Here is a 108,505-nt window from a genome sequence, read left to right on the forward strand (position 1 = left end):
CATGCTCAAGGCAATGTGCCTGGAAAAACATCAACACATGCTCTGCCACTTGGCAGCTATAGATGGGAGAGCTTGGCGATGGCTTTGTCCATGGGACAAAGGGGTTGGAAGCCAGCCCTGCCATCTCTACAATAATCCTCACTAATTGGCTTCCCCACCCCACCCTGCTCCTCCCTGGAGGTGGAGTATAAGAGGATTTCTTGGCTTCTTCTTAAGCCCCCCCCCCTTCTCAGTCTTCACAGGGTGCCTATCTCCGAGAGAGACACCTGTCCCATGCAACGCAAGCAGTCCGGAGAGGCAGAGGGCCCGGCCAAGGGCAAAGCGCAGGAAGGCGAGCAGCCCCCCAAGGAAGAAAGCGAGCCCAAGGGCAGCAGAAGCCCTGGCTCTGAATCCAGGCAAAGATCCAACTCCGGCCACGGGCGCAAGCACAGCAAAAAGCATCAGGCTGACCCCCATGCAGCTGCCATTAAGACCTACTCTCCTTTCCTCAACACTGTCTTTGGCAAGGTGAGTTGCTGTCTGTAGCAGGAGGGGATGCAGAAGGGAGAAGCAGGGCTGAGAGGCGATGCGTCCTGGACATCAGTGGCAACCTCATGCTCCAAGGAGATCTTTGTGTAGCCAAAATGGAGCCCTCCACGCACATGAAGGTGGTATCGGCAGGCTTGGGGGGAACCCAGGGTTTGCAAAAGTAGGAAAAAAAGAATATTAAGGGGAGACCCCTATAACAGTCAAATGAGGACTGAGCAGATTCAGTAGGCATGGGATGCTGGCTAATGGTTGAGAGTGCGTGGAATCAAACGGAGGTGGGCATGAATGTGCCTGGAAGTGTGACCCCTGCATTTTGTCCCACATGGGGAATGAAGAAAAGGGAACTAGGAAAGAAGAGCAGTAAGGGCTGAGTGGGCTCAGGAAGGACAATGCGGAAAGTGGTCTAGGATAAATGGCGACGAAGTATAAGCAACGTATTGTGCAGAGTTGCTGGGTGGGGGCAGGTAGCCCATTCAGTGTTGGCTCAAAGCTGAGGTGGTGTCCACAGGAGTGGCAACAGAATGATCTCCTGGGGTGGGAGTGAAATGAATGGGGCTTCCTCCCACCTTTGTAGCGTCAGTGATGGGCATGGTGGCCAGCTAGGTATACTGGTACAATAGTTAGCGTATTTTTCACCCTATAGGACGCACTTTCCCCCCTCCAAAAATGAAGGGGAAATATGTGTGCGTCCTATGGGGCGAATGCAGGCTTTCACTGAAGCCTGGAGAGCGAGAGGGGTCAGGAAGCTATCCGCAAGCCTTGCGAGCCCGGCAGGAGTTCCCACCGGGCTCGCAAGGCTTGCAGGCGGCAGCCCGAAGCACGGGGCACGCTCCGGAGCGCACCCCAGGCTTCGGGCAGATATCAGGCAGCCCCACAAGCACAGGGGACAGCGGGGAGGCGGAGCGCCGCCATCCCGCTATTCCCCGACCTGGTTTGGAGGCTGCCAGCCCCACAAGCTCGGGGGACAGATATCTGCAAGCCTGGGGAGACCGGCCGACTTCCCACTGGGCTCCCTAGGCTTGCGGATAGCAGCCTGTTCTGGGGGCTGGGGTCGGGGGAGGCTCGGGCATCTCCCGCCCGAGCCCCGCGCCTGGGGGAAAAATAATTTCCCCCCCCAAAGAACTAGGTGCGTCCTATGGGGCGAAAAATGCGGTAGCTTTGCCGCCTCTCCTATTGTGCTTCCAATGTTCTTGTCCCATTGTTAATTGTGTTTCTTTAGGATGTCATGTATTCAGCCATTGAACTGTTTGCCATCTTGTTTACTTGTTGAGAAGAGTTTTGAAAAGAATTACAAAACTCTTCCAGAGAAAGTGGGCAGGCTGGTTTTGTGACCTCGCAAGCACTAGCCAATCTTTGCTGTGCGCTGCTGGTTTCCCACTGCAAACCTGCAGAGCCAGGTTCCCCCTCAGATTTTGACCCTGGAAAGACAATGGTTTGCTTGAGCAGAGCACATGAGGAGTGCACTTTGTGAGCAGCCCTGTTACCCAGTGCCGGATTTACATATAAGCTAAACAAGCTATAGCTTAGGGCCCCACTCTCTTGGGGCCCCCAAAAAAATTAAAGGAAAGAAACAACTGGATGTACATTTCCAAAATATAAGTTAAAAAACAAATAAAATAAAACCTACATACAGCACCAGTGTTCTGTGTTGTGTAGGCTCCTATGATGTACGTAATGGGCCCCGCCTGCTATATAAAGGGCCCCATTACCTTCAGGAGCTTAGGGCCTCATCAAACCTAAATCCGGCCCTGCTGCTACCCAAGTTACATTTCTCCACAGCCTAGCATCGCATTAATAAAAGTTAGTTGTTCAGCAGAGTGTTTACTGGCAGTAAGGCATGGATGGAATGCCTGGAGAGCAGGGATGGCAGTTTATTAGGATGGCAGCTTGCATGCTGAATTTTCCTAAGCAGTATATTCCTACTGGGAAACATATAGATATTTTGAGCTACTGGCAGAACTCCTGCTTTGCCTACAGAAGGCGCCAAGCTCAGAATATCTGGTTAAAAAGATTGTGGGATGGGAAAGCCCTCTGCCTGAGATGCTGCCAGTCAAAGTGGACAATAATGGGGTATATGGGCAAATGTAGCCTAATCTGACTGCATTACAACTCTGTAATACTGCTGCATCTATATGCCTTATTCCAGCTGGATGTTTCACTTCCAGCATTAAAAGCCCTAAACAACTTGGGATCAGGATATCTAAGGGACTACCTTGCCCACTATATTCCTGCCTGGCGACTGAGCTGCTCAGACAGGACACTGCCGAGAGGATTGTGTGCTCCAGAGATGTGCTTAGTCCATGCTAGAAACTGGGTTTTGAGTGCTGCAGCTCCAGCTCTTGGGAATTAATTACCAGCTGAAATCAGACAAGCACCTGGCATTATGAAGGTTAAGGCACCTACTGAAGACATTTCTGTTTACCTTTCCCAGAGGTGTAACCCAGTAATTTATATTAGATGAAATGTTTTCACTGTTTTTAAAGTTTGTATGGATAGTGTTATTGTTTTAGAGTTTGCTGAATTTATTTTATTGTTCTTAGAGTTTGTGTTCCTGTGTTCTATTCCGGTTTTACCGCTTAGATAGCTATATGCCATCTATACAAGTGATCTATACATTTGTTTAACAACAACAGCAGCAACTATCATCAGCCCCAGCCTGCAAGGTTGTATGATGCTGGGGCTGATTGGAGCACAGCTGTGCTGGCTGGGGCTAACAGTCCAAAACATCTGGATGGCACCAGCCTTATTCTCTCCCATTACCTTGCCCTGATGTAGGGGCCACTGATATGTACAGCTTTGGATAGTTCCGTGGTGCTTATTTCCTGACCAAGGTTTCCTTGCAGATGCAAAAGCTAGTCTTTAGCGCAGAGGCTGAGTGGGCTTCAGGAACCAGAACAGAGCAGATCCACTTGGACACAGCAAGCAAGAGGGGTGGCGGAAGGCCTGTGAAGATTATAGCTAGCCCTCTGCAACATCCTGACCCCAACTTGATTAGTTCATATAAATAGCTGGAGACTGAGGATGCCCTGCTGGGAGGGCAGGAAATCCCATTAGCCCTAGAGATAGGTGGGGAGAAAGGCTGAAGGAACTGTAGTCTAGCCATTGGGGTTTCCCAAGGCTCTCTTCTGGTTGGGAGTGGGTTGAGGGGTCCCATGGGGACACAGGCAGTCAGCTCCCTAAGAGCAGCAGCAGAAGCACCAGCTTTTAGTCAGCCTCCCTGTGCTAGCAGCCTTCTTCTATTCACACAGGGATGGCAGAGAAAGGATCTGGTGAGTCAGTGATCTGCTCTTGACCTCCAATCCATTTAATCCAACCTTCAGCAGGTTAATTTGGGAAGCGATTTCTCAGTGGGGTGGAGGTGGGGAGTGTTGTTCTGAGCCTCAGTTTATTATGCAATCTTCCCTCCCTGCTAATGAGCTGCCTTCCGAAGGACTGGGTGGGGTGGGGACTTCTCAGAGGACACTGACAGGGAAATATTTGCTTAGCAGTAAAGCTAGGCAGGTCCTGTAACAAAATGCTGCAGTGTGCACTGGGCGTTTCACAGCAAATGCATTCTGCATAACGTTCTTGACAAAGTGATAATGCATCAGAGAGGTGGGTTTATTCTGCTTTTAGTTGCTCCTTGATGCTTTCCCAATGCTACCACATTGTTGTCGTCTGGAGGGGCTATAGCACGATAAAAGCAGGACAAAAATAAACCAGAACATTTGTGATATCAACAATTATAGAGGGGTCCTAAAACGTATGTTCCTGTTCAAGGTTCCAGGCAGTCAATCGTGCAGAATACTCATATTGCATTTCCCCATTTTTTCTAGTTTTCCTTCCCAAGCTGACATTCAGAATTCTGCACTGAGCATAATCAGTTCTCACGGGACTGTTTTGGGGGTTCCTTGCCCTTTAAGGCTCCCCCCATACTCCTGTATGCGTTGGAGTTCCCTCCAACCAAACACGCTGATACCTCCCTCTTGTTCTTTCAGTGGCTATGTTTTGGCTCCATTCCTGTTGGCGCTCATCATCAGAGTTTATTATTTGAGGAATAAATATGCTAAGAATATATATTGACTGACATAGACTGAATATATATTGACTGACGTAGGCTGGTTGGCTCAGTGAGAGCTATCAACAACCCTGCTGATGCAATATGGACCCATCATATATAGATATAGCCAGTGCTTTTTTTCTGGGGCAACGCAGGGGTACGCATACCCCTAAACATTTTGTGAATCTAAGTATGGCCCCATTGAGGGGCATTATTTCAACATGAGTAGGAAAATGAGAGTACCCCTAAACATTTTTTTTAAGGAAAAAAGCACTGGATACAGCTTAGAATCTATTTATTTTGGACAAAATTGTTCACTTTGTAATGTCCAGGTAATCAAGTATACTAGGGTGGCAACCTTAATTTCCTACTGTATGATTCCCCCCCCCCCCGATAAATTGTTGAAAGGGCAAGGAGGTCTACATTTCAGTTGCTATGAATATTCCCCACTCCCCATGATTACAGTGGGGTTACATACGCTTCAGGTTACATATGCTTCAGGTTACAGACTCCACTAACCCAGAAATAGTGCTTCAGGTTAAGAACTTTGCTTCAGGGTGAGAACAGAAATTGTGCTCCGGCAGCGCGGCAGGAGGCCCCATTAGCTAAAATGGTGCTTCAGTTTCACCATTTTAGAACAGTTTCAGGTTAAGAACGGACCTCCGGAACGAATTAAGTACTTAACCCAGGGTACCACTGTATATCCAAACTTCATTCAGTCAGTAAGATATAAATCTTGATATGGGAGAAAGTAAAAATGAAACAATTTGGAGGGTAGTTCAATAAGAAACTTACTGAAGAAGATTGTTGTATATGTGTAAAGCTGAGTAAAATGCTTTTGTTTTTGTTAATTGGAAATTTTTAAACCTTTGTTTGACTGAATACATGTTGCTGCTGCACTGTGAATTACAACTATTTCCTACATAGAATAATAGAATTGTAGAGTTGTGAGGGATCCTGAGAGTCATTTAGTCCAAACCCACTACAGGAATCTCAACACGCAGTTGCTTACCTTTGCAACAGGACTGGAGCTTTGCAAATGTGCTGGCAATTTTATTACTGCACCACTAGGAGGACATACCTGACAGAACTGTAATCACATGAAGAATTGTCTTTGAGGAAGAGGTGATATTTACTGGGATATATTATGTGCCCTAACTTAGCAGCAAGACCAGCTGAACTTAATTAAATCTTACTTCTGGGTAAACACATGTAAGACTGGGCTGCACAGATCCAATCTGGAATTTAATAAATGGAATACAAAAAGCAAACAGATTCCAGGACAAATACATTAGGTCATGGGAAAAATTGCTGCACTGCACATATTAATAATCAGATGTATTACATAAAGTATGGTTAAGTCATGCAAGTATATTTTGAGTGTGGTTGGAAATAGATGGGTATTTCCTGAAATGATTGAAAAGAGAACTGCATAGTGCAAGACCAGGCAGCTTTTACTTACCAGTACATAAATCAAAACATTGGAGAATATATGAAAAGTCCTTTTTTAAAAAAAAGACAGCTGACAACCTGGACAGGATCCTGCCATTGATGATCCAGTCAGGAAAAGGGGGAACACAGCTGGAGACATACAACCCAGAAGTTAGATTGCAATCCTAACCCTACGTGTGATTAAACCCTAATGAATTCAGTAGGGCTTATGCATGAGGGGACATGGAACGGATTGCCCTGCAAATTGCTGATACTAGTCTATGAGTCTCGGCAGCCTATCCAAGTATAGGGTTGCCATATTTGAAAAAAGTGAAAATCTGGACACAAAAGTTGTTGGCAAAGTTGTTTAGCTTTTCTTTTTTCGCCAAAGTTGTTGAGCTTTTATTGCAGAAACTCAACACAATAAATGAGTTTTTGAGCTACCGTATTTTTTATGGAAATCACCAAAATCATCGCTACCGACATGGGCTGCCATACATTTTCCTGGACATTTCAGTGATTTCCACCTGGATGCTGTTTAAGAGAGCTGAATACCCAGTATGTCTGGAAAATTCCAGACATCTGACAACCCTAAAATAAATATTTTCCGCTAAGAGGTACCGTATTTTTCGCTCTATAACACGCACCCGACCATAACACCCAGGTAGTTTTTAGAGGGAAATCCGTAGGCATGCCACCCGTAGGCATTCCCTCCATAACACGCACAGACATTTCCCCTTACTTTCTAGGAGGAAAAAAGTGAGTGTTATGGTGCAAAAAATACGGTACATTCTCCTAATGCAGCTCCATTGCTATGAAGATAAGGTAGCTTAGGAAAAAAGCAAAGAAACAGACAAATGTCTTGTAGGAGTTCCCCGTTCTGATATTTCATCCACCCGCTTAACTCTGCTCATGATGATTCACTTCTAGACAGAGTAAATAGAAGCAGTTTGCAAGAGACTTGGGCTCTAACTCTCTACTCTCCTTGTTTTTTGTCTCCCTTTTTGCCAGGAGAGGGAGCTTTCGCCAGTGGAGCTGGATGGTGAGTTGGCATTGTTGAAAGAAGGTCTGGGGAATTGGAGACCAAACTTCATGGGGCACAGGAGAGGGGAAATGCAGTATGCTGTTTTTTACTACAGCAGACACAGTAAAAGGGCAGTGCACAGATCCCGTCACTTTCCCCAAATATCCCTGGGATAGTTCTTCAGCATCCTAGTTTGGAAGTGATGCCAAATGTATATTTTAAATCAGAGCAAAAGAGAGAGAAATTTCCCACATTTCATTCAAAATGCTGGGGAGGAAAAATCACATGTACAACATGAACATATGAAAATAAAATTGCTATGAATTATTTGGCACATCAACACTACAAACCATGAGCTAACCCAAATTGCCCTACAAACGATTAAACAAACCACAACTTGTTTCTCCAAAGTTTGGTTTGGTTTCCAGCTGCTCTTGCCTCATGACTTTGTAACTTAATGAACATCTCTGGGGTGGGGAATCGTGGCTAAGGAAGGGTGTTGGGTTAGCACATAACATCAAGCCATTGTTAAAACACAAACCAAGAATCATAAGCCAACAACAAACCATGGCTTCAGATTGTGCTTTGTTGGGAGTGAACAAACCACAGTTAAGCCACTGGGCAGTGTTTGAATGATCAGACAAGCCAAGGATTAATGGTCCTTTAGCATTATATGCAAACTGGCCCTATGCTGCACAAAGGCCTTTCAAATTAAGAAGGTCAATAAAACAATCATTTTTACCTTCACTCCATCACCCATTTGCTATCTCAATTCTACAAAGCAAATGTAGCAAAATGTTTGCTCACTAAATGACTGTTGGTACCACATTTTTGCTGCTCCCAAACTAGGTGTTGTAATTCTCCTTGGGAACAACCTCTGCTCATCACACTGCTTTGAGGTTTGTTTGTTGTTGCAATCAAGCAAAATATAAATCTTATGAAGTAAATAAATTGTGTAGCAAAGGATTCTCAGTAGATGAGATGAGCCAATAGGACACTCTGCTCCTCAGCAGGCATCCCTCAACCAGATTACTTGATCCTCTTTATTCCGCCTGCCAAGGATCTGACTGTTCCCCAATCTTTTCCATCAGCATTACACCTGTAATAGTTTTTCCCACTACCATGCATGGCGTCCTTTTCCTAGCTCTTGTGATTCTGGGGTCAGTGCATGAGACAGCAGTTCTGGGTTGGCACGAAAAGATGTGGGACATTCCCACTTGGCAATTTAATTTAGAGTTGCCACTAATTACGAACTATCCATTAGTTAGGCAAAATAAGTGATGTCAACAAGGGACTTACTAGGACCATGACATAATCACTGTTGTCTGGTCACATCGTTACATTTCATAATTAAAAACATCAAGAGTTGGAAAACAGGACACCGGTGCCTAAATGGCCATTATAGTCCCACACAGCAATTTCATTTTTTGCAGTGTTTATCACAAACACAAAAGCTGTGCATTAAATTTCTTCAAAAGCAACTTGCCTTTATTAGTGTGAGAGACATCCAGCAGCCCTTTGAAGTTTCGTAACTAGAGCAACCCCTGAGGGCAAGTTTGTTCTTTCTGTTGTCCTCTTGTCTCCTCCATGACTGCATGGTCTTCCTGTGTCCCCAAGATGAGGAGAGAGGAGGTCAAGGCAGGTATCCTTGTCTCACTTCTGTGAAATGTCTTTGGGACTTTTCTTGCAGAACTGCTAGATGCCTTCAAGGAGTTTGACACTGACCAGGATGGCTACATCAGTTACAAGGACCTGGGAGAGTGCATGAGAACTATGGGCTACATGCCCACCGAGATGGAGCTGATTGAGATCTCCCAACACATCAAAATGCGCAGTGAGTTGTGGGGTGCAGGTGGGGATATGTACCCAAAATCTGCTTCAGGAAGTGCTGCCTTGTTCCTTACAGCCCGAAGGTTTCTGGCTGAATGCCCTTACCCCAGAATTGCAGTTTCAGTGGTTCCTATCACCAGGGGTAGACTTTCTGATATTCAAAATTGTCTTTAGGGACAATTAAAAAAAAAGAAGCAGACATTTTACAGGCTTCAACTCCTCCCCCATAATCTCTAGAAGTTCTGACTGGCCAATGGAGAATGGATGCATCTTCTCCATTACACATGATATAAAGGTGCATAGGTGAGCACGAAGGATGCAGGAGAATTTTGATTCAGTTTTCATTTAAAGGAGAATCTACCACATTTGCACTGACCGAAACAATACGCAAACCAAAACACAGCTACTCTTTGGAACTCGCACTGTGGTTTTCCAGCCAAATAATGTTTACAAAAATGCACATAGTATGGGAAAGCATGCATAAAAATGAATGTATTTGGGAAAATAGCATGCCAAATTTATTATAGCAGGGGAAATTGCTTCCAAAAAAATGTGTACATCGGTCAAAATTGCATACAGAAATGTGTTTATTAAGAGACGTTCTCTCATATATATATATATATATATATATATATATATATATATATATGCTTTCGTAGATTTTCACGGGTACAGGAATGCAGGTTTTGGTGTCCTCGGGTGTCTTCCCGTGTAAAAGTTGGGGTGTCTAGGCGATATATATATATATATATATATATATGTGCTGCAAAAATGTGGAAACAGAATTTAAGAACGGAAAAATGAGAAATGAAGAGAACCGAATTCTCTCCATCCCTAGTGAACATATATTGTAGACCCATACCTGCCTTATAAAATATTAGCATATTTAGCTGTTCAAAATGAATCTTACCAGCTGCAGTCTGTGATATGTCAAATGGTACACAAAATCGACATGCAGTGTACCAGCAGCTAAAATGCTAACAAACGTTCTGCAATATATATTTACCGTAACTAACTAAATAAACAAGCAGCCTCCTTGCTTTTGAACAATATGATCAGACTCAGGCTGGAGATAAGCTGGTTCATTGTTGCTTGCTTAAATGCAAGACACCAGTGCTCTGCTCTCCTTTCCTCACCACCACAACATTTTACTCCTGAGAAAGTAACTCGTTCTCTCTATTTCCAGCGTTCAGCTGTGAGTGCTGCTGCTTACGTACCCAAAACAGAACTGTCCGTGCACAAAAGGGAGGTGGTATCAGCAGATCTGGTAGAACCTCAAGGCTTGTGGAAGTACAAAAAATGTGGGGGTGGCGGCAAGGGAATACCAATGAGGACTGAACATGCTCAGTAGCCACATAATGAAGTATGACTGTTGGGTGAGGGAGGAGCAGTAAATCAGCTGGGAATGGGATAGAGCAGGGAGGTCCAACTTTTCATACCAACTGGGTAGCAAGAGTACTTCCACACGGAACCTGCAGGCCATTCACTGCCTTGTCATGCAGAAGAGGGGAGCGTGACCAAAATTTGATGCCCCTTCCCGGCCCTCATGCTCCCTTCCCAAAGCTGATAAATTAAATGAGGCTCTGGCAGAGTACTAGAGTCCTCCCACCTCCTTCCCAAAGCTGGGAAAGGGCTAACTAGGCCTTTGGAAGGAGGTAGGGTGATGCTAGGACCTTGTCAGAACTCTCACACCTCTTTTCCAAAGCCCAGCACCTCTCTCACCTGGCTTTGGGAAGGTAGCACAGAGGGCTGTGGTGGAGCTGGGTGTGTGTTGTCAAATGATGCTGAGGGCCGCCAAAAAAGAGCTTGATGCCTCAGGCCACATGTTGGACAGCCCTGGGGTAGAGAATTATGCAAAAGAAGGGCAGGGTGGACTGACTAGAACAATGAACAGGAACTCTCCATGCTGCAATATTATGCTGCAGGTTCCATTTGTGATACTGATTGTGCTGCAGTCATTCCGTAAAAAGTGCAACTACTGTACCTTCTCTGCCCAGTCCTTGGGAAGCTGACTTTTTCTCTCCTTCTCTTTCCTCATAGTGGGAGGTCGTGTAGACTTTGAGGACTTCGTAGAGATGATGGGCCCAAAGTTGCGTGAGGAGACTGCTCACATGGTGGGCGTGAGGGAGCTGAAAATTGCCTTCCGTGAGGTAATGATGGGAAGCCAATCAGCGGGAGGGAAGCAGGGAATTGTGATATTCCTCAAACCATATTCCATGTAATGCTTTAGATACAACTGCACATTATATTTCCATAAGCCCTGACATTGTAAGAGACTCATCCCTGATGAATTGTAAGGCACAGAGAAGTATGTAGGTTCGGGCTAGAAATGTGGGTGGCAACTAGCCAGGGAATCATCTTGGCCCTCCAGATGTTGTAGAACTACATTTCCCAATATACTTGGCCGTTGGCTGTGCTTTCTGCGGCTGATGAGAGTTATAGTTCAGCAGCACCTGGAGGGCCAAAGGCTCCTCACATCTGGGCTAAGACATTCATAGTTACCCTGTCCTCTCACTACTGGAATCAAGTTATATTGTTTATCAATTATTATGGGTCAAAAAAGTAACTGATTCTCAGCAATCCACAAAACAAGGTAATTTACTAGCACTAGATCAGGCTTCCTCACCCTCGGCCCTCCAGATGTTTTGATACTACAGTTCCCATCATCCCTGACCACTGGTCCTGCTAGCTAGGGATCATGGGAGTTGTAGGCCAAAAACATCTGGAGGGCCAAGGTTGAGGAAGCCTGCACTAGATAATGTATTTTTCATTGTTGTTTTTAAACTGCAAGCTTTTTGAAGACCCCATAGGGCTAGCCATATGGCATATACATTTCAGAAATAAATATGAAAGTTCTTCCAGCCTTTTCAGGGTCTTGGATAGTGCTCTGTGTGTGCAGAATAGCTCTGTGTTTGCCACATTAGTCTGTAAAACGTATCAACCATAATCTTGGCTTATTTTGGTTGGAGTGCTTGGTAGTCCTACTGGCTCCACAGATTAGAGATGACAGTTGGAAGAATGGTTGGCTGCTCATGATGGATCTTACTATAGCCAAATAAAGGGAATTAATTAGATGAAGTATTAATACATTGCCCTCTGGCGGCTGTCTGTGTGAATAACAAAATTTCTTGGCAGGTGGAGCATTTCAGCCTATGCAGAAGAATGTGTTTCTGTGTTGTGCAAGCTCCTAGGGGGCAAGTAGTAGATATGGCTAACATGTGTTCAAAAACATATCTCCTGTCTTAGTGCTGGTTCTGTGATGTCTCTTCATTGAGCTGCTATGTGCACATAAGATGAACCGAGACAAGAGGTGCCTGATAGCTTTCTCTTGATGCTATGGAACAAGGAGCGGCTTCTAAAATAAGCTAAAACAACCTTACCTTGGTAGGGCTGCAAGCAGCTGTGTTAGACCCAGCAAATGTAAATGGTATATGAGCTTGCTTCTCACACCCAGGTACCCACAGCGGCGAGAGACAGCTGCTTCTCTCTGGGGCAATTGCACATTATGTATATATAAAGGAGTGGAGCCAATGGCCTTTGGCACTACATGAGGAGGTGAAATACTAGATGAATGAGAAAGACACCTGCAACTGTCTCTCACTAGATGGATACTTCATTTGTTCATTCATTCATTCTTTTACACAACACCCCATGATCTCACAGGGAAACAACTCCTTTGCTGCTGCAGGTGCTACTAGTAAATGCTTTCCAGCTTAGGATAGAGGAGCCGAGGTGGAGTGGGGTGACCAGGATTGGGGATCATGGGGGTAAGCATGAAAAGGGGAGGAACTTGGAGGATTTGAGGGTAAAGGAAACCGAAGTGTCTGAGCTGGAGGTAACATTGTGCATGTGCCCTTCTTTCTGAAGTTTGACACAGATGGGGATGGAGCGATCAGTGGGGCAGAGCTGCGCCAGGCCGTGACTGTACTCCTGGGGGAGCAACTCAATGGCCAGGAAGTGGATGAGATCCTGCAGGACATGGACCTCAATGGGGATGGAAGAGTGGACTTTGATGGTGAGAGAACAGAGCACCTTCCCTATTAACCGTCTTCTCTAAACGCAACAGGGGTTAGGGGGGATAGATACAGGATTGATGTGGATTGTGGCTAACGTCATGTGTATGACATGGGGGATGCAGAGGGTGCACGCAGTGGCTATCGCGGGGACTGATTCTCCTCTTCCCACCTGTTTCAGAGTTTGTGATGATGCTGTCAAGCAGGTAACAAGATCCAAAGGGGAAGTGAGTGTTTTCTTACTTCCAGAATTACTGCCCTTTCCCCCTGATAGCCAGAGGGAGCTGGCTGCCCTTTGATGTCTCTTCACCTCTTGGAGATAGTGGGGCAACACCCACAGAAGGCTGCAGTATCTCCTCCAGTTCTGGGTCCTTCAGTGAAAACCCATACACACCCAACTACCAGCTGACTCCACCTTCACATGGTGCAAGATATCTCAGGGGGAAAACTCTGGCCCAGGGGAGCTATCCTGCAGCTGGGCTCCTGAAGAGGCCTTCTCTCTCCTCTGGATATGGAAGATCGTTCCGAACTATGGATCAGATCTGAAGCTTTGGGTGATCTTCCTGTATCCAAGCTTTCTGCACAGTATTTTTCTATTTTATTCTTTCATTTCTATATCACAAACCAATCTAATTGTCTGTCTGTCTGGTATACAAAATCTCAGTTAAAAGCAAAACACTATAACAGATAATATCAAAGCAAAATACATTCAGTTTGGGGCTTCATCTATGAGCCCAGAATTCCTGGAGAATGCCACTAAAATCAGGAAGTTGATCCGAGCAAAATTTCATATTTCACTCCCCCTTGGGATGTCAGTATTCTCCTGAATTTGAATGGTGGCATCCATATATCTCCAGGGCAAAACAAATACATGAATGAAAGGCCTTTTTGCAGAGGCCTTAAGATGGAAAGGGAAGAAATAAATCTTAGTGTGCTTCTGTAGATCCCCACTAGGCTACATTACTGGGGGTGCGTGTGCACTGTCTTGTTAAATCAGTACAACAAAACTCAGGCCTAGCCAGTAGCAAACTGGAAGAACCAGCCCATTGCTATGTATTTCCAGAAAATGTGAAGTGCTCCCCAAAGACTACCTTGCTGAAGCCTCAATTTTGTATTTTTTGTAGTGCAACAGTTTAAGCCACAGTTCAAGTCCTTTCTCTCTCCTATGCCAAGAGCTGGCAGGAGCCTGTACTGCAAAATAAAAGGGTTTGTAGAGCATAGCTCATTGTTAGAGCAAATATCCCATGTTCTAAAGTTCCCAGGCTGCATCACCAGCGTTTTGAGCCAAGAGGTAGGGTAGCTGCAAGAAGGTTAGGAAAGCCCCACTGAATGAAACCCCAGAGAGTTACCACCAGGCAGAGCAGACAGTGCTGGGTCTTGACTAGGTGGCCCAACTGAGTATGGGGCAACCTCATAGGTAGCAGCATATTGGGGGGTGGGGTGGAAAAGCAGCATTGTACGCAACAAGCAGTGGGGCAGATCCAATACCGTTAACAATTAGGCACCCAGAATCGTAAGACTGTGAGCTCTGGAGAACCTTTCATTCATAAAATTATGTATCTATTTTAGAAGAGTGAGAGAATCCTCCTCCCACACACCCATCGGATAACACTGCCATTATCTCATTGGTCATTCCCAACAGTGTCACCACTGAGAGGGAAAGGGTGGCCACCTGCTTTACCTTACAGGGGACAGTCCTCTAATTGGAAGGTCATCTCTAACTGAAGGGCAATCCAGTCCAAGTCCATTTTAAAGATAAAGAACCATAAGAAGGAAGGGCTGGGGCCTTGTATATGAGAGAGCTGGATCCTTGAAGTTTCCCATTCACAGCACGGGGCAGGAGACTGAGCTGGCACACAAGTCACCTCGTCACAGTCTTTTCCAGTATGTACAGTGAGATGCATTGCACTTTCATTTAAATTATAAACATTTTCAAAATTTGCAATGATACACATAAAATTGGATTATGCAAATAAACATCCTTTTATTTTTGTCACCACCCTCATGAAGAAGGACATTTGGGGGGTAGGGCAGCTGAGCCTGAGCTAAAATGCTCAGGCAGTTCTGACTAGATCACAGGATTTGAATCTAGACTTACACCTTGTATTCATGCTAACTCTAACCGTATTAGAACACCGTGATCCACTCCACCAGAACAGTTCCATCCCACAGATATTAAAAGGCAATCTAGAAAACCTGCAGGGGGACCAGCCCAGTGCAAATTCTTTGGATGAAAAGGCAATGAACTACTGTTTTAGAGAATGATGTTATCGTATCCTATAAGCACGAGATAGAGCTGTCTCCAGTAATAAACTATGAAATTATACAAGGACTCTTTATTTTTTGTGCAAATATACGGTGCCTAGGGGAGAGATACTACAGAGGCTTCTTAGACGATATAAAATGTATTCATTTGAACTGGCTTCTGGTGATGTCTGGTTTGTTCCCGGGGTTAAACGTAACTTATTTAAAGCTCCTTCTGCAGTGCAGGTTGGGCGAATGTGCGTTTCTCCATCTTGACGAAGGCCACTTTCTTCTCATAGTAGGCTGCCTCATTGATGAAGGCTGGGTAGATGATGCTGTCACCCTCATACAGAATCACATCTCCACTGAGCGTCTGGAAAATGGGGTCCCCGGGCTTCAGGGGCTGGAAATCTTTATCCTAAAGAGAGAGGATTTGACTATAAGCTAAAGGCAGAACAGTCAGAAGAATCACCTGGAGCAAGCATTCCTACATCATCTCTGCACGGGAGTGGCAAGAGCAACTCTCACAGAAGCTGGAACAGATGCAGCAAGGGTTTTTCCACACTGCTGCCTGCAGGATGATGGGTGATAAGATGTGGTAGAAAGTGACAGCTAAGACACTTACAACAATTGTGCATGGGAAAGAATTTTGGCAGTTGCAAGTTTGGCAGGTTCCTCTCTTTTGTAACACCTACCAACATTCTCATTTCTACACACTTTTTAAAGGTGTAGGAGCCTAGTCCTTTAACACATTGTGTAAGACAGGCATGGCCAAACTCGGCCCTCCAGATGTTTTGGGACTACAATTCCCATCATCCCTGACCACTGGTCCTGTTAGCTACGGATGATGGGAGTTGTAGGCCAACAAGATCTGGGGGGCCAAGTTTGGCCATGCCTGGTGTAGGAGAAGCATCTCTGGTGTAGGAGATGCTACAAAGATGCATACAGATTACATTTTTCACACACACACACACACACACACACACACACACACAGAGGGAGGGAGGGAGGAGTCTTCTCCCCCTTTCTTTCCTTTTCCCTCCATACTCACCTGCAGATTGGGATGTATCACAGCAGAGATCTCACCATCAGGATAACGGGGGAAATCCACACGTTCAACCACCTTGTATGCTTCAATTTCAAAGGCTGGGAACAATGTGCCTGACAAGAGGAGATGGAAAGACAACCAGACCATAGAAAGGGAGAGTGCCTCACTTAATGGTCCATTAAAGTAAAGGTAAAGGACCCCTGACCATTAGGTCCAGTTGTGACCGACTGTGGGGTTGCGGCGCTCATCTTACTTTATTGGCCGAGGGAGCGGTGTACAGCTTCCAGATCATGTAGCCAGCATTACTAAGCCGCTTCTGGCGAACCAGAGCAGCACACGGAAACGCCATTGACCTTCCTGCCGGAGTGGTACCTATTTATCTACTTGCACTTTGACATGCTTTCGAACTGCTAGGTTGGCAGGAGCAGGGACCGAGCAATGGGAGCTCACCCCATCGCGGGGATTTGAACCACCGACCTTCTGATCGGCAAGTCCTAGGCTCTGTGGTTTAACCCACAGCGCCACCCGCATCCCTAATTGTCCATTAGGGCCGAGGAAAGTGTGGGGTCCCCACCCCACTCCTGAGCCACAATCACTATGGGGGCTGTATGTCAGCAAGTGGTACCTGAGCATTGGTCAAGGCTTCATGCCAAAATTCATTTAAAAACAACAACAGAGCTCTTTAATAGATGGAATATCATAAATCACACAGTGGACCACTCTAGAAGCATATATCATAAAACATGAATTATATCGTCAGAATTATTTCTGAGTAATGTATGGTGGTTGTTTGGTAGGCCAGACGCTCACTATGTACTTCTGTCTATATACTCACAAGAGAAAAATGTGTGCGTGGATGGGGAAAGACTGTCAACATTCACCACTAAAACTAAAAAGGCATCGTCAACTATCTAAGGGCTCACTCACACTTTCCTTTGTCCTTCAATTTATTCTGTTTTTCCTGTGATTTCTCTGAGAGGGTTTTGTGGTTTTTTTGGTCCTGTCACTTTCTCTGGGAAAACCCGCTGTTTACTGCTGAATCAGAACAAGCATCAATTTGCAGAAAACCCTACTGACATTTGTTCTGATTCAGGAATAAATAGAGGGTTTCCCAGGGAAAACAGCAAGGCAAAAGAAAAGCTCTTGGACCCATGCCAGTCACATCCATTTAGCTCAAGGGTGGAGGCCAAATGTGGCTTCCTAGGGGCTCTTTATCAGGCCCTCATGCCTCTCCCCAGACCACACCCCTTCCCTAGACCACACAGGCCCTGCTCTGAGATTTCATCAGGTGCTTTTGCCTGGCTGGAATTTGCCCTTCAGCAGCTACAATGCCTCTCACTTGGCTGGATGGAAGACAAAGAGGAGTGTGTTTGTCAAAACCTCTGACCTTTGCATGGCTGGAATGGCACCTACAGTGCAAAGGGAAGTCTCTCACCCATGGCTCCGCCCATTTTGCCACTGGCTCTGCCCCACCCACTTTTGTCTCTAGGCCTGGGCACCACTGTCACAAGGCCTCCCAGGAGGAGGCTCCTCGTGAGGGAATGCAGTCCCTGAGGGTGAAAAGAGTTCCCACCTCTGATTTAGCCCAGCACCAAATCCCAAGAATCAGTACAGAACAAGGAATGATGAGATAGGTCACCTTTGTTGAAAAGCTCAATGAAGTCCAGAGCACAGGCCATGATGGATCTCATCTGAGCAAGGCAGTCCGCTCGTGCCACTCCTTGGGGCTGAGGACCCAGCTCTAACGCTGCAGGGGAATAACAGAGAAGTCATTATGGAATTATCCTAGCAGAGTCCCTCTGCCTATCTTACGTAAAGCATGAGCTTCCCGAAAGCCTTTTGCATAGCTGGCACAGCGGTGGTCTGATCCTGTGCATTTCACTCCCTTGCTTTGGTAATTTTTTAAGCACAGCATGCCATTACCTTTGGGTCGAACACCTGGTGTTAGTACACCTATATGAAACACATTTCCACCCTAGCCCTGCTCAGTATCAGAACCAGTGTGGTATAGCATCGTTGTTGAGAGTGTTGGATTTGGGGGACGGTAGCCTGGGTTTAAATCCCCTCCCTCACCCACAAAGCTTATTGGGTGGTCGTAGACCACTCACTGCCTCTTAGCTTATTTTTCCTCCCAGGGTTATTGTGAGTGTAAAGGGGAGAGAAAACATGTCTCCTACCCTGAGCTCCTCTGGGGAGCATGATACACAATAATACGATGACTGACAGGTGAGTGGCCCTGCCCCTCCTGTCAAAGTTGACCTAGAACGGATAGTTCTTGTTATGTACTGAGTTGAATAGGATCCAAAATGCAGCAGTCTGATTGGTCCTAGAACAATAGGATTCAGAATGCAGCAGTCTGATTGGTCCTAGAACAATGCAGCAATATGATTGGTTGGCAGGAACCACCCAATCATGCTCCAGATAGAAGTGAATCCACAACCTGATTGGCTTACAGTAGAATTCCAGAATTAGCCAATCATGTGCAGCCCATTGTGTAAATAATGTATATAAAGCAGATACTTTGAGGGGACTTTCATTCATTCCTCCTCACCACTATGAGCTGAATAAAGAGCATGAAATCACTTTGCGACTCTGAGTATATTTCAGTTCTCTGCCATCAGGAATGCCCAGGCTGATTATCACTCCCTACCTATTCCATCTTTGGCCACTGAAGTGAGGTAAAGAGTCTCCTCTCCTGGCTTCTGATAAAGGAAGATGGTGCAGGGCCCCATTGAATAATGCTTCTGTGGAGAAAAGAACAGAAGTAGCTTTTAAGGGGAAACTTCAGCTTTACTTCCCTGAAAAAGCTGGAGAAATGAGATTTTCAGGAGATCCCAGGATCATGGGCTTACCTGAATGTAGTGACACATGTGCATGGGCAACAGGCAGAGCTCAGTGGCCACGAAAAGGCAGGCGCCCATGTTGGCTGTGGTGTTATGTAGGTCAAACATAAAGTCATAGGCCTGAGATGAACCCCTGGGCCCAAAACTCTGGTTGATCTCCTGAGCACGTTGAACTTCATAGTGGTCTATGTCAGAGTCCTTGGAGCTAAGAAACAGATGAGCAAAACAAAGGTGATGACAAATTGGCAGATTCCTGGGCCAAAAGAGGGATTTCAACCAGGACTGAAGGTGAGATGACATTTTCCCATGGAGGTCTTCCAGATGTTTCTGAACTACAACTCCCATCAGCCCTAGCAAGCCTGGTCAATGGCCTGGGATGAGAGGAGTTGTAGTTTAGAAACATCAAGAGAACCAAACGTTCTCCACCCCAGCCTTATGCAGCAAAATCCAGCCTTGAGTGATGATTTAGCACTCCACCACACCCTCCGATCTAGCTGAGAGGAATGCAAACCAAAGCAGTTGCCCTTCCCCAGTAGCAGGAGTGGCATAACCCTTGCCTTTCCTAGGGAAGCTCTGCAGAGCAACACACAGGGTCACAGACTCACGTGAGAAATTCATTGAGGAAAGCCCGATTAAGATCTCTCCCAATGTAGCGCACACATTGCTCAACTGCCCGTGGGTTGCCCAGCAAGGGCGTAGCTTGGAAGGTGCCGCGTTGCAACTCAGAGGGGTCCCTGAGCCAGTGCTTGGCCAGGTAAACTCCCGACATCTCATTCCCATGAGTGCCCCCAGAAACAGCCACTCGTTTCAAGGAGGGAAGACGTTGAAGTTCCGCCATGACTGCGGTAGTTTTGGCTCCTGTTAGGAGAAAGAAAGCCAAGAAATGACTGTTGCCCTTTTGGAAACATCAGAGAAAAGAATTCCCCCCATTTGCACCTAGCCAAACCATTTCTGTCCCCCAAAGCCCTCCTTAATAGACACTTCTGCAAAGCCTTTGTTTGTCATAACATTTATATGCTGCTTGATTGTAAAAAAAAATTCAAAGCAGTTTACAAAAGATAAAACAGTAAAATTTCAACCCTATTTTAAAACATACAGACGTTAAAATACTAAAACAGATTAAAATTACTTCCTAAGCATCAGGGTGGGCTTGCCTAAACAAGAATGTATCTAGCAGGCACCAAAAAGAGTGCGATGAAGATCCCTCTTGATCTCAAGAGGCAGGGAGTTCCAAAGTGTAGGAGCTGCCACACTAAATGATTGAGTTCTTACAAATACAGAACAGGTATTATGTGGCACCTATTATGTAGTGCCAATTTTGCCAATCGAAATGGGTGAGGGGGCACGTGGAGGGTAAGGTGATCTCATACATAAACAGTCCCCAGTTCTTAAGGGCTTTATATCCTAACAGTGACACCTTAAACTTGGTTCGGCAGCCAATCGGCAACCAGCGCAAATCTCTGAGCACAGGTGTTATATGCTGACAAGGCCTCACTCCTGCCAGCAATCATGCTGCAGCATTTTGTACTAACTGCAGTTTCCGGATCAAACAAGAGGGAACCCCACATAGAGTACATTGCAGTAAATCCACAGCATTGAAAATTCACGAACTACTGTGGCAAGGCTTTCCCAATCCAGGAATGACTGTTGCTGTTGAATCAGTCGCAGCTGGTCAAAGGAACTTCTAGCCACAGTGCCTCCTGTGACCAAGCTGGACCAGAAGCACCCCCCTAACGGTGAACTAGCTCCTTCAGAGGGAGTGCAGCCCCATCCAGGGTAGGCAACTGACCAATTTCCCAGACATGGGAGCTACTCACCCCCAGCGCCTCTGTCTTGCCAGGATACAAGCTCAGCTTGTTTTAGCTCATCCATTTCACAGCTGCATCCAGGCAATGGCCCAGGAACTGCGCAGCAGCCTCTTTTGATTCAATGATTAAGGAGAAATAACCATTAGCACCTTGCCCCCAAACTCCTAATGACCACTCCCAGCGACTTCATGCAGAATGATATTAAACAGCAGTGGAGATAAGACAGTCCCCTGCAGCACCCCATAAGAGCCACCAGGGGGCACTCTCCTAATGCTACTCTCTGGACTTGGTTCTGAAGGCAGGATTGGGACCACTGTAATACCATGCTCCCAATTCCCATTTTCTGAAGCCGGTCCAGGACTTTCAAAGCCTCACGCATCCTGCAGTGTCTTCAAATAGTTAACTTTCTGCTACTTCCATTTCTCCACCTCATCAAGCCTTGGCAACCTCCCTTCACCCTGGCATGACTTGAAAGCATAGGTGCTATTTGGAGAGACCAGCAGAGGGAGTTTGCATCTAAAGTGACTATTATCTCAAACATTTAAATGGTTTGCATGTTATTGGTATGCATATGCAAAAAACCCACAAATCTCCTGTTTAAAATACAAGTACATACCCACCCACATGACTTTAATTATTATGAGATTTAAATAATAAAAAATAGGGAGGAGGGAGAAGCACTCATGCTCTCAAGTTTCATCTTTCATAACATCATGAATTTGGACATCTTGATAATGGGGAACGCCCAGCTGATGAGCGGCCAGGGACGTTAACAAAAGAACTGCTGTAGTCATTAATAACTTAATATGTTTTTCTGATAGTTGGGAATCTGGCAGCCTTTAGAATGCAACACCCAGGAGCATTTGGGAACACGACATTCCTCATATCTAAGCTGAGGGGCCAAGAAGCAGTTTGTCACCAGCTTTCAATTAGGAAAGGATCAGAGAGAGACTTTGTTAAGACAATTGGACATAGTTTTCACCCTCCATCAACTCCTTGAACCTTATGGAGAGACACTTTCGTTTGATTGCCTTTCTTGGAACGTCTAAAACTACACCCATCAGCCGCTATTTTGCTTTCTTTTCTGTACAGCTACTAAGCTCTGTAATCCTTGTATGGATATGTTTCGTTACTTGAAATTAAAAATAAATTGCAAAAATTAAAAGAAGTAGACGAAAGGACCAGGAGACATTTGGAGGCAGCATATGGAGCTATGAGTTGGCTGCTTGTGGAGTACCATGGGGTGCAGGGGTTCTCCTTGGAATCTGATGCCCAGTTAAATTTGCTGTCTGCTACAGAGGCTATCCCTTCCACAGTTACCACCACCTCTGGGGCAAAACCTTTGCCATCCCCTTCTCTTTCAAACATGGCACGCTTGCTTGTGATTGTTGCTGTGCACACTATGGATTTTCTGCCTCAGGCACCAAAATGCCATAGGTTGTTGCCTCTGCAGCATCTCTGTTGTTGGGATTTTTTTTTGTTTTGTTTTGCAATATGCCTTTCTGTCTGCCAGTGCGCCTGCCTGATTCTAACCATGAAGACAGACTTCATGGGAGGGAGCTAGACAGCTGATGTGTGCGCCTCCTGAATCCTAGCTGCTGGGCAGCTCTGTTGGTAGAGCAGAAGTCTTTTAATCTCAGGGTTGTGGGCTCAAGACTCACGTCGGGCAAAAGAGTCCTGCACTGCAGGGGGTTGGACTAGATGGACCCTTCCAGCTCTACAATTCTATGAAGACAAGAAGGGAGCCAGTGTGGTGTAGTGGTTAAGAGCGGTAGTCTCCTAATCTGGGGAACCGGGTTCGCATCTCTGCTCCTCCACATGCAGCTGCTGGGTGACCTTGGGCCAGTCACACTTCTGTGAAGTCTCTCAGCCCCACTCACCTCACAGAGTGTTTGTTGTGGGGGAGGAAGGGAAAGGAGAATGTTAGCCGCTTTGAGACTCCTGAAGGGGAGTGAAAGGCGGGATATCAAATCCAAACTCTTCTTCTTCTTCTTCTGTGACTCTTCTATAGGACTGCACAGAGGTGGACAGGTGAATGGAAGCTGCAATGTAGACCCCTTGCTCCTTCTGCCTGCCAGGTTAAACAGTGAAATAGCAGAGATAAGTTTCAGTTAGAGTGGCCACTCAGCACACCACTAAAATGAGGACATGCAACACCAGCAAAAAGGGAAAAATAAAAATAAAAAGACATTTATTTGCATATGCTAATTGATATGGATGCAAGTTTACAAACAATATCTACAGCATCTTTTTTTCTTTTACAGAAAGACAGGACCACGCAATTAATAAAACATGTATAAACCAAAATGTAACTATGGTTAATTCACATGTAGACCTATTGTTTTGCAGGAAAGCCCCTGAAGAAGGCCTTTTGGGGCTGAACACATGGGCCATTTTAACAACAACAATAATAACAATAACAATAATACTCTTCAGTATCTTTGACCCTTCTCTTTTTTATATATTTCCAGTGGAAAGCTTCAAATCCTCAGTTTTTCCAACTAAAACAACAGGAAAAATGGGCCCTGTCAGTGTCACCAAGATGCTGACATGGTGCATGATGGGGCCAAGTTCAGCAAAGGGGAAATTCTAGCTTACCTTAAAATGCTCCGAAAAGAGCTAGCTGCTGAAATTGAAAATGGCAGCTAGAGACTTACAATTATGCCTGGAGAAGCAGGAGAACATGCAGGGTAAAATCTTATGTTCAGATCTGGGCCTTCTGGAGAGAGGAATGGGAGGGCCCCGCGTCATTTATATTGCACTGGTTCCAGGACTTGAAATTGCCAGGAGAAGTGACCTGGCAGGACACTGAACAAGCTTATGGGGCCCCAGTCCAAGGGAGCCAAACAGCGGTGAAGTGAGAGATCTAGTGATAAGATTTAAGAGGTTTACAATTAAAGAAGCTGTGCTTAAGACGTTGCACAATTTCCACGTGCTGAAACATGAGGAAGTGAAAGTTCAGTGTGTTAAGATCTATTTTTGAAACCCCGGGACAGCAGCAGAGCTTCAACCTATAATGGAGAAACTGCAGAAAGCTAGGATTGCAGTATTGTTGGGGATTTCATCTTCAAGTTGGCTGGCAATTTTTACTCTGCATCCATCCTGCCAGAAGTGGGAGGGCTGCTAGCTGATCTGCAGCTAGAAACCTCTGAGGGGGTGCAAACAGAGGAAGCAGATGATGCAAGTGGCAGCCAGGATTCTTTCTAGGAATAGCAGAAGAAGAAATCCAGAAATGGCTGCCTTCAGGGGAACACAATAAGGAAATTGGAGCCACGGGGAGAAAACAGGGCAAGGAGTTAGTTGAATACCACCCATGAGATACAGCTAAATCTCTTGAGAGGGGTCAATGTAGAAAAACAGCTACAATGCTTAAAGGGACCAAGCTGAATGCAAATAATGCTCCGATGGTAGGAACAGCTGATCTGCAGAGAGAAAGAGCACAAGGCATTGTGACTGAGGCACCACTGACACTTGGCCCTCCGTTGAACTTTAAAGTTTAGCAGAGACAAACTTTCAACAATGTTTGCCATGGTGGTAGCAAAATGGCAGTGGTGACCACCCTCTCTGTGACTACCATAACTACCATACCTTGCTCTGAGGAAAGGCCTCTTCCTTGCAGTGTGATACTGAGCTGCAAAGATGCTGCAAGGATGTCCTTGCACTGGAGGCAGTGGCAGAGGGAAGAGGAACAGCAGCAGAAAAGTAGTGGAAGGCAGCAAGAGGAGAGGGGGAAAGATGGTGTCGGCAACAAGGGTCACGGCGAAGGGGAGGGAAAGCAGCAAGCAGCAACCACCACCTACATCGGCACAGTGTACTGTGTTTCATCCAGTGCTTTTTTCGGTGGGGGGCACGCAGGGGTACGCACCCCCCTAAACATTTTGTGAATCTAAGTTTGGCCTCATTGAGGGGCAGTATTTCAATACGAGTAGGAAAATGAGAGTACCCCTAAACATTTTTATTTTAGAAAAAAGCACGGCTTTTGCCCATCTTTTATGGCTCTATAATTGGATTTCAACTCCCATCACCCCTGATCATTAGCCATGCTGGCTGGGCCTGAAAGCAGCTCCAAAAGCATCTGCAGGGCCACATGTTCCCCATTCTTAAAGTAGGAAGTGACCTGAAAAGCAGAAAGTTGAGAAAACAATGGCTGGGTGCAATTGGAGAAAGAAAGAGCCATGTAGGACTGAGCAAAGTTATACGTAAGACATACAGATAGGAGGAGCTGTACACTGTTGGCAAGGAGGAAGCTGGCAAGAGAGCACAGTTTGTAGACTGGAGTCTAGATGCTACCATTTATGAATGAAATAGGAGGGCAACTCTTCCAGTTGTGGTTTCCACCGTCACTTCAGCATTGTGACAAAACAACCCTAAGAGGGTGAGAAGGGCCATAGTACTAAATGTCCCATATTAATTTGAATTAAGCAGCTCATTATTTGGCTGCCAGTTCCTAATCTGTACAAATCCACATACCTGCAGCTGGAGAGTCCACAAACTTGCAAGTATCTTGTGAAGACTTCGCAGAACTGGCAGAAAATCCAAAGATATTTGGAAGAAGGGCTTATGAGAAGAATAGGAAACATTTGTGCCCCATAAGATGATTTAGTTTACCAAAGTGTATGGAAAAATGTAAATGAACACAGTCCTGCTATCCAGAGTAAGCTCTTGGCCTTCACAATGTTCGGTGGGAAAATAACAGAAGTTGGGAACACTTACCCGTCAGAGGACTTAAATTAATATGGGTTCTTAGCTCAGGACGGCTCTTGTCGCCTCAGTGTACTTGAGCTGTTAGAGTCACAGTGAGGCTGGAAAGTGAACATTTAACCTTTAGCTCTAGCTGTTTGGAGCTTGGTGAATTATTTTCTTGTTGCAATTGCCAGTGACCTATGGACCACACTGCATCTGCACCAAAATGTTGCCCTGTCTTAAGTTCTGAGTCAAAGAACCCAAACTGGGCAAGAAATTAAGAATAATTGCTAGGGAGTAAGTATGAAATCACCCCAGCCTGAGTGGTTGGGTTCACACTTGCAGGACATTTGCAGACTATTGCTATTTTCAGGTGGGATTCAATCACGTAGTGGCAAATTCAGGCTGCACAATGCCAGTTGATTGGGAGGTTTTGCAAAAGAAGCCCACTCATTAACTAGCTGACATTGCCTATCCACCCTGTAAACAAATCAGGATGAATGCCCAGTAATCATGTTGCCTGGGAGCACCCTGAGTTGTGCACTCCAGCCCCCTAGAATCTAGTCCTAGACAAAGGATAAGACATAATACTGTCTAGTCGGCAGTTTGAGGTCCATGGATAATGATGATCAGTGCTTTTTTTCTTAAAAAATGTTTGGGGTACTCTCATTTTGACTCAAGAAAACCACCATTTTATCGATCAAATCGAGGAAAATAAATACAGTAAATGGACAAGAGTACAAAGATCCACAAAATGTTTAGGGGTATGCGTACACCGGCGTCCCCCCCAGAAAAAAGCACTGATGATGATGTTCCAAAACTGGATGCAGCTTTGGGGCTCACACTGTTTACAACTGCTCTGCCTTCTTATTAATGAACAGATATTTCTAAACACTCTTGCATGCTCCCTCACTTCCTTGAGCAATGAGAAGTTGCATGGGCAGCACTGCCAAAGAAAGATGCCTTGCACCCCAAAGTACATTCAGCAAGCATAGCTCTCTTTTTGTCTCACTCCAGACTCCACAAATGCCTTTTTCTTCTCCCTCACACACAAATGCACCCACTTTACAATATCCCCTCCACTAGCTTTGGGTCTCCTGCTTCAAGTTCTGATTCCTATCTCCTTCAAATGACGGAACAAGATTTCTAGGTAGCTACCAACCATGAGCTCCCATTGAGAAACATCATTGTGCTCTTAGCTACTATCACTCCTAGCAAAAGAATTGTCTTCTAGTCACAGATTCCAGTCATTAGTGGAATTTTCTACCATTTGATTGGGAAGCACAAAACAATGTCATGTGGAAGATCTCCATGTAGGGTAACAGTGTCATGTAGGAAAGAGTCTGTTCTTACCAGCTACAGGACTGGTCCAAGACATTTTGCTACTTGAAACAAAGGACAAGATAGTGCCTTCCCTCATTTCCACATATAGAAGCTAACCAGTTTAATTTTACTTCAACACTGGCAATGGGACAGCGTCCTCCACAGCACCTGAGGGGGTGTAGGGCAAACTATGTGGCAAACAAACACAACTACGTATGTCTTCTAACGCCTCGCCTCCAGTCCCTGTCCCTCTAGCATTTGCTGTCTGAGGCAGCTGCCTCACTCCACCTAGTGGTAGGGCTGACCCTGTCTAGGTAAGTGTGCATAGGATTGCAGCTTAAACTGACCAGAGGTGACAGGCAAGATTCAAAAGCCATAGACCAGCTCAAATTTATAGCGATATAAATAGGTAGAATTGACACTTGCGCCCTATTTTTCTGCAGGATAGGACTCCTGGAGAAACCACTGACTCTTTTGGGTCTGTGATGAATAGAATCCATTCCATCCTTCATGTTATTTTCTCTCCCTGCAAAATACCTCAGTAAGGACTTCTCTTGCCTGCTGCTCTCTGGGAGCCATCCTTCCCTCCCTCATGCTAAAAGTACCATCACACCCACCTCAGATCTGGCCTCCCTCACAGTCTCATTGCCGAGGGGGCACCCTTCTCAGCTACTGCCCATTTATCTCCTTCTGTCACCAGCAGTGGCAGCTCTAATAACTCCCCGGCAGGTATTGAGCGGCAAGATGAGGAGGTGTGAGAAGGCACAAGGAGCAGCTGTCGCCAGCTTGGCAGGAGGAAGATGGATGGAGGGGAAGACCATGGCCCTGTGCCTGAGGGCTGAGCATGGAGAGGAGGAGAGGAAGGGAAGATGGCTCCCTCACTAGCCTACCGAGCCTCTTGTGTAAGTCTTCATGCCGTGCTTGATCTGGGATGGCTACTTGAAGAATGCAAGCCGCCCCTCGATGTTGCATGCACATGTGGCTTCACTCACTGTCTGCCCCCTGAGCAAGCCCACCTCTTTGCCACTCCTGCCACTGCCCAACCACTTTCCCTCTCCCTCTGGGCCCAGCAGGAGAGGGCAAGGGAAACGGAGGCAGCTGCTGCTCTTGCATCCTTATTTACATGCTTGGAGAGGGCATGAGGAAGAGGACAAGTGGGGAGCTTTGTGTGTTAGTAGTGGGCACCCATGGGGGGGGGGAGACAATAGGGGACAGTTGCACCTCCCGGAGGAAACAATCTCCAGATCCCCAGCTTTCATTAAAAAAGTACGTTTGTAGCAATGGCAGAGCCTTTAAAAAAACCAAACATTATTAAACAATTTCAACATAACAACTTATCAGTCCAAATAATTAATTACATTATTTTTCCCCTTTCCCCCCACCTCTCCCACTCCCCCCCACCAAAGACTTCCCTCAGCTCCCCTCTCTGATTTCTTTGCACACATTGTTCTCTGCATGTTATAAAATTGTACATATCTTTACCTTATCTATCAAATGTTCAACTACTACATTTGTGGATGTTTATTCTGTAGCATTGGCAGAGTCTGATGTATGAGACAAAAAGTACAGATACTATTCTTATTTTTTGCAAGCTGTTACCCCTGCTTTGCTCCACCTGCCAACCCTGCTGCCAACCTCTCTTCCCCCACACCTGGCCAACTCTTCCTCGCTTTACACCTCACAGCTTGATCCCAGCCCCTCTCCTCACAGCTTCCCCACCCTGTAACATGCTTCCCCTCTCAGCTCACTAAACAGCCCCTTTAAAGGAGGGGGAGGCATCTCAGAGGCCATTTTCCACAGTGGTTTGACAAGCTGCCTCCATCAAACAGTTCATCCTGTGCTCCTGAAGATGGGGGGAGTTCCTGTGCCCTAAACAGATACACAGAAGGGGGATTTAGCAGGGGCATCTCATCGTGTCAGTAAAACTCCAGCAGTAAGAAAAGCTGCACTGCCAAAAAAACACAACCCTCCTCTATACAACTTGACCCAGAGCCCTGTCCCCTCTTGTCTATATGCTACAGACTTTGACCCTTCTGTCACTCAAGACCTCCACCTTGGTTTTTATGAGGATCACTGAGGAACACTAACAACAAATTAAAGCTGTTGCACCCACTATCCTTTTTAACCCTCCGGCTTCAGCAATATTGTCTCGGCCCAGGATGTGGTCCCAGGGTTGCTGCTCTCAGCCACCTGCTCATCCTACTCATTAATCGCTGTGCATTTTATTTGCTGCATGTACGTGTAGCTACTCAAATGCCTCCAGCGTGCGCTGTTGGTCTTGCCATGTCACCCAACGAAGCCTCTCCCCCATCCACCCATTTCCCCATCCTGCTTCCCATTGGAGGGAGTGGAAGTCTTGGCTGACGTGGGTCCACCTCCTGCCCCCCAACACTGATATGAAGGAAAATAAAATCGCTCACACCATCCCAGAGATTCAACTCAGAACATTGCAAAGGGGGACGTGGCGAGACGGAGAGAGACGAGCCAAACCAAACAACCCAAAGTCATCCCAGCATCACGGGCAATGTCAGGTAAAGCCTGCATGGCATTGCAGGAGCCAGGCATGCACCCATCGGTGCTCTGGACCCTGTTACTTTTCTCTTTGGGCATTTTATTACATCTGTAGAGACCTCTTGATTCCTTAAAGTGGGTTAGGAGCTTTGCATTCATGGCTCTTTTGCCTTGCCATTCAACACAGCTGAAGAGCTGCATCTTCTCAGGTAAATTTCCCATGAGCTGCTCTCCAGCTAAGTACTTGGATCATGAAGCTGGTGGTTCTTTGGCACCCTGGGTGGGAAGCAAGGTGGATGCTGTGGTGCTTAGGATGTGTGTGACTTGTGGGTTGAAATCTCCCGCCCACCCCTTAGTTCCCAGGAGGAATGTCTCTTTGCCTCTTATCCAGACCTGTAAGAATACTACCAGATTTAAGGGAGAGAATGGGTCTAATGGTTGGGAATTATTGAGAAACGCCAGAAGTTCAAGCGGGACTTCTAGAATGTCATAGGGATTTCCTCTAATGACATGGCTGTGACTATGGATGGACTACGGATCAGATCCAGCTCAGCTATTTCCGTATTATTATTGCGTTTGGTGGTTGGGCCAAATGACCCCTCAAGGTCCCTTCCAAATGTGTGATTCTGTAATTGCAAAGAAGGGTTGCACCCAGTTGGATAATTTTAGCCAGGTTATAAGGACTGGGCTGCTGGCTCTCGATAGCTGATCTTAAGCATAGCTAAGAAAATACATGAGGAAGTATTCTCTCCCTCCTTCCAGCCCCCGTTCAGCAAAGGAGCCTGTGCGGAAAGGACAGGATATAATTTGGAGTTTTCAAAGCAACCTGAGGACAGAGACAGAACTGAGGTTTAGCTGTGGAGCATCTTAGTGTGCAGGCCAGTCCACTGGGAGAGCAGTGGTTGCCCACTGGAGTGTTAAGCTATGGGTCTCCACACATTGCCATAAGCCTCCTGTGGACCTCATGCCAACCCAGGTAAGCACTGCAGCCAGCAGCAGTGGACAGGGTAGTGAGGCTGTGCCACTCGCCTGATCTCCCTCTGGCTGAGCTGCTGCAGCATATCAAGATGGTGAGGGGCAGAGACAATGCCCGGGTGGTATAGATGCTTTGGCAGGAGTGCCAGATGGGCTTCACCGGCCCGTTTGCGCTGTTATTCTGTTGACCCAGCCAGAGCGGTTAAGTGAGTGGCATAGCCCCATTACACTGATTGCCGCAGACAGCAGTCCTGTAGCAATATTATTAAGTGCAGACCCAATACATTTTGCTGCCTGAAGTAGAGCCCCACCAACACCACTCCCTGTTATATGTGAGGGCTGGCCTTGGCAGTGAGTTACAGGACCAAACTAGATGTCAGGTGGGGTGTCAGTGGGGTGGAGCGTTGGATTACTGGACTCTCTAGACTGCCTAGAGCATTCAGGACAGCCATACTCTTCTCTGGTGCCACTGGAAAGCAGGTACTAGCCATGGCTCTGAGGAGACACAGTATGGGTGCATGGGAGCTTCTAAGCCAGGCAGAATTAAGGTTCATTCACATTCCCTTTTGTGTCACATTTCTAGGCACAGGTCTGAGTTTTCCAGGTCTTTGTCCGAGCAGGGTTTTGTTTTGTTTTGCTTTTTGTCCTGGTGTTTTACCAATGAATTGGAGCAAACGGTAACTGGGTTTTCCATGGCTTTCTGTTTGCTCCAATTCAGTGGCAAAGCACAGGTTTTCCTGGGGAAAGGGCCAGGACAAGAAAACCCAGCTGCTCAGAGATCGACTTGGAAAGCCCAGACAAGTGCCTAGAAAGTACGGAGCAAAGGAAAGCATTGATGAGCCCTTACTCTAGGGAGGCCGGTCAGCCATCTCCCGCCACCCCTCTTGCAGACTGGGAAGAAGGAAAGAGTTGGGCTCAAAGACAGTCCACACATGTGGACCTTCTGGTGTGATATCTCTGAGCCCAGTTCTCTTCCCCAATAGTCATTTTGGGGGGCTGAGCCCTCATTGTATCCCTGAAGCCAGGGGTGAAACTAAACTTTATTTCATCCCAGTTTGGCACCCCCCAAACACATGCACATTTGCATACACACACAGGCTGGGAGCCTCAATGGCACCCCTCTGGATGCTTCACCCAGGGAAAAGAACCTAGCTAGTGCTCCCCGCCATAGCTATGGCTCTGCCTGAAGCAACTGCAGGGAAGGAGTAGCCTCAGAGTCAGCATCCTCCTTTGGCAGACGGTTCCTGAGCTACAGTCATTCATGTCAGAGCTGAAGGGGCATGGCCCTGTGGTAGAGCATCTGTTTTGCATGCCAACGGCTCACAGGAACAATCCCCAGGGTTTCCAGGTGGGGCTAAGAATGTCCCCTTGTCTGAAATCTAATAAAGCTGCTTTCAATCTGTGCTGACAACATGGAGCAAAGGTCTGACTCATTGTAAGGCAGCCTCCTGTGTTCATACATAGTCATAATATAGTCATCATGCCAGTTGTCCTTCTCTCCATCCCCAGCATTCATCACCGCAAGCCTGAGTGTGCTGACATCTGATGGCTGCCCCTTCTCACCAAGCCCTGTGGGAGCACCGTGCCTGCTGGCGACAACACCAGAGTTTGAGCAGTATGAAGTGGAGGGAGCAGCAAAGCAAGGGGTCAGCTCCCAGTTGGCCAGGAAAAACCAGTGTGTCTCTGGCGTCACTGTGCAACTGGAGATGAGGAGTCTCTGGGAGGAGTTCAATAGCCTTGGCACTGAGATGATTGTCACCAAGGCAGGGCGGTAGGTATAATGTTCTTTGGTCCAAGGATTAAGGATTAAAAACACAGCTTTGATCTATAAAGCGACTAAACAGGAACTACAATAATCCTTATTAGCTTTTACTAGTCTAACATTAAGGAGCAACACCAAATTACAATGACCTTAATAATGTGCCCTATATAATGGAATACCCATTCATTCATTCAGGCATTTGGCATTGTTTTTATTTACCTGCCCTTCACCTTAAGGTACACACCAAAATCAGATGTTTAAACTATATATTTCAAGTGTCAAAGGTCAGGGTAAAGAGGTGCCTCTTCAGCATTTGCTGAAAATTGTATAGCCGAACTGCCAGGCTCACCTATATGAGGAGGTATCTACACAACCTAGGGGCTGCCGCAGAGAATGCCCTCTCCTGGACCATCTCCACCCTGAGTTTCTGAGGGCAGCAGAACAGCCAGTAGAGCCCCCTCTGCTGTTCTTAATGTCCAGGAGTGTTTGTAGGGAAGGAGATTATCTTTCAGACAACTCCCAGGACCACAGCCCAAAACAATGTGCAGGTCTGCTATTTAAATGGAGCAAACTCCTACGGTTACAAACTGTAGCACAACTCTCTGTGTACCATCAGGGAAAGTGTGATCCAAGGGTGTTTATTGTGCACCCCTACAACAAAGCCTGAGGTGGGCTTCCCACCACAATGGGCAAGAAACCATGAGCCATTGCTCTAAGGACTGCAGCCCCTCCCTACCCTGCCTCAAGCTATTGTAGCCTGTTGCAAAAGGCCCTGGGCATCTCCCTCAGCAGTAGCTAATGTGATGTTCTCCAGATGTTGCCAGTCTCCAACATCACTGACCGCTGGCTATTCTGGCTGGGGCTGAGGAGAGTCCAACAGCATCTAGAAGACACACAGTTGGCTACCTCTACCCTGGGTAAGATGGAGGTTAGCGGGCAGTGGGAAAGCAGAATCACCCGGCAAACTCCTTTCTCCCTGTGGCAGGAGGATGTTCCCCACCTTCCAGGTGAAGATATCTGGCATGGATCCCTTGGCTGACTATGTGCTGCTCATGGACTTTGTGCCTTTGGACGACAAGAGATACCGGTATGGCCTGGGCCTGGCTCTGGGACAATGAGTTTGGAGCCATTTCTGCTAGTTAGCCAGTCAGCGAGAGCAAGCTAGGCGCCAGTGAGACTCAAAAGGCATGGCGTGTGGCTAGGCCTGATAAGTGTTAATGGAAGGATTTCTATAAATTCAGAGGTAGGAGCAGGGAGTTCTGAACTGAGGCACCCTGACTTTTTAAACCTGCAGGAGATGTGTTGATTTATTACATGGAGCTGCTCGTTGCTGTTTTGTTGTATTCCAGATATGTACAGGTTCCTACGTTGATCAAATGAATGGAATAATATAAAAAATCTGTGCCCTTTGTGTAGAGTGCTAATTGAATAAGCCTTAAATTGAGCTGAGATTCTGTTCCAGAATCAAGTTTCAAATCTTGCCCTGGAATGTAGTAATAAAGGAAATATCAAAATTAAAAGGCACTACTTCCCTCATCACTAACTTACCCCACAGTAACCCCTTGACCCCATCAGAGTTATGAGAAGTAGCTTCCAGGTGGCATTTAACTGTACAAATTAACCACTATCCCTAATGGGAACTAAGTGCTATTTAGACCATTTAGAAGGGGTGGAGAGTAGCCTAATAATGGAATATAGTCAATGTTGGAATCTCTGTTCTACTGAGCCACTCCTCCGGTCGAGTCTCCGGAACCCCTTCTGACGATTATTAATGACCTAAGCCTTTGATGAGGCTCCAGACACGTTCCCATTACGCAGAGTATTCAAGCAGCAGCTGAAGGATGATAAAGTATGAGCTACATTGCTAAGAGTTTTATTTGTAACTACGCAGACAGAAAAGAGTATACATCCTCTCTCTGTGAAAGCAGGGAGGCAACTGGAACAAAGGAACAGGGAACCAGTAATATCAACTTCCATCTCCCATCTCCCATAAAACTTCCAACAGTCTGGAATCTCTGGAATGTAAACAGAGTCTTATGACTCCAAGCACTGCACAGTGGCACAAACAGAAACCTAACAGTCAACTCCACCCTTGCACTGAGCCAGGACACATCTGTTTGGTAAAACACAAAAAGATGTAGAGATTTGGAGTAGACAACACACACACACACACACAGAGAGAGAGAGAGAAAGAGAGAGAGAGAGATTGATTTCCTCCCCATCCTTCACCGTAAGGTCCCAAGGTGGCTTGCAACAACATAAAAAGACTAATATCAGTTAAAGCATCTTAATTATTTGATGGAGGTTTAAAATTAATTTTACCATCTTTAACAGTGCCATGGTTGATTTGTTTATTTATTTTATTTCTCTTTCTCATATTGTTTGGAGTTTGAAAGTGTGTAGTGAGTTTAAGGGTTGGTGAGTGAAGATGTGTGAGATTGGAGGGGAGAGGAAACTACAAAGGGAACGCAGAATGGTTTCAAGCCAGAAGAAAACCCCGATAAACCATTAACAACACACAAAACAGCCCAGCGGTTTTCTGCACCGCTTAATATGTAGAAGGGATTTGCACGTGGAAAGTTTCTGCAGGAAAACAGCATGCATTCTTGCATCAATGCTCTGGCCAGGTTTGGCTCTCTGTTGCCAATCCCAGAGGCACTTGGCATCAGACCACTTTGGGTGAGGGAAGTACGGTTCATCAGTGTGACATCTTGCCAGTATTTGTTGCCCACCAAGAACATACAGGGGATTGGGCCGAGATGGTCTCTGAACTTATGATGCACATGAAGGATAAAATGCAATATGTTATATGCAGCACTGCATGTGAAGATTCCAATTTCCCTCCATTTATTTTCCTTTTTCGCTATTCTGACCTTGCAGCTTCTGCTGTTCCCTGCACTGAAAATGCTTGCTCAGAAATTTTCATGGATGTTAAGCCTCTCAATCTGAATGCTTGCTATACATGAATCCTGCCTCTTGTTTTACCTTGCTGTAGAATGCCCCATAAAAATATGCTTGAATTCTATATACAGAATAAAACAAACTGGAATCCCCCCCCTTTAACTGTAGTTTGGGATTATATATAGCTGCACACCAAGGCAAGCATAGTAGACCCACCCAAACTCTTGCAGGTCCTCAATCAGGTAGGGAAGGAAGGGGCCTGCCTCAACATAATCCCTTTCCCCCGCAGATACGCGTTCCACAGCTCCGCTTGGCTGGTAGCTGGCAAGGCAGATCCTGCTACACCTGGCCGGGTTCACTTCCACCCTGACTCCCCTGCCAAGGGAGGCCAGTGGATGAGGCAAATTGTCTCCTTTGACAAGCTCAAGCTCACCAACAACTTGATGGATGACAATGGCCATGTAAGTTAATTGTGCAGTGTCTTTGCAGATAGTGTCATTATACAGTTTAGTCACCTGGTGGCACTGTACTTAGTTGTACCTGAAGGGAGGGAAACCAAATCAGGGTTAACACTGCTTCCCTGCAAGTTTTCCTATCTCAGAAAAATGGGAGGGAGCATAAAAATATGCATCATATGTAACATAATAAATGTAACCTGGTGGTATTTGAAAGTTCAGTCCCTGGCATCTCCAGGTAGGGCTTGAAGACTCCCTTTTAAGGCAGCTTCCTATGTTCCTACTACTTAAAATGAAAACAACTTGCAAGAGTGTGAGTGTATTTATGGGACTTCCCACTTACACTGTGCACCATTCAGGGGATACATTTGCATGTGGAATACGCATGGGGTGTGGGAGTCGTTTGATGTTCCTGGGTGTGTAAACAAGAGTTGTCAAATGAGAGCCCATTTATTGAACAGCCATCTGAAATGTCGCTTTGTCTTGATCAAACAGATCATCCTGAACTCCATGCACAGGTACCAGCCACGCTTCCATGTGGTGGTGGTAGATCCACGGCCAGATAGCGAGCGCTACGCCCAGGAGAATTTCAAGTCCTTCATCTTCACGGAGACTCAGTTCATGGCAGTGACAGCCTATCAGAACCACCGGGTGAGAGAACACGCATGCACAGCCCTCTGGTGACACTGGTCAGTATCACTTGGGAGAGCTAGCCTATTGGAGAGAATCAGGATTGGGACAGGACTAAGTGTGGCTGGTGGAGGCCGGCAAACAGATCTGTACATACACTGACACCTTTTGCTGTGCAATCCAAGCTGTGCAGCATTCCTAATGCATCTTTCACGGTGCCGTAATAATTGCCGTTAATTGTTTAATGTGGTGTAATGTTTAGAGATAGCTGTGAATTGAGAAGGCATTATCTGTAAAACTACACAGTGCATTGGGTAGCCTTAAGTCACCAACATAACCTATATCACTGGATTGTTGTAAGGATAAAAAGCGAACGTACATGGAGAAATCAATGTACAAATATCCATTTTGCTTTTGTACATCCCACCTATATCCCTTATAGAATCCAAAGTGGCATGCTTGTAGTGCCCAGATCGCCTCCCATCCAGGTACTAATCACACCCAGACCTGCTTAGCTTCAACGCTATGTCCTGGGATTGAATGCTAAATACATGTATCCTGCTCTTCTTTCAAAGAGCTCCCAGCAGTGTGCTTAAGTTTCATAGGGTCGTGACATAGATCGGGATGCACCACAGTAGTAACATCATGGCTGGTGTTGCTTTCGCAGGCAGTAGTTAGAGCAACAGCTCCACTATAGCAAGAGAGGGAGCGGCAGGGAAAATGTGTGTACTTGAAAACTCATTCCTCTCTCGGCAGATCACACAGCTGAAAATTGCTAGCAACCCCTTCGCAAAAGGGTTCCGGGAGTGTGAGCCAGATGACTGGTAAGTCTCCGCACATGGCACTGCCTTCTCAAACACAGGTGGAGGGATAAGCCTCTTATGCGATGTAGCTGCAAACAGAGCAAATTCCATTCTCAGGCTGCAATCCTATACACATCAGCCTTGTAAATAAGCCCACAAAAGTTACTAGCTTCTAGATGGCTAAGACCAGCAGCCTTTGTTTCCCATTTGGCCGTTCCTCCAAAGCCTTTTAAGCAGGCTTGTAAAATCAAAATTGCCTTCTACCAAACAGGCGAATAGAACTCAGGGATAGATTTCCCTTCCTCCACAGGAAGCATGGAAACCAAGCAGACTAGCAATGGAAGTGAGAGGTCCATCCCTCCACCAGCCCGCCCACCCACTCACTTGTATGACATTGCTGGTCACTTATGGCAAGCTATACACAACTGCTATGCCTGGCTACTCAAAAGCAAGCCCCACTGAATACAATGGTGCTTTCTACCAGGTTAGTTTATATAAGATTGTACCTTTAGAGAAGTATTACTCTGAGTGGGGAAGACAGGCAGAAGATGCATTTTAGAAACAAACGCTGGGTTGGAAATTCTTGGCCAGTATGTGATAATCTGTGTGCCACCCGAATAGCTAGGGTGGCCACATGCCAGGGAAAACAAGGCTTGTGGCCCATTAATGTGTGCATGGAAGAGGGAATTCTGGTATGCATAGCAACCTGCACAGGCTGAAATTCCTTCTTCTGCACAGCTATTAAACAAAGGTGCTGGAGCCCTGTCCTCTTTTGCATCCAGCTACTCTACCGAGTGGAGTAAATGTAGATGGGAGGGATAATGGTAGTAAGAACAGAAGCAGCCAAGTCTGGGACTGCTCCCAATAACAACTTCTATACTGTAGCTCTGCCTGTCCTATTTCCACAAAGTCCATCACCAATGAAGTGCATGTCTTGTTTTTCTGCCTAGGCCTGGCTCACCAGGAAAACTATTAGGCTGCTTATCTCGGAATGGGGGTGCGGCTCCCTTAGCCCAGCTTCAAGAAACCACAGAAAAGGGTAAGGTGAAAAAAGCAAATGGTGAGTAAGCCTTGCATGTAGAGAACTCCATGGGAAGGTACAGGGCATGGCGGGGCTATGGAGAGATGGCAGGGTCTCCTCCTTGACTTTGGTCACCATCATGACTGGTGCAGATTTTTCTCAGGCACAAACTTCAATGTTTGATGCTAATAATCTCAACTTTCTCCTGTCCCTCGAGTTTCCGGTGCTTATGTGTGCAAAAATTAGCTAAGAATCATACATGCAATTATTTCTAACGAGAGGGAATGCTGCAAAGTAAGGGCTTCCAGTGACTAGGAAGCAGCTTCTCAGTGCTCTTTGTATCTTTTGACATCTCTTTTATTTTTATTTTATTTAAATTCTATTTATTTTTATTTCTATACCACCTTTTATCCGAGGATAACAGGGTGGTTTACAATACAGAAACACAAAAACACGTAGTATAACATCTTGGAGATGTCTGAAATATTAGATGGTGTAAAAATGCTATTAACAAACAAATAATATCTCCCTTGCTCACCCTATGATATTCTGGATATTTTGCTCACTATGCCTTTCTTCATATGTAGTTTGGTTTCTTTGCTTTCCTAACTGCAGTGTAGTCATATTCATGCAGTTCTCTGTGAGATCTCAGTAGAGCATGCAAGTAGCAATTACACTGTTCAGCAAGGCGGCATGGTCACCTTCTAAACAAGTGCCACATCTGCACTGAGAGAACCACTGGTATAGAAACCAACCACATGACCTAGCCAAACCACGCAGTTAGTGTATGCGTACGGTATTGCTACAAATATGGAGCCACAACCACCCAAGAGAAGCTTTTCAGCCGCCGCCGTGGTATAGTATAAGCCATGGCATAGTCTGCAGAGATTCTGGGCTCTTAGTGAGATTGAATGGAGGTAAACCACAGGGGTGGAAGTTTGGAGCAAATTTCTCAGTCACTCGTGGCTTAGCCTTCTCCATTCTGATTAACAGAATGGATCGAGTTGGCAGGATGAGAAAAAGTGACAGACTTAAATATTTCCAGGAGTGAGTCATGCTGACTTTGGTTGGCCAGGGAAGTCATTCAGCTCTAAGCTCCTTCTCTTTTTCTAGGGTTTGCCAGCAATCATCACCTCCCTCCTTCCCTCTTCAGAGACGCCTCCCAGCTGCAGCACCCACCCCTGGTCACACCCGCCACCCTCCCAGACATGTGCCTTGCTCGACGACCCCTGAGTGAAGCATCAGGGGCCCTGCCCTACAAGCACCTCTCCTATCACAGCATCTACGTGGGAGCCCGCTCCCGGGCAACGCCCTACGCCCTCCCCAGCAGCCGGGCCACCAGCTTCCACGCTCTCAACATCTACACTGCCGGGGACTATGAACAGTGAAGGAAGAGAGACCCGGTGGACAGATCAGGCAGTTCCCTCCTCTCTCCCCCCAACCTACCCCAAGGCTGAACCTATCTTCCAGGGACTCGCCTCAGGTCCACCTTCTCCCCATGCAGCAGCCATCGCTGCACGGCCTGCTAAGGAGGTCTAGTCCATTCCTCTGTTTACCTTCCATGGCACTTTGTGGATGGTACCTTCAAGCCCTGGTACCCTTCCCTCTTCCCCACCCGAGGCAAACGCAATTTCTAACTTATTGTCCCCTAGTATATGGACAGTTAAACAGTTAACAGAGGCTGGGTACAGTATCCGTCTCCTTTGAGAGGGGTGCAGAGTCCAAGCTGAAGCTTGGTGAGGTGTAAGAAACATACTTGGCTGAGATACTGGCCATTTCCTAACTGCTTCTGCTCCTCAGCTCGTTGTTAAGTATCTTGTCCCCCAATTCCAAAACCCCACAGCACTGGAAAAAATGGCTGAAAACCCAATTCTACAAATCAGAAATCCTAAATCAGCTTTGCATCAAAAATAAACTCACAGGAGAGTATTAAAATGCAGGGAAGGTTAAGAATCTTGTCTTTATTGTGGGATTTGGTAGCTACGGCGACAAAGAGTTTATGAAGGCTTTTAAAGCACAGAGTTCTCAGCAGCCTGCTCACAAGCATTGTCTTTCTCTTAAATGGTAGCGTGAGTCTTGAGTCCTGCCCATGACATGCTGTGCCTTCAGTATGAAGGAAGTCTGTTCTGCAATCCAGGCAGGGGAGCCAACTTGGGCCCCAGGTTATGGGTGCTCAGTGCTCGGGACATCATGACGTCACATGCGGCATGACATGATGTCACACGTGCCCCCTGGCCTCAGAAAGTGACTTCCGGTGGCACTGGAAGTCAGGTTCCGGGGCCTCGTGAGACCTCCTTGTGAGACCTCATAAGTTGAGTGGAGGGCCCTGCAGTGTGGATCCCCACAAAACATTTGTTGTGGGGGCTCTGGGTGTCTGAGCATAGTAGGCACCTCTGAATCCAGGGCAGGAGCCCCTTTCTTGCCCTTGGCAATTTAAGTCTCTGTGTTCCACCTGTACAGAGCTGTTGTCCCCAGCTGTTGGTGGATTTTGCTAGCAGTTGGTAAAACAGCATGAATGAGGAAAAGACAAGTACTAGCTTGCTAGCACAGGTAGAGTCCTTTCAAAAACATGCATGCACTGAGGGCTTGGCTTTAATGTGCAGCCCCACATCATGCATTGGCTGATGCAATGTCAACTCCAGGCTCTCCATCAGGGAAACAAGAGAGTCTCAGACCTGGATGACTGAATGTAAATTTAGAAAAAGCAGAAGGCCCAAGTGCCTGAGGCTGGGCCTCTTGTCCTCTGATGTGCATCAGAAAGGCTGCACCCCAGCAAACAGGGATGAAGCAAGAAGAGAGACAGTGCCACCTAGCAGCCCTGTAAAAACACCTATATAGTGAGTGGTATCCATATTCTGATGTTCCTTAAGGCCGCTTCCCATTCTTTCCTAGAAGCAACTCTTAACGGCTATAGAGATATGCACAAGGCAGGCTGGTTCAGCTGCAAGTCATAAGGATCGAGAACTGGAAGGAACGTGGCTTGATAAACCCTGAATTCCAGAACTCCATCCTAAATACTGATATCCTGGCAGTGAGGCAGCAAAGGACCTCACTTGAATTGTAGCAGACAGACGGGGACAGAGCAGGTAGTTCCTTCCCCAAGAAAGGTGCGTGTCAGGGGAGTTAAAGAAGTTCTGCCACACCTTCCGGTCAGACACAAGGCACAAGTGGTAGAAAGAAGGAAGCAAGAGACAGTCGTTCATGTAAAAAAAAAAAAAAAAAACAGCATAAGCCAATTGGCTCATGCGGGCACACAGTACATCTGCTCTCTGGGAAGAAAGAAGTCCTTTCTCTCTTAAACCCAGATGTCTGTAGTGAAGGTGAACGGGGTGAACCGGTACCCAGAGCCTGTGTAGAATTTGTTCTGGAATTCCACCCTGAAAAACAACAGCACAAGAGTGGTCAAGTCGAGATCCGGAAGCACTGCTCTCAGTTTGCAACACTAATCCCAGTCAGTGGCGTAGCGTGGGGGGTACAGGGGGGCCCGGCCGCACCGGGCGCAACATCTGGGGGTTAGGGGGCGCAAATCCACGGGTTAGGGGACGCAAATTACTTGCCTTGCCCCGGGTGCTGACAACCCACACTACGCCACTGATCCCAGTAGTAACACAATCCCTGAAACAGGCAGGTCCCGGCCTGATTCACAGTTGGGCGGGGGAAGGAGAAATAAACTCTGCCTCTCCAGGTCCCTCCCTCTCACACAGAACAATTTTCCTGACCTCGTGAGGAGGAAAGTCCTCTATCACCCACACCCCTAACCCCACCTGGGACTCAGTGCTAACAGGGAAGCACCTGGCAGTCTTATTGATTGACTGGATTTATCTCCCGCATTCCCGCCCCAAAGAGCCCAGGCAGCAAGCCAAGTGAGAGAGCGGCTCTTGCACAGGATTCACTGACAGAAAGCGGGTATATACATGTGTGTCTCTCACCAGTGCAGACGCAGGGCATGCAGGAAAGCCGACAGCCCCTCCATCACCAGCAGGATTGCCACAGTCAGTACCGCAAAGAAGGCAAAAACCGGGACGAGGAGGACCCCACCTTTGTAGCCCGTAAAATGGAGGCCGTTCCTCATCACCATGGTCCACAGGACCTCTGAGAGCTCTGTAGAGAAGGATGGGTGCAGGACTTGTCAGGGAGCACTAGAGCAGCCAAACAGCCTTTCCCCTCCCTTACAAACCACCCAAGGTGGGATCCAACTGAGGAGCTGCACTAATGGGAACCAGTACAATGAGTCATGCTAGTGCTATGGGGCTTCCCCCAGCTCCAAAAGCAGCTGGGGGGGCTTGGAAAAAGAAGATTGTTCCATCTGACAATCAGAAATGCTTGTGCTGACAGAACAATCACTGAATTCTACCCTTAGTACTGTTGTAAAGCCCCAACCGCTAACACACGCACACACACACACACACACACACACACACACACACACACACACTTCCTGTTACCTATAGGCCTTGAATACATTTCTTTATTTTAAAAACACATATCCCACCTCATGTTCAAAAGACACTCAAGGCAGTTAATAAATGCAAGCACCCCACAATCACAATACACATTGCTAGCTCCAGTCTGAAGACTAAAATATTGCCATAAAAAAATCTAAACCACATCACAAACATGCTGGGGCAGAGAGAGTCCCTCAAAAGCTTTTAGAAGTGGCTGCAAAGGAGCCTCCAACAGTGCAGGAATGGGGCCTGATGCCTGTATCATGTGGTGAGGTCTCCAAAAAACATCTTGCCCACCGGCCTTCCCCAGGTCTGTGTGGACAAATCGCTTGCCGTGCTTCCTGCTTTCTGCTCGTTCCTCTCCCAGCCCCTGAAACTCACGTGCATGGGCCAAGCTGAGAGCCCAGAGCCGGAGGTAGGAGGCTGTGTTTGAGATGCAGCCCAGGCAGTACTCGATGGTGTGGATTGCCTGATGCATGAACACGTCGGAGAAGTCAAACTGAAGGGGGGAAAGGCAAGAATCAGTGGGGTGGCAAGGATTAGTCCAGGGGTCAGCAAACATTTTCAGCAGGGGGACAGTCCACTGTTCCTCAGACCTTGTAGGGGGCTGGACTATATATATTTTTTGGAGGGGGGGGGGGAATGAACGAATTTCTATGCCCCACAAATAACCCAGAGATGCATTTTAAATAAAAGCACACATTCTACTCATGTAAAAACACGCTGATTCCCAGACTGTCCGCAAGCCAGATTTAGAAGGCGATTGGGCTGGATCCAGCCTTAGTTTGCCTACCCATGGATTAGTCTAATACTCTAAACCAGCATAGGGACTCAAATGAAAGCCCTCTCCTCCATGAGCTGCTTCCAGAGTGTAAGGCAGGGGGTTGGGAAACCCTGTGGCCCTCCAGCTCCCATCAGCCCTCAGGCAGCACAGCCAATAGTTCCCAAAGGATGATGGGAACTGTAGTTCAGCAGCATCTGGAGGATAACAGGTTCTTCAGCCCTGGTCTAAGGCTAAGGACTTGGTGGAGAGCATATGTAGACTCTATTTAAGAACTTTCTGCAAATGGGAAGACTTTTCACCTTAAACATGTTCCTAAGGAAAACCAGACTCCCAAGCCGGATTCTGAGCATTTTTCTTGGTAGCTTGTTTTTGTATTTAAAAACAGCAACCGGTGCCTTTTCTGCACACTCAAAGAGCCTGCAAAGAGAGTTGTGGGAGATCCTAGCCTTTTATGCCAGTGAAGCGCTGCTAGGCTCAACATTATTTCCATATGATGGCAATCTGAGATGCCACGACAAGTTGGAGGTTTTCAGCCAAGTTTAGTTTTTTTAAGTACCCTGAACAGCAGCAAAGAAAGGGCCTGCAGTTCTGAGCAGAGTCCAGGCAGGAGTCTCTTAGCAGAGTCCAGACAAGCTCCAATAATTCACCTGTGTAGCCTCTCTCAACAACAGAGGTCTTAAGAAGGTGCTATCATGAATAGTCCCTGCAAAGGCACAATATTTGAGGACTTCAAGCTCTTGTTCTTAGGAAGAACAAGCCTAACTGCTTCTGAACGTGGCCTTTCCTAACTCCTTCCATTTGCCCCCCAGCTGGATTTATTGTTCATTCCTTGGGATCTTTTTTCTTTTAGGGTCAGTCTTTGAAGGTGTGAATGAATGAGAAATGGGGATGGGGCTCTTGAGCATATGAAGAGTGTATTTGCTTCACCACCAACTCACTCCAACCTTTCAAGTCAGAAGGTGTAGCTTCCAGGCCCATGTACCTCTCCTTTTTTAGCAACTGAAACAGCGCCAGCCCCCAATCTTCTGTGCTTATTGCCTCCCTTACTCCACACATTTCAAACTTTCCTTTTATTCCCATATCTTTTTTTTTACAAAATGATTCTAAATTTACACAGAAACAAAAAAACCCACTCGCATTCAGCAGCAACTTCTGCATAATTTACTTCAGTGGTGAAAATGGGAGTCACATCCCAGAATCCTGACCTCCCGGACAGAAAGTTACCTCCAACTCCTGTTTGGATTTGGCACAATCCACATCGTCCTCAGCAACATTCACGGATCTGCTCGGCTCCTGAGAGTTTAGCAGAGGCTGGCACTCTTCTGCACTGGTCGGATTGTGCTGCAAGCATCCCAGAAACACATTGGTCAGTGGGGGGGGGGATTGGACAGCCTTGCACACAGAAGGGCTTCAAGCATCACAATCCTGAACCCACAAGGTTAAAAGTGACACTGTTCCTCCACAGAATCCTTCCCATGACACACAGCTTCACTTGTGGCATCTAGGTGGCCATCTGAGATCATCCTCAGACTCAGTCCTCAAGCTTTAGCGCCCCACTCCTAATGGTACCAGGACCTCAATGCATATCTGCACAGACCCTGACCCAACAAGAGGACTGGGATATAGAAAGGCAGGGGTGGACAGCAGCCCCAGGCCCAGTCATATAGAGGGGTCTTACCCTGGACAAAGAGGCCTTCTGTCGGTGCTGGCTCCAGAGGTACAAGGGGGTCCCCAGCAGCAGGACAGGCACGCAGGCCAGGGCTACCACCACCAACACTGTCTGCACCAGGGCCTGGAGTGAAAGAGAAAGATCTTGCAAGTCGGAACAGCCGGAAGAAAGGAAGGCTGGCAGCGAGCCAAATACATTTTTATTTAGTTTTCAAAATTGATATGGCACCTTTCTATATCAGTGCATTTAAGGTAGTTTGCAACCCACAGAAATGGGGGGGGGGGAATCACACCGAAACCACACTGTCACCTTGAACAATTCGAAATATTGGACAGTTCAAAATAACACAGAAACAAAAACCCAGCAAAATTCAGGATTCCATTTTGGATATAGTATTATGAGATAATATCAAGACATCAGCAAGAAACTACCCCGGTCAATTGCAACAAATCATTAAATAACCACACAGAAACATCATCATAATCAGCCACAGACCACGCCTGATCTCACTGGGCAGAAAGGAAACACTGATTGCAGGCCAAGTCTTAAAAACTGGGACTCGGGCCACTCGGAAAAGGGATGTGCCTATGGTGCCCATTTCTCCCACCATCTCCTCTCCCTGTTCTGCCTCAGCTCCCATCCTATAGGGCTTCGGTTGGTGAGGATCCTTCCTGCTTACCAATCAGTCTTCAGCCCTGCTATGATGCAGTCTTGCCAATAAAATTACAACTGAGCAAACCAAAACGTGACACCTAAGTGCCTTGTCAGCTGGAAACAAAGGAAACAAACCTGGTAATCTGTCCCAAGGTGCCCAACTCCCCACCCATCCAAGATGATGTGACAGCACTATGTATTTCAATGAGGCACTGCTCAGTAAAGCTCAAGAATGCAGTCCCTTGTAATATTTGGACTACTCCATGCAACTATAAATTGCTTGTGTAGGCAAACAACAACTTCAAAGTACAGCAAATGCAATAAAAAAATACCACAGAAAGCCTTCAGACATAAAATGGACTTGGGATTTTGAACACAGAGGAAATTTTCAGGAGACAAGTAAATGACATTTTCAGGGAGCCCTCAGCAGTTGGGTTTTGTTTTTGTGTTCAGGTTTGCAACTGATCACTGTGTTCAAGGCCAGAAAGGAATAACCCCCCAGGCCCAACTGGCTGGTGACCTTGTGGGTCTGTGCCTCCTTGCATAGGGCTGATTCAAACATGCACATTCATCACTCAGTGGCTACATCAAGTGATGACTTGCTCTTGTGAAGCACCCGTCAGAGATCAAGCACCCCGGTCAATGAAACCTTCACATTAGAACACAGCGTATTTCAACTAAGACAGTTCTCAGATTCAGCAGCATTTCATCAAATGGCAGGTTATCAAATGATAAACATACTTGAGTAAAGCAGGCTTAAGCCACCTCAACTGACTTTTCCCATAAGCTTCTCTTATAAGCCCACCAGCACCCAATGTTATTTGGGCCACCGGGTAGTGTAGATAATGTGGGTAACCCACTATCTGGGTAGAGTCTATTCTCCCACTCTGCTGTAAACTGATGGGGAACCTCAGGCCTGGGGTCAAATGCGGGCCTCCCCCCCTCTTTATTGGCCATCAGAAGTTTCCCCAAGTCACACCCCTTGTGTGGCTTGGCATCCCAAGTCTTTTTGCGTGTTTGGAATGTGCCCTTCTCTAACAATGCCTCATACTTGTATGGATGGAGGACACAGAGAGACTTATGTGTCAAAGCTAGCCTACTGTAAAGGTAAAGTAAAGTAAAGGTAAAGGGACCCCTGACCATTAGGTCCAGTTGTGGCCGACTCTGGGGTTGTGGCGCTCATCTCGCTTTATTGGCCAAGGGAGCCGGCGTACAGCTTCAGGGTCATGTGGCCAGCATGACTAAGCCGATTCTGGCGAACCAGAGCAGCGCAAGGAAACACCGTTTACCTTCCCACCGGAACGGTACCTATTTATCTACTTGCCCTTTGACGTGCTTTCAAACTGCTAGGTTGGCAGGAGCAGGGACCGAGCAACGGGAGCTCACTCCGTGGCAGGGATTCAAACCGCCAACTTTCTGATCGGCAAGCCCTAGGCTCTGTGGTTTAATCTACAGCGCCACCCGCCTAGCCTACTGTACAAAGGTACAATTTTTACATTTGCTACTCAGCCCAATTTTCCTCTAGCCCCTCCCACCACTGGCATGCCCAGAAGGAGATGTGTCTCCCAGCCTGAAAAAGATTCCCCGCCCCTTGATTACTGGATCTGCTCTGTCTCAGCCAGCCTTACAAGTCCTGAACGTTTCCCTCCCCAAAGCAGGATGGGGAGAGGAGCAGGGGAAGAAACACCCGAGGAGCTGGATGTCAACACCCATCAAACACCCAACAGATAAAGCACAGTGCCACAAAATGTTACCTGGTGGTTAAAGAGTGGGACGTTATCGGCATCATTTGAGAACATGAACATGTTAATGAAGTGGATGAGGATGCTGGGCGCAGACTGGGAATCGGAGACGTCATACGCCAGCCATTTGTAAAAGATCAGGATTACAAGGTAGCCGAAGAGTCCCAGCAGGAAGATGATCTCCGGAACGAAAACCAGGAGAATCTTGTAGTAGTTCTTGAAGTGGCTGTAAAAAGGAAACAAGCAAGCAACAGAGGGAGCATGAGAATAAATGTGTCAGGATCATAAGAAGATTCCTGCTGGGTCAGGCCAGAGCTCCATGCAGTGCATCGTCCTGCTTGCAGAGTTATTATCCAGATGCCTATGGGAAGACCACACACAGGAGCCAAGTGCAACAGCCCTTTGCACACTTAGGGACACTCAAGGAACTACATATACAGAGGCTTCCCCCCTCCAACAATGGACGTCATCATGGCTAGTAGCCACTGGTAGTTTTATTTTCCATGAATTTGTCTAATCCCCTTTTTGAATTCCTATCTGTTGGCTGAAAGCAAGACAGGATTCCTTTGGCAGGAATCAATGGGTGAAATGGCGCCAGAGGGGTCCTTCGCGTCCCTCGCAGGAGCAGCTGCAGGTGGAGGACCAGCCCAGTACTTACATGTAGTTGAAGATGCCAAGACAGACCCCAAAGCTCATGTGCACAATGCCCAGGATCACAGACATCTTCATCTTGAAGGAGTTCAAGAAGGTGAGATGGTTGATGGCCAGGCTCCAGATCTGAGTCACAGGCATGGAAGGGAAGAATCAAGAACACGCATACATGATAAGCCAGCCTCCCCCAACCTGGAACCCTCCAGATATTTTGGACTACAAGTCCCATCAGCCCTGACCACTGGACATGCTAGCTAAGGAAAGCAGAGCGATACGTTTGGCACCAGCTTGGCTGCAGGAGTTGCCAGAAGGAGACATACAAGACACCATCCAACCGCCTTAGGGACTCCACTCTGGATTTGTGTAGGGTTTACTCCTTAGCTTTTTCTTCTCCTGAAGATATCCCGCAAGGCAACGGTGGTTAAGGATCAGCTTTCCTTCTCCTAGATGGGCTACCTTCCCAGGTTGATATGCCCAATCTGCCCCCATTACCCTCTACAGCACGTGCAGAAACAGTCTTCCTTATGCTATTGGTCTCATCTGCTCAATTTTCTGGATTCGCATGCAGGGGACAAACAAGTCCCCAGCCCACTGAGGGTTTCAGACTCACTGGCTACCCTCATGTGGTTCAGCCATTACCCGGGGTGTGGCCACTGTCACATGTCAACAGCTTCTAGGAGCCACAGGTGAGAGCTGAGTGCAGGGTGGGGACCAATGGTGGATGAACTACTTGATGACACTGCCCCTCCCCTAACACCCCACAGAACACCCTTATCTGACCTTCACACATCAAACAGCAATTACCAGGGGTCCCGCACTGTTCAATCAGTTAAAGCAGCCCCACATAATCTGGTGCCCTCGTGGGCACTGCAACCTATGAAGGGCACCAGCCTGGGGAAAGCTGAGAAACAGCTCTTGTGCTCTTGCAATACTTACCGGATCTATCCCAAAAGGGTAGGGACCTTTGAAAACTCCCGTGATGTTGGGGTTCAGAGCAAGAACAGGGTTTCCAGCTAAAAACTCCTCACTGTAAGGAGAAGGAATTGCTTCAGCACATGAGAATGATGCAGCCGTCATGAAAGAAGAGGCCGCCAGCATTGCTTTGGGTCATGGGCTAGTCAGTACCTCCAATTCGATTGGTTGGCCATGGTAGCGATGCTCCAGGCAGAGGGGAAGATGTTGGTGGCCTTGCTGAAGCACTCGTTGTAGATGAAGCCAGTGTAGATAGAGAAGGCGCCCATCAGGAGGATGAGGTAGCGGCCCTCAAAGAACATCTGCCAGATCTGGGGGCAGGAAGACAAGGGTATGTTTGGCGAGATGGTAAATCTCTGGTGTGGTTAGTGTGACTGATCAGAACCTGGATTAGACCCAGGTTCAAATTCCCACCTGGTCATGAATCTCATTGGGTGACCTTGGGCCTGTCGCTATATCTAAGCCTACCTCACAGGGTTGCTTGCAAGGGTAAAATGGAGCGAAGGAGAACCAGGGCTTTTTTCTCAGCCAGAACTCAGTTCCAGCACCTCTCAGGTAGGCGCCATTGCCATTATAAAAGAACAAGGGAAGTGTTCATGGTGAGTTCCGGCACCTCTTTTTCTAGAGAAACATGACTGGGGAGAACCATACATGCTGCTCTCAGCTCCTTGGTGAAGAAGTGGGAGATAAAGGTACTAAATAAAATAAAAACATATCCCGAGGTGTATTGCGGAAAGCATGTGATCCTTTTCCACCCACCCAAAGCATATCCCCTCCCACCCGCTGCCTCTTCCGCAATCTGGGGCTCACCTCATTCTGCACCTTCTTCATGCTGGGGCGGTTCTCAGCCAGCACCATCCAAAGGGCAAAGAGGAACATCAGCAGCCCATGGCCAACATCCCCAAACATGACAGCGAACAGGAAAGGGAAGGTGATGATGGTATAGGGAGCTGAAAAGCAGGTCTAGAGTCAGATAGGAAGTCCAGGCAAACACCCCCCTTTGCAACCCCCACAAAAAAAACATGGAGTCAATTGCCATTTCACCTAACCTAGCCCCGAATCAAAAACCTCTCCTTTCTTTGAACTGCAAAGCATCTAATCTAATGATACTAATCAAGTAGGATATAAAAATATATATAATCCACTCTCGCCCTGCTCTGCTTGACTTACAGCAGGGGCGAGGAACCTGTGCAACTCAAGACATCGTTGGACTCCAACTCCCATCAGTGCCAGCCAGCATGGCCACTGGTCAGGGTTGATAGGAACTGTAGTTCAGTGGCATCGGGGGGTGGGGGGTGGGAGAGACAAACTCTCCACTCCTGGCCAACTGTGAAGACAATTCCACCCACAAGACCCATTCTAGTTTTCCTCCTTCTTCTCTCTGTCCCATAGCCAGAAAGCCAAGAAAACACACAGCCTTCCTTTATTGGGAGCAATCTCTCAAAGGTCCTGGTGCCCTCCCTCTTTCGCCGAAAAGAGGATGTTCCACTGAGCAACTGTGCATGCCCCTTGCAAGGTCAAGAGCAGGATGTGGCAAATCTGCTCACCTGGGTTCACCTCCTGATAGCTGGATACCCCGTAGGCGTCAACAATGCTCTGGAAGCCGGCAGTGAACTTGTTGGTGCGAATGAGGGTTGGGGGGCTCTCAGTGCAGGGAATCTGATGAACAAAGCACTCCACCCCAGAACCGCTGCGGTGCTGTAAGGGGAAGAGAGGGTCAAACTGGGCAGTTCAGGAGCATCAAGTACATTGGTTTGCCCAGGAGCTCTGAAAAAAGGAGAGAGGCATTCATACTGCTGGGTGTGGTCCTAGCTAGTGGGGGGTGGGGAAAGGGAGATAGAGAGGGAGGGAGAAGAACATTGCCATATCCTAAATTTGTCTCAATATATTACCAATGTACAGTTGTACCTCGGAAGCAGAACGGAATCCGTTCTGGAAGTGCTTTTGACTTCCAAAACGTTCGGAAACCAAGATGTGGCTTCCGATTGGCTGCAGGAAGCTCCTGCAGCCAATCAGAAGCCGCGCCAGATGTTCGGGTTCCAAAGAACATTTGCAAACTGGAACATTCACTTCCGGGTTTGCGGCGTTCGGGAGCCAAAACGTACGAGTGCCAAGGCTTTCGGCTTCCAAGGTACAACTGTATTGCCCAGAGCTGGCCCTACCATTAGGCAAGCCAAGGTAGCAGCCTCAGGCAAAAAATCCTAGGGAGCAAGAGAGCAATGGCAGCTCCACCCTACTGTTCCCACAAAGCACCAGAAGCTACCCTGGTCCTGTGCTCCCTAAGCTAGCCTACTGCCCTCAGGTGCACTGGAGGACACTGTCCCATAACCAGTGTTGAAGGACGAGTCAACCTGACCGCAAGGTGGACTTTTGTGTATGGAATGGGGAGAGAGTACCATCTTGTCCTTTGCATCAGGCAGCAAAATCTCTTGGCCCTTGCCCTGCTGGGAGCCCTATTTACCTTCCTTTGGCCCAACACACGGGGAGTGGGGAGGACAAAGCACATGTATCAACCCCTGACTCAAAATATACAGGTAGGTGTACAAAAAGAAGGGGGAGGGGGACATGAAATGGAAGGTACATGGAAGGAGAAGCAGAAGGGAGCCGATATTCTGCAGCACTAACCGATCCCTCACGCAGAGCCTGCTGCACAGCAGGAAGGTCGCGGACGGGGCACCAGACTTCCCCAATGAGGCACTTGTCAGTGATGTTGAAGCTGCACTGGTTGAGGATGAAGTAGATGGCCTTCATCTTCTGTATCCGAACTTGCCACGCCGGCAGTTCCAAGAGCACCTTCTGCAGCAGCTGGTCCAGGTATTGCTCCGTCTGGCCCAAGACCTGTTTTTTCAGGAGTATGAAGCAGAACTGAGGGAGACGGTGGAAGACTTGGAGCAAAAAGGGGGATTTAGGAGGGAGAGTACATCATTTTTTAAGGAAGTGGTTTAGCAATGGAATGTGCTGCTTAGAGCTACTAGTCTGGAAACAGGAAGTACAGAGTGTGGTTGCAGCTTTGAAATGTGACACTCTGCATGAATGCAGTGGAGAAAACCATTGTGGGGAGGAGCACTTGCACCAATATACTGGCCTTTCCCGCCCAGAGAAATTAGGATCTGGGGTAGGAGGAAAGTACGTTCAAGGCCCCATCTGCACTATACATTTAAAGTACTGCCATACAAATTTAAACAGTCGTGGCTTCTGCCAAAGAATCCTGGGAACTGTAGTTTGTTTAGGGTGCTTAGAGCTGTTAGGAGAACCCTACTCCCCTCACAGAGCGGCAGTTCCCAGAATTTCCTGGGAAGAGGGCTTGACTGTTAAACTCACAGAATTACAACCCTGAGTGGTTTAAGTGCCCTTAACCTCCAGTTCCCAATATTCTTTAGGGGAAGCCATGTCTGTTCAAAGTGGTGTGATCCTGTTTTAAATTACGAGGCCTTAATTAAACCCTGTGATGCTCATCTTTTAGTGGTTTGGGGTAGGACTTGTCCTTATTTATTGCATGGCTGGATGAGCATTTTAAGGATTTTGAATTGTATGCCATTTTGGGTTTTTTTAATCATTTCACCTCTTTGTATTTTGCTGCTAAGTCACAGTGAGACACTTTTTTTTGTATAAAGAAACTAGCAAATCCAATGACAACAATGGTTGCAAACCAATTAACAAACACCAATCCCCCCCTCCCCTATTTAAAATCTGGAAAATAAATTAATCATCTGCAGTGGTATACTCTCACCACTGCACCCATGCAATTTCCTTTCCTGCCCCAGAACTGGAAACCATGGATCCTCTCCAAAGCTCTCTGACAGTATTTCCCAGATTTCTAGCCCACCCTGTGTACTACCCTAAGCAGCCCTTACCACCTTACCGTGGTCAGATCTTCAATCTGAGTGCGCAGTTTATACAGTGTCTCCAAGCGCTCCGCCTCCTTGTCGGCGTAAGGATACAGGTGGCAGTGAAAGCTTTGGAGGGACACAACACAGAGTGAATACACACAGGCACATGCACACATACTGGTGGGTGGAGGTGGCAGGAAGCAACACAGAGGAGCAGAGGGAGCAATTTGTTGAAAGATGGTGGGCATATGGGTATATATTTGAATTTTTTAAATATAATTTTGCATTGTAAAATCAAATAAAAATATTTCAAAAGAAAATAAAAGATGATAAGATATAAGATAAGATAAGAGATAAGATAAGATGATAAGATAAGATGAGATGAGATGTTGGGTAGCTTGGCCAGTGTGTGAAGATAGGTAGAGCTGTCTTAGGGAATAAGGAATATAGTCAGTGTCTGACTTTTTCCTCAGCCTCATGGTCTGTCAGACACCACTGGAACAAGGCACAGGGGGAAATTTATAACTTATCTTAAAGACCATTGTAAACAGTTAAAATTGTTAGTAGGATTGGAATATCACTTGTAGTTTAATGGTGAATTTTGGACACAATGGCGAGATAAAAGATTTGGATAAAAGATGCAGGAGGAAATGACTAAAAATAGGGCCCACAAAGGGGAGGAGGGAAGTCCAAGAGATTCACTGGAATCTTGTTCTTATGTTGTATGTTAGATATGTGACTGTAAAATCTCAATCTGAAAAACCAAATAAATAAATTTAAATGCAAGGAACATATCACAGGAATTGATTTGGAGGGTGGGTGTGTGCAGGCCTCTTGAGGAGGTAAAAAGGCATGTCATGTGTGAAACAGGGTGAAACATTGCAGGGCCTGTGATTTGTTGGACCTTTGGGATATTACGGCATCAGGGCAGGAAAATTATAAACAGCGAGCAGAAGGAGACCAAGGCAGACGGATGAGGGGTGTTATTCAGCATCAACAGACATCAGAGGGAACATGCACCACCCACAGCACTCACCAGTCAGCAATCTTGCGGATTTTCTGCCCGATCTGTTCCCCCCAGAAGGAGATGAGAAAGATGACCCAGGTGACGCTCTCGCCCTACACATGAAGGGACAGGTTGCTCAGAAACCTCTGCACTTGAGAGGAGCAGAAGGACCATTTGGGCCTTCAGCCTAAGCCACATGACAGAGTGTACTTGCAGCCTCCCAAGCTGTGCCACACCCTGCTCCACCCAAACTCAGGCCTTGAATCCCACCCCCCCTCTACATTGCCTGCCACCCCTCACAGGCAGCCATCTTACACCCCACCCACCCGTTATCTTCATTTCGTCTCACCGTGGCTGGGTTTTCCATGGGCTCCGGCATCTCCGTGAAGTTGGCCACAAGGTAGCCACGGCATGCGCGCCACAGCAGCCGTTCAAACACATTCACCCGCCATGGGTGGATCACGCCTGCGATAAAGCTTGAGAGCAAAGGGGAGAGCATACAAAATGCACACTGAAACTGCATACATGAGGCTGAGCACACAGTACCCTGCGGCAACATAACAAGTCCTTAGCATCTAGATACTGCATTTGTAGTCTACCAAGTGCCTCATAAAAATTATCATAGTAATCCCTGTAACAAACCTAGAAGCTAGATGAGCATTCACCTTAGGTAACCAAGGTCAGTTTCAGATGACCTTCTTCAGATGCCCCCATCACCTGAGGAAAGGGCCTTCTTAGTGGTGGCACTCCAGTTACAGAATCCCCTCCTGAAAGTCTTGACACACTTTCCATGCTGTTTTACTCCCTGCTGACAAAAATTTCATTCTAGATTTTGGTTACTTTTAATACTGGACGGTGTCCAACTGAACAGTTTTGCTAGCGCAAGGCACTTTAGGCTATGCAATGGAACACCTCCCCCTTCTCCTCTCCTTGCCCTGAAACAGTGTGCATTAAGGGGCCCTGTGTGCCCCTTAAAGCTGTTGTGGGTTTCCCCTCAACCTTCAGGAGCAGATTTAGGGGGCACTGAGGGAGAGGACAGGTATGGGAAATTCCTGAAGAGCTTTCCCTAGCAGAACTGCCCACTGCAATTATCATTATTGACTATTACACAATTATTATTAATACTGTGGTTATTACTGAAAATTATTCAAATCCTGTGGTACCTCAGGTTACATACGCTTCAGGTTACATACGCTTCAGGTTACATATGCTTCAGGTTACAGACTCCGCTAACCCAGAAATAGTACCCCGGGTTAAGAATTTTGCTTCAGGATGAGAAAAGATATCGTGCTCTGGCGGCGTGGCAGCAGCAGGAGGCCCCATTAGCTAAAGTGGTGCTTCAGGTTAAGAACAGTTTCATGTTAAAAACGGACCTCCAGAACAACTTAAGTACTTAACCCGAGGTACCACTGTATTAATAATATTGGGGTCATTATTAGTATTTAAATAGTGGCTTATGCAAGGCCACATACAGTTTGTGACACTGACATTTTTATTTTTTTAAATTGAACTGAGAATGTCCTGCCTCATGTTCTTAACCAGTAGGCTACATCAGCTCTCACTTCAGGAACAATGGCTTTGGTTTACTTGACAAGCTTCATCTCTCATACAGAAGGGTTACCCTGTCAACCTGAATGACCCCCCCCCGCCCCCTCACAACTCACTTTACTTTGAGGTCAAGCCGCTGTGCCATGGATGGGTCAAGCAGAGGTTCTCTGTCAGAGAAGGCTCGTGGGCGAGCTGGTGATGCTAACGGCACCTGCTGATGGGAAAACAGCCTGTGAGAGAAAGGCCTGCTACCATCCCAGGACTCGTGAGCTCCCTCTTAGATGTCCCAGGACCACCTTCAGTGTTCAACAACATAATATTCTTAAATTTGATCGGCTGCAGTAATAAAATCCAGGGTCAAGTTAAATGCAACAGGGACAGTCAGAGTTGTTCTTCATGTATTTGCTCATTCAAGTAAAAAAAAAAAGTCATGGGTGGAAGAGTCAAGGTGATTTTTTAACAAAAAGTTTAAAACATGCAGGCAAGGTGAGGCTCTCCACTCCTAACCGGGCTATGCTCCACCATGTAAAGTAGCTTTTCTCTTCAGTCAAGCTCTTTTGCTCTACCAGAATCCGGCTAGGAGAAAACTGCTTCAAGTGACAGAGCCCAGGGAGGGAGGGAGTAGAGAGTGCCAGGCACTGACAAGTCAGTTTGTGTTTTTTTGAGCAACAGGCCACTCAGATATTGTAAAATAATATTCAAGTAGTTTTAAAGCATTAGGAGAACAGCAAAGAAGAAAATCACCAGCGGGCTTGATACTCTATGCCTATTATTATTAGTACAGTGGTACCTCAGGTTACATATGCTTCAGGTTACATACGCTTCAGGTTACAGACTCCACTGACCCAGAAATAGTACCTTGGGTTAAGAACTTTGCTTCAGGATGAGAATAGAAATTGTGCTCTGGCGGTGCGGCAGCAGCAGGAGGCCCCATTAGCTAAAGTGGTGCTTCAGGTTAAGAACAGTTTCAGGTTAAGAACGGAACTCCGGAACAAATTAAGTACTTAACCCGAGGTACCACTGTAGTAGTAGTAGTAGCTGTCACTGTGAAACATGACACCCTTTTTGGGGGGGGAAATGAATTATTTTCTTTTTAGCATATTTTTATTCCATATTGCCTCAAGGATCTCATTTCCGTTATTGTATTTCATTCTTGCTGCAAATTGCTTTAAGTCCCTCCCCCCCCCCGCCCCGCTATGGGCAGCAATGTACAATTTCAGCAAGCCTAATCTAACTTTCAGCCAATCAGCTGCAGTTGCATCCCTTTCTCCTCCAAGCGCAGCAGAGAGTCTTGATGGAGCAGGAAGCGGAAGGGGCGGAACTCACTTACCAGTTGGCCAGTGAAACGCTGTCCCTCCTGCAGCACCTGAATGTGCTCCCGCAGCTCCTGCAGCCGACCAACCAGCTTCTCGCGGTTGTGGCTCACCTCCCTCAGCTCCTGCGCCAGCCGCTCAGACTGCTCCTGGATCTGCAGGGCATCCCGAGCCAGAGGAGCCGGCAGGTTCTCCTCAGGGGGTGTCAGTGTCAGGCCTGCCTTCCACACTTGCTGTGCTAAGAAAGCTGGAGAGGGAGATTAGAGACATGAGGAAGAAGGGCAGAACCTGGGACTGTCCTCTGCTCCCAAGGCCCAGAAAACATTCAGCTGCAAGAGTTTGCAATGAGTAAACACTCCCTCAAAGATCCAGAACATGGGAGATGGAAAGAAGATAAAGTCCCGACCAGAGACAAATGGCTGATGAAGATGATGGACTATGCCAAAATGGTGAAATTGACCGCGAAAATCAGAAACCAGGAAGAGAGGAACTTTAAGAAGAAATGGGGAAAATTTACAATATACCTAAGAGAACACTGTAAACAAACAAAAACTTTGGCAGGATCCAAGTAATGCTTGTAATGTATGAAAAGCTAAGGTAAAACTCTACTATTTTAGAAAAATATAGAAAATATGTAAAGCAGTGGAAAAGATTGAAAATGGTAACCATGGAAGGGTGGAGGGGAGTCAAAGGATTCAGGGAATCCTAAATGATGATGATGTTTAATTTTTGAATTTAAATTAGTAATGTAAAACTCAACAAAAAAGATTTATAAATAAATAAAAAGATCCAGAACATGGGACACAGTTGAGTTCTACCTGTACTCAACCTCTCCTACATTAAACACAAATCTCTTAAGCATGCCCAAATTTTATTAGATGCCAGGATTGGACACTCACCCTCTCATCTGTTCTGAACACAGGAGAGGTGCAAGGACTGTTTCCCTGCGGCTGAAAGGGGCTGGTGCAGGTGCCTTTCCCCCCATTGATGGGGAGCTGATGAGAAGGGGCACACTGACACCATTTTGTGATGCTGTCGCCTTTTCCTGCTCTTTCAGATGCAGCAGCCATTTTGTGTTACGCCGTGTCCTTATGGCACCCATTTTGGGACAGGAGATCGCGGCACTTTCTCAAAATGGGCCCACTGGCCCCAAAAGGTTGCCGACCCTGGTATAGCCCCATTTGGCTGGACGTTGTACAAGCCTGCCAAAGATGCACCACACGAAGACACACAGCATATATTTAAACTTTAGAATTTGCTACTCCCAAGGTGTAGCAACGGCCACCAACTTGGATAGCTCTAAAAGATAGCTTTGAAAGATTTTTCGGAGGATAGAGAGATAGCTCCGCTGGTAAAGCATGAGACTCTTAATCTCAGGATTGTGGGTTCAAGAATGTCTACTAGTCACAACAGCTCTGTTCAGTGCCAGAGGCACAATGCTCTGAACAGCATTTGCTAGGGAGCACAAGCGAGGAGAGCGCTGTTTCGCTCATCTCCTCCTGCTTGTGTGCTTCCCATTTACGTCTCATTGGCCCCTGTGAGAGCAAGATGCTGGAGCAGATGGGCCTTTGGCTTGATTCAGCCAAATACTTAAGTAATTCTCAGGCTTTAGACAGGCTTGTGAAAGTCAGGAATTTCCTAAATACGCTAGCTTCTGCAATTACGAGAATTACATTGTTATGAAATTGCGAGAGCTTCCACTTCCAGAAAGAAGTGGGCCTTTGGCTCTTCTAAGCTGAGCACAGGATGGCAGAAATAACCACTATAATTTTCGTTTGCTGCAACTGAATCCAGGCGGCACAGTAGGTGGTGACCAGAGCATCTAAATCATAAACAGCACTGTGAATTTGCAGAGTACACTGTAGCCAGGGATGTAAGCAGGCATATTTTTCCTAAAGTAAGAAAAAAAAGGTTTCCTCGCTTATTTTACAAAAGTGGATTGCTTCCTAAAATTACAAACATTGTATTGTTTGTATAAATTGCATTGTTTAAACATTTTGATGTTTGCTGCTTGGAGCTCTGCTGGGAAGAAGGACAGGATAGAAATTTAATCATTCATCACCATCATCCAATAGTAAAGGGGGCCTTTCCTATTAGTCCCCACCCTGCTCCTTCCTCAACTTCTGTGCTAGCTACTCTTCTTCCCCAGCCAGTACAGCCTGGTAAGAATCAGGATCCTGCTGCATGGGAACAAGGAGGCTTTAATTCTTTACCCCTTGCTTCAGCGCTGAACCAAAATGGAGAGGGGCACACTGGCAATTTGCATCACCAAAAAAGAGCTGTTCAGACAAATTGATCCTTTTTTGGCAATGCAGACTGCACTTGTGCAGCCCCCAATCTGGATTGCAACTACAGTGGGCAGCAAAGGATTAAAGGCCCCCCCACCCAGTGCCAGACTTCCAATCTGGATTGGGCCCAAGTGGCTCCCATTTGCACTAGGGAAATTTTCCCCTTTGGTACAAACAAGCCCCCCCCCCCCAGCAAATTGCACAATTTGCAATTCTCTCTCTCTCTCTCTGTGTGTGTGTGTGTGTGTGTGTGTGTGTGTGAGAGAGAGAGAGAGAGAGAGAGAGAGAGAGAGAGAGAGAGATGCAGCCCCCATTATCTCCCAGGAAATATGGCTGACTAGGGAAGGTAACCCAGCAAACAATACACATAAGGACTTTTAAACTCTTGAAAGCACCATACACATGCTTAATGTTAGTAGCAGCAGCAAATGTGCTTTACTGGATTTCCCCCAAATCAATTATTTCACATTAACGACTTTTGACTACTGGAAAAACTTTTTGAGATACGTTTGTTTCATGTACAGTGGTACCTCGGGTTACATACGCTTCAGGTAACCAAGAAATAGTGCTTCAGGTTAAGAACTTTGCTTCAGGTTGAGAACAGAAATTGTGCTCTGGCAGCGTGGCAGCAGTAAGAGGCCCCATTAGCTAAAGTGGTGCTTCAGGTTAAGAACAGTTTCAGGTTAAGTACGGACCTCCGGAACGAATTAAGTACTTAACCCGAGGTACCACTGTAATAGTAACATGATGTGCTTTTCAAAATGCCCTTAGTGCTTTCCCAAAACGTTCTGAGTGCCAAAAAAAGTCAAACATGTTAAATGAGATCTTAATCAGCGGAGGACATTAGAAAAGAAAAATATGGAATATGCAAACCACCCTCAAATGCTAGAGACTGATGATAGAGGAAGAAGAAACAGGAAGTCACAACAGGCAGGTGGAGGGCAAGAAGTGCAAATTATAGCAGCCAGCTATCACAGATGGCAATGCACCAACTGACTAACCCCTTCTCCATTTTTACAGATGCTTCAGTTTGAACAAGGACAGTAAAAACAGGCCGAGAGGGGAAGTGCAACTATCCTCAGCCAGAAAACAGAAATTACATCTAAAACGTTGCATTGTTTGCAAAAGTCTCATGATTTCCTAATGCAATTTCAACGCCCAGAAACTTGGCCCTGTCTTCTGACTGCTCTTGGCAGGGTGCAAGGCAGTTTTGTGGCAACATGGCCAGCCTGGGCGCGTCTTCAGAAGATTTGTGTCACCAACCCGATGGCAAGGTCATCATCCAAGCCCCCCAGCCCCCCTCCCACTACAGAAGTGCCACTCACTGAAGGATTTCTCCATATCTTCACACCGCCGAATCTCTCCCACAAAACGTCGCTGGAAGGCGCTGACATGGGGGTTCAGCTGGAAAGAAAAGAAGCACATTACTAGTGAAGAGCCCACCAAAGATTGCGCAGATAACACTGCAAACCAGGCAGCCCAATTTTCCATTGCTTGCTGACCCGTTCTTAAGGCTTGCATGGCATCAAGACCCTATCCCCAGGTATAAAACATCCATTTCTCTATCTCACCCCCATTCTACCATCTTCTCCAGGTTTCCCTGACCATTTTATTAGGGCTCATCCATACTTACCTTTTGCCCTGCACTTTCTAGGCATTCCTGGTCCGTGTCTGAGCACTCCCCCCCCCCTTGCCCCACTGCTTTCCCCAAGAAAACAACACTCTTTAATACGGAATTGGAATGAATGGCAATTTGGATTTTCTGCAGATTTGCCATTTGTTCTGATTCAGCAGTGAAAAGTGGGGTTTTTTAATGGGAAAAGCAATGGAGAAAAGAAAAAGCACTCAGACAGGGAACTTAAAAGCAAAGACCTGTCATTACATTTCTGTCTTAAATTTCTGATGTTCAACTTGTTTTTAAAATTTTGTATATTATGTCTTTTTATTGTCGTAAGACGTTTTGAGACTTAGATGGTGGAGAAACAATCCCAATCTATAAAATCATCACAATGACCAAGGGCACTGGAATTGGAATTTAGGATGGATTTTAAATGTACTTTTTCTAAGAAAATTTGTATTTTATTTATTCATTTTATACTTTCTGTAAACTGCTTAGGGATTCCCCCCTACAAAACAAAACAAAACAAAACACCTTAAGCAGTATATAAATCATTTAAATAAATAAGCAGTAAAAGTCAGGGAAATCTTGAATCCCTTTGTCTATGAAAACGGCTACAACATGCTTATTTGGTGTCCCCACCCCCCAAAAAAGGTTTCCCAAACCCTCTTGTACATACATCACGGAATTCCACAAGTCCTTGCTCGCCTAATTCGCTGATGCAACTGTATGCCGAAGCCGATTGCAAGAAGAGCTGGGCCAGGCAAATCTCTTCGCTGCGGAACATGGAGCCCATGTTTGCTGGAGGAGACCAAGGTGGAATCTACACACATATTTAAAACGCTGTGAAAATGCTTTTTTAAAAAAAAGTTTTGAAAAATACATTGAATTTGGCATAGCTCACTTTCGCCATCTAGTGTCACATTTGTATATTGTACTTTACAACACATCTATTTTTTATTTTTATTTTTAAATTTGCTACTTTACAACACATTTAAATGGTTTTATTTGCAGCTGTATAGCTGAGTCCTAAAAGGGAGAGAACAGGGCTGATGAGGCCCAAAGGGAACTAACATGCACATCACCTCCCTTGACAAGCTAGCGTTCATTTGTACTGGGACCTAGAAGGCAGAGAGGGATTTGGGATGTCCTCCCCTTATCAACAAGTGTCCTATTACAATGAATCGATGACTGGGAATAGGAATAGGAACAGGATTGTGCAGAGGAAAGAAGATGCCTTCAGGGACAGTGAAGGGGACAGATTGCCCATTGGAGGGGAAATAACAGACCAGCAAAAAGAGGCTCAGGAAGGAGGGCACAGACAACCTGCAGAAGGTCATCACTAAGAATGTAGGAAGAGTCTACATGAAGCTCAGGTGCAGTAGCAGCGAAAGCCCCCTAAGTCTACTTGGCAAAAAGGGTTCTCCCTTACCTCTAGGTATTTCACAAAGTGGAAAGATGGCAGGAAGATGGGGCCAACCCTGCAGGAGCTCCGCAGGCAGCAACTTTCCAGTTGTGTCTTTTGCAGCTCCGAGGGGCTGACTGCTTGCAGCTGGCGCCCAGACTCTGCTGACTCACGTGGGATTTTCTGAGCTCTGGGATTGCGACACAATTTCCAGGGCAAGACCTGGCCTCCCGTTTCACAACGGGCGCCTGACTCAGAACTCCCAAGTTGCTCACTGAGAGGTCAAAATGTCCCGAGGTGGCAGAGCACTGTGGTACTCAGGTTGGACAAAACAGGGGAGAGATCCTTGCAGTCATGAGCCGGGCCTGAGGAGAAGCAGAAGCAATAGGCAAGATCTGGTGGTCAGTCAAAAAATTGCATTTCCCCCTCAAATCTTCATTCTCAATTTCTCCTCCATATTGTTAGAAATACCTGAGAAGTAACCTCAGTGGTGGATCACTTCTGCTGGGAGAAAACCAATAACAATAGCTGAAGAGTGGCACCTCCCACAACTCTCTGCTTGTCTGGAGAAACTATGAAGACTTACCAACAGTCAAAATACAGTACATACAGAGATACGTGTCTAGACCACAGACACCACTGCAAGGCTATGGTTAAACAGAATATCTAGTATTCCAGGTTAGCAAACTGCATAAGGCCATTTCTTGCTACTGAAGCTACATATTCATAGCAGGGCACCCTGCCATGGGTGTCCAGGGGATGGGTTTCCTCTGGACTCCTGTCCCCATGAACCATAACCCCCAGATTCCTAGTTCTGTCCCCCTCCCTCTTTTTGTAAGAATAAATTGCTAGCATTTATGGAACCCAAGTTATGAGGTAAAATGTGCAGCCACTATTCTTCCCATTTTTTCCCTGAGAAACTTGCCAGCTCACCGCTTTCAGTGTCTCGCTCCCACCCATGTACCCTGCAATCCATAAGCTGGTCTCCGACCGTAATAAATTATCTATCTATCTACCCTGCAATCCCCTCAAAGCATCACCTCCAAGACATGTAGGCCTAGTCTCACCCCAAGCACCTATCTGCTACTTTGAAGATCCCCTTGACTCCAGGCTGATTACTGTTTGGATGTTACTGAAGGGGGATGCACCTTATATGAGGACAGGCATGGAAAACTTATGGCCCTCCTGATATTTATGAACTACAACTCCCATCATCCCTGAGCACTGACCATGCTGGCTGCGGCCGATGGGAGTTGGAGCCTCAACAATATCTGGTGGGCGCAGGTTCCCCATCCCTGTATTAGTGATTGAAATATTTAGTTAAGAACAAGTCTTCTATTCCTTTAAAGGTTTTGGTCAAGAAGTGCCATAGGTGCAAATTTATTCCGTTGCAATTCTGCAGTGGCAAGAGAGAATATGTGCACACAATGAACCCTGCCTTTCTTCAGAGCTCCCAAAAGGAAGGAAACCGGTCCCAGAGGGGATCTATTAATTTACTGGCAGAAGACCTATACACTCCCTGTTGCGTATTAGGCCTTGTGAGGTCCTGTGTAGTCTCCAGAGGTGTCTAAGAAGCACATTTCTCTCCCTCTGTCTGTCTCTCAGAACTTTGTGTTCCCACACTACACAGGAAAAACACTGTGCAACATAACAAGACTTAAAATGAAGGAACTCTGGATCATGAGTGCCAGACGACTATGCCACTACCTGAACATTTTATTTCTGATTATGGATTGCAAGTACAAATTCATGCATTATTGTTCCAATCTTTGTGCTGTGTTAGTCCCAGAGAACAAAAGATATAAGCAAAATGGTGTTTTTTATTTGATGAACATGGAAGTGTACAGGTGTGCCCCCTCCAAATTGTACAGCTCACAGCACAGATACTTTAAAGAAGTACCATTCTAAACAGTCATGGCCAGCCCCAAACAATCCTGGGAACTGTAATTTGTTGAGGGTGCTGTGAATTGTTAGGTCCTGTTTTCCTCACAGAGCTACAATTCAGAGTGGTCAACAATCAACCCCTCTTCTGTGACAATTCTGGGAACCATAGAATCATATAAAAAGAAGAGGGCATGGAAAAGTGTAAAACAAGTGCTGCAACCTTTTCCACCAGGGGTCATACCTCTAATCAGTGTGTTTTTCAGGGGGTACTCAAGGGTGCGAAGTACTGGCACCTCCTCCCCTTTTTTGGTTCTTTAAAAGTGTGGCGCTTACTATAATAACTTCATGGTTGAAAAAAAGCACTGTCTTTAATATTTTTTACTCTGAGTGAGGATGTTGTAAAAAAATAAGAGAGGTTCTGTGAGGTCACCATCACTTCCACAGAGGACCCTCAGCATCAGAAGAACATACCCTAACAAAAAGATACAATTTCACCTACTTCAAAACAAAAAAATTCCTTCCAGTAGCACCTTAAAGACCAACTAAGTTAGTTCTTGGTATGAGCTTTCGTGTGCATGCACACTTCTTCAGATACCATGCACACGAAAGCTCATACCAAGAACTAACTTAGTTGGTCTTTAAGGTGTTACTGGAAGGAATTTTTTTAATTTTTTTGTTTTCACTATGGCAGACCAACACGGCTACCTATCTGTAACAAATTTCACCTACTTGTTATCTCTAGGATTTGGGGGTGGGGGCGAGGGGAATACAGTAGCCATAACCTGTGTTTGAAAAAGTTTGGGATATGTATACGGAATTTAAAGCACATACCCCTAATGAATTCTAGGATTGTGGGGGATAGTGTATATGAAGTTGACTATCCCCACCCAGAAGATCTAGAACCAGATCACTGTAGATTTCTCCCGATTCTCAATCCGGCTATAGAACTGCGTTTGGAAGCCCACCAAAAAGCGGAGGTTGGCTGCTCTTTTCACCCTCACCGCCACCCTCAAAGAACAGCCGCACACGAGCGCGGCCATTGTGAAGGCAGGACGGCATTTCCGGAAGGAAACCACCTTTTTTCCCGACTTGCTCAGGCACGTGGGTGGATGAGGAAACCCAGCACTATCGCACGCCAGGAAGGAAAACAGGGGCCCGGCTAGATGTGCTCCCCGACCCCGGCTCAAATAAACGCAGATGGAGGGAGCCCAAGAGATCCCCTCCGCGAACCACCCGCCTACCTCCTTCTCCAGCTACCCCACAACTCCCACCCCATAAGATCACCAACCAATCCACGCTCTCGCCCCTAACCATTACCTACTCTCCCCCACCGGCAGCCACAACTGGTTGCGCGCACTGCGCCGCTGCCTCCGGATCTGCGGCTGATCCACTGCGGGAAGCCCCCTAAACCGAGCGCCGCCTCCTTCCGTCCCTCCCAGGAACAAAGAGCAGCGGGGTGGGGTGGGAGGCGCAACGGGGGAAAGCTGCTTTCCTGGGGAGACCTGAGGCTGGTTTCGAGGCAGCGGATGCAGCGAGAAGAAAGGGCAGCCCGGCATGGAGGAGGAAGGCGGGCGGAGGCCGCTCGGAGGAAGTAGGGCACGGGTGGGGCCGGCCGGCAAGAAGCCGTACCAACCTCGCGATGCGGCGGAAGAAGCAAGCGGGCGCCTGGGAGCGCGGTCCTGAGAGCGCGGAACAGGCGCTTGGGCTCCTTCCAAGGAGGACCGAGATCTGTCCCGCCCCAAGAGGATTCCCCGCACGCGGTTCCGAGGAACTTCCTGCTGCTCCGGCGAGGCCGGGGGTGGGGGGAGAGAGGAGATGGAGGAGGTCGATGGCCTGGTTCCCTTTCGCCTCCCCTCCAACAGAATGGAGTCTGATCTGTTTCCCTCCTTGGAGTAAATCCCACGTTCAGCCCCGAGCCTGCACCTTTTATTCAGCGGCGCTTACTCCCAGGAAAATGTCCGGGGGGCTTTCTGTGGCTAGACAAAGCGATGCCCCAAAGGACGTGATAGTGCACGAGGGCCTGATGGCCACCCAGACAAGGGCACCCACCTCGGATGCCCACCACCTCCTTGACATGGCAAGGGTTTGGTTATGTGCTTGACAACCTGCGGCGCACCAGAACCAGAAATGGCAAAAACTGCAGGAATCTCTGGCCTGCCTGGACTGGGCACCTGTGGGTCTGGATGTGGCATGGAGGGAGGCTTATGCTCTTGCTTGCCTGCAACACTCAATCCAACTATGTAGAAGCAAATAACAAACCAGTGGAAGCTGCATGTGTAATGCTAGGACCAGCTATTTATTAATTGAATTTAATTGTGCATTTCTAACCCCCTTTTCCTTTAAAAAGGAAGTCCAAAGCGGCTAGCATCACACCACAGACACAGTATTAAAAGACGGGGCTTTTTCCCCCAGCCGGAACTCAGTTCTAGCTCCTCTCAGGTGGGCGCCATTGAGAACAAGAGAGGTGTTCATGGTGAGTTCCGGCTCCTCTTTTTCTAGAAAAATAACACTGTCAAGAGAGATATTTGACAGCTGGTGTGGGACTAAGAGACCAGGGTTCAAAACCCCACACTGGGTGACCTTGGGCCAGTCATTCACTCTCAGGGTTGTTGCAGGAATAAAATGTGGATGATATACACCGTCCTTGAAAGAAAGATGAGGTATAAACATAAAAATAATACAAAAAAGGCAGCCAAACAATATGAAAAATCCCTCAAGCAGCTTTCCACAAAGTGGCAGACATTGAACTAATGACTTGCTGTGCACAAGGGATGTTCCCTGTCCAGAGATACAGTGTCAGGAAGTTTTCCAACCCCATTAAATATGCCTTTTAATTTCAATTCTGTATTTCTCTTTGTGGTCTGGTATTTTGAATAGCTCAGATAAAGGTGCTCTTTAGCCTGGGATCTTATGCCATGCTGGAGTGGGCTACAATCTTTTATTAGTAGCTTTTATTCATAACCTAATGAATCAGCTGATGCACAGTGAAAGGGGTGTTAATTCTGAATTTTTACCAGTGCTACACCTGATTATTACATGGTTTCAGGGGGAAACAACCTCACTGGCCAAATGGCAAATTCTACTGGGCCAAGTCCGGCCTGCAGGCTGGAGATTCCCAGCCAGTCCTAATTGATATTGCAATTATTAGCATCATGGGGGGGGGGGGATAGAATACTAACACGTGTTGCAGGACTATTCCATTTATGATAGAACGTAGGTGAAGCTCTTTGAATACCATACAGCAAGAATGAAGCTCTGGCATGCTAAAAAATAAAGGACAGGTCCTTTTATGGACTGGTAATTGATCAAACAGAACCACAGCACATGAATATAAGAAATAGATCTCTCCAAGAACCAATATCGGTAATTCAACATACATAAATTATCTGGAGTTCAGGGGTGAGCAGCAAGGTGGCCAAGTTTGCTGACAACATCACATTATTCAGAATGAGGGACTATAAAATGAATGAAAGCTCCAAAGGATCTGTCTAAAGTGGATAGACAATAACATGGTAAATGCAGCTTAATGTTAAGTGTAAAGCAGTGCACACTGGTGCTAAACAGCTTCACATATACACTGATGAGGGCTGAGCTGGCAATAACCTAAGAGGGCTATTGGAGCCATACTCAAATAAAAATGTTGACTCTGTTTGGAGCAATTATATACAGATGCTGTTCTGCACCGTAATTTGTTTTACAATAACCAGATGCCTCGGGTGTCTGTTAAGAAGTGTGCACAGCTTAACAACATGCCCCACTGAACTAAGGTTGTGCTACTGTAGCCCCGAGCTATTCATCAGCAGCTTTTATGACAACTAGCCCCCTCCACCTTATTATAAATAAGCAACACACTACTGTCCACTTCCGTCATGACAATCCTTTATCCTCCTTTATACAATGACATATACATGTTCAAACCAAGGTAGTTCAACTGAACTTTGCTCTAAATACAATTCACGCTACGTTAAGAGATTATATGGTCATTTTGATTTGAAAAGCTACACATGTGGAAATGCCAGCTTGCTTGAGGACTTACTCATCACCAGCTGCCCAGTTTACAAGTTTCATTTTCTCCGATGGAAAAGCATTTGACTCCCTCTTAGTTCCTTTTTCCCCATGACATGTCTCAAATACTATTTCAGGTTTGGCTATACATACTGATTCATCCTCACTAAAAATGTATCAGTGGAAATACAGTATAGGAAATGTTTGCCACTAAGCAGATAGCTTCTCATACTTATTGGAGGTACACAACCACAATTTTATACACTGCTATCTACCTTTTCCTGCCTGGAATGTGGTGGGAACTAACTTCCCACTCCCAGCATTCAGTCTCCTCCCTCCCCCAGCCTCATAGTGACACCCTTCAACTGTCCAGTGTTTCAAGCTTTCTGTCCTGTACAAGAGATGGTGTGTATATTAATGAGAAGAGAAAGCATTTAGGAAGAATCTTAAGCAGGTTACTATGGACTGAACTAGCAGGTCATGCAGACCTTATTGGATAGAACTGATTGAAACAGTAGTATGCAGATAGGAAGCTATTGTTCTCCTGGCTATGATCAGTGCATCAGGAGGAGCCAGCACTGTGATAAACAATTGTATGCAGATCTCAGTGTACTTTTGAGATGAAATGCTTATCAATAATAAATTGTTATCAATATGCTTACAATGTTTGTAAGCAGGGATTTTTTTTCTTTGCACCAGTACTGCTTTATTCCAACCTTCCCCATTCCTACTCATAAGTCATATCTTTGTTTTCTAAGTGCTGATAGTTTTAAAGATGCTGTTGGTAGAAGAAAATTACAGAATGGGGGGAGATGGCCCAGAGTATAAGATGCCCCCTAATTTTGGACATTATTTTTTAGGGGGGGAGAACCTAGTCTTATACACAGAAAAATATGGTATATAGGCTACTGTTCCACAGGGCCAATGAATCCTAACACAACCCTGAGCTTCCAGAATTGAGGGTGGGTGCTCTGTCACAGCAGAAATAAACGCTATGTGACAACACTGCATCAGAACAGGAATTCAAAAATGTGCAACACAACTCAGATCATGTTCCAACAGCAGAAGAACTTGGCTCCATCCTTAAGAGAGGATGGGGGTGGGAGAGAAAGAATATTTTGTTTTTCAAGGCTGCTTAAATTATCAGAGTTCATAGATAATGCAACCCAGCTCCTGAGAGGCCTGCTGGAACTCCCATAAGTATGGTATAGACCAGTAGTGGTGCACACCAATGTGAACAAAAGAAAACTATTCTTTCTGCATGGAGAACAGGGTTTCTAGGACTGAACAAAATGCAAGAGGCAGATAAGCATTCTCCCTCTTCAAGACAATAAGCAGCTAAACAGCTGAAGGTTGTGCCCGCTTCTCAAAGCAAGACTTTTACGAGTTGAGTGCATGTCCCTCCTTTATCCACTCAGGCATATCTTAAACAAGCAAGTACTGACAAAGCTTTCACTGCAGAATAGAGAGATAAGAATGCTTTGAGCAGTAGCTATCTTAGTACAAAAACAGCTTTTTCAACTCTATTCAGAACCAATTCAAATATTCTGGAAAAAAGCATGCAGTATAGGATTCCCACAACTGCACCAAACTGAATGCACCTAGGTGGAGGGAGCTAAGTTACCTCTTTAAAATTCTCTTTCATGTGAGAAAACATACTTTATGAGGAAAGGTATTCTGTCAGTGGGGAAGGTTCTTGCTTAGCCCACATTGGAGAAAGGTAGCTTTCTGCCTGCATCATGTTTCTAACCTTGATGGAACCTTTAACAAGTTTTCCAGAATATCTGAATTGATTCCACAATGTTCTGAATGCAGTGGTTCCCAGGGCTTACTGTAAAGTGAAGCACTGGCCTCTAGCTGCTGCCATCTTCCCACACTGCCTCAGTGCCCCAAATGGGCCCAAGCACATTCCCAGAAGATGAAGATAAGTGCAAGCTGGAGGCCAGTGCTTTGCAGCACACTCTTGTTTGCTTTGTAAAATAAAAAAAGGGAGCCCCATCACTGCTGCTGTATGGTAAGCTGGTGAGAGCTGAGAAATGAAGAAGCTCAGGTAAGCCAACTGGTGGCAGGAAGGTGGAGAGAAAGGACAGGAATCTGTGCAGATGGGAACTATGTGTGGTTTGTGTGCATGCATGTTCACCGAGTCTGAGGAGTGTGTGCTTGGGGCCCCTACCAGAAATGGGAGCCACGCCCAGCATTAAAGCCATTTTGTGATTCCACCCAGGACACACACCCAAAATTCCAAATATACACACCTGACCAAAAAGTTTGAGGCCACTACCTGAAATATAAGAGTAAATAATCTTTCCAACAACAGAAAAGGTCTACGAAACAGATCTAGGTTCTCCTTTCTCTCACCTTATCCATCAACTGTTCCCAGACCAACACCCTTCCACTGCCTCTTAAATTTCCCCCCTTAGAGCAAGAAAAACTCCTACATTAAAAGAAAAGATGGATCGTGTGCCCCCTCATCCTTTCCTCTCCAAGTAGGACTCTGCATTCTACATTATCTTCAAAAAGTTTGCCTACAATGTCTTCCTCATTCTCAAGACACAGGGAGACAAACAATGAGTGCATGCCCTTTATTGCAGACTTGGCTTCGGCTGGTGAGGATGTGTGAGGGTTGTAGTAAGTGCTCCATCACCGGTACAAGTAGTCAGCTTGTATGTTAGCAGCAATCTCAGCTTCCCACTTGTCACCATTGTTGAGCAGCTTCTCCTTGTTGTACAGAAGCTCTTCATGTGTTTCCGTGGAGAACTCAAAGTTGGGACCCTGCATAACACAGAAAGGGGGATGAAGTCAAATAAAAATTACATGTACACATAGATATGTCCATACTGCATACTCTCTCTCTCTCTCCGAGTAGCTCCATCTTCTAGACACAAATTTGAAAGAGGGCAAATGTAACAGCACCTCTTCATTATCCTGAAAACACCCAGCCCATTCACCTCCACAATGGCGTCAACTGGACAAGCTTCTTGGCAGAATCCGCAGTAGATGCACTTGGTCATGTCAATGTCATAGCGAGTGGTCCTGCGGCTGCCATCAGCACGGGGCTCTGCCTCAATGGTGATTGCCTGTGAGGGAGAAAGAGACGTAACTCACTAGCATTCCCCAAGCCCCAGTTGTAGAAGCCTTGAAAACCCATGCTGAACTAGAGGAGGAGCAACAGCAAGTTTATCCCTGCTGGAATGAAGGCAACCTCATTTGCAATCAAGAGGCTCAGGGATTCAACAGAACTGCAAAGATGCCATGGAAGAGAAGGGACCCAAGCTTAGAGGGATGTCACAGTCAACAAGAACCTACCATCCTGCTCAAAAAGGAAGCCCTATTTCAAGCACTAGCTCAGCAAGGGTATGTGTAGCAGAAGCAAGTGATCTACCATACATTGTCATTTTTATCCCACCATTGTAGCACCAAGTAGACAAATTATTTCACTTCTTGCTACCAGCTGCATGCAAATTAAAGAGAATGGACATTCATGTAGTTCAGATAAAGAAAGTAGGTCCCATGGATATGGAATTTACTCGCAAATAGAATCTGAACAGGACTATATACAGGCCCTATTACCCAATCCATACAGGTTGTGTGAGAGTTTATCTCCCAGATGGCTTGCAGCTTTCCATGGGCTTACAAATGTCACCTGCCACATCAGAAAGGAAGCAAAGAGTTGGTAACAAGGGCCTTACCTGAGCAGGGCAAACAGCCTCACAAAGCTTACAGGCAATGCACCTCTCCTCTCCAGATGGATATCTGCGTAAGGCATGCTCCCCACGGAAGCGGGGACTCAGGGGACCCTTCTCAAAGGGATAGTTGATGGTGGCAGGTTCCCTAAAGAGGTAGCTCATGGTCATAGCCAAGCCTGAGGGATAGGACAAAGCAGATGTTTTATTTAAATACACAGTTCACCCTCAAACTTGGGAGCATGTCAACAACAGAGTTCAAACAAATTTTAAGAGAGTTATTTAACTGCTAAATAAATTACCTAGAACTAAACTAGATTTAATATTCCAATTGTTGCAGTGCTACAGCTTGCCTGCTTACCTAGAACAAGTCACAATTACCACCAGGTACAAAGTGCAAGTAGATAAATAGGTACTGCTCCGGCAGGAAGGTAAACAGTGTTTCCATGCGCTGCTCTGGTTCACCAGAAGCGGCTTAGTCATGCCAGTCACATGACCCAGAAGCTGTACACTGGCTCCCTCGGTCAGTAAAGCGAGATGAGCGCCGCAACCCCAGAGTCGTTCGCGACTGGACCTAACCGTCAGGGGTCCCTTTACCTTTACCTAGCTCAATGGCAAATAATGCCCTGGTAGGGCACTATTTCCACTTTCCCATGTAGCTATAATGTTGGGAAAAACTAGGGGAAAGACACAGCACGCCAATTGAATGTGTGTAAATTGAGAGTTGCCTGTAGTTACAGTCAGCCAGTCAGCATGAGATGATAATACCTTGTCATGGTTCTAGACAAAACTGCTGTGGAGACCATGGATATGAGGAGGTTGCCAGCTCTCTGGATAATCCATTCTAGGATTGCATATTAGAGTCTTCCCCTTCATGCCCACTCGGACAAACTGCTCGAAGTTACAAAACTAGTTTCTCTTCTTTACCAGCTCAGCCATTACAACTATCATTCTGGTTCTCACCTCGGATAAGTTCTGTCCACAGGACGGTCTGTGCAGCCTTGTCAGTAATGGATTTCATGTCTGTCGGCTCCTCTCTTAGATTTACATATTCTGCAGCCAAAACAGAAAAGTGTAAGCTGTTGCTGTCCAAAAACACCGAAGATTTAATTGTAATACATTCCTATGAAGAATTTCCCATGTTAATATTCATTAAAACCAAGATTTCAAAGAGAAACATTCATGCCCAAATGTTCATGTGTGGTGTCACTTTTGGGGACATGCAGATATTATCAAAATTCATATCTATGCCCCCAAGAAGAGCCTCTAGGACCAACCTCTAGAGACAAATGATCTAAACTATCGTTTCAAGTAGTTCAGACAGAGAGAACACTATTATGTACTTACTGTAGGAGGCTCTTGGGGTTGTGTTGCTGAGATGTCGGCTAAGACTTAAGCATACTGGAGTCCCTAGAAAACAGAAAAGTTGGGCAACATGCTAAATAAGAGTAGAAACACTAGTCCCAGAGTCCCAAAGGAGCATAGAACCACAGCACCATTATTTAGTCGGATTCATATGCCACTTTTATTACAGTGTATGTCCATAATCTTGCGATTTATATGTACACTTTGAAATGAAACTATGCAATTACCTTCCCAGAGAATTCTACCAGAAGCACTTCTAAACCTATGTTGTGCCTTTAAGCAGGCCAATGCTACAAAATTGGCTCAAGCACTTGGGTTTTATGTTGACCATAAAGGTCGTGTTAGGAAAGTATTACAAACAATTAAGTTCCAACCACACAGTCTTCAAGATTTGCACAAGAACAATGGCATCCACAATGTGTGCACAGAATTCATATTGTTCCCTTCAGGTTCTTCAACTGTAGAATCCAACTAGGAGACAGCCAGAACATTGGAGGACTTTCCTAAAATACTTCTTCAAAACAGTCAAATATACTATCATAAGAGGTGTCAAAGTTGTTCAAAAGCCAACAAGATGTCTACTTTCATCACCCATGGTAGACTTCCCTTTGTTTTTTCTTCAAGGATATTAGACAGCATCAGTCATTGCAACTTTATTTCTATGGATTTACATAAACAAATATTCCTTCTTGGATTCTGATCAAATGCCAACTTTGAACTCGAATGACTTTTTTGTTGCAGCCTACCTATTCGGGAAGCTTGGCGTGTTATCCACAACACAGGCATGTTCAACCTGAGTCTAGGACTCCTCTGCAAAGGGAACAAGGAAGGAAAACAAAAACACTCTTGTAAAAAAAAAAGTAGCGGTAATCAAGTTGGTTAAATCCAGTTAAATCCGTTACCTAATCTTGTTAATCCAGCAGTCAACAGTTGTATTTCATATGATGAATTAAAATATTCTACAGGAAAAGTGCAAGTGATCCACGTTCACCAGGACTCAAAAATCTGGATGTTAAAAAGTTTTTTTTAAAGGAGGGCAAGAAAAAATATATTTCTGGACATGTTGAAGAAGCCCCCATATGCAATTTGTCATAATCTTAATATGGAGTGATGGTGGCATTATGCAGATATAGCATACAATTCTATACACACTTATTTGGAAGTAAACCCTATTGAACAAACCGGCTGATACTTCTAAGCATAATATGTAGGATTATTATACAAGCCAATGTTCACTTACTAGCAAATATGCCCTACCAAACACAGTGAGACTTCTGAGTATGCACACATATGATTGCACTGTTGACTGTGGAAAAGTACAAAGAAAATTTCAGGTTGCACTGAAGGCTTATTGGCCAGGAAAACAATGACTATTCTCCCTTTGAAAATACAAAGGACAGCAGTCATTCAGGTATCATTTTATTATCTACACCCCACCATTTCTCTCATGAGAGCCCAGTGTGGCTAATAAGAATGCAACATTAAAAACAAAATTAGAACTGCAATGCAAAATATTGGTGCCTCAATATTCCCCAAGGACACCACAAATCTGGCCTCCCTGCAGACTGCAAAAACCCAGTTGGCAGGTGCCGGGGGGAAGCCATACCCATGAGTCTTAAAGCACTCAAGAGCTTTGTACACTTGTACCAACACCTCAAACTGAGTCCCGTAGCAGCTCACCAGCAGCAAGTCCAGCACTTTCAGAATGGGTGTGACATGGTCCCCGCTCGCTGCAGTGACACTGTGTCACCGGGACAGCTTCCAAGGGAAGCCCCACCAAGCACACACTGCAGCAACCCAGTGGGGAAGTTATCAGAGTGCACAGGCTGCTATAGTCAAATGTTAAAATAATCCCGGTCAGCAGCCCACACAGAACCGGGCAGAGGCATCCCAGAGCCAGGGGCGCCCCACCTGCGAGGCGCCCCCTGCTCCTTAGCGGGAGGGAATTCCCTGCCCACCTGGGGCCTAGCACGGCCCTCCCGCCGTAGACGACGATGAGACCTGGGGAGGGCGCTGCTGACACTTACTCAGGCAACCGAAAGCGCAACGTGGGGCGCAGGGGTCGAGGTGGAACTCAGGGGGCGGGGCTTTGGTTCCTGTTCTCCCGCCCCCTGGGCGGTACCAATTCGGCCTTCCCTCTCAGCCATAGGAGCAGAATAAATCCGCATGCGCACATCCCCCTGCCTGCTCCTTCAGGGCCCACCAGGCGCATGCGTAGTCACGACCTCAACCGGCCCCACGCATGCGTAGCTCCATGTCCTTTGGCGCCCCCGTGAAGGTCCCCGGCGCACAGGCGCCGCCACGGCCTCCGTTCCCTCCCCCCTCCCCTTCCACCTTTCGCGCGGATAGAATTTCCAGGAGCCTGGAGGGGGGAAAGCGCGCGCCCGGCGTCCGGGAGCGTCAAGAAGGACGCCAGGGAACTCACCCACGACAGAGACCACAGCTCCGCTCCAAGCCGGCGGCTAGCGGGAGTAAGAACTGGGACCAATCGCCGCTTTCCTGAACGTTCATTGGCTAGGATTGCCCTGAAAAGAGCGGGAGCTCTTCGCTGGTTGGTTAGTAGGATAGGAAGGGGCGGAATGTTTTGAGGGGAAAGGGTGAGTTGATGACGCGGACAATAACAGTACGTAATTGGCTGCGAGCATTTTAAAAGTCCACAGGGATTGGCGGAGATGGTTTGGTGAAGGTTCATGGAATTCCGTCTTCGCGTTGCCTGGTGCCGCTGCGGGTCTCCCTGCAGCGTAGACTTTTACTAGCAAGCGAAGTGGATCGAAGCGTACATTAAAAAATAATTATTTATTTGCTACATTAATTACTGTATTCCTTCTCCACCCCACCCCCCAGCGAGTTTAGCGTGTTCTTTCCCGCCACCTCCGTGTTATCCTCAGAGGCACCTTGAAAACTAACAAATTGCATAAGCTTTAGTGGACTAGTTTGCTCCATTGGATGCCTGAAATGCTATCCTGAGTTGCAGCATGTGCATGAATCCTTGGGGGTGAGGTCAGAAAAAAGGTAAAGTAAAGTAAAGTGAGGTAAAGTGAAGTCAGAACGAAAGGAGATGTAGAAGGTATGGGGCTATTATGTTATTGCAAGTGACTGTTCGCGAAAAACATCTTGACGTCGGTAAGCCAGTTAACATCTATGATAAAAAATCAAACTAAAAGCTTTTGCAGATGACCTAGTATTGACATTGCAGGAGCCAGAATCTAGTACGAAAAGAGTATTACAACTGATATATGATTTTGGTCAGGTGGCAGGATTTAAGTTAAATAAACAAAAAACGAAGGTGCTAGGGAAAAACATGACAGATACAGAGTCAGAACGGTTTCAGAGAGAAACAGAATTATCGCTAGTGAAAAGGGTAAAATACCTAGGGGTTAACATAACAGCCAAAAATCTGAGTCTATTTAAAGATAATTATGAAAAATGTTGGTCGGAAATTAAGAGAGACTTGGAAAGTTGGGCAAAGCTGAAGCTTTCTTTGTTAGGCCGAATTGCTGCAATTAAGATGAATGTGCTGCCAAAGATGTTGTTTTTGTTTCAAACATTGCAAATTGTGGACAAAACAGAGTGTTTCCGGAGGTGGCAGAGAGATATTTCTAAATTTGTCTGGCAGGGCAAAAAGCCCAGAATTAAGTTTAAGATATTAACAGATGCGAAGGAAAGAGGGGGCTTTGCCCTGCCAGACTTAAGGTTGTATTATGAAGCCGCAGCTTTCTGCTGGCTAAAGGATTGGCTACTTCTTGAGGACACTGATGTGCTAGATCTCGAAGGTTACAACAATGCTTTTGGTTGGCATGCATATTTGTGGTATGATAAAGTTAAGATCAATAAGGCCTTTAAGAACCATATTGTCAGAAAAGCAGTGTTTAATGTCTGGACTAAATATAAAGACTTACTGGAAAATAGAACACCAAGGTGGCTTTCACCTTTGGAAGCTAAGGCCCAAAAAGGAACCAATATGGAAGCCTACTGGCCAAAATATTGGGAACTGTTAGAAAAAGACGGAGACAATTGGAAATTGCAGAGTATGGAGAAAATGAAGGACAAAGTGCGAGACTGGTTACACTATGCTCAGATTAAGGAAACTTTCAAAAGTGACAAAAAGCTAGGATTCCAGGTGGAGAAATCGAAGTTGGAAACAGAATTGTTAGAACCTAAGACCAAGGTACTTTCAAGAATGTATAACTTGCTGTTGAAATGGAATACACAAGACGAAATGGTTAAGTCGGCTATGATAAAATGGGCACAGGATATTGGGCATAATATTATGTTTGAGGATTGGGAAAGGTTGTGGACCACTGGGCTAAATTTTACTGCATGTAATGCCTTGAAAGAAAATGTAATGAAAATGATATACAGATGGTACATGACCCCAGTTAAACTTGCTAAAATATACCATTCGTCAGATAACAAATGTTGGAAATGTAAGGAAAATGAAGGAACATTCTACCACCTCTGGTGGACTTGCCCTAAGGTGAAGGCCTTCTGGGAAATGATATATAATGAGTTGAAAAAGGTATTTAAGTATACCTTCACCAAGAAACCAGAGGCCTTTCTTCTGGGCATTGTCGACCAGAAGGTGTTAAAGAAAGATAGAACATTCTTTATGTATGCGACAACAGCAGCAAGGATACTACTCGCTAAGAATTGGAAAACTCAAGATCTACCCACACTGGAAGAATGGCAGATGCAACTGATGGACTATATGCAACTGGCGGAGATGACTGGCAGAATCCGAGACCTGGGAGAAGAAAGGATGGAAGAAGATTGGAAGAAATTTAAGATTTATTTACAAAAATATTATGATTTATTGGAATGTTAAAAAAGATGCTTAGTTATAAATAATTGGCCATCACTAAAATAGATTAGGAACTGATGACAAGAGAGATTAAGAAAAACAAATTTGCAGGAGAATAATTTTACAGTAATTAAACAAGCGGTTTTAGAATTTGGAAATAAGATGATAATTTGCTGGACAAAATTTATTAATGATGCAAATGGGAGTGGGAGGCGTGAGGAAGTTCAAAGAGGATATGAAAATTTGTTAAACAAAGTAATATTGTTTATTGTTATTGGATGTTTTTTTTTCTTTTCTGTAAAACCTTAATAAATATTTATAAAAAAAAGAAAAAAACATCTATGATAAAAAATCCATTGTCCAGTCCTATCCACAATAACACAGTCCCTCCTGATTACTCGTAATTCAGTGGTTTAACGTATTCTCTTTTGAAGTTCCTCTCGTGTCAGTAAGATTGCCTTGAAGTCAATTGCAGAGTTGAATGATTTCATATTGGTATGATCATTTCTCTTCAAAATATCCATACAAACCAGTTAGCGAGATAGCTGTGTCAAGAGTATACCAGGAACTTTTGTTTTGATATAAATAGGTAGTGTGGGCCTTATTACCACATAAAAACAGCTATTTGCCCACCTATTTTAGCTGTAAGCCACATTGAGTCCCTGTCAAGGAAAAAGGTGGGATATAATAATAATACTGTATATAATTGCAGTTCTTGTTTTTTTAAAAAAAAAATGGAAAAGCTTTAATTACAAAATAGGCACATATCTGATTTCCAGTTGTATGTAGTGCAAATAGGAATGAATACACACACATATACATATGTGTAGCTGTGATCATAACTACGGGTGAATGATAGGCAGCTTCCTCCTGTGCAACCCACTTTGAGGGCTCAGTCTTTCAGCCAACTTAGTGAAGAGGAAGGGTTTCAAAAGCTGCATGGAAATACAACCTGCCCTCTTAACAGTTGATTACAATTTACAATGTGGAGTGGAGAAAACTTGGAATCTGAGAACATGCAAAGAATGGCAGTTCATTTAAAAAATTCATTATGATTGATGAAGAAACCTGATAACGTGGATAAGCAGACATTCTGGATGGACATTTCCTTGTTAGGAACCATTTATGATTTCTTCACTCAGTACTGCTACTGGTCCCTTTCTGTTCTTTGGGGCAGGAAATTATGCTAAGTATACTGATGGCACCATTTGAATAATACAAGTGAACAACTGGTTAGATTTGATGCAAGATCTTTATTACAGAAATAAAACATTTACTTGTAAAACGTTCAGTTATGCAAGCAGTGTTAATAAGGCTGCATTCATAAGCATAATTACTAGCAAGCAAGCCCCATTGAACTTGGTAGGAATTAACTTTTGAGTACAGATGCTTAGGATTGCTTAGTGCAAAAGTTATTGATGGGATGAGGAATCTGAGTTAAGGATGTGGCGAATGTACAGAAATGGATATCAGAAGAATTGTGATTATTAGAAGGGGTGCATCTGAGGGATAGTGCATGACTGCATTGAGGGTATAGAACTAAAAGAAGATTTGGCTGTACAAGAAGTTGCATGGATTTAACTTTGAATCTTCTTGGAATTAAATTGGTTTAAGCACCAGCCTCTACTTTCACCCATGAAAATATCACTCCTTAAGAAATCATACAGATACAGATATATTTGTGAGGATAGCTATTCCAGTGTACAGTCTTCACCAGTCTTTACAAAGGAATTGGTGATCATGGACATGAAATCAGTAATTAGCTTCATAAAACTCTGTTAAAAGGGAAATCAAACTGTGATTTTACCTACTGCAAAAACCTTGCAAGTACTTAGTTAACTGAAGTAGGTGGTCCTATACATTGTATAACATCAAAATATAACCACCAGCTAGGCATTGGACCCACCAAAACTGGGGAGCAGAAAAAGGGGAGGGGTGGGAGGGCATGTAGCAAGTAATCAGGATAATGGGGCAAGGCTTTTCCAGGAGGTAAAAGTTTAGGCAAGTGCCTTATTGGGAGGCGAGGAGAGAGCCAGATAAAACAATCTTCTCTGTTTCCAGCAGCTAAATTCTTCTAGCAGCTCCTGGGGCCAGAAGGCATATGTGATTCATGGAGTTCACAGCAAGGTGCACATGCCTCTACGCTTGATGTCAACAAGGGAGAGCAACAATTGTAATTTGCCTTCGGTATAGGGAGGGTAGCGAACGGTGTTGATTGCTTCCAATCCCATGCAGCGCAAGAGTGCACCACGTTGATGAGTGAATGTGTCGAAGCTGAACTTGCCGTGGTACTTGCCTAAGCCACTGTATCCTGCAACAGAAGAAGAAAGCATACAGTTCAGATCCTGCTCCCTGGCAAAAGCTTAGTGTTTGCCCAACAGCCTGGGAGATGGGTGGGATATAAATAATAAAATTATTATTATTATTATTATTATTATTATTATTATTATTATTACTACTGCGACTACTACTACTATCAATTTCTCCAAGCCAGATTGCAGCAGGCGTGCTCAGAAAGAGTTCCCTTATCACAGCCCTTGATGTTTATCTTCAAGGCATTTTCAGGGTTTTGAACCCACTTGGCAATGCATCACAACCTAAAATCATTGACTAAAGATAATCTAGTATCTTATTACCTGATTCTACCTGCAAACAGTATATACTTGGATACTGTGTTCTGATGTTCGGCAAGACTTCCCACTTTACTATCACTAGTGAAAATGATCCATGGTGTGGCACATAAAAAATAATAACCAGCTTTTTAAAAATGTAAAGAAATTCAGCTGCAGGCCTCTGCACTCTTGCCTGGGAGCAAGACTTCAGCCTAATGGAGCTAATGTATGAGTAAACATGCACAGGATTGTGCTGGACATGTGAAACACGTTCCTTTGATTAAGCCTGCCGTATGAATACTGGAGGGGAAGGAGATGCTGTATTCTGGCAGATTTGAATACAAAAAATTGTTGCCATATTCCTATGGAGACCGATGGTTATCTTGGTGTATATGCTGCAAAAGTGTAATATGTAATACAAATAGTACCTATGAATATGAAACAACTACTACTTCTAGAACTAGAGGTACTGGGACCTGGCTTGAATTGAACAGTGATTCTTCCAGCCCCACAACAACAAAGTTAACCCAGAAGGATTGCTATAATTTGGTAAAGGACGGGTTCAAAGCCTAGAGCCCTTCCTGCCAGCAGATCCCCAGACTACAGCTTCTAAATGGCACGCTGGGATGCATGTTTGCAGCTAAATTCCCTTTTCTATTTTGCATTTTGTGCGTGTAATCAACAAATGCACCAAGAGCAGTACGGAAACCTTCGAGGCCTTTGGCCTTCACCCATGGGAAAGGAAGGAGTATCAAATTGGGAAGAAGCATTTGCAGAGGTAGGGGAAAGAGACAACATGGGGGAGAAAGGCCTTATTCATACCTATGCCACCAAATGGTAAGGAGACCAATGTTGAGTATATAATGGTATCATTGCCACAGAAGTTGCCACTGCTTGTACAATTCAATACGTGGTTCACAACCTATGGAGAGAAAAAGAGCAGAAGAATATCAAGGGCCTTGTCCCTGGTAGCCTCAAGTTTGGGGTTTGACAGGTTTTAGCTTTTGTAATTGGAAACCCTTCCAACCATTTATTTTCTTCAGAGCTGCATCATCAAACTTGCTCCAATAATAGATGTTTATTGACATTTTGCATCTCAAAACCCAAATGGAAACTCCTTTAACCAATGAGGTAGTGCTCACTGAGTACTATCTGTTTTTGTGAGTCGATACATTTATTAGGGTTTTTTCATGTTCTCTTAGTCCTTTCTAAAAGTTTCTGTACTGATGACAGTGTTTAGCAAATCATCTGTGAACTGCGATGCAGGCATATGCAAATGCCCCATATGGGGATCAAACCTGCAACCTTGGTGTTATTAGCACCACACTCTAACCAACTGAGCTATCCAGGGGAGATCGTGTTCAGTAGTGTCTCTATAACAAAATCATAGCAGGTGCTCTGACTTTTAAAGGATGCAATATCAAATGCTGTGGGGCTACTGTCTAGAAGTTTGCTAAATCTAAAGCAGGGGTAGACAACCTAATACCTGGGGGCCGGATGTGGCCCAATCGCCTTCTCAATCCGGCCCGCGGACAGTCTGGGAATCAGCGTGTTTTTACATTAGTAGAATGTGTGCTTTTATTTAAAATGCATCTCTGGGTTATTTGTGGGGCATAGGAATTCGTTCATTTATTTTTTTCAAAATACAGTCCAGCCCACCTCATGGTCTGAGGGACAGTGGACCGGCCCACGGCTGAAAAAGGTTGCTGACCCCTGATCTAAAGGAACTGCAAGAGATGTGTGCACAGCTGATACTCTGCAGGAGTTGCAGTCCTCTGTTAATAAATGGATCCCTTGCATTCAGAGTCTGGTTTCTTAAAAATAAAATTACATACAACTTAGGCTTCTGATAGATAGCAGAGGCGATGAGTGGGAAAGTTTACAGAAAAACTAAAACGTGGGTGCAAATACATGTCAAAATGAAATAATAGGTGTCTGCTGCACTAGCACCATCTGCTGGCTATTTGCAGCAGTTTCGGCAGGAGCTTACGTTTCAGAGGCAGCCCAGTCACCCCAAACAGGAAAACAGTAGCACGTGTTACATTTTGAAGATACATCATCCAGCTGTTTTCAGTGCCCATTTGGTGAATGAATTCAGAAAACGAGGTTTTGTGAGTCTAACAAGCCAAGTCACAAGGGATCTGGGATCGGCCGCAGCCCACTACCCAGCAAAACCTTGTTGGCAAACATGGTGTTGCCACAATGCAGCGCAGCCCCTTTATCGGGGCTGGGAGGGTGAGGTTCAACTCAGCGGCAGAGCTGAGTTGTATATAGAAAGTCTCAGCAGGTTTGATCCATGACATCTCTAGGTGGAGACAATGCTGATCTGGATGGGCCAGTGACCTGACTGTTTAAGGCAGCTTCATATGCGCCTATGAAAAACATACACATCTGGGGCATGAATTGGCACTTCGGACTGTGGCACAGTTTCCATTCATTTAAATGGCATTTGTATAAGAACTTTTCCCAATGGACTGTTCCCATGCGCTTTATAGGGATCTTAATTCACTTTTGCAATATATTACATTTTAAGGGTTTCCCCCCCTTAAATAAGGTGCTTTATTTTAAATGTGAACTGAAATTTTGAACAAAAACAACAAAGAGTCTTGTGGCACATTAAATTCATGCTGAAATGCTATACAGATTTTCCTGAGCTACAAAAAGCAATCCAAACCACTAGGTCTGCTGGCTAGGAGGGGTTTGGATGTTGTGGGCGTTGCATGGGGTAAATCACGAGCGTGTCTGACCCCTTGTAGATTTCCCCACTTTGAATTGCACAGTAAGCCTCCACTTAATTCAGTGGAACTAACTTTCACATGAGCATGCATAGAATTGTGTGTGTGTGAGTGAGGGGGAGAGAGAGGGGGGAGAGCTTGCACTAGCAACAGACAAAAGGGGTGCACACCCTTCAGAGATCTTTTAAAACTAAAAGATGCAAAGCATTGGGTACTCCCTCCCCTTTAAAAAAGAAATAGTGGGCTCAAATTCTCACAGGTAGGTGGAGGAATGGAACTATACTGCAATGTCAGAGCCATTATCCAAGGAAGTACACTGGACACTAACACTGTCACCTTCCCCACATCCAAAGCTATTCCAATATTCATGCTACTTGAGTGCAGGAATTGCTGTTTACCAGCAACTCTGGCTAGGAAGAAGGATTTACCTTGAAAGGCAGTTTTACAAAACACACTGTCTTTTGTCCAGAAGCCAAAAGCCTCTGTGTGTGATTTATGCCACTGATACATATAATAACTGGTGTATTTACGGGCTTCTTTGAAGCCTGATGATTAAAGTCTCCGCCACCACAGCTATCTAAAGATGTTAATAACTTCAAGTACACCAGCAAGGCATTCTAGCGTGTCTCAGCCACACAGCCTCACTCACTGCAAAGATAGTTGGGCTGCCAGTCTGGCAAATTAACCTCTTGCTCCAAAATTACTATTCACTGCAGAAGGGACAAAACTGAAATGATATGGCACACTTGCTGGTTTTTTAAAACCCTAAAGCCTCAGCTCTACTTTCTGTCACTTGGTGATCACCTTTTAATGTTAGGCTAAGGGACTGGGGGATAAATAGGAAGAGAACTGGCCATAGACCAAATTCTGACTATTTTTCAAACAGCTGCACACTAGATTACTTGTAGCACCACTTGATGGTCCTTGTTCCATGTATAGCTAGATACTTCAGTACATTTTTTATTTTATGTTAAAAAAAGGCTTAGTGGGCATGTATTTGTATCCTTGTCCATCACAACCACGAACAACCTCAGGTTCTATGTCTGTAGGTCAGAGAAGAAGAAGAAGAAGAAGAAGAAGAAGAAGAAGAAGAAGAAGAAGAAGAAGAAGAAGAAGAAGAAGAGGAGGAGGAGTTTGGATTTGATATCCCGCCTTTCACTCCCTTTAAGGAGTCTCAAAGCGGCTAACATTCTCCTTTCCCTTCCTCCCCCACAACAAACACTCTGTGAGGGGAGTGGGGCTGAGAGACTTCAAAGAAGTGTGACTGGCCCAAGGTCACCCAGCAGCTGCATGTGGAGGAGCGGAGACACGAACCCGGTTCCCCAGATTACGAAACTACCGCTTTTAACCACTACACCATACTGGCTCTCAAATTCACTGCTGTCAGAATTCACTGTGGTCAATGATTTTCACGGGACAAATATAGCTTGTTCTTTCTTGCTCAGGTTAAAATCCTATGCATACTTACTTGGGAAACAAGGCTGCAACCCTCTATGGAAATAAGCCCATACATGTTTCTTAATAATGCTGTAGCTAAGTCTTCTTTAACTCCATGGAATTCACTTCTTAAGAAACAAGCCTCGGGCTGTGCATTTACCATATACACAAACATTTGTTGTATGTTACAAATAATCTCAAGGTCCAACATGCCTCCTTGCCACCGGCGCACTGTTTAAACACTGTGGGCATGCAGAGGTATGCTGCTGGGAGCTGCTCCGGGGACATTATACCAATGTTGATACAGCCAAACATAAGCACATTTTAAAAGCAGCACCACACTTCTCTGGCTGTTGGCCAGCTTGGGTCACGTTCCTGTAACCGTCCCCAACTGGATTAGGAGAGCTCTAACCCTAAAGCTGATCAGGTCAGCAGTTTGAATCCCCGCGACAGGGTGAGCTCCCATTGCTCGGTCCCTGCTCCTGCCAACCTAGCAGTTTGAAAGCACGTCAAAGTGCAAATAGATGAATATGTACCGCTCCGGCAGGAAGGTAAACGGCATTTCTGTGCGCTGCTCTGGTTCGCCAGAAGCGGCTTAGTCATGCTGGCCACATGACCCGGAAGCTGTACGCCGGCTCCCTCGGCCAATAAAGCAAGATGAGTGCCGCCACCCCAGAGTCAGCCACGACTGGACCTAATGGTCAGGGGTCCCTTTACCTTTAACCCTAAAGCATACCTTGCAGTCGCAGGAGAAGGCATAGGCAACCAGTGGGCGTTGCTTTCTATTGATGTAGTGGATGGCCTCGTCCAAGTCTCCCACAGTGAAAATGGGCAGGATGGGCCCAAAGACCTCTTCTTGCATGATTGGCTCCCACTCCTTCACATCAGCCAGTACAGTGGGGGCTGCAGGCAGAAGATTGCATCAAGACACATTATATTCTCAGATTGCTCCCATGCCTTCCAATTCAGCCATGGCCTTCATTTCACCCAAGGCTGCACTTCCCAGTGCCCAAGCCCACAATATGCCTCTGAATGCCGGTTACTAGGGAGCCCAAGTGGGTTCAGTGCTCTTGTGCTCAGGACCTGCTTGTGGGCTTCCCTCTAGGCATCTGGTTGGCTACTGTGGGAACAAGATGCTGGACTAGATGGGCCTTTGGCCTGATCCGCCAGGGTTCCTCTTGTGCTGTTAAATGTTTTTAATATATTTTAATTCTGTTTTGTTACATTGTTTACTGCCAAGGGCTCCTTAGGGAGAAAGGGCAGGATATAAATGTCAAAAATAAAAAGGGGGGAAATATCAAAGAGGGTCTCCCAGTCTTTCCCCCACCCCAGGCTCCCTGTCAGCAGGTCACTTGCTCACCAATGTAACGGTCACATTCATCAGACTCTCCACCAATGGCCACTCGGCCACATTCCAGGAATGCTCGAAGGCGCCGGAAGTGCTTATCGTCGATCAGACGGCCAAAGTCAGGCGAATCCTGGGGGCAGTCACCATAGAATTCACGGATAGCTTGGCGCAGGCAAGGCATCAGCCTCTCCTGCGTTTCAATGGTGCAGATCACATAGTCTGGTGCAATGCAAGTCTGGCCAGCGTTGAAGAACTTTCCCCAGACAATTCGGTTGGCCGCATTCTGGAAATTGCAGCATTTATCCACGTAGCAGGGGTTTTTGCCCCCCAGCTCCAGAGTCAATGGGGTCAGGTGTTTGGCTGCTGCAGTCATGATAATCTTTCCCACGCGAGGACTCCCTGCAGAGGGATGGCAAGATTTAGGGGAGTCACGAGAGAGATACGCTACTCCTCAAACTCCCACCTCACATTCTGCACCCAAATCCTGTGCTTAAAGTAAGAATCTGTGTAAAAATGAATTCTGGAAATAAGTAACATAGCCCATATTTAATTTTTATAATTTACTGCCGTTCCAAGATCAAGGTTTGCTTTTTTAAAAAAGTGGAAACCTGACATTCTGTTGGGATGTGGCTTATGAGAATGCTTTAATTTTATAAACACTATATAAAGGGTGATGGTAATAAAAATGGAGGTGGGTTTTTTTAATAAAAAAAGAGAGATCACCTGTGAAAAAGATGTAATCAAACTGGTTCTCCAGGAGTTTGGTTACCTCTTCAGAGCCACCTGTCACTACAGCAAAGGTTTCCTGTAAAATAAGAGAAGGTTCGCATTAGACAAATTCATGCAGGATAAGGCTACCAGTGGCTATTGTTATGAAGAGTGCAGCTCTCCAAGATCAGTGATAGTGAGCCTCTGAATACCAGTTGCTGCGGAACAACGGCAGGAAAGTGATGGTGTGCTCATTCCTCCCTGGCAGACCTCCCATAGTGATCAGGTTGGCTACTGTGGAAAACAGAGTCCTGGACTAGATCCAGCACAGCTCCTCTTATGCAATTTAGTTAACCATTACCACCACCACCCTCTTGAGAGATAGTTCAGTGGTGGCCCCTGCGCCACCGCTTGACAATACCCATCACACCGGGGAAGGAAGACAACTGTAATGCTCAGGAGCAGGAAGAAGGCACGTCCAGTAAGTTGGCATCAGTTGTGCACTGAGAAAACAAGAAAGAACCAAGGAACTCACTGGGTCAAGATAACAAGGCAGCGCTTCGGCAAGAAGCCTTTCAGTGTGGCGGGCTAGCTCTGCGGGTTTGACAATCACACAGTTCCCTGGTGGGAGAGAAGGGACACATTACCATAATGACAGGAGACAGAAAGACTACAGCATGCCTGGAAACAAGGAGCAACAGTCGCTGCCACTGTAAAGAGACCAGCGGAAGAAGGGAGATGCTGTGAAGCACCAAATGGAGGACCTCTGATGGTTTTTCACTCACCAGCTGCGATGGCCCCCACAAGAGGCACCAAGAGAAGATGGATGGGGTAGTTATAGGGTGCAATGATGACAACCACGCCGTACGGGTCCTTGCGGATGAAGGCACAGTCAAGCTTGGTGGCCTATAAGGAAGTGAAGGCACACACAAAAATCTATGAAGCAAGTGGAGCAGAGTGAAGAAGAGTGAAGCGAGTTGTAGAAATGAAAGCCTGAATGTGCATTTCAGCCATTGCTGATCTTTAGTGCGAAAATGCATTCAGTCAACATAGCTAAAATGGGGCACTTATGTGATCTTACTAAACCCGTGGGAATTTGAGTGCTGCTGGCACAGGAACTAAAGCATAGGAGACTAGCTGCTGGAGGCCCCAGTTTGAGACCTTACATACAAATAGATAGATAGATAGATAGATAGAGATAGATAGATAGATAGATAGATAGATAGATAGATAGATAGATGATAGATAGATAATAGATAGATAGATGATATAGATGATAGATAGATAGATAGATAGATAGATAGATAGATAGATAGATGATAGATAGATAGATAGATAGATAGAGATAGATAGATGATAGATAGATAGATAGATAGATAGATAGATAGATAGATAGATAGATAGATAGATTATAGATAGACAGATGATATAGATAGATAGATGATAGATGATAGATAGATAGATAGATAGATAGATAGATAGATAGATAGATGATAGATAGATAGATAGATAGATGATAGATAGTTAGTTAGTTAGTTGATAGATAGATAGATAGATAGATATAGATAGATAGATAGATAGATAGATGATAGATAGATATAGTAATAATAGCGAATGAGTTAAATGACTCCTTCGAACAGAACTTCCATATAACAGTTTTGAAAGGGCACTGCACAGATACAAGATCCACCCCCAGTTTAATGAGCACAGCTTCTAGACTTTTCTCCCCATTTAACACACGAGGTCATCTTTCCTCTTTTTTCAACTCAGCCTCCTTACCAAGTTCTTGCTCACGTTTTCATCCTTCATCCAGCAGGACAGGTTGTTAAGAGCATTGTTCACCTCACTCCTTGTGAAGGCAACTTCAGCGACCTCCCCTTCGAAATGGGGCTGTACAGAGGACGCAAGAAAGAAAATACATTAGCAGAGTCCATTCTGGGCTGAAGAGCCACACCATGCCGTAACCCTTGTGGTTCCTCTGACCTGGATGACCACACTCACCCTTCGCATGTCTTGATTCAGGGCATGCAGGAGATCTGACCTCCTCTCCTCCAGGAAGCGATTCAGGGCCTCCAGCTGCCCTTGCCGATACTCCATGGGACGTGTCTTTCCCGTCAGCCAGGTGGCACGCAGGCAGTCCACAAGGCCAGCGTAGGGGTTCATTCTGGAGAGAAAGCAGGTGCTCTCATTTATTTATTTTACTTATTTGAGGCTTGTGTATATCACTTTTCATTGTATGCACCCTAAGCAGATTGAAGAGCTGCTGCAAGACCCCCATGTCATGGATCATTTATGAAAACACCACCCCCTAAATCAGGATGCCCCAGAATTGTATCATCCTTGATGGGTGTCTGCTTTCCTTATTTTGTTTATTATTGTGTGCCTACCTGGGGAGAATCATCTCCTGCTTAACAGCTTCTCGTCCTATTAATGTAGATGCACGAAACCCTATTGTGCTTCAGGAAAGGGTCAATGAAATGTTTTTCCTTTGTGCTCTGGAGTGGGGTGTGGGTCACGTTGGGGCTGGTATGCATATTCCACACACACAATAGGGTCTGGTATTTACCTCACAAACTCAGCTGATAAGGGTGACATTCAGAGAATCAACGGAGCCCCACTAAGAACTGGCTGCTCACTGGACAGACTGCACGTTAGCAATACTTGCCTCATCTGTTCAAAGTCAAAATAACTTTGGGCTGCACTGGATTGTATTGGGCTAAGTTCAGAGCAGAGCCACTGAAATGAATGAATGGGAGTCATGTTTGTTCACTTCAGTGGGTCTACTCTGTGTAGGACTAGCATTGAATGCCACCCACTGCAACAAGAAGTAAAGGAATCTGTCTACAGCATGTTCTCAACTATGTGGAGGGTCATCGATGGGGTGCCCACATCCACTACAATACTGCAACAGGCACATCATAATGCCCATCGGTTGAGCTGAATTTTCCATGCTGGATTTGTTCATCAGATGGTCCACCTTCACTGCCTGCACCCACTCCCTTCTTGTCTGATTGAACAGACTCCAACAGTAATAAAAATGCTAGCACATTTGCAAAGCTAAACAGGGTACAGTATGGTTTCAAACTGGATGGGAGACCTTGTGCTGAGATGCCTGCATCACTCGGAGCTGGCTGACCTGACTGGAAGAATCCGCAACCAGAAAGAGGAGGAAACACAAGAAGATTGGAAGAAATTTAAAGAATATTTAGCGAGATATTGCAATATAAGATAATTAATAAATTCATAGAAGTAACAGATTAGGCTAAGGGATAGAAAAAGATTAATAATGATGACTATTATAATTGGAAGTAAGGATAAGAGTTTGTAATGAAAGAAGATATTGATGTTATAAATATGAAATTGGGAACTGCTAAATATGAGATATGATGAAATTCAGGTTGGAGGGTGTCGAGGAAGTCTTTTAGCAATGTAAATATACCTGGGAACAAGAAGGAAAAAGAATTCTTTTATTTTTTTGTGTTTTTGTTGCTGTTAAGTTTTTATGTTGTGTTAAGTGTAATGTTTTCCTTTTGTTTTTCTGTTTGTGTGTTATAAGAGAAAACCAATTTAAAAAATGGGGGAGGGGGGAGATGCCTGCATTGCAGTGGGTTGCACTGGAAAACCCTCAGGAAGCCTCCCAACTCTACAATTCTGTGATTTTATGATTCTATAAGAAAGGAAATGTAGGTGCCACAAGACGGTGTGGAAGGACTAGAACAGAAGACTAGAGAAGAAGCAGGCATGAGAAGGCACGCCCCATACATTTAAAGCGCATACACATCCCATGAATCCTAGTTTATTAAGGGTGCTATAAACTGTAGCTTTCTGCAGGATAAAGCAAAGCAAAAAGTTTAGCACCCTGTGATCCAGGACCAGTCTTACTTCTGGAGAGGAGTATCATAACCTGTGAATAACACATGTTGACCAACCTCCAAAAACCTAACCCAAGCCTCCAAAAACCTAATCCTGTTTCCTGAGCTATTTCCACCTCCAACGTTTCCCATTGAATAGGCTCCACCCTGAGACCTGGCCTGGCACTTGCTGCTGCAACATCTTTGGAGGCGTACAGGTTGTATGGATGAAGTCCTGTCATGCTGAGTAGCATTGCCCTTGTCTCAGCTTCCCAGCAGCTGATTGGACACTTTTGCTGACAGGAAGACTGCCAGTTTGAACCCAAAAAAGGTAGGTGGAGAAGTGAAAGAGGAATGGAGGAAATCTCCATTCAAGCTTTCCCCTCTGATTATCCCAGAAATTTTTTTGCAGGGCAGTTGTGCAAGACAGGAAATGTGGAGGTAGGATTACGGGTATTCTTGGGATTTTTTTGGTGTAGGAATTTCATTGAACTTTAATTCCTTAAACGCTGGAGAGCAGGACGAGTTGTTGTGGTTCGAGAACAATACTTGCTTTAGATTCCTGGCTCAGGTTCATCATTGTAATCCAACTGCTTTTAAATAATACTTTGCCCCGACCTAATTGAAAAGTGTCACATGCATCTCCTGGGTTTTGGTTTATCTTCCAGATTGTGGTGACTTTCTTAAGGTAAAGGGTAAAGGGACCCCTGACCATTAGGTCCAGTCGTGACTGACTCTGGGGTTGCGGTGCTCATCTCGCTTTACTGGCCGAGGGAGCCGGCGTACAGCTTCCGGGCCATGTGGCCAGCATGATTAAGCATGATTTCTGGCGAAATCAGAGCAGTGCACAGAAACGCCGTTTACCTTCCCGACGGAGTGGTACCTATTTATCTACTTGCACTTTGACGTGCTTTCGAACTACTAGGTTGGCAGGAACAGGGACCGAGCAATGGGAGCTCACCCCGTCACGGGGATTCAAACCGCCAACCTTTTGATCGGCAAGTCCTAGGCTCTGTGGTTTAACCCACAGCACCACCCGTGTGGTGACTTTCTTAGTGCTTATCTATAAACCAGTTTTGCCAGTCCGCTTACATTGTGCCTGATTTGCAGCTGGCTTCACACTTCCAGGCATGGGCAGCTAAGCTAGCAGTCTTGATCTGCCTGTTCTTTCTTTCTTTCTTTCTTTCTTTCTTTCTTTCTTTCTTTCTTTCTTTCTTTCTTTCTTTCTTTCTTTCTTTCTTTAAGTCCTTTGACCAAACACATACTATAATCTGTCTGTGGACTGAAGCAACTTGTGTTTTAAATTTAAACCAGGCCTGAGATCACGTTGTCTCCCTTGGAAACCCTTCCCTGATACTCAGTACAGAGAGTTAAAAAAAACCTTTGTACCTGTTTCCAGATGCAGGTGCTCACGAGTTTTATGTATGCATGTATTCCAGGGCTGTGTCCATGCTCAAAAGAAATCATGCCCTGATTGACACATATTGTGTGCAGATCAGCTGACTGACACATAGAGGAACTAGCTGACCCAGGTAAGGCAAATGCAGTGCAATTATTGAGCAAACTGCAGGACATGCCCCCATTGCAAACCTTTGATTGCATAAACCTTTCACGTGGTATTCAGCTGAGTTTTACATAGAGTAGAAATGAAGGGACCTAAGAGTTATGTTCATTCATTTCAATGAGTCCACTCTGAATCAATTCATCTGAATAGGTTTTTCGTGATGGTTGTGGAGAAGAACATTGGAAGAAGTCTCAACAAAACACCCATGCCATGGCAACCGAATATTACATTATGTATTTTTGTGTTTTTATATTGTAAACTGCCCTGTGATCCTCAGATGAAGGGTGGTATAGAAATTCAGTTAACAACAACAACAACAACAAAATGGGGATGGTTGTGGAAACTGGCTGAAACAACTATAAAAGTGTGCCTGGGTAGATAAACAGTGTGGCTTCTTTGCTATGCCAACCTTTGTAGTGACTCCTACAGTCCTGTTGTTGGTTCATTTATAATAGGAGGCAGCAACCTATTATGCTTCTTGTATAGAATTGGAGCACTGGGCATGGATAGAAAATGACAGGCAACTATGTAAAAAGTGCATACATTGCAAACAAGTTATATACATGCCCAAATGACCTGTATTGTGGTGGAGTAACCATGGGTTGTGTGACCCATTGAAATTAATAACCAGGACTAACTTTGGTCCATTAATTTCAATGGGCCTATTCTGAGCAAAATGCTGTTGGATGCAACCCCATTTCCCAAAGCACGTGAATAAAATGCAAAACCCAGCATGTAGACTTCACCAAAAACTCAATGTTTTTGTGAAAATGGAATGGGTAAGCTTGCATTCTATGCTCTTACAGTAGTATTCCATAGTATTCAAACACATAAATCCATTAGAAATATTTTGGCATGGATTTAGATGGTGCAGGACACAAAAAGAAGGAAAATGTTGGCAAGGGCAGCCGGTGAGAAAGATGGAGAGAAGGGAACTCAGCAAGGCATAGGGAATGTAGTTCTGAAAGTCCACCTTTTTGTTTTCTTTTTTAAACGAACTATGAGGCACACACTCACCCCAATAATCTTAGGAACTGTAGTTTGTGAAGGAAGCAGGGAATTGTAGCTCTGTGAAGCTTAAACTTCAGTTCCCAGGATTTTTTTTTCATGGGCCGTGTGTTTCAAATGTACATATGCAGTCTGAATCTTTCATGGGCATTAATCACTAATTTTCAAATGTTTTCCCAAGCCACAAGCATCAAAAACCTACCTTAAGAAATGTTGAGATTTTCAGGGAGGCAAGTTCTATTTTAGGATCTAGTCTAGATTGTGTATTTCATGGTATGGTTCCCTATGAGTAGCTCTGCATATAATGCTGTTTTATGCATAATTACTTAGCATGCATTTAGATGCTGTAAAATCTATATATTTTAAGTAGTTTTCCATTGAGTTGAGTGGGACAAGTTCACATGAGCAAGGACACCTTTAAAATGCAAAGTTCTTCTGCAATTGTTATCCTGCTTATCCTCACAACTGAACTATGAACTTAGTTGTTATTATTCTCATTTTTACAAATGGGAAAATAATGGCGTGAGAAAGTGATGCTCACAGGACTATTCTAGTGAGTGCCTAACTGTAGCAGGGTTGCTACAGTTTTTCTTGCAAAAGCTGCATGTATAGGAACTAAGCATGGGCAACTTCTGCAAGTACAGAAATACAGTAAAAGGAGGAAGTTGCTTTCGTTGGTGATGATAATGATGCCTCTAATATCACAGTTAAAGGTACAGAGTCTCTTTGGGGAGAGGTGGTTATATTAACTGAGTCCCAATCCATGCTTGGCTCTCTCTCCCTCTTTCCAACCCCCTTGTGGGATGCAATGCTAAGCACCTTTTCCTGGAGCCCCACTGAATCATCTGACTGTAAGGTAGGGCTGTTATACATCCAGATTTTCCAACTTTTGGGTTTTCCTAAAGAAAACAATTTTCGGGTACATAAGGTAAATATGCACAGAATCCAGGTGCAGTGTGACTTATTTGTGTATCCTCTTCAGACTCTGAAGTTGTGACTATGTACTGTACACATACCTGAACTGAACAGGAAATAGGGTCCAGTAAACACAAGAGATCCTTTCTAACTTGTCCTCTCAGTGCCCATTCCTTACCTAGATAATTCACCGCCCTTGTTGTCTTGGCTTGGACTAGGAAGGTCCTGGATTTTTTGTTGTTGTCCTGAAGAGCTCCCTGCTTGTCCTGAAGAGCCTCGTCCTGAAGAGCCAGAGCTCCCTGCTTGTCCTGAAGAGCCTCGTCCTGAAGAACCAGAGCTCCCTGCTTGTCCTGAAGAGCCTCGTCCTGAAGAACCAGAGCTCCCTGCTTGTCCTGAAGAGCCAGAGCTTCCTGCTTGCCCTGAAGACCCTTGTTGTTGTCCTGAAGAGCCAGAGCTCCCTGCTTGCCCCAAAGAGCCTCGCTGTTGTCCTGAAGAGCCAGAGCTCCCTGGTTGACCTGAAGAAGCAGAGCTCTTTGACTGTCCTGGAAAGCCCCATTGTTGTCCTGAAGAACCAGAGCTCCCTGCTTGTCCTGAAAAGCCTCGTCCTGAAGAACCAGAGCTCCCTGCTTGCCCTGAAGACCCTCGTTGTTGTCCTGAAGAGCTACAGCTCCCTGGTTGTCCGGAAAAGCCTCGTTGTTGTCCTGAAGATCCAGAGCTCCCTGCTTGCCCTGAAGACCCTCGTTGTTGTCCTAAAGCGCCGGAGCTCCCTGCTTGTCCTGCATCACTTTGGAGAGGAATTTCCTGGAATTTGTGTTGTTGTGGTTGGGCCCCTGCACCTTCTGTGCTCTGCATATCTTTAATTTGTTTGGGGATTTCTGGAACTTTGCGCTGTTGTCTTATGTCCCACTGTCCTGAGAATACACTTTGCACTATTTCTCCAGCTAGAAAGAGAGAAGGAAATAGAGTAAGTCAAGTTGTGTGCTCTCTGACTGGCAGAAATTCCTATTGGCTTTGGGTACGATTGCACCTTCCCAGGGAAAGGTGGAAAGTGTTCTGTTCTTAAACAGAGCTGACTTAGGTGGTTCTTAGCTTGCATTGGTGTTATGTCTATGGACTCAAAATAATTCTAAATTCTCAGGGGACATTTGCAGCTTGTCTTGCTCAGTGCCTCAATTTATTTATTCGCAGTGCTTCTGAGTCACCCCATAACCAGAGTTCTCTGGGTGGTGCACTTTATTTAAATAACAGCATTTATTGTTTTAAAACAAACTTAATCCAGAAGTTCTCAAACTTTTTTATCTGGGCCATACTTTCAGAATAAGAATTTACTTCACGCTATATCAGTTTTTTTTACTAATAAGAAATACATGGGGACAATATACATTCTGCAATATAATATGTTATAAGGAATATAGACAATATATCTTAAGTTAATTGTTATAATATAATACAGTTAATGAGGAAATGAAGGACCCATGCTGAGAGAGACGGAAGTCTGAAAGTATGGAAGAACTGTATTTTATTTATATGCAATATTTATTTTTTGCAATTATTTTTATTTCTATATAATATATTTTTGCTAACCGACGGGTGGGGGGGTTGTACTCTTGTGATGCAATATTTAAAATCAATAAAATATATAATAAAAAGAAAGAAAGAAATACATTGGGAAACAACTAGGATTGTCATCAATATCACTTGCTCCCATTTTGAGAATATATTTATCCATATTCAGCAAATAAAAAAATATTATTTTGATTCAGTACTTCACTGAGATGTTTAAATGTTTCTTTGATTGCCCTTGTATCTTCCTACGACACTTGCCATCCTCTCCTGCCACACCAGTGTGGCGCACCACATCCTTTGAGAACCACTGACTTAATCAAACCTAAAAATCATAGCACAACACTAAAATGATGGATGTGAACTAATCAAAATGACAGAAGGTTAACACACTGCACAGGGCAAAATAAATTAATCAGCCGAGACTCACATAATGGATATCAATACAAGGTGTGGAAATGATGCTATAACAACTTTACAATCCCAAGAAGAAAAGAAAGGACTTCGCCTGGCACTGGACAGCTATTAATGTGGACACTGCTTGAGCCTCTCTAGGGAGAAGAAAGGGAATTTCACAAATGGAGGGAACTTCTCCCCATCATTGCACCCAAAGCCCACTGTATATGTTTGGGTGACAAAGGAGCAGGGCTGCCAAGTGGACCCTGGCATTGCTGTGCTGGCAAACAGCCTTGCTTGTTGGAATGCCCTGCATTGTACTTTTCTGCACCTCAGTTTTTCCCTTTTGCGAGTGAGCACATTCTGGATTTGCCACACACACCCAGGTGGTAGTCAGTCTCACCCTGGCATTGCAGGGCAGTGACAGCTACTGCCCCTAGGGACTGAAGATGGAAGGGTGGAAGATGGAGATCAGCTGTAGGTGGAGCAAGAGCCAATTACAGAAAGGGCCAACTCATTCTAGGTTTGTCCTCATCCTCCCTGCTGCTGAATCCTACAAGGGACCACACTGAGACAAAGGAACTGACCGGCAGTGCCGCTCCCTGGGCTGGCTGTAAGTAGTAAGGCAGGCATGGGAGGGCTGGCTGGGGGCAAACTGTGATTAGTGTGGCCATGCCCCATAAGCCAGCCTCCGCTATTAGCAGCTTGTGGTTATATAAATGCTCCCTCACATTCCTCCTTGTAAGTAAAAAACTAGCACAGCAGGCAAAGGCTACTACATTTCTTTATGTGCACAGATTTGCAGGGACTTTTATATGTGGCAGCCACTCTCTGCAACGCAAAGTGTCTCAGTCCATTCTGCCGAGCATGTTTGCCCCTTCAAGTGTCTTCTAAAAATCAGAGCACGAATTTCCTTCACACAAAAGTCTGGTACTCCCATGGCAGCTCAAAAAGCAAAGGATACATAAAAATTAGCCAATTTCTCTTTCTTTCCCTGCCCACCCTTGCGCCGTTGACTCAGGCCCTCTCTGAGCTATGTTTCAATTTTACGATTTGGCATTCCCAGTCTGACTCTGAATTCCTGCCTTGCAGTTCATTTCTGCAAGAAATAAGTGTGCCTGTTATGTTTACTGGTTGCTAGTGAACATAGGAAACACACAGAATGGTCACCTGGAGGAAGTTCATGCAATGTGTGCAGCCTAGAATGAAGTCCCTTGTATGAGTCAGTATCCTAGGTTAATCAGCGCGTTCTGGAATTAATTCCTGGTTTAATTAGAGCTGGCTCATAATTTGTTTATCTCCTCCACTCGCTTGCAGTTGGAGCATGGAGATTTGGGACTTGGATCCTGACTCCATGAGCCCTTAGTGGGGGTTTGAGCTCTGAATTCAAAGACCCTTGTCTTTGAAACAGATTGTTTTTGTTTTTTACTTCTACACATAAAAACAGTAATATGTGAAGGATGCTTATTGAAAACCAGAAGATAGCATCCTTCCAGAAGAGAATGGTGGGGTTATTAAGGGTGGGGCCTTAATGACCCCACGGGAATCTGCTTGTTTATTAGGCTTGCAGTGAGCAATGAGTGTCCTAACTCTGTGTTTAAAACAAGATCACTGTCCGCATAATGTGTCACGTGGATAATAGCTGACTCAGATTTTCTGGCTAGAACTGCCCCAGAACTGGCTAAACTTGTCTTGAGGAAACAAAGCATGAGTATGAAGGAAGTGTCTACCTAGGAGAGACTGGGTCCCTTCCTAGAATCTGAGACTTCTATGATCCACAAATTGGTGTAATTGGCTTCATCATTCTGCATTAAAGTAGTGGAGGGAAATCATTTTTTCTCATGCAATAGCATCACAAGCCTGAGGTCATCTCTTGACTCCTTTCTTCCATTTGCATATCTCTCACGTGCAGTCACAGCAATCACATCATGTCTTCCTTTTCAAGATCTACTCTTTCCTTTCTGAATCTCCTTCTAAAGACTTTGCACATCCTTCTGGTAGTCCCTCCCCTAGACCAATGTTTTTCATTGTTTTTAAACACTGCTTCTGATAACCTGAAAAACGATACAGTGCTGTGGGCCTTCTTCCTACTGTATCTTCCTCTAGTCAGTTGTAAATGCATTGGCTAAAACCATGTTTTCCTTCAAATGTTATGACCCTGTCAATTCTCTTCTTAAATTAGGGACAGGGAGTCTGTGGTCCTTCAGATGTTGAACCACAGCTCCCAGCATCCTTGACCACTGATGGTGCTGTCCGGATCTAATGGAAACAGGAATTCAACAACATCTGGAGGCCCGCAGGTTTCCCATCTCTGCATTAAACCTTTCTCCTTAACAGGTTTTGCATCTAACCTGCCCTCCCTCCTTTTCAAGTTGTTTTTTAACTTCATATATTTATCATTATTTACTTCAGTAAAAATGCCTCTTGGTTGCACCTTAATCTGCAGACATACAGGGGTGGTATACAAAGAGAAAGAAATATAAGGCTCCAATATGTATGTTCAATCAATAATTCAACTAAATACATGAACTGGCTGATTCACACATGGAAGCAAGTAATCACCTGGTGTTTAAAACACATGGAAGGAAGTGCTACAAAACAGATGGTAAGAAGCATAATTAACTTGCATAATTCATTGCCACAAAACATCATGTTGGCTTAGCTTGGATGGCTTCAAAAAGCAACTTCAGAAAAACAGGACAAAACAAATTCATGGAGGTCAAGTCCTGTCAATGGTTGATAGTTAGGTTCACTAAATGGAGCCTTCATGTTCAAAGATGGTGTAGCTTCTGCTCTGTACCAGTGGCTGGAGACAACCTGGTTCTAAACAGACAATGACATCACCTTCATGCTCCTTCTGTGTGAGCTTCCATAGGTGTTTGGTTAGCTGCTATTGGAAGCAGAGTACTGGAGCAGGTTGACCTTAATCTGATCCAACAAAGCAAGAGTCAGCAGGCAATGAATATGCCTGGAATTAATGCTATATATGGCAAGGCTATATATTGTCTCCCGGCTTATTTAACTTATATGCAGAATTCATCATGTGAAAGGCTGGGCTGGATGAATCCCAAGCTGGAATTAAGATCGCCGGAAGAAATATCAACAACCTCAGATATGCAGATGACACAACCTTGATGGCAGAAAATGAGGAGGAATTAAAGAACCTTTTAATGAGGGTGAAAGAGGAGAGCGCAAAATATGGTCTGAAGCTCAACATCAAAAAAATGAAGATCATGGCCACTGGTCCCATCACCTCCTGGCAAATAGAAGGGGAAGAATTGGAGGCAGTGAGAGATTTTACTTTCTTGGGCTCCATGATCACTGCAGATGGTGACAGCAGCCACAAAATTAAGACGCCTGCTCCTTGGGAGAAAGGCGATGGCAAACCTAGACAGCATATTAAAAAGCAGAGACGTCACCTTGCCAACAAAGGTCCGTATAGTTAAAGCCATGGTTTTCCCAGTAGTAATGTATGGAACTGAGAGCTGGACCATAAAGAAGGCTGAAGAATTGATGCTTTTGAATTATGGTGCTGGAGGAGACTCTTGAGAGTCCCACGGACTGCAAGAAGATCAAACGCATCCATTCTTAAGGAAATTAGCCCTGGGTGCTCACTGGAAGGACAGATCGTGAAGCTGAGGCTCCAATACTTTGGCCACCTCATGAGAAGAGAAGACTCCCTGGAAAAGACCCTGATGTTGGGAAAGATGGAGGGCACAAGGAGAAGGGGATGACAGAGGATGAGATGGTTGGACAGTGTTCTTGAAGTGACAAACATGAGTCTGACCAAGCTGCGGGAGGCAGTGGAAGACAGGGGTGCCTGGCGTGCTCTGGTCCATGAGGTCATGAAGAGTCGGACACGACTAAACGACTAAACAACAACAACAATGCTATCCCCTAGCCTTCCTTTCAGCATAGTCATTGCTTCCTCTCATGTCATCTGATGCTAGCCCCTGAGTGTCCTCCTCATACTGTTCTGGCATGCTGTTCCCTATGAGTGGATTCCAGTTGCTGCTGTTTGTTGGAATCCAGTGAGCTTGTGCTCACAAATGGACTTTTGATCCTCCAGATTCTTCTGCTAATGAAAAAGGGAAACAATTTTGTTGTTGATGATGATGATTTGTTCTTCCCCCTTGAGGCCTAATGCCACCTTCCACCATATTCCGGAAGGTCACACAACCCTCTGAGATCAATTTTCAGAGGGCACTGGGGACTATAGAGCGGGGGGGGGGGGAATAGACAAAATCTGCCTTTCTTCTTTTTCTCCTACCAGAGGCATCTATTCAGTCAAACACTAGGGACATATAGGAAGCTGTCTTGTACTGAGTCGGACCAGTGGTCCATTTGCTCAGCACTGTCTGTACTGACTGGCAGTGGTTCTTCACTACTGAGTTTTTGTTGAATGGATGGTTGGTTTGTAAAGGAAAAAATGGATTTAGATTGTAAAGTTGTTTGTTTTTAAAGAGAAACCGCTTTAGGGGAGGGTGGTTCTGAGAAACAGGTGGCTTTTGGCTAAACCAGGGGTCAGCAACCTTTTTCAGCCGTGGGCAGGTCCACCGTCCCTCAGACCATGTGGTGGGCTGGACTATATTTTTTTGGGGGGGGGGGAATGAACGAATTCCTATGCCCCACAAATAACCCAGAGATGCATTTTAAATAAAAGCACATGTTCTACTCATGTAAAAACACCAGGCAGGCCCCACAAATAACCCGGAGATTCATTTTAAATAAAAGGACACATTCTACTCATGTAAAAACACGCTGATTCCCGGACCGTCTGCAGGCCAGATTGACAAGGTAATTGGGCCACATCCGGCCCCCAAGCCATAGGTTGCCTACCGCTGGGCTAAGCACTCATTCTTCCCAAGTAGCTCTTTGAGGTTTGTATGTGTCTGACTCTCATTGCAGTCCTACATCTAGATGTGGCATGGAGAAGAAATCTGATTCAGTCCACATTTAAAGGTGAACTAAACAAATTTGTACTTTCTGAAAAAATGTGCAAACCGCAACACCAGGTATCCTTTGGAATTCGCAGTTATCTGAATTTGGTGGTACAATTTTCTAACCAAAGTTGTTTATTTTACAAAAAGAAATCATATATTAGGGGAAAGTATGCATAAAAATTGAATATATTAATGAAAAGAACAAACAAAATTGCATTATGTATTGGGAAATTGCTTGCAAAAATGTGTATATTATTTAAAACTGCTTACAGTTTTTTAATGCTGGTTTCAATGTATGTGGTTTTTGCTTAAAATATTGTAAGTCACTTTGAGTTGGTGTGGCAAAACAAGTGACTAATAAATTTAATTATTAATTAATAATAAAAAATAAATTTAATTAATTAATGTGTATAGAAAAGAAACTGATACTAAAATGCTGACAAATTTTCATGATCTTTTAAAATGACAAATTGCTGCGGAAATATGGAGAACTGAATTTAAGATGAGAAACTCAGAAAACTCAAATTAACAGATCATCTATCTGTAACTTAGATAGAGGATTTATCTGTTTTTGAAGCTAAAATTCAATGATTTTGTGCTGTGATGATACCTTCAGGCACAAATGTTTCATGCAACTGCTAAGAATGTCGTCAGGGATATTTATGGAATCACTGGTAACTTCATATGACTTGTCAGGAATAGGGTCTTCGTGTTTTAGAATTATTCCTTCCTTTTAGAAGCATTTGTGAACACTCTGTGCAGAGTAATGGGGAGTGGCAGAGGAAGAAATGGGTCTGCTTGATCAGAGTCTGGAATTATAGGGGAGCCTAATCTACTTAATTTATTTGAGTTCTTCCCAACTAAATTCTGCTCAGGGCAGATGGACATGAATGAACCTAAGACATCTGAATTAACTTCAATGGGTCTGAATATAACTAGCATTAGATTTTCATGTTGTTATCTGTCACTTTTTACATCATCTAACATATCTTTTGCATGGCTTGAGTTTTCGAACTGCCCATTTTTTTCCTAGAAGTGGATCTGGTTGTCTGTTTTTTTATTTTTTAAAAGCCTTGATGTGGGTGAGTTTGTGCTGATGCATGTCTGATAATCTATCAAGATTGCCAGTTTGCATGTTATCTGATTTTCTAGATGCGAATAATAGAGGCTATCAAAAGGCGGAAATAATTTACCGTGCTCCAAATTTCCTCCGGCTCATAGCATTTATGATTAATTGCAACTTGTTTTGGCTCAGCCCTATTAAATGTTAGGGAGCGTGTGTGTTTCCTTTTTCTTCTCTTTATGTATGCCAATCAATTTTGGTGGTTTTTGTTTATGCAAGGAAGGTTCAGCGCGAAAGATGGTTTGGAAAAACTTAAGTACGGTAAATAAAATGACAACAAGTGAAGTTTCCTCTGAAAATCAAGGGCATTCTGGTTTATACAGCCTACATGTCAAAACAGCCTGGCCATACAAACCCATTGCAAAGTAGAATAAATAGCACACATAGTGGTGCAGAGATAGTTAAATGAACCGAAATGTCATTTTTTGGAAGCATCACCATACCTTTCCTTATGTAAACGTCTTTACTCAGATTACCTCCTTATGCCATGTCAGAAGTGACTCAACAGGTTTTCCCCTGTACAATGCTAGATTACTGCGCTGTTTTGTTCCATTTAGGAGATAAAATAGTATTCTTTTTTCACACCAAGCTGCCTAATGATCTTGGGGGTGTTGTCTGCAGCCTCAGTGGGGCCCTGGCAAATAAAGCTTGTACCTTGGTTCATAGAGGAGTGTGATCCCCAAAGCTGGCATTGTATTTACCTGAGCAGTCCTTGCCACCCTGGTAAAAACTGACACCCCAATTTAAGGCATTCATACTTTCTGTTTTAATTCTGTTCATATCAGTTCCTATGTCACATTTTTAGTACTGTTCTAGTTATGTCTTCAAATTGTGATTGTACAAAGCAATAAATTCATATGTTAAACTCAAGGTGTGTGTTTTTTTAAAAAAATAAACTAGTAGAAATGAAACTGTATGGCTACTGAGCACTTCACATCTGGCTATCTATATAAACATTTATTTAAATTGGGGAGAAGTGTTACGTATTGCTATTTTACTATAAACAAAAACAAACCCCAATCAAATTAAATTTACTGGACAATACAGTATTTTTTGTAATGGTCAGTTTCAGAAACCATTTTTAAAGCTTAGTCATACTCCAATATAAAATTGACCTGTTACATAATATGACCTAAGAGTTTACTGACATATGTTGTTGACCAAGTTGGTAAAAAAAAACAACCCAGCTGCTTAACTGGAAGCTAGGAATACAGAATCTAAACATTTCTTTAGAGTCAGTGGGTCTGAAATTGTTTCAAGGTTACCTCCGTATTGCCAATACTATACATAAGTACAGAAATGTGTTCTTATCACAACAAATGTAATATAGGCATGTATGGAAACTGTTACCATTGCCATTACATGCAAGCAAATACATGCAAGCACAGACTTAATCCATTTTTAAAGTATTTTAAAAGGAAACAGAGGACTGCAAGAGCTTCCACTAGTACAATGGGGCTTCCCCACTGTCTCCCCTCATGTGCCCCCCACAAATTTGGCTTGGGGGTCAAGGGAACCCATAAAGTAGCACATGGTGAAGAAGATGGGAGATTGTTCCACCTGGCAAGCTGACAGAACAACTGAGAAAATGTGATATTGAATTCCTCCCAGAAATTCAGCATCTCTGAAAGAAAATGTCAGATACACATCTGCTTTGTAGTTGGGGAACCGTGGCAAGGGCAAAATATCACGTGATAGCCTTCAGTGTCTTTACTATTTACATCAGATCTCAAATTGTCCATGAATTAGCTCAAATTAGCTGCCTTCCACCTTTGCCTTTGCTGAAAACGAAAATACTTTATGTGGTTCGTTGGACTTGTTGAACTCTGTTGCTACCATTTGGTTATCTGTTTAAATGTAACTACACCCTGCATTTTAGTTATAGAGATTAATAAAACAGATAATATAATTGTATTGTGTTCTGACTGTATGTTTTTCTATTGCCTTCAAACCAGACTGTTTTAGAAACAGGGAGCTGTCTGGGCATCCATTTAACTTACAGAACCGTAGAACTGAATAGTTGGAAGGGACCCTGAGGGTCATCTAGTCCAACCACCTGCAATGCAATAATCCTGTTCCCATGTAAACAGCGAGGTAGTCAGCAACTTTTTTTGTCAATTTAAGACCACTTCAGGCAAGAGAGGGGAAGGCCAAAGTCCAACCTCCCCTCCTAAATGTGGCAGGTTGCCACATCCCCTTGCCACACACAATGCTCCTTCACAGCCCTTTCCCTCTGGGGAAAGAGGCCACATAACACCACCCAGGAGGCCAGATTTGGCCAATGGGACTCCAGGTGTCCTCCCTAGTATACAGATTCCATTGAACCTATTACAGCAGGAAGGAGAGACTTATGCCCCCTTCAACATGTTGTTGAACTACAGTGCCCATCATCCTTCACCATTGGCAGTGCTCACTGGGGTTAATGGGAGTTGGAGTCCAACAACACCTGAAGGGCAACAAGTTCTCTGCCTTTGCTGTGTGCTTTCACGCTCTCTCTCTGTTTTTAGTAAGTAGATTAAATACTGAAAAACTTCTATAAAACTGTACAGTGGTACCTCGGGTTAAGTACTTAATTAATTCTGGAGGTCCGAACTGTTCTTAACCTGAAGTACCACTTTAGCTAACGGGGCCTCCTGCTGCCGCTGCACCACCGGAGCACGATTTCTGTTCTCATCCTGAAGCAAAGTTCTTAACCTGAAGCACTATTTCTGGGTTAGCAGAGTCTGTAACCTGAAGCGTATGTAACCTGAGGTACCACTGTAATATCCTTTGCAGGGAAATACTATTGGGTGGAATCAAAACAACAGGAAATTGCTCAGTCACTGCAAGCATCTCTGCTTCCCTGATGGAGGAATCTCCCCTCTCCTCCTCTTTCACACTATTATCCTGACCCCCCAGATCTGATATGGTGAAGGAGAGAGGAGAAAATCCCACTGTACTAGTGGCTCTTGTTGTGCTGGTTCTCGCTAGTGCAACTGTTTCATCGAATCTTGCCTATAATTTTGATTATACCATTTCCCTGGTAAATACGGGGAGCAGGAGACAGATAATTGCTAGTTCCCTCACCCCAGAAATTGCTGTTCTTGCTCACAATGGAAGCTTTCCTGGATGTTGCCAACAATGGACTTTTGGTCTGGTTCTAGATTTGTCTTTTTTCTGCCTAGACAGAGAATACGGTAACAGCATTCATCCCTCTTGGGGCTCAGGCAGGATTCATCCCAGGAGCCCCAAATGTTTCACAGACAAAGTTCTCCTCAGTGTCTTGGATAAAGGAATCCTAGTGATGTCTTCTGAGGGAGAAGCTAAGGGACACCACAGCAGCAAATACCATCATGTGACTCGAAGTCGCTGTTGCTCAGTAGATTAATGAATTTTCCTTTGTTTAAATAACTTCCATAGCACAAGAACAAAAGCCATTATTAGTGATAGGTTGCCCAGAAGCCCCTGCATGGCTAGAGGGTTTGACGAGTGCGCTCAATGCTGTGAACTACCATGACCTCTGATAGAGTAGGTTGCCACTTGCCTTGATCCTAATACAGGCCAGACACTTTATTATTTTTTAATGTTAATATTTGCCAGTTTATCTTCTTGCGAAGTAATTTAAGGGGACTGACATTAAAACCAATTCAAAGCAACAATAAAAGCCTACAATTCAAGCAATACATATAAAAAAGCCTAAAAACACAGCAAAACAAAAAGGCAGGACTACGAGCCCTGCCCCACTAAAAGACACCACAGTGCTATTCTTCAAATTAAGGGCCAAAAGGCCAGGAATAGAGAAAAGGCTTTGCTTGGTGCCTAAAGCTGGATGGTGCCAGATCCCTGGAGAGCGCATTCTACAAGCTGGGAAAGCTGAAAAGGCCCTTCAGACTCCCTATATGGCTTTGTAAAAACTGTTGTCATTGTCAAATGTCCTGCTGGCCAAACATCCTCAACGCTTCCTTAGCTATACAGTCCAGCCAAAGGCTCAGGCCACACATCAACATTTCCTTGCGAAGCTTCTTTTCACAATGATCCTATGAAGGAAGCTTCTTATTCCCATTTTACAGATGGAAACCAGAAGCTGAGATATAGCAACATTCGGGGCCTTGCAGTGTCTAGAACCAGGACTGCATTCTGCATTTCTCAGATCTGATGCAAGAGCACCAATATTCTATCTGTAGTTTTTGATAACTCATTTCCGTACACAACATGCCCTCAGCCATTGACAACACTAGGGATGTGCAGATCTGAACATGCAAGCAGAAAATGCTGTTTTCCTTGTCCTCTCAGCTATCCAATTCCTTGAAGATGAGATGGAACTAGCACCCCCTAGAGGGACAAATCTGGATCTCATCCAACCAACATTCATAGTAGTACCTCTTTCCATTGCTGCTGCTGCTGTTGTTGCTGCAATCCTCAGCTTGTCTTCCTGCTGCTTTATGTCTGGCTGGCCTTGGGTGCTACTGATGAGAGGAAGCCTCAGCACCTTATTTGTTTCTCTGGGAACTATCTTTGACTCAGCGCATTTTTGCTTCTTTGTTTTTCCTGCCCTTCATCTGTAGGGGAGGCGATTGGGTGCTGGCCAATCCACTTAGCAGCTGATTGGGGCTGAAGGAGATTGGGGCGGGGCCTCTGCCCAAACCACAAGATTAAGCCTGCAAAGGATATGACTGGGAGGGTGGGGATAACCCATAAAAGGGCACGTGGAGGCAGAGCTGGCCTTATGGAACTACATGGACACAGCCTAGAAGACAGGAGAACTCACGTGAAGGCAATAGGACCTTAAGTGTAAGAAAGAGCCCCTTTCCCCTCAGACACTATTGTTTCCTTTGCAGGACAATCCTGAAGAAGGTGACCTGAATGTAAGAGGACATGTCTCTTCTTCTCCCCACGGACAAAGCAAATTTGGAATGTAATTTTCTTTGCCCATTTTTCATTGTTGCCCAGGTAATAGTGGTTCCCCTTTTGTGGACCTCTGGCCCAGAAGTTACTTTCTTTTACACACACACACTTCCTCGAGATGCATTCTGGAACATACTCCCCTACTGGCAAGCAGAGATTCTTGGATTATCATCGCTGTCATCATTCATTGTTATTTTGAGGCATACTGGAATGAGATGTGTCCTTGAAACACCGCGATCTGAATCGTCATAATTCTACACATTGCACAGGAGCCCTGCCTGCTCTTTGCACACCTGAAAATAATTCGTTTGCTAGATGGTGTCATCTTTCAGCACATAATGAGAGAGTTTTGGTCTTAATCTGCTTGAAGAGGACTCTTAATAAGCATCCTGCGCTGGAGGCAACAGGGAGGGCTGGAAAACCTTTGACACATTTGCTGTGTACTTAGAAACCACAAGAATCTTTTTTTATTACTTTTAAACCTTACAAAAAAGAAGAAAAAGAGAAGAAGAAAAAAAGAAGAAGAAAAAAAAGAAAACACAATACAATACAATATATAAACAATGCACAACATAACATTAACACATTAGACTAAACAAAACAAAGCAAAAACAATTTAAAAACATACATCATACCGTTTCAATGCCCTATCTTTCATTCCCTCATTTCATCGACCTCCTCTCACCTCCCTTTTTGTATTGCACTTCTGTTAATTGTTTCAGCAATTCCTTTCCATCTTTCTCTATTTTCTATCATATAATCATCTTGACTTATTTTAACCTTATTTTCCACTAATACTATAATACTTATTTGTACTTAACTCCTTATAACATTTCTACTAAAGCCATATAATTTCATTCCAACATTTTTCTAACACTCATTAATTTTACTGTATTTCTATAAATAAACTTTAAATTTTTTCCAATCTTCTTCCACCGTCTCTTCTCCCTGGTCCCAGATTCTGCCAGTCCTTTCCGTCAATTCCATATAGTCCATCAACTTCATCTGCCATTCTTCCCGGGTGGGTAAATCTTGTGTCTTCCAATACTTCGCGATAAGTCCATCAACCTGGTGATCTTCTGTCCGAGGCTCTTAACTCTTTTCCAAGTCCCTTCTGCAGATCTTCTTCATATTTATACATGCCCTTTACTTTGTCTTCTGCTGATCTTGTTCTTAGTTTCCTTCCTTTGATGCTGAAGAGTAGATCTCGGGGAAGCTCCGACCTAGCAATGTTTTTATTCCTTCACGACAGGTCAGCCAAATCTCCGTAGTTAAAACTAAAATCCAAAAGATATTTCAGGACGTGTTTCAAAATCCCTCCAAATCTGAAGGTCCCCACAACTCCAATCTCCTCCTGACCCAAGTCCAGGTCCCAAAGGTCAGCACCTCCCTGCATGAGGGGATCTATCCAACTTTCCTTCTCCAGTCCAAGCAGGACTCCAATCCTCAAAATCTGACTTTCTCTAAATTCAGTCATAGAAGGCAACAACTTATATTCATCAAATTGCCTCTGTAAGGCTGGGTCTCTCTCCACTTGTATTACTTTAGATTCAACAACAACTTTCTCCCTCGCCTTCTCCACAATTTGCCATGTCAAATTAGATTCCTGAATCGATTCCTGAATAGTTTCTGTATAGATGTTCACATTTTGTCCCAAATCAGTCACTTTTTGTCCCAAGTTATCAATTTTAATAGTCATCACATCCGTCTTCTTATGGAGCTGTTCCAATGAAGCACTTATCTTGCATAATGCAATCACTAAGGCTTCTTCTGTCGACATTCTTACCAATCCAAGGTCAATCCCTGGTTCTCTTTTTATCTTGCAGCTGGAGATTCCCCCAGCTCGACTCTTGTAACAGTTTCAAAGGCTCCCTCTAGAGGGA

General features: G+C 45.1%; 6 protein-coding genes and 1 long non-coding RNA gene across 21 annotated transcripts; 2 read left to right on the forward strand and 5 right to left on the reverse strand.

Annotated features, from left to right (window-relative positions):
* Positions 1 to 205: 205 nt before the first annotated feature.
* LOC309353295 (calcium-binding protein 2-like) lies at positions 206 to 14,760 on the forward strand. Of its 2 annotated transcripts, XM_081882683.1 has the most exons (7): positions 206 to 507; positions 7,010 to 7,040; positions 8,713 to 8,856; positions 10,893 to 11,002; positions 12,720 to 12,867; positions 13,047 to 13,092; positions 13,185 to 14,760. In XM_081882683.1, the coding sequence occupies exons 1-6, from the start codon at positions 274 to 276 to the stop codon at positions 13,073 to 13,075; spliced, it is 696 nt and encodes a 231-aa protein (XP_081738809.1). In that variant the 5' UTR covers positions 206 to 273; the 3' UTR covers positions 13,076 to 13,092; positions 13,185 to 14,760. The 2 variants fall into 2 exon arrangements, with proteins under 2 accessions (XP_081738809.1, XP_081738808.1); XM_081882682.1 differs by having other exon boundaries at positions 13,047 to 14,760.
* Positions 14,761 to 15,186: 426 nt separating this feature from the next.
* On the reverse strand, positions 15,187 to 24,197 carry ACY3 (aminoacylase 3). Of its 5 annotated transcripts, none has more exons than XM_081882634.1 (7): positions 23,466 to 24,197; positions 19,606 to 19,858; positions 19,010 to 19,205; positions 18,808 to 18,925; positions 17,797 to 17,904; positions 16,161 to 16,270; positions 15,187 to 15,527 (listed from the first exon to the last, which is right to left on the reverse strand). In XM_081882634.1, exons 2-7 carry the CDS (start codon positions 19,836 to 19,838, stop codon positions 15,333 to 15,335), a joined length of 960 nt encoding a protein of 319 aa, XP_081738760.1. In that variant the 5' UTR covers positions 19,839 to 19,858; positions 23,466 to 24,197; the 3' UTR covers positions 15,187 to 15,332. The 5 variants fall into 5 exon arrangements, with proteins under 5 accessions (XP_081738760.1, XP_081738759.1, XP_081738761.1 ...); XM_081882633.1 differs by having other exon boundaries at positions 23,407 to 24,197; XM_081882635.1 differs by lacking the exon at positions 23,466 to 24,197 and adding an exon at positions 22,470 to 22,502.
* Positions 24,198 to 27,474: 3,277 nt separating this feature from the next.
* On the forward strand, positions 27,475 to 40,221 carry TBX10 (T-box transcription factor 10). Its single transcript, XM_081902971.1, has 8 exons — positions 27,475 to 27,716; positions 31,810 to 32,071; positions 33,048 to 33,149; positions 35,253 to 35,424; positions 35,914 to 36,069; positions 36,805 to 36,872; positions 37,802 to 37,890; positions 38,986 to 40,221. Exons 1-8 carry the CDS (start codon positions 27,659 to 27,661, stop codon positions 39,258 to 39,260), a joined length of 1,182 nt encoding a protein of 393 aa, XP_081759097.1. The 5' UTR covers positions 27,475 to 27,658; the 3' UTR covers positions 39,261 to 40,221.
* TCIRG1 (T cell immune regulator 1, ATPase H+ transporting V0 subunit a3) lies at positions 39,808 to 61,246 on the reverse strand. 2 transcript variants are annotated; one of them, XM_081902859.1, is made up of 19 exons: positions 61,072 to 61,246; positions 60,100 to 60,178; positions 56,504 to 56,733; positions 55,290 to 55,384; positions 53,975 to 54,101; positions 53,656 to 53,738; positions 52,652 to 52,745; positions 51,415 to 51,627; positions 50,337 to 50,487; positions 49,600 to 49,739; positions 48,943 to 49,100; positions 48,754 to 48,844; positions 47,825 to 47,943; positions 47,179 to 47,392; positions 44,780 to 44,893; positions 44,326 to 44,442; positions 42,699 to 42,816; positions 41,802 to 41,973; positions 39,808 to 41,249 (listed from the first exon to the last, which is right to left on the reverse strand). In XM_081902859.1, exons 1-19 carry the CDS (start codon positions 61,186 to 61,188, stop codon positions 41,168 to 41,170), a joined length of 2,514 nt encoding a protein of 837 aa, XP_081758985.1. In that variant the 5' UTR covers positions 61,189 to 61,246; the 3' UTR covers positions 39,808 to 41,167. The 2 variants fall into 2 exon arrangements, with proteins under 2 accessions (XP_081758985.1, XP_081758984.1); XM_081902858.1 differs by having other exon boundaries at positions 55,290 to 55,387.
* Positions 61,247 to 61,384: 138 nt separating this feature from the next.
* LOC309364994 lies at positions 61,385 to 65,292 on the reverse strand. Its single transcript, XR_014165909.1, has 3 exons — positions 64,999 to 65,292; positions 61,825 to 62,162; positions 61,385 to 61,421 (listed from the first exon to the last, which is right to left on the reverse strand). It is a non-coding gene; the product is annotated as an uncharacterized lncRNA (long non-coding RNA).
* A 4,961-nt stretch (positions 65,293 to 70,253) lies between these two features.
* NDUFS8 (NADH:ubiquinone oxidoreductase core subunit S8) lies at positions 70,254 to 75,254 on the reverse strand. 3 transcript variants are annotated; one of them, XM_081902982.1, is made up of 7 exons: positions 75,160 to 75,254; positions 73,481 to 73,544; positions 72,717 to 72,779; positions 72,333 to 72,422; positions 71,376 to 71,548; positions 70,635 to 70,763; positions 70,254 to 70,458 (listed from the first exon to the last, which is right to left on the reverse strand). In XM_081902982.1, the coding sequence occupies exons 2-7, from the start codon at positions 73,518 to 73,520 to the stop codon at positions 70,327 to 70,329; spliced, it is 627 nt and encodes a 208-aa protein (XP_081759108.1). In that variant the 5' UTR covers positions 73,521 to 73,544; positions 75,160 to 75,254; the 3' UTR covers positions 70,254 to 70,326. The 3 variants fall into 3 exon arrangements, with proteins under 3 accessions (XP_081759108.1, XP_081759109.1, XP_081759110.1); XM_081902983.1 differs by lacking the exon at positions 75,160 to 75,254 and adding an exon at positions 74,762 to 74,935; XM_081902984.1 differs by lacking the exon at positions 75,160 to 75,254 and adding an exon at positions 73,975 to 74,044.
* Positions 75,255 to 78,768: 3,514 nt separating this feature from the next.
* Positions 78,769 to 106,228, reverse strand: ALDH3B1 (aldehyde dehydrogenase 3 family member B1). 7 transcript variants are annotated; one of them, XM_081902884.1, is made up of 12 exons: positions 106,098 to 106,228; positions 94,499 to 94,654; positions 93,892 to 94,312; positions 88,377 to 88,539; positions 88,155 to 88,265; positions 87,161 to 87,281; positions 86,911 to 86,996; positions 86,391 to 86,472; positions 85,680 to 86,066; positions 85,056 to 85,222; positions 80,970 to 81,069; positions 78,769 to 79,846 (listed from the first exon to the last, which is right to left on the reverse strand). In XM_081902884.1, the coding sequence occupies exons 1-12, from the start codon at positions 106,105 to 106,107 to the stop codon at positions 79,653 to 79,655; spliced, it is 1,998 nt and encodes a 665-aa protein (XP_081759010.1). In that variant the 5' UTR covers positions 106,108 to 106,228; the 3' UTR covers positions 78,769 to 79,652. The 7 variants fall into 7 exon arrangements, with proteins under 7 accessions (XP_081759010.1, XP_081759012.1, XP_081759011.1 ...); XM_081902886.1 differs by having other exon boundaries at positions 93,892 to 94,030; positions 94,286 to 94,654; XM_081902885.1 differs by having other exon boundaries at positions 93,892 to 94,072; positions 94,286 to 94,654.
* Between the last annotated feature and the right edge of the window lie 2,277 nt (positions 106,229 to 108,505).

Source organism: Podarcis melisellensis (genome assembly GCF_964234715.1).
Source record: "Podarcis melisellensis genome assembly, chromosome: 1".
Taxonomy (NCBI): Eukaryota; Metazoa; Chordata; class Lepidosauria; order Squamata; family Lacertidae; genus Podarcis; species Podarcis melisellensis.

Excerpts from the sequence above, each read along its gene's own strand:
- LOC309353295 (XM_081882682.1), top strand. The coding sequence starts at position 274 with ATGCAACGCAAGCAGTCCGGAGAGGCAGAGGGCCCGGCCAAGGGCAAA. Across the intron at positions 508-7,009 it reads TCAACACTGTCTTTGGCAAG|GAGAGGGAGCTTTCGCCAGT; the intron begins GTGAGTTGCTGT and ends CCTTTTTGCCAG. Across the intron at positions 12,868-13,046 it reads TGGAAGAGTGGACTTTGATG|AGTTTGTGATGATGCTGTCA; the intron begins GTGAGAGAACAG and ends CACCTGTTTCAG.
- ACY3 (XM_081882631.1), bottom strand. The coding sequence starts at position 20,872 with ATGGATGAGCTAAAACAAGCTGAGCTTGTATCCTGGCAAGACAGAGGC. Across the intron at positions 17,905-18,807 it reads AGTGGCCAAAGATGGAATAG|CGTTAGAGCTGGGTCCTCAG; the intron begins GTAGGGAGTGAT and ends ATTCCCCTGCAG. Across the intron at positions 16,271-17,796 it reads CATTGAGCTTTTCAACAAAG|GCACATTGTTCCCAGCCTTT; the intron begins GTGACCTATCTC and ends TCCTCTTGTCAG.
- TBX10 (XM_081902971.1), top strand. The coding sequence starts at position 27,659 with ATGGAGAGGAGGAGAGGAAGGGAAGATGGCTCCCTCACTAGCCTACCG. Across the intron at positions 32,072-33,047 it reads ATTGTCACCAAGGCAGGGCG|GAGGATGTTCCCCACCTTCC; the intron begins GTAGGTATAATG and ends TCCCTGTGGCAG. Across the intron at positions 36,070-36,804 it reads CAGCCTATCAGAACCACCGG|ATCACACAGCTGAAAATTGC; the intron begins GTGAGAGAACAC and ends CTCTCTCGGCAG.
- TCIRG1 (XM_081902858.1), bottom strand. The coding sequence starts at position 61,188 with ATGGGCTCCATGTTCCGCAGCGAAGAGATTTGCCTGGCCCAGCTCTTC. Across the intron at positions 48,845-48,942 it reads GCCAACCAATCGAATTGGAG|TGAGGAGTTTTTAGCTGGAA; the intron begins GTACTGACTAGC and ends TTCTCCTTACAG. Across the intron at positions 47,944-48,753 it reads ACCCTTTTGGGATAGATCCG|ATCTGGAGCCTGGCCATCAA; the intron begins GTAAGTATTGCA and ends CCTGTGACTCAG.
- NDUFS8 (XM_081902982.1), bottom strand. The coding sequence starts at position 73,520 with ATGCCTGTGTTGTGGATAACACGCCAAGCTTCCCGAATAG. Across the intron at positions 72,780-73,480 it reads ACGCCAAGCTTCCCGAATAG|GGACTCCAGTATGCTTAAGT; the intron begins GTAGGCTGCAAC and ends TCTGTTTTCTAG. Across the intron at positions 72,423-72,716 it reads AACCCCAAGAGCCTCCTACA|AATATGTAAATCTAAGAGAG; the intron begins GTAAGTACATAA and ends TTTTGGCTGCAG.
- ALDH3B1 (XM_081902880.1), bottom strand. Across the intron at positions 86,997-87,160 it reads TGTGGGGGCCATCGCAGCTG|GGAACTGTGTGATTGTCAAA; the intron begins GTGAGTGAAAAA and ends CTCTCCCACCAG. Across the intron at positions 85,223-85,679 it reads TGAATGTGACCGTTACATTG|CCCCCACTGTACTGGCTGAT; the intron begins GTGAGCAAGTGA and ends TTCTGCCTGCAG.